This window comes from Xiphophorus maculatus, chromosome 13 (genome assembly GCF_002775205.1).
Source record: "Xiphophorus maculatus strain JP 163 A chromosome 13, X_maculatus-5.0-male, whole genome shotgun sequence".
NCBI classification, from domain to species: Eukaryota; Metazoa; Chordata; class Actinopteri; order Cyprinodontiformes; family Poeciliidae; genus Xiphophorus; species Xiphophorus maculatus.
In genome coordinates this window covers 20989248-21092945 of record NC_036455.1, presented here as the reverse complement: position 1 = coordinate 21092945, position 103698 = coordinate 20989248, and the positions used below count along the sequence as shown (strand labels likewise).

The following is a 103698-nucleotide window of genomic DNA, read 5'->3' as shown; positions in this document are numbered from 1 at the left end:
GGTGACACATCATCAGACTCTTTGGATGTAAACGTATGTAAGCAGCTATAAATCACGCAGTAGATGTCAGAAAATGTTGTTTTGCTTATTAAGGAAAAAGGAAGATAGTTTTGATGTAATGTTCTTTAGCAAAAGGATTACCACCACATCTCAATCTCACTCGAATGTCATCGCGATCAATTGGACTGTAGACCCAGAAAACTCTTCCCAGCAGCAGTGAGAATTGATCTCAGCTCAGATTAGCTTGTTCCTGTCCTATCATACAGAAACAACCCTGAATGAATGGACAATCTGTTCCAGGTCATTTCATTTATCCTGAAATGTTTTTTTTTTTTTTAAGGAGATAAACTTAAATCCAATTACAGACTCTTAGCCTTCTGAAGCCTTTTGAGTAAAGATGTTAGAAAGCTCTTTAGATCTTGGTTTGATAATAATAAATGTTACTAGCGGAGGGAGCAGCATCGCCCGGAACAGATTTTAATCCCATGTAGAAATCCTGACATAAAAATTAAACGGTTTGAATCACTGAAGACATAGAAAGACATTTATAACTGTGTTATTGTCATTCATACATTTATTTATTTAGTTATTTATAATTTTTTTAAAAAGGCTGGGGAAAATAATGTAATTCATGTGACTGTGAGTTTTAATCATTTCAGCTATTTATGTAAATCTGAAGTGTTTGACTATTTAAGTACAGCTAATTTTTTAAAAACATATTTCACATGGGTTTTATGTGTGTGGTTGTGACCTTGCCCAGGGTTCACTTGCACTTCTTTTTTCGATGACGGAAACTCAATTAGCCTTATTGCTCCTGCAAAATCTCCAGGTCCATCACTGCTGGCGTTTATATTTTGGAGCATTTACAATTGATATTAAAACAATTGCAAATCTCCAGTTTCTTCTGAAGCAACAACAACAGCAGAGATTTCATCTAACATCTCTTGCAGCAACACATGTAAAATGCTTTAAAAAGTATTGATAAGCCTCAACTTGACCACCTTTACAACCTCAACTATTTTATTTTACTTTAATTCACACAACAGATCTGATCAAAATAATGTCCTGTCGTGAAGACAAAGAAAAATAATTGTTCAAAATGTTACTGATAAAATTTGAATTTATGGTGTCTATTATTTTCAGACCACCAAAAATAATAGTTATGAGTTTTATAGGATATCTCTGCCTAATGAAACAAACTGAATAAAAGATTCAGCAAATATCAAGAAGCGTCTTGGCTTCATGCACCAAACCATTCACATACGCCTTGGAAACGGGACACAACCCACCTCCATTCTAGATCAGCGACACCAAATGCCATCAGTCAGGCTCCGTGACTCCTACTCAAATCCTCCGCAAAACAAAGAGGCTGTAACTGCGGTGATGTCAAAGTTTAGTCATCAGGTGCTCTAAGGCTCACCGCAGCAAAGCAAACATCCGCTGAGCGACTTCAGACGACCTCACAGTCAGACAAACCCATTCAGGATGCGCAGTTGGAAATCTGTGACTCACGTCCCTGAGGCGAGGCACCGAGAAGTAGCTAAGCACCACTGAGTTACTTCCATGAACGTGGCGGCTAATAAGATTAAAACTGACAGCCAGCAGACAGGGATGTTTCACCTGACTAAATAAATAGCTAATGCATCATTTAATCCTGATCACTGTTCCAAAACGCTTCATCTGTACATGTGTGCCATTATTAGTTCAGACTGAAGGGAAAGTTGAGTCAAAGTTAAGTTTCCGTGGCCTAAACAGAAACTTTATTAAAGCTCCATATTTTAGAGTGTGCTTGCTCCAGTCCGTCTCTGGTATTCCTTCAGCTTTCAGCCAAAGTATATTTGAGGCTCCATGTAAAAGCCCACTTCAACTGACTTACAGGACTGTCTTTGCTGTAGAGGCATTGAGCTAAAATCAGTATTAGGATTTCCTTTGACTTACTTTCTGTACATGGGCAGCGGCTAAGTACAGCGGTCTTTCAAAAGTGAATAAACTTCACAGGCTCAACTTTCCAGTTTCAAAACATTTGGGGTAACTTCACTGTTCATACTCTTTCATCTTTTATTGTTTGCAGGAAGAATGATTTCAGTGAGTCACTTGCCGCTTTAAACATCTAGAGGTCACTTAAGATGCAAGGCGCTTCAACAAACTGGAAAATGTTTGACGCTTAGGGTTAGCGATAGCATCAAACATTTCTGCTCTTTCAGAAATGTTCAGGCCTGTTTTATGAACAGGCCTGAACAAGGCAGGCCTGTTCATAAAAAGGTTACAAATATTAAATTTTACAGTCCTAGGATTATCACAACCCTCTTTTGCTACGACATCCACAGGCTGTAATATTAGCACTATGGCGATGAAACTGTTATATAAAAAAAAGGTCTGGTTACTTGTTTTCAGAAAATGCCATAACTAATATTTTGGAGACGTTTTCGAGTTTTCAGTAAAGGAGTAATGAGCATCGAGTCTCCACACATACAGTACAGACCAAAAGTTTGGACACACCTTTTAATTCAATGAGTTTCCTTTATTTTCATGACTATTGACATTGTAGATTCACACTGAAGGCATCAAAACTATGAATAACACATGTGGAAATATGCACTAAACAAAAAAGTGTAAAACAACTGAAAATACCCCTTATATTCTAGTTTCTTCAAAGTAGCAACCTTTTGCTGTGATTACTGCTTTGCACACACTCTGCATTTTCTTGATGAGCTTCAAGAGGTCGTCACCTGAAATGGTTTTCACTTCATAGGTGTGCCCTGTCAGGTTAATAAGTGGGATTTATTGCCTTATAAATAGTCATGAAAATAAAGAAAACCCATTGAATTAGAAAGGTGTGTCCAAACGTTTGGTCTGTACTGTACATCCACATGCCAGCTTCGTACTTGCATGCACTTTGCACCGCAGTATGCGAAACAGATTTGAAACATCCGCGCGCGAACATACTTGTGATCGAATGAGAGCAAGAGAGTCAAAACGCGGAATGCAGAGAGCCGTGCAAATCCGTCCACCCCGCCAACGTGCCAACACGATCCCTCCACCCATCTAACAGCAGCAGGCTCACTAACCGTATCATGAGTTTATAATAACCACATCACATCCGAGGCGAATGAGGCGGAATGAAAATCTAACCTAATTTGGGGGGGAGGGGGAATACACGGCTGTGTAAGTAGTAGGGTGTCCCCCGAGACAGGGCTCCGATCTAGGGAGCCGTGTGCTGCGCTGGTAGCCTGCTCTGTGAGCGTGTAATGGTCTTAATTATCATTTAGCATGCCAGCCTCATCAACGCTGTATCGAGCCAGCGATAAAATAGCAAAAGCTGGGGGTGACGGGGAGGGAGTGCAATTCGATCGCACGAAGATCGTGGCGGTGACAGAGGCAGACACAGCGGAAGATAACTTTAGAACGAGCCGAACTTTGTACCTGGGGGGTGCGCGTGGGAAGACGCAGACCCAAACAACACGCACGCACACGCGCACAGACACATGTTGGCAGGGGCTGCTGACTGACATCTCTCTCACTGAATTAGTCACGATGAGTGATGTGTAACCAGCCGTGACTCGTTCTGGCTGGGGAGATAGCCTAATTCACTTTGTTTAATTAGTCAAAAGTAGTAGAGCGTTGGCTGCTCCCTCTCCCCAAGCCCCTTTATGTTGCTCAGCATCTTCCCATCGTTGGCGAAAACAAACTTGCAATCACACCTGCTGGAGTTTCAGGAGGAGTGGGGGGGGGGGGGGGGGGGCAAACAAAAGGAGCTCTCAGTGCCTCGAGTTCTCTTCCACCCGAGACGCTCACTACATTTTGCCTTTGGATACCTTCCCAAGGAATCCTTTGGACCACATTTGAGAGGGAAAGGGCATCTCAACAATGTGGGGACTTCTGCTGATGCATGGCTGAAGTCTATTGGTTCTGCAAAGAGGAAGAAGAATAAGATTTTTTTTTTTCCCCTGTCATTTTTAGTACATCCTTAAAAGGTACTGATGATTTATGTTTTTTTTGTTTGTTTTTTTTTTTTAAATCTTTTACTTGGTACTAAAATTTGTCAGCACATCTCAGTGAGTACATTTCTACAATTCGATGCACTACATTTAACGAGAAATACATTACTTTATGAGAAAACATATCAAACATTTGGATACTTTTTGGATTTTAAATCCTGTATTACGTTTTTGCCACAAATTTGAACAAACATTGAGCATTAAAGGGCTACGTATGTCATATTCAGATCTATTCTGCGCTGTGCTTTGATAATAATAACTGAGAGAATGTCAAGAGAAGCAGAAAAATATTTAGTGATTTAATAATTATAGCTTTGGAGCAATTGCACATGATAATATTTTGGGGGAGATATTCTGTTTGACCTTTCAGATCTGACATTTTATGTTTTCCTATTTGACATTTTATGAGTTTAATCTCTCTGATTTGTATTCTACAACCTTTTTGTTTGTGTCTGTGAGCATGGTGCGCCGGTGCCTGCACTTAGGTTGAATGTAAAAGGGGAGTAAAAGTCTTAGAGCATAACACAAGCAGTAAAAAGTAAATAAAAACTCAAAAAAATCAGTAGGACGTTTCCATGCCTAGTCAGTGGGGAGTAGGCGCCCCCTTGTGTTGGGAACCGTGTAGCACTAAAGAAAATGTGGGCACACTAGCAGATGGCTAATAAAGTTAAAGTGGGTATCTGATACACAGCTTCCAATTCTAAGCTCTTTCTAAGATTTTAAGTTGACTAATGCGTTTCGAGCATTTGTAGTTTCAAATCAAAAACTCTCTGACAGGTTAGAGACATGCTATGTTGTTCTAAATTGAACAAAGGCTTGTTATGAAACACAATTTGGATTGATGTGAAAGCACAAAAGCAAGAATTTCCATTGCTTTCCTGGGATGATACAATCAGTTTGTGTATGTGTGGATTTTGCTCAGGTTGCATGAGAACAAAAGGGTTCTTGTTTCATATTTAAAGGACCTACTTGGGGTTCTAAATATAACCCATTTAGACACCTTGTGTGAGTCCTAGTTGAGTCTGGTATATGTAGGTAATGAGAAAATGTGTTTAAATAACACCACAAATTCCGGACCCATATGGGTTCCACTTATCGAGATCAAACCTACATAGTTAAGTTAACATAGATCTATTGCGTCGTTGTTTGTAATAGTGAAACGTTTACTCTATTGTTGAAAGAGAAGATGAGGTTCTTATTCTCAAAATAATCATGTCAAAGTGTTTATAAAACCTTTGTGTTAAAGGGTTCAGGTATCTATATATGTTGCCTCATAAAATGCTTGTTGCAGATTGGGCTTTATTGGTTGAGTGCACTATACAAATGAATTTTGGAGGAATATTAGCCATTAGAAGCATATTAATTTTAATCAAGCTTATTGGTTTGGTCTGGGAAATGAATGAGACCCCCCCCGATTAGAGATGATCTTTTGAGGAATGGCACGGAGCACTGAACACATAATGGATTAGGGAATTGGCAGATAGTGCAGCAAGGGGTTGTTTGTCGAGGTAAATGAGTTCGCAAGCCTTGGAAAATCTGTCTCTAGTGGTTGGGATTATGTTTTGTCCCTTGGATGGTAGAAAGCAAAAATGGCTACTAGGAGGATGTGAGACTAAAGGATAGCTGGCAAAGCTAAAGGTTGATGTTTTTTTTTGTTTATTTTTTGTCGTATTTATCTTGTCCACAAAACTCCTTATCATATTTCTTGAAGTAAAGTCAACAGTGGAGTGAGAAGAGACCTTGGATGCATAGTCAAGTGCAGGACGTTCTGAACAGATGGGAGCATAGCATAAAGTCAATTGAAAATGCCATTATAAGGTTTGGGTCAAGACAGAGTTTGGCTGGGCCCTAATGTCCCAAGAGAAAACGCCAGGATAGTAAGTAACGGTAAAGTTAAATGTAGGTGACCAATGTGACAGACAAGCTTAGCTGACATTAATTATGAAAAATTCTTGTGGTCAGTGCAGATTGCTATGAAACAGTGCAGCTTCATCACGCCGGGTTCCCAATGTTGAAGGGAACATGTTTAGTGCAAGCAGTTCTCTTTTCCGACATCATAAATTCTCTCTGGGAACATGCAAACTGCAATAAAGTAAAACATAAGGAGGACGCTTGTTGTACCAGAGCTTTAGGACAAGAAATCTCCCCTCCAGGAGAACCAATTTCAAACCAGGATCGAACTGGATCCAAACTGGTATCTCAGAAAGTAATATGGGTTCTTTAAATGTTGGATCACCTTCAGGTTACCAAGACAAGCGGCTTTTGATTGAGCTGCAGTTTGAAGTTTTGCAGATAGTTTCATCGGTGAGGTTGTGTGTTTAAAATGTGTGCGACAGGAGAATGAAGTTAAGCCCAAATTTAGATTTCAAATTATTTGTATTTTACTAAAAGGTTTATTTCTGATGGGAAATGAAAAAAGGGACATGAAGAATTATTTATACTCTTTAAACAACCAATGGGGAAAAAAAGTATATATATATATAGGCTTTATGGGAATCCAACAGTAGTTTATGCGTATTTTCACAATAAATATTTGGTAATGAGCTCTAAGCCTTTGGGGTTGGAAGGCAACATTACTCGACACTACTCCCAATCAGAAGGAAAATGTTGGTGAGAGAAACAACTTCCACATTTAAATCTGTCAGATTATGATTTAATCAGCTTTTAAAAGTTAAGTTAAAAAAAATTATCCACCTTGCCCTGCTGCGGTTTGTTACCGTGGAGGGCTCCAACACCCTAAAGACAATGAGCAGAGCGTGAACAGCATGCTGCAGAAAATAATAAATAGATTTATGCGCAAATGTCACATTTAATACAGTTACCGCGCGCGCGCGCGAATTCATTATTACACCATATGTTAATGCAGCTGCTTCTGTGTAATTCTGAGTGTGTGTGGGGGGGGGCGTGTGTGTGTGCGTGTGTGTGTGTGTGTTGGAGCGGGGTGGGGGCAGTGGGTCTCTCCCTCTCTTTCTTTTTCCGCGTACTCGCGCTTTGAAGTAAACCAACAACTACTGTCCTGGAGTCAGCGGGTGTGGAGCCTTGAGCGTGGTAGGTCGGTCGGTAGGTAGGTCGGAGGAACCTTGCAGTGCATTGTTCCATTTTCTGCAGCCTGATGCAGGGAGACAGTGCAAGTCCCGGTGATCTGGATGGGTGACGGGAGGTCGTTCTGAACTTGTACCGAACCCAATTTTACCGTCCAACCGAGGAGCAAAGCGGCGCCGGCGGCAACATTCGATGTTAAACGGGGGAATATTCGATTCAAAAGAAAGAAAAGGGGACCCATGAGGAGGAGAGTGCGCCGGGGAGACGCGAGTCTGCTCCTCAGCTGAAGATCGGTGGAAGCGACCGAAAAACACATGGATAGAGATGATTTCTGTGGGAGCGGGTTGTTGATGAACGATCGCACCTCGGGTCGTGCACAAACAGGTTGGTTTGACTTCGATCAAACTTCGTCTGACGCCAACAAATCGGAGCTCATCGAGATGCGAAATATTGAACTAAATTTGCTGTCGGGTTGTGCACAGCGACGCGCCTGGTGGCGACGCCTGGGTGTATTACTGGAAACTTAGCCGGACTTTAGTCGGATGTAGGGGCTTTTCTAAAAGCCCCTACATCCGAATGAAGGTCATAACCTTCAGTATAAAGGGTGTGTAAGGGAAAAGGAGACAGTTAGACGTGTCTATAAAATAAGATAAATGAATCCAAATTTACTATTCATTCAATGCATTACTTGGTTGACGATCTTTAAACTCTCAATGCTGCAGAGAAACCCTATGATCAAATCAGTAATTCAATAGTTTGTTTTTTCCCCAAAGTCATTTGTAACTTCCCAGTTTATTTTGCATTTATTATAGAAAAAGTACTAAGTATTTAGTGCCTACGGTTGAAAGTATTTGTATTAGTTAAAATACAAATCTTTTGAAATAGCACCTTTCAAATAAAAAATAAAAATAATTCAAGAAGAGAGCATAAACATTAAAACACAGTCAAATTAAATATGATCAGAGACACGCTAGCTATGTATTTGCATGGGAAGAATTCCCACTCGGCTACAGCAAACATTTGGAAGAAGCTGCTCTGGTCAGAGCAGACCAATGTTGAGCTACTGGACCATATGCAAAATACTAAATATGGGAAAAAGCTAACACCGTACAGAACCCTGAACACCCTCACAGTAAAACATGGTGGCGGCAGCTTCTTGCGCTCGGAATGCGTTTCATCTACAGGGATAGGGATGCTGGTCAGAGTTGATGGGAAGATGGATGAAGGCAAACACATGGAAGAAGATGAAATGTTAGAGGCTGCAAAAGACTTGAAATGGTGACGACACAAGAAAACAGTTCTAAGTATTCAGCTTTACTAGAGCACGCTCATGGCTTAGAGTAGTCCAGCCAAAGTCCAGATGTAAATCCAAGTGAGAATTATTTGTGGCTAAACCTGAAAGCTGATGTTTAGCTGATGTCCTTTTCGGTCTCACCAAGTTTGGCCCGTTCTACAAAGAAGTCGGGGCACACATTTCACTCTCCAGGTGTTTAAGTCTGGTAGAAAAGACAAAAGATTTGTATTAACTACCTTGATCACCTTAGCACAATGTTTGGTATCGGTTCGGTTCTAAATCCTGGTGTCATCACCGTTTGTTTTTACTTTCCCTGTTTAGATTTAAATTGGTATTAGAACTTGCAAGTCCATAAAATCACTTCCTTTATGCTTCTGAGAGATGAACAAACTTAGGTTGATTAAGGTTTTAATCAATTTTAATTAGTGCAGTTTGATCTCTTGATTCTTAAACCTGTCTTTAAGAATTACTGTGTAGAGTGGAGTTTGTGTTTTCAGATGCTGGCTGTTTTATGTTGGTCGGGTGTGCTTCTTTTGTTTAGGCAATCAGTTAATAGATATTTGTTAATTAATAATACAGAAATATTCTAACGTTGGGGATTAGCTCTTGTAGATTATTCCATTCTCATCAACGGTTTTTGATAGATTTTAAGCAAATTTTTTATTGTGACTTCCTAATTTTTTTTTTTCTATAAGTTGCTCTGTGGGAAGGAAACAGTTCCATCCATAAGATGAGGTTTTATGAGGCTCATTGATTTTTACATTAAAACAATTAAACAGAGTATAACCTTGCTACAAGACTCTGGTCATCTTTGCACTAACTCGAAATACTGCTGTACGTAATGCAGTGGACAGCTGAGTCCAGGGCTGAAATTGTATTACACATGAAGGCAGCCATATATAAAACCATATATAAAGTTAATTCCTGGCAGACAGACATGGACAACAGGGAAATGTTGTTCTTTGGGCAGATTAGTCCACTTTATCAAGGTTTTTTATCTGTGCCAGTGGGTGCCTGCTGCTATGCCCCATTATTGTAAAAGTCAAACATATTCCATACTACTTGCAACTAAAGCATTGACCTCAAACATAAGGAGAGTTTCAGAAGCAAGAACAAACTTATTGAATATGAACCTCTTTCCAAGGTTTTTCATCTGTAAGTTTGGTTATGTCTCTTTGTTTCAGGATGCAATTGCAAGCTGTAGTCAACCTTTCTTGAAGCTGCTTTTGGAGTAATTGCTTCTTCCTCTCAGAGTGGCATTTTAGCCTATGTTGGTTAAGAACTGTATTTACTGTGAATGACTCAACTCTCTTGCCAGCTTTGCTCAGCTGCTCCACAAGATTTGAAGCTCATTATACAGTACAGACCAAACGTTTGGACACACCTTTTAATTCAATGAGTTTCCTTTATTTTCATGACTATTGACATTGTAGATTCACACTGAAGGCATCAAAACTATGAATAACACATGTGGAAATATGCACTAAGCAAAAAAGTGTAAAACAACTGAAAATACCCCTTATATTCTAGTTTCTTCAAAGTAGCAACCTTTTGCTGCGATTACTGCTTTGCACACACTCTGCATTTTCTTGATGAGCTTCAAGAGGTCGTCACCTGAAATGGTTTTCACTTCATAGGTCAACCTGCCCTGTCAGGTTAATAAGTGGGATTTATTGCCTTATAAATAGTCATGAAAATAAAGAAAACCCATTGAATTAGAAGGTGTGTCCAAACTTTTGGTCTGTACTGTATGTACAGAACACTTTCATCTCTGGAGCACAAAACACATCTCTTTCCGGAAGAATAGTTGTTTTGTTTTTTTATTTGCATTTAGCTACACATTTCTCTTCCAGATACGGCAGCAAAACTGATTCATTTTGATTGTCCTATGATTGAGATGTGTGTGTGCTTGGGTATGGGTGTGTGTGTGTTTTTAAACATCCACAGATGCAAATTCATTTTACTTAGTACTTACTTTTACTATACTTACTAATCAGAAGCTTCCAAAGCATATTGCATATCACCTCATGACAATGTGTGTAATCCTGAATCAACATTGAAAAAAAATCTAAAGACTACACAGGCTTTTGAGCACCAAGAATGCTGAATTACATTCATTCTGATGTTCAAACATCTCTGTCTCAGAAGTGTGAAACCACAGATGGATCCACTGTGTGATGGAATTAAGAAAACCGAGTCCAGTGATCTGGCTGCAAACTCTCGGCCCCCTCCAGCTAAGATGGCTCGGCTGGAGCAACACAACTCGGGACCCTCGACCCCAGAAAGGACGAGACAAGGGAGTCCTTTGCCTAATAGTCCCTGCCCGACCCAGCAACCTACCACAGCAAGTTGGCACTCCAAAGGTACCTGGTCACAATAACGATAATAGTAATCATAAAAACATCAAATCGAGCTTATTCCTCTGCAAGTTCACGAACTTCTTATGGCAAGTACTGTGCGTCTGGTACCCCAGGAACCCTGCTGCCTGTGTTCTGTGTGGTGGAGCGTCAGGAAAGTTCTGTGGAAGCAGAGAGAAGAGACGAGCACGCTGAGTTCGTGTTGATCAAACGGGATCTGCTGTTTAATCAGCTGACAGAAATGGCCCTGCTGGCGCTGGGGTACTCCCACAGCTCTGTAGCGCAGGCTAAAGGTAAGCAGTACACACAGACACACGCACAGAGAGCACAAGCACATTCGTACAATTTTAATTTTCTTTTTTATTTTGCTGTTGTGCGTATGAGTGTGTAGGTCTGATCCAAGTCGGCAGGTGGAACCCAGTGCCTCTGTCCTCTGTGACTAATACTCCGTATGCGACAGTGGCTGATATGCTGCATGATGTTCACCATGTTGTTACACTGAAGATCCAGCTTAACAGGTAGATAATGAAATTACATTATTCTTCTATGCGCTATTTTTATCTGCAGCTATGGACAGACTTAATGAGCGTACTTTCACTTTTACTCTTTGGCCCTTCCTTTGAAGTCACTAGCAGTATAAAAAATGTATCCAGTTTTAACAAGCGGAAATCATCATCGTTGCGGATTCCTTTAAATCAATTGAAAACGTGAAAGTCATGTTTTATATGCATGGTTACATCTCAGAATCAATTTCATTCACTTAGTTTGTGCACGTAATCAAGGAATTCGACTTCTGCTTTGCTCTCAGTAAAGACGTTTAAATCTAAATATATAAATATATGTAAAATCAAAGGTAACTTTTTTATACGAAATAGGAAGACATGGTTGAATTAGTGAAAACATGCATATTATCAGTTTGTAGTGTAGTGCCTGTCGGGAGGTGAACATCGAAACCGTTTCTGTCCGTGAGGTCTGCAGAGATGTTAGATGCCTTTTTGTGACTCTAGTCTTGTACAAGTTCTGGATGGAGGGAAGGTCAGCCCTGATGATCCTCTCTCGCAGACCTGATTTGTTCATTGCAGTCTGATCCTCTTCTGTTTTGTGACTGAGCCGAACCGCACAGTGATGGATGTGGACAGGATCTGCTGATTAATGCCAGTTTAGAGCAGAAAACACCTGTTGTGCAACAGTATGTTTGGTTTGGCTATTAATAAGTGGCAAAAGCAATTATTAACAAAGTCAGCGATTTTAATCATCATTACCAAGTCGGGGCACTGCCTGATTATCGGGAAATAATAGCCAAATACCTTTCAGTCTCAGTTTTTGGTCTATAAATATCTGCCTGGTGAGGTGTAGTGTTATAGAACAATAGATGAAGAATTAAGTTCAGCACTGATGTTCTGAGGCCCTGCACACATCTACAGTACGAAGACAGACACCTTCTCTCCAAATATGTAAGAAGTTATTGACAAAATGCTTCAACCTTTCAATAATGCAAAAACCTGATGAAAAGAACGGTATTAACATTTATCATCAACAGCAGAGTCAACAAAATAGTTGCGTTTGTGTATTTTGCCATGCAGGCTAAAGATTCCCAGAAACCCAGGTGAAAAATTCTCTCTAGATATTTACAGGGCAGAACCATTTTCATGCTCAAGCCATCATACTCAGACAAACACAGCCCTGCATTTCTAATCTGTACACAAGCGCCAAACAGAGCTGGAATCAGAAGGTCAGAGGACAGATGTTGGATTAAAAAAAAAAGACACAACTGATATTATGCTCATAAAATATCCGGTTATGAGAACCCATAAAATGTCAGCCATTACAATCTCCAAAAGAGCCAGATGCTGAATCCCAGAAAATGTCATTATTTACTAGTGTGTCCAAAACAGCCCGTAAGGCGTAATACACTAACTACACCTTTGGCTTCCATTTCTACATACCTTTCCAATAATCAGCATGGGAGCTGCTTGATTTTTGTACCTTTTTTACTCTTTCTTCAGACTCTCCAACATTGATTTCCAAGTGGAAAGCGATAGTTTTGTCTGTGTGCTGACTTTTAAAAGTACTGATTTTAGCAGCAGTTCCTTCCCCCTGTGTATCTCCTTGAACTCCTGAATAGGCTTTGTTTCACTACACTATAGAGGTTTTTGCTCATCCCCTGCTGCCAGTGTGCCTTTTTATACCTTTTTTTTTTAACTTCAACTCCAACCTTTCTGTGAAAGGCCAGTTTCCTTAGCAATGACCTTTTATGGTTTACCCTCCTTGTGCAATGTGTCGGTGACTGCTGGACAACTATTAAGTCAGTAGGCCTCTCCATGGTTGTGTTTGCCTATATAGCATGACATGTCTGCATAAATATCCTTTTCTTTATTGCTTTGAGTAATATTTTTATTTTCTGCTAAATCAAATTTCATTATTTCATCAGCTCTAAGCCATCATTATTTTAATACAAATAAACAGTAGAAATATGTTGCTCTATGTGTAATGAATATGTATGAGCTTCACTTTTTGGATTGAATTACTGAAGTAAATTAACATTTGATGAAATACAGATTTATTGAGATGCTCTTTTAGTTAAAGATTACATTAAACTTGGCATTAGAGTCGCTGTTGAACTTATAAAAAATTAAGTGAGAATTAAAAAGCATTTCCTTCTGTTCTTAAAGCTTGCTATGAATAGTACAGTTATAAAACAGCAATGCCAAACCACAAACTGAAGCACATTACCACATGTAAAAATATGTCACATATTTTTTTGTGAATACTTAAATTAATGTTTGGTGGTTGTTGTATATTACCAAAAAAGAGAAAAATAAATTAAGATTATGTAGGCAGACATACAATAGTTGATAGAGGACATAGTTGAAAAACACTGGAGCAGGGTTCTTTCTTTTTTCTTTTAGCTTTTCCCTACTCCAATTTGGAAATGACTAATTTGTCTAAAGAGAACAGTACACTGTATTAAAAAAAAGTCTCTAACTTAAAGTAAAATACTGCAGCTGTGGTTGCCAGTAAAATCTTTAGCTTAGAGTCCTGAACTAAAGAAGAAGGAAAGTGATTGAAAAATAAGATATGAATACAAAGGGAACTAAGCAAGAGACAAAATGAGAATCTAAACAAACGCACAAAGAACAAAACACAAGAAGGAGTTACGCAACACCCGGGAAATTTTCTGCCATTGACGACTGTTAGCATAGCAAGTGGACGTCACAAGATTTCCAGAAAGAGTAAATACATATTTTGATGATCTTCCTCACATAGCAGTGTTATTGGACATTAAAGTCAGCTTATCTTAGAGATGGTCAACTTTCTTTGTTGAAATTTTTAATCAGTGAGTGTTCTGTTTGATTCTTCTAGAATCAAATTGAATAATGTGTTTCTTTTTTTTTTTTAAGTGTTTGGATTCACACTTTTTTAAGAGTTAATTTTAAACCCTTGGATTTTTTTTTCTGCCTGCTTACAGTACAAACTGCCAACAGTACACCAAAAACATTTTAGTGTTTCCTTCTTTTGCTTTCTTTTTTTTAAAGTTGTCCCAAACTGGAAGACCTGCCACCAGAGCAGTGGAGTATCTCCAATGTGAGAAATGCTCTGAAGGAGCTTCTTAAGGACATGAATCAGAGTTCCTTGGCCAAAGAGTGTCCGCTTTCCCAGGTATGATGCACGAAACTCACACCTTAACTAATCACAAGTGGTTAAAAACAATTAAAATAAAAGTTATTTATGCATCTCTTGATTTGCTAAATCATAAAACGACTTCATAGCAAAAACATACACGAGTCACATGCAATCCAAGCACAAAGAAAAGGACAAACATGAAAAGAATATGCATGTGTTGCCCTTGGCCTTCATGTTTGTGTGTGTTTGTGAGGCTGCGTTTATAAGCCTGTATGTGGTCTAATAAATTTACAGGAAGTCGAGATGCCGGGGTTGATAAGATGTGGGGGCAGGGTGCAGGAGAGAGAAACGGATTAAGGAAGATGGCTATCTCTTAAAAAGCCATACCGCCCAGGCTGCTGCCTGTCTGTGTCTATTGACTGGAGACCAGTTTGTCTGTCTGTGTAGCCTCACCAAACACCTCAGACTATCTGTTCATCATTTGATATCTAATTTTTATAGACAATTAAAATGTTTAATGTATTTAATTTAACACAAAGAGCCAAAAAGAAAAAATAAATAAATAAAAGGGTCAGTTTGTCATTTTGTGAAAGCCTCATATGCATATTTCTAATTATCATTTTAGTCAATGTTATATTGCCAAAGGGAACAGAGTCCAGTTTTAAAAAATGGCCTCTATTTCAAATTCTTTTCTTCTCTGCAGCCTTAAAATCTGATATGAACCATTTCCTCCTCCCCCATATCCTCCTAACCCCCTCGTCCCCAACACACATGCACACACACTTTCTGATTTGTGAGTGGCAGATTACAATAAAGATGTGAAGATGAAACATGTAATCAGATGTAAAGAGTGCACAGGATAGTCTTCAGGGGAAAAAAAAAGTACATCATTTACTAAAAGACAGACATTGTCTCTGATGACCTCTAGTGTTTTGTTTGATTGCACACACATGCTTGCACAGATTCATGCGTTCGCCGAGCTCACGCACCGACACACACATCTGTCTTTATTATGCTGTTTACCTGGGGGTCTTTTTAATAACACGGATCTGAGTTCATTAATATCAGATGAGTGAGCAGCTGAGGCACTCAGGCCGCCCAAAATGTAATAAATACCTTTTGTTTTCTCCCCCCACTGTGTTTCAGGGAATGATATCATCTGTTGTAAATAGCACTTACTATGCAAATGTCTCGGCTGCCAAGTGTCATGAGTTTGGTCGATGGTACAAGCACTTCAAAAGGTCCAAATGCCACCAAGGTAAGAGTTTTTATATTCCTTTCTAAAAATGTGAATTTAAAATCTAGAATTTGTTGTGCTAATGTATTTAGAAAATGCTTTTAAACTTGACCTTTCTTTAATTTCACAGTGTTCAATAATTCATTTAATTTGATTCAGTTTAAATTGAACAATTTAGAATCCAATTGATTTTAAGGAATCAAATCCTTCTTTTCGTCTGAATATGTCTTGTCAAAACTCACATGTTGACCAAACAGAGCTTGCAATAGTCATTCTGACATTCATGTTTAGTTTAGTCCCTTTTTTAGTTTTATGACAACACATAAGCCCTTTTTTTCCCCCAACAGACGTAGAGTGCTTTTCTGAGCAATCCTCAGATATTACTCACATTCAGCAGCCAATCCCAAGCAGCCCCATCGATCAGAACTCCACCCTTATTTTCCCTCATGGATCAGTCGCCAACATCTGTGGTCGGCCATCGCTTGGTCTTCACCCTCCCGGGTTGGTCCCGCAACCTCTCAGCTCCCAAATGGTGAACCAGCAGCTGATGATGACCCAGTTTCTCAACCAGCAGTATGCCGTTACCCGCATGCTAGCTGGCCAGGGTCTCTCTTCTTCGCCACAGCAATATCTCAACCACCCCCCAGTGGGAAGGCCTCCTGCGAAGGCCTTTTCCAAACCCTCTGATTCTCAAGCATCACAGCAGGCACAGTGTGGTTCTGGAGGGTGTCCAGCAACAATGCCGCAAAATCAAACGGGAGCTGCAATGTCTTCAGTAGCACCAACAGACGTACCGAGTGACATCTACCAGAATGTGCGAGAGGAGCTGAGGAGAGCGGGCATCTCCCAAGCTATCTTTGCCCGAGTGGCCTTTAACAGAACCCAGGTATTGTAAGATGATATGCAGAGGGAATGCTGATATAGTTTCCTGTTAAGGGTTTGTGAAAAATAAAATGTTAACACTTATACTAATATCCAGTATTTACATCTTTGGAAACATTAAAATGTAAAGAGGATGGCACAACTTCTAACCTTGCCATCGAGATTAATAAGTCACAGAAGCAGCTCAACTATGGAGAGGCTTCAGAGATCCACTGCTTACAGAATCTACAGCAGAGCCATTTTTATAAGGAAACCACAAAAACTAATATTTTAATTTTGGCATGACCTATATCTGGACTAGAAAGCATTTGGAGAAGATATTCTAATCAGGTGAGACCAAAAGTAAGAGTTTTGGCCATAATGCAAACCATTGTGTTTTATGGAAAGATTACACTAAACATCAGCCAGAACACACCATAATAGAGTGGTATCATATAGGAGTAAGTACGCTTTTCCTCATTTTGAACAGGAAAGCTGATCAAAGTTGACGGGAAAACAGGTGCAATAAATATATATAAATACCACAGATAACTTTTTTTTTTTTACCAGTAAAAAGGTTGAAAAACATGCATCCCTGTGTAATATTCAAGTTCAAGGGGTTTGACCACTTTTGCAAGACTTTGCTACTTTTGGCCTGCTGTTGGTGTTCCAGTAATAGTTATGGCATCTTGGTTCGCACACTGTCCTCGCCTCTGCTGCACTGACCCCCTCCCTCTATGAATGTGTGATTCTGTGTATGTGTTTGTGCCAACACTCTGCAGCACAAAGCTGGTGCCAGCAGTAAAGCAGCTGCTAGGCCAAGTAATCACAGCCCCTCAGAGAAATGTTGTCTCGCTCCCTACCTCCTGCTCAATCTCGCTGTCCTTCTATTATGCCACCTTTCACTCTGGCAACTCAGTTCCCTGCTCTCTTTACTCAATGTCTCATACAGAAAATATGTCTTTTTTTAAAATCTTTTTTTAATGTCCTTCTTTGCCACCATGTGTTTGTGTCCAAAGCAACCTGGCCCAAAATCTTTAATTCCTAAATTTACCCTGAAAATGTATTATTATTACTATTATTAATAATAATTAATAATAAATTATTATTTGCTATCCACCCCCATGTTTTTCTGTTGCCAAGGGTCCTCTCGTGCCAGCCCTAAGCATTAGGCATGATGCCAAAACTCTATCTCAAAGTACAAGGCATGTTTGTCATTTGACAATTCACACAAAGACCCATTTCTGTTTGCAAGCTGGAATTAGCTATATGAGTCTCCAATGGTGATCCATTGTTTGAGAAAGCAGGGCGTTTCATCTCATGCTATTTCTTTTGTCTTATTGGAGAGACGGGGTTGCTGTTTATGCACAGACTTTAATACGTATGGCGCTATTATTAAACTGCAAGATGCGCATTGAAAATGTTCCAGATATGGTCAATGCAGGAATATGTTAATAGGTTAATAGGGTAGTGTCTCACATTAAGACAACAAAAGTGTAGGTGAAATAGAAAACAATTCATATTTGGCTCAAAGTGTATGACTTGGTTTTAGCTTGACACTGCATTACAAATGATACTGATACTCCGTTTGGATAAACCCCAAATATATGTCTCAAAAGATAAAATAATGAGCTAGGGTTGTAATAAAAAAAAAAAATCTGAAAAAAATTAAGAAAAATCATTTTACATTTCAACAAAGTTGATATGTCAAAAAGTATTTATATAATTTGTGATAATTAATAGGAAAGCCTTAATAGACATTTAAGCGATAAAACAAATTTTATATGTAGTGAAAAGCTTTCTACATTTTTCCATTAATGTTTAGACAATTCATATTTGAGCTCCAGGACTCTTAAATTGACCTTCTATGCAACTCTGCACATGGTATGGTTAATTTTTGTCTCAACAGTCTTGCACAAAATATTATCTGCTGGTATTGAGTTTATGACCTGTTTTTTGGTCCAGGTGTGAAGGTAAAGCATAACTAACACTAGTGTTACAAAGAACATAAGATTGTTGTTAATGTTATTGCCGAGTGCTTTTACACGGACATGCCGGTTAAACTGTAAATAAAGTAAAAACAAAACATCAATACTTAGTATTGCAATATTCAATAAACACAAACTTAAACATAGATTTAGGAGCTAGGCTTGACTTGACTAACCGGTTACAAGGCAAAGTTTACTCTTAGAACACTTCGTAATAGAATAAACATCGGCATTCAAATATCACAGTGCAGCAAAACACAACAAACTCTAGCATTTGGCTAATTAGCCCTAGCAAATTCACCAAGCTCAGGCTTAGAACAGATAACAAAAACTCATCTCCCCACAGCTAACAGCGTTAATATAACTCACCACGTTGGGCAACACTCATGAACGCCAGTAGGATGTGGTTTTAAGGCAGATTCAGCTTGTTAGCTTCAGCTAAGAGCAACCTAAGCGCACTACTGGTCCGCCGTCAGTTTTCTTCCTCCTCACGTAAACTCACGTACCAATGCAAAGCAACTACAGAGCCCTCTAGTGGAATAGGAGTGAATCCAACAACTAGCATCACTTGCTAACTAGCTTGTAAAGAGCTAACTTTACCTTATGTAAACAAACTAGTTAATAAATGTTCATTAATGAGGCCCATTGTCATTAATATTACTATACAGAATAATTTGACATCTGGTTATTTATTATTTCATCTGGCAAAGGGAATCAATGAAGTCTGATCAAGCTGAAAAGTTTAAAAATTATTCTCTATGAAGAACGTCCTTCAAGTTCCTTCTTTAGCCTAGCAAGCTGAATCAAAATTTTTGACCCAATGTTTGGTTGAAATCTTCTGTCCATGTAGGATCTGGATTAAAGAAAACCAATCATTCTTTTAGGTGAGAAATCTATGAATGCTTTTGTAACAAATGATCATAATAAAAACATTTTAAAAATCAACCTACATTTATTTTCACTAGGGTTTACTCTCAGAGATCTTGCGTAAGGAGGAGGATCCAAAACATGCCTCCCAGTCTCTGCTGGTCAACCTGCGGGCCATGAACAGTTTCCTGCAGCTTCCTGAGGCTGAGAGAGAGCGCATGTACCAGGAGGAGAAGGAGAGGAGCATAACCGGTTTCCCACCCAGCTGCAACAACACGCCCCCAAGATCCACACAGGTCAGCCAGCGCAGAGACCCCAAGAGATGAAAACAAAAGCCAGGCTTACAAACAGTCTTACTACTTTGCAGCCATGATAAAAATAAGTGCACCTTCTTGTTATTAAAATTTTTTTGCAAGGATATACTGTATGCCCCTATATGTCTCAGGTAAATTATGTCAATGTAGCCTCAAACATTCTCTCCAGCTAATCAAGGGAGAATGTTTGTTTGGCAATTGCACTCTACTAAAAAGAGTTTACCAGGCTATAGCAATACCTCCTACAAGACAGATAGACCTTTAATAAAATGTGTTTCACAATTTGCCTGGAGCAACAGATGAAGATTCCAAATGCAGCAAAAATATCAGCATTCTCTCCAACTTTATTGCATTTCTTAAAATGCTTATTCTGATCCTCTCTCATACATTTCAGAGTAGCACTAGAATATTCATTTAAGCATTTGGTCTATACACCAATACTTTCCTTTAAAGTGCATCTTTATTCTGTGCCCACCTTTAATATTCTGCGCCCACCTAATCATGTGGTTCACTTGCTGTGAGGTGACAGTACTAATAACCATTATCCCTTTTTGTTTTCCAATCCTAATTTGGTAAAAGCTTATCTGACTAACAATCGGTGGGCGGCTGATAGACATTGAAAGAAACACAAAAATCTCTCCTAGAAATAATGATCCAGCCTTACTTTCTGTTGGGGGAGGGCGGACGAAAACAATAATCGAAGAGAGCGCACCTAGTGGAAGCAGACGGTATCTGTTTGTGGCTTTTTCCAGGAAAAAGATGCATCGAGACCCAGACACACTGACATAGGAGTACCCTCATTCCAAGGAAAAGTGTGGAGTAAGTTAGCAACTGCTGCAGTGACTTTTTTGTTCCCACAATCCTCCACACAGTCTAAGCCTAACGCAGCATACCCACTAAAATAGCTCCATAGCAAGCTTTAGTTAATAGTTTAGTGTTATCAAATACAAAAAAAAATATAAGAATCACAACAACCATTTCCTCACTTGTACCCACAGATTTCTAGTTTAAGTAGTTTTCTTGCCTCTGCTGATGAGAGCACAATGCCACATATTGTGAAAAAAAAAAATCTACATAATTGTAGCTCTGCAATTAACATTTTATTTGCTCACATTCCGAGAGTAATCCAACTCCCTCTTTGTGCAGTATGCATTGAAACCGTTTCCTTCTTCTTGTCTGTTTCTTGCAAGGCGAGGCTGTCACCGGTTACAGCCGACAGAGGGCTCAGGACAGACAGTTGTGTTCTTAACGTCAGCGCCTCTATCTATGAGGAGATCCACCATGAGATGAAGAGAGCTAAAGTGTCCCAGGCTCTATTTGCTAAAGTTTCCGTCTCCAAAAGTCAGGTAGGGACTTTCTCGCTCATTGCCAGTGAAAATCCACAAGCTTGTCTAATCCCGAACTTGTGCATAGTTTAACCACTCATTTTCATTGCTTGATTAAATGTTTAAATTTGGCATTTTTAGATAACTACATGCTCTCATTTAAATCAGAAATAGCTAATGTGTGTGGAGAAAAGCCCAGATAATCATCCAGCAGCTGTGCTCTGCAGAGGACTATCGTCAGTGCATCAGACTGCTATTGTGTCCTAAATTATCGCTTTAATAGTCAATGTGCACAAACTCACACTGCCTGCTTACACACGCAGACGTACAGTAAGACTGCACGCACCAATACACACTTGCACAGACGCGCAAACTCACACAAACCCACTAATGCAAACACACACGCGGGCATGATTCGAGTGTTTATTGTTCTCATTTTTATGGCGGCCCCATAAGCTTGTTATTGCCTTTTGTTTTGAGGATAATTTTCCTTCATAGAAAAGGGGGGATTTGAGCTGTCTCGCTTTCCCTCCTTCTACAGTACAGCAGATCTACATTTTCTTTCTCTTTTATATTATTTTTCTTCCATTTTTCTTACCTTCTGTCTTAATTTGTTTCTTTTTTTATTTCTTCCTTTCTTTTTAGTTTTCTTTCTTTGTCTTTTTTCTTTCCTTCCTTCTTTCTTTCTAAGGTCATCCTGCGGTCATGCAAGTACAGATATTTAAGACCCCCAATGTTCTATTTCCCTTCTTTTTTTCCCCTCTGCCTCTTATCTTTCTTCACTTTCTCCATATTGTTTGTGCAGTTTGCTCTCTCTTTTCCACTTTATCTCCTCCTCTTTTCCTCTCTCTAATTTGCCCAGTTAGTTGGCAGACAGAACCATGCTCCATCTCTCTTTCCTATCTGCTCTGTGCATCTGGATGGTTTTCGGTGCTGAAGCTGGGTTTCAGCCAGGTGTGTGTGTGCGTGTGTGCGTGCGATTAAGCCTGCTTCCAATCATGTTGCCATTCATGAATAAAACTGGGCTTTATGCTCCTCATTTTCCTCAATCTGCCACTCACAAGTTTCTTCTGTGATGTCAAAACAATTACGGCAGATAAGAGAATTTCAGTGGATTAGTGGCATGGAACCAAGAAATTTACCTTTTTGCACATTTTGTAAGCAAGACAACAAGCATTTTTTTCAGTTAATGTGTAAAGAAATTGAGAAACTAGACCTGGAAACAGGAAAATACTTTAGTTGAAGTGCTTTTAAAGCTCTCAAATAATAATCTGAAATGTGTGGTGTGCATTTGTATCCACTCCTTTATTATGGTACCCTTTAATGAATGAAAATCTAGTCCCACTAACAGCCTTCAGTCGTCACCTCTTTAGTTAATCAATGATGAGTTATTGATTTGAATGTTCATCATCATGGTGTGGGAATGCTTTTCTTTGGCAGGGACGGAAAGTCTGAGTTGATGAAAAAAAAATGAATATAATACAAATACACATGACATTTTTCAGATTTTATTTGTAAAAAAAAAAAGCTTAGAAAGCCATTGAGCGTTCTCCTTTATCTTCTTGGGTATATTCTGGGGATCACGCAGTTGTGGGAATCTGGACAGTAAGAATTCAAGAAAAGACGAAATGAGAAGTTCTGTCTTTATTACACAGTTGCAGGCTACAGATTTGTCGGAGGATAGCAAGCGTCCCCTTTCTCAAACCACTGAACTTATCAAGTCCCAGCGTCCCCTCTCTCCAGACCCACAATCTGTGTACAGACATCATCTGAGCATGCTCACAAATCCAAGCAAACAGGTCACAGGATAAAATGTCAAATAAATGTCAGATATGAAATTCATAAAATGTCAGACCTGAAAACCCATGAAATGTCAGATATGAAATCACCTCAAAGGTCACGTATTAAGTCTCAAAGATATTATTATGTACCAATATACCAAAGAAATGAATTTAAGACATACATTACTAAATACATTTCCATTATACCTTGATAGTGCTACTTTGTGCTTGTTACATAAAATCCTCAAAAATATGGTGATGTTTCAGTTATTGACGTGAAACAAATTCAAGAACATTCAGCAGGTATGAAGACTTTTGCATGCAGGGATGATGCCTCCTGGCACCAACATGACTGCAGAGCAGTGCAAAAAGCAAAATCCACAGTGGTGTGGATGAGCATTCTTGGTTTGATATAACTTAACCAATCAGCACACAGTCCTGATCTTGACTCCGTGGAAGAATTAGAGCAGAGCCTGTATGTGTGTGTATATGTATATATATAGACACATACATTACATTTTATGCACTCAGACACAAAATGAGTATAAAATACATTATAGTGTAAATGTTATACATAGAACTAGTTTAACAAGATATAGAACAGCAGAAATTGCAGAAAGTAGTTTATTTACAGGCTGCACAGTGGCGGAGTTGGTAGCACTGTTGCTTTGCAGCAAGAAGGTCCTGGGTTCAATTCCTGGCCTGGGGTCTTTCAAAGTTTGCGTGTTTTCCCTGTGCATGCGTGGGTTCTCTCTGGACACACGGCTTCCTCTCACAGTCCAAAAACATGACTGTCAGGTCAATTGGTGTCTCTAAATTCTCCATAGGTGTGAGTGTGTGTGTGTGAATAGCTGTGTGTCCTGTCTGTTTCTGTGTTGCCCTGCGACAGACTGGTGACCTGTCCAGGGTGAACCCCGCCTCTCACCCGGAACGTTAGCTGGAGATAGGCACCAGCACCCCACTAGGGACAAGGGTGTTAGAAAATGGATGGATAGTTTATTTACAACATTCTTTACTGTTTATGTTATTCGGCCATATTGGATTTGAGGTCGGGGCTGGCTAAACACCTCAGGAAATAACAATAATTGGAAAATTGTAGCTTAAAAACATGAACAGAAACATGATTTAAACAAAAATTATATTAAGCCAACCATTGCATATATTTGCATATCAATGTCGTCGTATGGTTTTGTAGGGCTGGCTGTGTGAGCTTCTGCGGTGGAAGGAGGATCCCTGCCCAGAGAACCGCACGTTGTGGGAGAACCTGTGCATGATCCGTCGATTCCTCAGCCTGTCCCAGATTGAGCGAGATGCTATCTATGAGCAGGAGAGCAGCAGCATGACTTCCCAGCACTGTGCCGACAGGCTCACTCTGCTTCCCAATGACAGCGCCCTGGTAAGGCTGCAAAAAGAGGACATCAGTAACGCACGCACAGATATTTTCCTTGAATACCAAGTACAGAGATTCTATTGATTTAGAAATCAATTGACTCTCAAAATCATTCATACTCATGTCATATTGATAAATCATTTCCTGTTTCCAGGAATGTTTTCAAAACACAATGCTAACTTGTGCATTATTCACATACTGAAATGTGGTGGCGGCAATATCATCCTATTTGATTGCTTTTTCTGGAAATGGCACCGAAATTTTCAACCACATAGATAAATCTAGGAGCAATTCCAAATACTAATCAGTTTAGGCATAAATCTTTCAGTTTGCTGCTAGAAATCTGAAGGTGAAGGTGATTTGTTCCAACCAAAGCAGACTAGGTACTGTAAGTAAATCAAAGAGTGCGTTAACAAAATATTAGTTGATTCAAGGCACTGTGCACATTTCTTCTGTATATGTATATATATAATTTTAACCAAAGTCCCTTGTTTCTTAATTTTTGCATTTGAACTAGGGCTGTTTAGTCAGATGCAAACAATTCTGATCACTGCATCTCCATCCATAAACGAATACTCTTTTTCCTTTTTTTTAATCACTGTGTATTTCTCTCAACAGCACCAACGCAACTGCATGATGTCTCAGCAACATCATCTTCAACCCCATCACCCACTGCAGCCTGAGCCAGGTCTTGAGCTGTCTCCACCCCAGCCATGCGCTGCGTCACCTGCCGAGTCTGAGGCCGGGAGCGCCTGGGGGCACTTCAGAGTAAAACTGCACAGCAGACCCAGCTGGGCTGACGAAAGGGAAGACAGTAAGGAATGGGCCGAAGGGGAGAGAGAAAATGCTTATAATTCAGGTGTAGACTGGGGCATCACTGGAAGAGTGGGGTGCACTGGTAGAGATGGTGATGTGCAGGAAAGGGATGCAACCATACACCTGGGAGGTCAAGATGACGTTAGTCACAACAACAAAAGTGAAAATGTTAAGAACAACATGTTCGTGACGAGGTCTGCTATCAAGAGTGAGAACAATGGCAGGGTTGGAGTTTGCTCTGGGACAGATAATAAAATAATTGTTAAAGAAGAGGTCCAAGGTGATAGGTTAACGGTGTCTAATGACGCCCTGGGAATCCTGCAGAGCTTCATCCAGGATGTCGGCCTCTACCCGGACGAAGAGGCGATCCACACCCTCTCTGCCCAGCTGGGTTTGCCCAAAGACACGATCCGCATTTTCTTCAGCAGCCAGGACTTGGATCAAAGCCAAGACAACAGCCAGAGTCCAGCGCACAGTCACGACAACCAGCAAGTCTGTTCGAACCCAGAACTCCTCATGGCAGACTTAACTACACAGGAACCGGACGTCACTGTGAAGGCAGAAAAGAAAGAGATCGGGGTGGAGAGAATTGGTAGAGACACAACAATTGAGGTTTCTATTTCACGGGAATCAGATGTTGCCACTCAAACATTTCCCCCAATGAAGGAGGAGCAGGAGAGCTACTTCTAAGACATCCAAAACCTGGTTAGAACAAGCAATATTTTCTCTGTGAGCCCCTAACAGACCTAATCGTCATTAGGTCCACGAGTTAGTAACTTGGCCACTCTTGCATCTTCTTTCAATGCAGTTGACTGTGTTTTTGATACAAGATAATAGGCATGTGCTGTTACACACAGTAGAATAGTACTTGGACTGCATATGACATAACTTCTGGAAAGTGTACATATATGTGGACATTCTTTGTTGTTACAACCACACCTGGATAATATTTTCTTGCCGGTGTTTAAACAACGAAAATTTCAGAATTGATCGCACAGAGGACCAAAAAAACCAAAAAAAAAAAAACATACAGTAAACATTTATTGTTGACATTTGAAGCATGTTAAAAATGCTCTGCTGTATTTATACATGTTTTTTCTGTTACAGTATCCAGTATTATTGGTGCAGTAGTTGGATAAATCCCCACTAAGAGATGTCAAGCAAAAACTAGCTGTGATTTCTTTTTTCCTGTTCTTGCACTTTCTTGAAGTATTTTAGGACTCTATTGCATTCTTAGAAACTCTGTGTTAAGTCATGTTAAAAGGAAAGAACTGCCTCTTTTAATGCTAAGGCTTTATGCATTAGTGTAATTTAAAGTATTCTGGTCCTCGCCTATCAAGTGCCAAAACTTTCACAGTACGATACGTGAATAAGTTGTCATATAAGTATTTATTTGTGGAATTACATTAAATAAAGAAACAAATGCAGAAATAGTCAATCAAAGATAGCATTTAGAGTTACTTTGAGGTGATTGGTCTTTAGTTGATTTGCGATGCAAGTTGTCTCTAGTACCACAGTGGCTGTTTAAATAATTTCATGAAAGACATTAGCACAGGAAATATGAAGTAATCAAATAAATACTAAAGGAAAACAGGTTTGATTTTTTTTTTTTTTTTTACATCTGACAGATTCAATGTTTAATTTTTGATTTGCAACATTTAATTGTCAGAATACTGAAATAATACTACATCTATTTAAAATTTCTATAATGTGTCCATCAACAACTTTTTTTAAATTTACTTATCAGATGTGCAATTCTAACATATTCATTTATTAGAGAGTGGGACTTGAGGTCATTGATATTAACTACATATTAAAACAAAGGACAAATAATACATCAAGTTTTATTAATATTTGTACACCTAAAGATTCCAAAATGAACAGAGACAAGGCGTTGAAAACCCAACCGAAGGGTATTTTTTAATTTGAAGTGACTGCAGAACCACCCTACCACCACGTTTGTTAAAGTTTAGGGTGTATTATAGTACACCAGTTTGATATTAGCTTGTTTAAAAGGTTTTGCAAACAGAACTACCAACACAAATAACTAATGCCTACTTTTTAAGTACAGAGGTAGGAGAGCCATAATTTGTGCTTGCAACATTGAGCTTCTGCCATAGAAAATTTGATAATCAAAAGTGAAGCTATACAATATCTAAAACTTGGCCCAAATTTGGCAATCATATAATTATTCCAACCCCACCTACAGATCTAAAAAAGGATGCATGTTTATTAAAATACTGCTATGAAGCATGATATATCTTTTTATGTCAAAATAAATGAAAACTAATCTGACAGAGAAATTGCATTTTTTTAGACTTATTTTTAACACATTACCTTATCTAACGCTATTTTTAAACCTGTCATTACTATTTTTTGCCCTGAAACAGGAGGTTAACTGTGACTAAGTGTACTGATGTTTGTAAATGGGCCATGCGTGTATAGTATATCTGTCAAATAAGGTGCACCAATTCAACAAACCTCACGCTCTTAATGTTTAAAAGGATTTAATTGTTGCTAGTTGTCGGGACCAATAATGCCTGTTTGAAAGTGGCACTGCCTTCCTCTGTCTGTCTTTACCTCTTCATTATTTACCATCACAGTGATTTGTGATATGTTTGAAAGTACTCTTGTGATCTGGCTTTAATTTGTCTAATTTATTAAAAGTTGATTTTTTGTTTTTCTCGTAATATGTTTACTGACTGACACAGTAAAATTCAGGTCTACATAGTCCTGTGAGGTTGAAGAATTAACATTTTTCAAATGAAGATGGTTGAACATGTTTGAGTAAAACAACATAATGCAGACATGAACCTTCACGATGGTGCTGACTGGAGGAATTTAAAAAATCAAGTGAAGTGTCTTTCCTGAAAACACCAAAAGGCCCCTTCCTATTTTATTGTGCTTATTAAAGAACCACTTTGCTTATGAACACATTGTAGTTGACACAGTATACTTATCCATGCATGAATTTGCAAGTCTCTCAAATTCTATTTTAACTAGAGCGATAGCCTACTTTTAAAGTTTCCGCAGAGACCATCCTGACATTTGAGTGGACAGCTAACAAATAACAATTAATGAGACAAAAGTCGAAAGCATAACAAATGCTTTTATTTAAATCATTCGTTGTTCAGTGTTGCAAAAAGATGAATATTTATGTAAACTTGAAAGCTTATATTATTTATCACTATCTGTTGATCTGATTTCAAGTACACTTTTGTTCGCATCAATAAGTGGACTCAAGTGGACAGTTGTGGATTACATTTAAGAAGTTCTTAAATACTGATCAATTTAAATACATTAACTACACATTAAAAGCTACATTTATTTGCAAAAAGATTATTAGGGGTATCATTGACTGTGCCATCAATGATTTAGTTTAAATACTCTCAAATTAAATTGTGGATTTTATTTCCAGTGGGAGCTTATGCCGCTACAATAAAACACGCATTTATTCTTCTAAATATTTATGAGGGTTTGCCACCAAATGCACCTTGGTTTGCATTTGGTCATATTTAAGAGGATGTGAAGCAACTGATTTGCAGCACAGTCTGCAAGTCGCAATATTTGGATCACAATAGGAAACGATTCAAATGACGTTCGTTCAGCAGGGACTATTTATATTGTGCTCATGAAGATTTATTGGGGATTTAACAGTTGAATGGAATGCTCTGCTTATTTTCTTAGCACCGATTATTTTCTTTCTTACATGGCTGCTGGTGTTTCTGTGAATTGGTGTCATTGTTTTCAGTCATTAAACAGTATTTGTGTCTCTCTGGTCACATGCCCTTCAGTGCCTTCAGTGCTTTCTCCCTCTTTAGTCTCTCGCTTCAAGTCTTGGAACAGTTGTTTTATTCTTGGGTCGGTTTCTTCTGTTGATGCCCCCCCCGACTCTCACACGTCTTTCCTTCAGGCTGGCCGCTTCATCGCTTCTTTAGTGTACAGAGACGAGAACAACATTCAAGCCCCATTTGGTCATAAATAGCTTCACAGAGTAATTGAGCAATGCTGCGCACTTTGCTGTCGTCTGTTTCCATGACAATACTTTAGGAAGGGCCAGCGAAAGGCCATGAAAGCCTCATCATCAGAAATATTAGCTGTAATAATGATGATAATAGCACTCTTGAACTGCCTTGCCTCTGATAATGATGGCAATAGCAATGACGGTCATTATTTATGCTTCTAACCACCATGCGGAGCAACGGGAACATTTAAAGGAGTAATGATGTGTAACATAATTATCTGTATGAACTATCAGAGATTTCAGTTTTGTCCTGCTATGGCCATTTGCTAGTGTCCTCGTGTCTGCAGGCGTTATTTTGATGAAGCTGTTTTAAAAGGCACATCAGCCTGACTTGTCTGACCTCAAAAATGGCAGTGATTAAGCTGACACAGAGATACCGGTTGTTTTGTAGGATAAGTGCTAAAAACAGAAATTCCTCTTAGTGGAAGGTAGTTCTTCTTAATACACAGAATTATCATCTCTGCTGGGCCTATTTGGCAGAGGGAGTTTAAGATAACTGTGAAAATTACGCTGAAGTTACACGGAGAAGAAATTTCTGGGGATAAAAAAAAAAAAATCTAATTATTTTCAAACTTCAGTTTCAAACGGCACAACGTCTTATTGGCTACTGGGTCCATGCATGCAAAAAATCCAGAGGAGGCTGGATTCTGTTTGTGGTGTTCATGGGTAGAACGTGTATTTATGAAGACAAGACTGTGTGGATTTGAACCTCAGGGTTGCACCTTTGTTTTTTGGCAGATGACGTGGTCCTGCTGGCATCCATAGAATGTGACCTTCAGCATTCCCTGGAGAGGTTCACAACGGAGTGATAAATGGCTAGGACAGGAGTCGTCTCTCTAAGTCATGGTTCTAACTTAGATACTCCATCCATCCAGAAAATAAAACTTTGCAGAGTCTAATTCCTGAAACATCGCCACACCAGCATCTTGAAGACACTGACAGAATGCACCACAGTGCTTTGGGAGAAAAATGTTTAGGTTTAGAATAGAATAGAATATACTTTATTGATCCCCAAGGGGAAATTGCTTATTTGTTGAAAGCTACTAAAATGTAAATATACCTAAGAGTTATACACTTCCTTCCCGCACCTATTTACCCCCCGGATGGATGAATGAATTTCAGTATTATTATATTGATTATACTGTATGTACAATGAAAGAGGAAAATATGGAAAGAATGAGGCAAAATATTCTGAATAAGTATGTCAATTAACAACCAGTGGTGAAGAACCGTGGCTCATTTTTATTACTAATCTCTATAGTAACCAAGTCCTTTAATGATCCAGGAATTTCTTTACAAGAGTGGAAGGACAAGACTTTTAGACAGAAGAAATAGGAAGAAAAATCATTTTGGGATGAGCCTTAACCATAAACCTGTGGACAATTTTAACATAAAATGTTCTGGAAAAACAGAAAAACATAAGACAACCTAACTCTCTTAATTTCTTCTTATTAGAATTTTTTTGTTTCACAGTTCACAAATTCCTAGTTCATTCTTTATTGAACAATGTGACCTTTAGGATACACAGTTCCTACAGCTGTAGTAAATATATTTATTCACATACTTCATGGAGTATTTCTTTATGACACGAGTGTTTGCACTTGTTTGGGGACTCCGTATCAACTCCAGTAACGTTATCAGCGCGTCTAAAACGTGTTACAGCACAATTTAAACCACGCACCACATGAAAAGCGTCAAACATCTTGCTCTGAATAAAAGAACAACGAAGAATTTCCTTTTGGGCTGCATAAAAAAACGTCACATTTGATGAGCTGATCACGTGACCAGTCAGCTGATCTGCAGCATACCCGCCTGACCAGCTAGTGTTTACAAATCAGCAGTCAGGCTCACAGCATCAGAATGAGGGTCCCTGCATGATCCGGACAGGTATGTGAGCAACATTCACACCTCTGTAACGACTCGTAATCACGCTTTTGAACGTGAATGTGAGGCTCGCGAGAGGAGGAAATGCGCGTGTTGCAACTTCGTCTCGTGCCAGTGTGTGTCGGAAGTAGCGACTGGGCCCGTGCACTGGTTCGTGTACGTGCTAATAGCCTAGCTAGCGACATTAGCTGTGCTGTCATCTCGGTTCATGTTCTGTGACAGCTGACGGCTGCGTTTGGTGGTGTTCCGGCTATTCAGTTAGTTTAGCCTTCATTTAGCATTGTAGCAGCTGGAGGCCACATGTTAGCGAAGCTATTGTTCGGTTTTGTAACGTCCGAGTGATGGCTGCGACTTTCCCACAGCGCAGAAAGAAAACTCTGTGAGCATGTTACACTCAGTGTTTATGCCTTGCTCGCTTTATGACCTGTATGGCATGGTACTGCGTCGCAGTTGGGTTGAATTGGACTTTTTGTTCTTTAGTTTGTAACTCGAAACCATCTATAATCGGACTGATTGCGTACAATTGGATTTCAGTTTATATTTTCTGCAAACCACCTGTGTCAAACTCCAGTCCTTGGAGGGCCGCTGTCCTGCAACTTTTAGATGTGCTTCTGCTGCACCACACCTGAATAAAGATAATTAGGTCATTAGCAAGGCTCTGGAGAACTGATCTACACAAGGAGGAGGTTATTAAGCCATTTCATTCCAGTGTTTTGTACCTGTGGCACATCTAAAAGCTGCAGGTCACCGGCCCTTGAGGACTGGAGTTTGACAGCCCTGCTATAAACTCATCCTGACAGTATTTTGCATGTGAATTACAGTATATGAGAACATTCCTGGTTGATAATACTGATTTATTTTTTTGGTTTTTGCTTTTGATCTATTACAATTGTCCTCTTTTTTTTAATAAGGAAGTGAAATTTGCTTCAGTTTATTTAATAGTAAGTAGTTTTTGAAATTCCAATAGCAATTCAATGAATTACAAAGATTTTCCCTATGTGTGGATTAAAATGTATGGTTTTTTTATTTTATTTGTGAATGCATCATGCCACGTCAAATTACAGAGTGCTGCTTGAATGGTTAATACTGCAGGAATTCTTATTCTTGATTAATTTATAGAAAGGAGTCTAAAATATCAGATTTTTCATCATTATGGCCTCCTAATCACTGATCAAGACATCTGTCTGTGTAGAATAAGTAGACCTCAGCTGTGGGGTTTTCAACAGACTGCCAACATTTCATATGGTTGCATGATCAAAATTCTATTATTCCAAGGGTTAAAACAACTTTGCTGTGTGTACAATTAGCCACCTGATTTTCTTTTTAAAAGTAATGGCCTAATAGAACAGCTGAAGGACACTATTAGAAAATGCAGTTTACTTTCTAGAAATCTCATACACCTTTTGAGGTTCATCTGACCTAATGTAGCATTTCTCTGATGCTGAAAAGGTTAAGGAGTCCTCTCCACTTAGTAACCTCATCAACACCAAAGAGTGTTTTTGTCAGTGCAACTTGCTAATGTTTACGGGTGTGTTGCATTCACTGTTCGCAAAGAAGTGTGATGTTTAGCTTACGACCTGCTGATTGCTAATTAGTTCCAGTGGAGTTGTATGGTCTCCAGTAACCCTGTTCTCATGGATATGATTTCTCTAATAACAACAGATTTCCCTTGTGGGCAAAACTTTTAAGTCTGTTTAACTTTTTTACTGTTGTTCAAGAGGCATTTATCAGCCGCAGCTGACAATGCGGATTACAGAGCATTTTCAACGGTTCAGCAAAAGAATCCTTTCATTGTCTCCTTTGCACAGCACAGACAGGATGCATGTGCTAAAACGATTGAGCGAACTCTAATAAAGTAGTTAGGAGAGAAAAAAACTATCCCCATCTATTTTTTTTTTTTATCATAACCCCTTGCTGGTATTCAAGCCCCCAGCTGGCCTACTAGTCTTCAAGTTCATCCTTTAAGCACAGATGTCCACTAATTGAATCAGTCAAGACTTGGAAACTTCATGGTATTTTGTAAACGCCATGATTCTGAGTAAGTTCTCAGCTCTTTGCAGAGCATGTGACTGTAAAGGCTCCTGAGCTCTCGCTATGTGCTGAACTAAAGACATGTGAGTTTGTTTAGCTGGGATGTTTCTCTTTGACTGATCCACCTTTTTTAGTTTTCGCAGCTCTTCTCATCATGCATGTTTACTGGTTTTCATTCTGCAGCAGTCTACTCTGACGAAAGTGGATCTCGTATTAAACCGATTTGTCTAATTCAACTGACTAATCTGGCTGTAGTTACAAAACTAGTTTGGCCTTTTTGTTTCTTTATGGCAGTGAGGAACGTAACACTTTATTGTGTTTTGTTATGTAGATTTATGCAAGTCCTTTAGCTTGTAGGTTTCTTATCAGCATCATATGTCCTTCTCTCAAGGTTAAGTGAATCTGCTAATTAGTTTAATCGTTTTATTCATAGACATCTAATATTGTTCCTTAGTGACTCTGGAATATTTAATGAATAGGAGCTCAAATGGAATGGAAAACAAAGCATCTTTTTTTTTAAACTTGAAATTGTTTTGAGAGAGCAAGTGAGGCCAATATTTTTTTTTCTTGCTTAAGGGCAGAAAAGGTGTGCTTACTTTCATTCTTTCTCTTGCTTCCAGATGATTCTGTACTAGACATGGGAAGTAATTCTTTCTGTAAAACTACAACAGTTTCACCCTATATTGATACCTATATGAATCCAAAACTTGAATTGTTTCACATGATGTAATTGCATTATTAAAGCAGGAAAACAATTATTTCCACTGCTGCGCTATAAAATATCATAATCATTGTTGCACTTATGTTATCTTTACTATATCTTCACTTGGGTGAATACATAGTGGGAATTTTTTTCTAATCAATCAACCTTAGGTCAGAATTTTCCACTTTTCATTGATCAGCTCTGATCAGTGGACCAGAAAAGTTAGGTTCTCCCTCACCCCCTATTCATTAAATGGGTAACAAACTTGGAGTTTCTCAAATTTTTGATGTATAAACACATCAACCAACAGGTTTCACTTTCAGACAAGAAAAGGCTTGATCAGTGCATCACTAATAAGCACCTGCTAAATTTAGCAGCATGACTTTTTGCAAGTTTTCTTTTCACGAGTTTTCACGTCAGTCTTCCTTTTGCTCTTATGTCAAATAACTCTGGTGTAACAGGTGATGCTAACAAGATAACTAATTTCAAGTAGACTTGTCATCCGGATGTTGTTTAGACGTTTAATATAAATGTAGAATATTACCTCAGTGAGTGATTTGTGCCTTTAATTTCCATACTTCAACTATTCAAGTGTTATATGACATTGTTGCAGTGTGATCCATAGACTCTGTTCACACTGGAATTTTTCTGTCATCTTGTTAAAAGGGTTTTAAGTTGTATGAAAGACAGGACAGACAAACGTCATCAGTTTTGAATTCGCAGCATTTTAAAGCTGGCCTCGCCTTCATGCCAGAAGCTGGTCCATGCCTGTTGGGGGGGGGGAGGGAACTAAACAGAAATCAACAAACCTTATGATTATCACCACACGAGTCCTTCCAATTCACACTGAAAAGTGAGCTCAGACTAGCGCTCGGCAACACGTCTCTTATTTACCTTGCCTTCATGTCCCGCTGTGCTGACACAAAAAGTGGCTAACATGTCCAATTATTAGTTCCTGTATCTTACAACCTATCCATAAACCCTGGACTTCATTATTATGGGAGTGTTTTACTGTTTTTTTTTTTTCTCTTTGTTAAAATTTTATGTCAGCTACCTTCAACCTGAGACTAGTTTTCCCAGCAGTTCTATAACAAAGCATTCAAATGAAGAGAGTGTTATTAGCCTTTTATCCTGAGTGAATTTATTAGAAATATAAAAATAATTTTAAAAAAAAGTCAGCTTTTCTTTCACTGTGACCAAAGTTGGATTGGATGTTTCGGTTTGGACAATTTAATTTAAGAGTCTCTCTGAATGGCATTTTCGAACCTGATTGTTTTCTCTTTAGTTGGCCGTGATTTCAGGCGATAACACAAACGCTGTTAATCACAAAAAATGTGTAAGAGCAGTGCTTAATTTCCCTGTGGAACTGCAACAATCAGTCGGGCAATCTGGATTTTTGCATTTCAGTCTTTTTGTTTAAACATTTCAGGAACAAAAAATATACCTTGAAACAGATGGACTATTATTTGTCTATTCATTTATTCATGCAGTTTATTATGAATTGATTTGAGTGTCTCGTAAAACATCTTTGCTGTTAATTATTGAAGTTACTCTAGTTACGGGGGATTAAATAATACACAATCTGCGTTGAATACTCTCAAAGTTTTCCAGTGTTCAGTTGTCGTTTTACAGCAGAGGCGTCACTTTACACCAGATTGTGGAACCGCACAAAGGCCTCAAGCCTGAAGCCTTTAAACGTGCATCTTTCATCCAAACGACAGACACATACGAACCTTAGAAAGTCTAGTTTTGGAGAGAAAATGAAAAAAGCCTGATGTGTGTCTGCAGTCTGGCTTGTGGAGGAAAATGATTTCTCTTAGTTTTTAATATGAATTGATATTCATTACTGCATAACCAGATTTTTAATATACTTCTGCCCACTCAAGCAACTATAAGCCAGTTTTGTTATATTGTTCAAGTAAGGTTAAGAAAAAAAACGCCAATATTAGTTACCTTTTTCAGCATTCCTCTATTGTTCTCTAGTTGTGGATTAGTTCTGATCATTTACTGGGAAGGAGAAAAAAAAATGAGCCGACTTAAGGAGAGCATTAGTCTCTGAGTGGGACAGATGTTTTCTAACAAAACAGAGCCATGCATTATTCATACGATATCATTTCTATATTCCTGGCATTTCTTTGCCAATCTGTCGAGCAGTGTTTCATCCACATGGTTAATAGGTTTTAAGAGGCCTCTTTGTTTTGGTTCTTTCCACAACTAATAAGGGGAAAGTCTGTGAAAGAAAGACAGTGCTCTGCAGATCAGTGCTGCTATTCTGCAGAGCTTAGCTTTAGTTAAAGCATTATCATAAACACTGAATAATCTTAAATTTTGTAGCGAATGAAAGATAAATAACTGGGTTAATCTAGAGTGTCTCGAAGACAAAGTTCAACTCGTCTAAGAACTCGGCAGGGATGAATGGACTCATGGTTTACCTGCTTGGTATTTTAATCCAGTTTTATTTCGGTCTGGTTGGTTGCTTGTGATTCGGTGCTTCTTTAAAATCTGCTAAATCAAATGATGTGACCTTAAAACTTGAATAACGGCCACACTGATAAATGCTTGCTGAGTAAACCAAACGATTTTCCCTGTTCAGATATTTTTTTAGAGCAAAGAAAAGAAGTATTGCTGTTTGGGTAAAATACTCTAACACAGGGCTGTCAAAGTCCAGTCCTCAAGGGCCCGTGTCCTGCAGTTTTTAGATGTGCCACAGGTACAAAACGCTGGAATGAAATGGCTCAATTACCTCCTTTTTGTGTAGATCAGTTCTCCAGAGCCTTGCTAATGACCTAATTATTTTATTCAGGTGTGGTGCAGCAGAGGCACATTTAAAAGTTGCAGGGCAGAGGCCCTCCAGGACTGGAGTTTGACAAATGTGCTCTAACATAACCATATTTACAGCAGAAATGGCGACGTGGGTTTTGAACAGCTCCTCTTAAGCCACAAAAACAAAGATTTTAGACTTGAAGTCTGGAAATTATGTCTGAACTTATAATAGCAATAACAATACAAAAATATATTTTTTTGAGTGGCACATCAAGTACAAAACTTGACATCTTAACCTCTAAATAGTGTTGGCCGTCACACTTTACGTTTGAAGATGCCATATTGTTGAAAAGCGAACATGTTGAGATTTTCTTATTGTTTCATGCTGGAAGGTTTTCATGGAATCAAGTGATACTCGCATCTTATCCTACATCTTGTTCTCTTGCCTTTGAAGCTGGTGTTATTTCAACCAAAGACGCTTCCTACTGAAACATTAGCGCTTGTTGTTCATTTGGAAATTAGCCTTTTTGGCTGCAACTCAAAACTCAGAACTTCACTATTTATTTTTCACTTCGTAGCACATCTTGGAGTACGTCAGATTTTTAAATGTGACGACAGAAGCTGATTTAGAACATGGTTTCTGAATAATGTTTTTTTGCTTGAACCAAGTAAAATAGCTCCTCCTCCCCCTGTCTAGAGGACTATATAGATTTTGAAGCAGTGGGCAATAAAAACACAAACTTTGCCACATGTTTAATACACTAAGCCACTTCAATAAGTTCCTCAATCTAATCACAGTTCCTCTAAATAAAAGCAGTTCCTCTTTTGATTCATTCGGAAATTTGTCATCGACATGTATTGACACATTGCTACTGTCTTTCTTTGAGCGTAAATGTATATACATATATTTCTTTTGGAGTAAATATTATACGTCAGTTTCAGGTAATTGGGTTAGAAACTGCTAAGATTTTGCTTAAACTTGAGTTCTGACTTGTGTGCATCTGAGATGTACTCAGGTTTGGACGGGTTGCCTGCGCTGTACACTGAAAAGAGCTTCTGCTTCTGAAGAGTTGCATGTTGACCTCCTGAATTTGAAAATCAGTGTTATTTGTTTAGATGGGGTGCAAAGAGCATTTGATTTGATTGCATACATTCTAGATTTATTCAACATGTTAATAGATAGCCTTGTTGTGTTTTTTTAAAAAAAGGAAAAAAATCTTTTCATCTGCACCTTTTTTTTTTTACAGTTTTATTCAGTAAATTAGAATTTACGTCCCGATGAGTCTCGCTTTGTCAGATTAAAAGTATCTTTTAATCAGGTGTTAAACATACTCATCAATAAGCCCACATTGCTATTTAAAAAAAAAAAAAAGTTTTTCTTATATAATATTCTCATTTTAAATGTCACTTTTCAGTAACTGTAAGTGGAAAGTCATCATCATTAAAATAAAGGTTTTCAAACATCCATCTCCTTAAAACAAATGGGCTTTTTAAATAACCTTCTAATTTATTGAATGGCTCTGTACTGTTTAGATCTACAACCCTAACGGAAGGCTAACATTATGTTCGTCATGTTTCTTAGAGAAGAGAACTTCTGAAACAACCGTTATTCAACGATATTCAATTAGAAAATGTCAAGGTACCTCTGGAAAGTGTGACTTTCGAGCATCTATGTTCACAAATTACCATCGAGAACGTAACTGGCTCTGCACAAACTTGTTTTGTAACCTAAAAGCAGCGAGAGAAGGTTTGCCTCAGGGTGGCCTTCTGTTTGGATGTATCAACATACCTCATCGGGGAAGTCGGCTCCTGGCTCTCTACCCAACTCCCTCTTAATGACCCAGATTCTCTCCCTGTTCTCAAAAGTTGATGTTGCCATGATTTCTTTGATCCTTCGCTGCCCAAAATGCAGACACGTCTCCAGCTGAAGAAAAATCCGCCCTTCCTTTTAGGTTTCATCTTGAAATAGTCGCAAAGGGGGAAGGGGAGGTGAAAAATGTCTCCTATTCATAAGAAAGGCTGCCGATTAAGTCTGACTATACAGTAGAGACCAAAAGTTTGGACACACCTTCTAATTCAATGGGTTTTCTTTATTTTCATGACTATTTATAAGGCAATAAATCCCACTTATTAACCTGACAGGGCACCTATGAAGTGAAAACCATTTCAGGTGACGACCTCTTGAAGCTCATCAAGAAAATGCAGAGTGTGTGCAAATCAGTAATCACAGCAAAAGGTTGCTACTTTGAAGAAACTAGAATATAAGGGGTATTTTCAGTTGTTTTACACTTTTTTGTTTAGTGCATATTTCCACATGTGTTATTCATAGTTTTGATGCCTTCAGTGTGAATCTACAATGTCAATAGTCATGAAAATAAAGGAAACTCGTTGAATTAAAAGGTGTGTCCAAACTTTTGGTCTGTACTGTATACTAGTTTACCTGGTTGGGCTTCGGATTCATAAAGAACGTTTTATAGTTCTCGTATTTCAGAAACGCCTCTGTTTATTTCCTAGTAGAAGGAAAGTCTGGCATCAAAACATTTAAGTGATGTATTTATTTGCTTTTCTAATGACTTCATTAGCTTTGTCGACTCTCTTCATATATCAGCGTGAGCTCAGTGGAACCTCAGACATCTCCGGTGCTTCTTGTTAATTTCAGTCATTCTTCACCGACTGTAACTGCTGTCAGAGTTCTGTGAAGTCCCTATCAGTTCAAAGAAGATGGCGTAGCCTTGTTTTTTCTTTCTTTTGGTTTGCTTCCCTTTTTGTCGACGCATTACTGATGTGATACTTTCCTCCTGCAGAAACATCCTGGCTTTCTGAGTCTTGACCTGGGAGAATCTCGCGGCTTTGTCGGTAAGCACTCAAACAAGTTAAAAGTTGATTTTTTTTTTTTTTTTGTTTGTTTGTTTCTTTTTTAGAACAGATCAGATTTTTTTTTTTCAAAGCAGAGCTCAGGTTTTGCTAAATCTACTTGGTCAGACATGATGAGGAACGTTGGTGATGAAGTTTAGTTAAATATCCTGAAAGTTTTTGACTCATCTATTAGTAATCTGCAAAATAATTACTATTTTTTTTACATAAAAAAAAATAGTAATTATTTTTACTATTAAAAATAATAGTAAAAATTATTTAATAACTGAAAATATTTCAGTTTTCAGACACAAACTGAAATATGTTTAACTGTGATTTTGATCTAATAAATGATGACCAACATGGGGCAGAAAATGCACACATTTACATTTTCTTTTTGTTTTATAACAACAAAAAATTAAAGCAACTTTAGAGAGATTGGCTAAGAATTCATATAAATGCATGCCAGATTTTGCATATTTTTCCTTGCCAAGAACAAGAAAAATCTACCATTCTCATTTGTGCACTACTTTAAGTACTGGTCTGTTACATAAAGTGCAAATAAAATACGTTGAGTACCAAGTCATAATGTGAATGAACAAGAAAAAGTTCAAGGAGTTTGAATATTTTTAAATTGCACTGTAAAACGGTGTTTTTAGTTTTGTTTTTGCCTCACTTTTCTCATTCTAGTCCAGCTGGGCCGCAGTCATGCAGCACCCCAACTTTGAGACCCGCCACCCGCTCCAGACGGACGAGCAGCAGGAGACCGGTTTCGACCCGCTTCACAATTTCAACAAAAATCGCAGCAGTATGTCAAACCCTGAAATAATTTGATCCGCTTCTAAAACGACAGACACCTAACGAGCTGGCTCTTTTTAGCCAGTTGAGGTTCACGACAAATGTACAAGCCAAAATAAAATCAAATGAAAACTGACTGAGATTTGAGTCACAGGCGAGACGGGGTGAGCCTCAGGGCGAAGGATGTTTTTAGGTTTATGTGGGAGAGAAAGAAAATATTGTGGAACTGATGAATATTCATTGTGAGCGTCTCTGTGGAATGATCTACTCCTTTAACTAATGCTGATAGACAGCTCTCTGACTTGAATGCTTGTTTACCTGCAGGCCAAATTAGACGTATTACCGCCATTAAAGAGCAAGAGGCAGTTTGCCACTTTGCTTTCTGTCATGACTTTCCCCCGCTTCTGGCCGTTTCTGCTGCTTTGACCTTAACGAAGCCAATGAAAACCAAAAAGAACCAGTCATCTTTGGAGGCAGCTTCTGTTAGGAGTTTACAGAAAAAAATATCATCAAAGAAAAATGTATTTTTGTTTCACTTTCCAGCACTAACACCTCCCTCTTCTGGTTACCTTTCAGGAGGATCTCTTGATGGCAGCTTCTCCTCCCAGTCTGAGTCCACCTTCCTCTCCTACAGGTCTGTTCTTTCAGTTTTACTTGAACCTCTTCCCTTTTGGAGGACACTGCTGATTAGTTATGGTGTCGGATTTGGGTCGAGCCGCCCAAAACCCCTAATCGCCTTTCTCCTGACGTGCAGAAAAGAATGGGACGACTTGTTCCTCAACAGTAATTACCTGGCCAGGATCCGGCAGGCTGGCATCAACGGTCGGCTGAGGAGTAGTCGCTTCCGGAGCGTTTGCTGGAAGGTAGCCGTCGAGTTGATCAGGCCGTCTGATCGAGTTTTGATTAAGTAATCTATTTTAATAGAACAGAGTACTTTCGAGGAAAGTAGAAGCTCAAAGTTTTTAGTCGTGGAGGGTCAGATTTCGGCATGTTTCAATTCGATATCCTGTGTTGGCAGCTGTACCTGGAGGTCCTTCCTGAGGACAAGGGCCAGTGGATCAAGCGGACCAAGGAGCACCGGGCTCAGTATGAGAAAATCAAAGAGATGGTGGGAGTGCCATTCTGCTCAACATTCAGTTTATTTATTTTTTTTTTTACTATTACTGCTTTATCACTACATAGTATTTCCCCCCCTAATATCTAAATACACAGTGCCATGCAAATGGCTAAAATTGTTTTGTAATCAATTTTCGACCTTTAATGTACGACAGTGTCATATAGCCAGGTTGACACCTCCCTGGGTAATGTCTTTAGAAGTTATTTTCATACATCTACATAGTGTTTTTTCTTGATGAAGTCCTGTATTTTGTACTCAGCGAATATATGCGTCGCTGACAGTGAAATTCTCTTGGCATCCAGTATCTTAGCAAGGCCTTTTATCTTTGTTCTGTGTTTACACTTCAGGTTTTCCCCCAGTGTATTAAAGGCCTGGCGGGCCACCAGGCTTTACTTGGCTAAGCATTGCCTATTTATTTAAGTTTTTCTTAAAATGTTTGCATGTTTAAGACTTTATAGCTGGTGTTCAAGTATAAATTTTCTAATCTTTCAATAATGCATAATTATCAAGTGATATTTTCAAATTTCTCGTCAACTTTAAACATTTTTTAACTCAAAAACACGACGAGCTCCTGGATGAATGACATCCTCTCGGTGATTGAACCTAGGAGCTGGCTCTGTTTCCTGAAAACAAAATCTACCAGATTGTGTGTAGAAAGCATTGTAGTCCTTCATCTTTCTGTCTTTATTGTTCATTTGTCACAGCACATCACTAACCCCCGTAAAGCTGCGGGCCAGCAGGACCTGGTCGTCAACAATCCGCTGTCCCAGGATGAGGGGGTGAGAATTTGTGCTTTTTCGTCGGGTTTTGTCTTTGTCTTGGATGCTAATGAGTGAATATTCTTAGCAAGTCACATTGACAACATCCTGATCCCTCAGCGTTGGTCCCGGAATCCTAATAACAGTTGCTGCTCTACTTGTTGGACAGTTTTTATTAAATAATCGTGTCAAATCTTTATGTGGTAAACAGCTGGAAAGCAGAATGTAAAGTATGTAAAATGTTTTTTATGACAACCTGCCAGGTGTTGGTGCACATAAAGTGTTTTGTAGTGATTATAGAGATCAATATGCAGTAACAGGAAGATGGAGCACATCGTCCTAGTTATAAAGTCCTTACACTGGCTCCCTGTAACTCTGTAGACTTTAAAATACTGTTGTTGGTTTATAAATGACTGAAAGGCACCAAAATGCACTAAAGATCTGTTGTTGATGCATCAACCTTCCAGACCTCTCAGGTCTTCTGGTTCTGCTCTGCATCCCCAGAACCAGAGAAGCAGCATTCAGCTTCTATGCACCACAAATCTGGAACCAGCCTCCAGAAAACTGCGAAACATCTGAAACGCCGAGTTCCTTTAAATCAAAACTGAGTTACCACGCTTGGTAACTCTACCAAGAGTTGCTTTTCGGCCGTAACAAATGGAACATTGACCGGATGTGTATGATTTTGCTGGTGGCACTCATAAAGATGTAATGTTTTACATCTTTTGTCTCACATGTTTTGTTCAATTGTTGACTGCATGGTGTTTTATGATGTAGAGCACTTTGCAGTGCTTTGCTGCTGAGTTGTGTACAAATATACTTAATTGATTAATACTCACCTTAAGTTAAATTCAACAAAACTCGTTATAAGTTTTCATACTTTGACCCAAATTGCATAAATTTTTTTTCTGGAAATTATGGAAATGTTGCCTTAAAGTTTTCTGATGCTAAAAATCTCCCTACTAGAGAAGTGAGCATTTTATTCATCTGTCTTCACAAAAGGGATGAGCTTTTGTTAATCCATTAATTTATTCAGTCATTTATTATTGTATCTAATTAATGTGGCTGCACGTTTATTTCTCCTGCTACAGATCCTTCAGATTTGCCTAATTTGTGTCGTGTTTTTGTCCCCAGAGTTTGTGGAACAAGTTCTTCCAGGATAAAGAGCTGAAGGGGATGATCAAGCAGGACGTTTTTAGGACGTATGCAACCGTGTGTCTGTTTTTTTTTTTTTAAACTTACATTTTCTGCTGCATGAAATCACACATTTGTTCTTATCCTCCTTCAGATTCCCTGAGATCTGTTACTTCCAGAACGAGGATGTGAGGACCAAGCTGACCGACATTCTCTTCTGTTATGGCAGAGAGAACGAGCAGCTGCTCTATAAACAGGTGTCACCTTTTGTTTTCTTTCTTTGGCTGAGTCATAGTGTTGATGATCATGATTTTTGGATGGATGAGGTATCTAAAAGTGTAGGATTTATTTTCTTAATCTATTTTCTTTCATAATCTCTTTGTTTCTTTTCATTCTTACTCTTTCCTTCTTCTTTTCTCTTTTTTTCTTACTGTTTCTTACTGCTTTTCCCTTTTTACTCTTTCTTACGCTTTCTTACTTGTACTCTGTTACTTTCCTTCTTACTTTCTTTCCTATCCTTCCTTTATATTTTACTCTCTTACTTGCTCTTTCATACTCATTTCTTTCTTTTTCTTACTCCTTCTGTATTTATTCTCTCTCCCTTCTTTTCTTAATAGCAATTCTTGCTCTTTTCCTTTTCTGTCTTCCATTTTCTTCCTTTCTTTCCTCAAGCTGAAGAACAAAATGCCTCCGTAACCTTATGGTTATCAGTGTCAGTAACAGGTGCCAGCGAATAAATAGATGGCTAGTAAAACATCTACTTTCCAAACTGGAAGTGACACATGGCGGGGCATTGGCTAATAATATCTAAATTAAAGCTGCCATCAGGAATTAGAAACCTCGTGCATCATTATGAAAAAGACTGATCACAAATGAAGCATGCTCTTCCATCTATCGCTACCCTTATAGCGCCATCTCTCTGTGTGTGTGCGTGCGTGTGTGTGTGTGCAGGGGATGCACGAGCTGCTGGCCCCCATAGTGTTTGTGCTGCACTGTGACCATCAAGCCTTCCAACACGCCAGCGAGACGGCCAGCCCCAGGTCAGTGTGTGCTGAATCCGTTTCCCTTTAGTTCCAGCTAACGTCTGCTTCTCTGCAGTCGGCAGATTCTGATTTTCGTTTTCCCTGCAGTGACGAGATGAAATGTCTGTTGGATCCTGCGTACCTCGAACACGACGCCTAGTGAGTGCAGAGCGCATTAAGGTTTTTGGCTTGTGACAAGTGTTGTCGTCTCATTTCTTGCCTCTCTCGTATCCGCGCCTCACTCGTGCCCCGTTCTGCGTTCAGCGCCATGTTCTCACAGCTGATGGAGACGGCGGAGCCGTGGTTCTCCACCTTCGAGAGGGAAGTGAGGAAGGTCAGTGTGATTGCGCTGCGAGAAACGGCGCTCTGTGATTGTGCCGCATTAGATTACACCGACATTAAGTAATAATCTTGAATCAGAGGCCCTGCTTGATTTGATGCCACTCGGCCTGTTGCCATGGTAACCGCTGATGCAGTTTAATGTGCAGGTTACCAGAGGATAAGCAAATGCTTTGTCAGACATAAGACTGGCTGTATGAGTTTCTAATATCTGTTTAATACAAAGACAGCCGTACAAAGAGATACATTTTTTAATAATTTCTTGAGAAATTATTAAACAGACGCGTTTCACGGGAATTTTGTCCTGGAAAAAGCGCCACACTCCGCCGGTTTTTGCTCCGCTTGAAGTGAACTGCAGTAGAAAGTGGGAAGCTGGACCAACTGTAACCTGATTCAGTTTTGCTGTGGCGTCTAAAAGCGGACCACGAACGTGGAGGCTGTGAAGTAAAAATTTAATTACTTGCTGCATAGTTTCATAGAAAACGATCACGCTCAGTTTGGCAATTTAGGAAAGGCGAGCTGTGCTGCTCGTAAGAGAAACGGCGCCTACAAAGACGATCGGTGCAAATTCATAAGTATACAAGCACAGAAAGAAATTCAGCCACAAGGGTTATTGTAGATAACTCGGTTTCTTCTTCACATGCTTAGTACACTTTGTATGGCTGTAATGTGTTAAAATGTAAAAATGTTCAATCTATTAATAAAGTCCTGTTGTCTGCAGAATTGAATTGAAAATTAACCTATCAGAAATAACGGTTCATCTTTGTATAACTTATGTTTTATACTGGTAGTGTGGGGATCCAACTGAGAATCTTTGGAACTGGTGTTTTCAGGCGTCCAATCGGACTGAGTTTGAGCTTTTTTGTAAAGAAAACGGCCAGATATTCGATCTCTAGATTCACAAAGCTGGTAGAGACACACAAATAATGGCTGTACATATTTTTCACTCAGACCGGGTGAATTAAAATGCATGTCTCACTATTTAGATCATTATTTGTAAAAAAAAAAAAAAAAAAAACAAACCAAAAAAACAAGCAATTAATCCTTTTCTTTCCACTTACAATTATCCAGTGCGAGTTGTTTTATCACGCAAAATTGTAATTAAAAATGCACAAGTTGCAATGTGACAAAATGTGAAAAAGTTTGACCGCCAATATTACTTGTGCTAGACGCTGTGCTAGATGCTGTTTGTTCGCCAGTCAGGTGTCATGCATGTTAATCTGCCCGTTTCATATGTTCATGTTTCTCCGCAGGGTAAGGAAGAAATGCTCACCAGCATCCCCTTCGCCCGGCCCCAGGACGCTGGCCCGTCTGTCGCCGTGGTGACCAAAGTGAACCGCATCCAGGACCAACTGGTGAAGAAGCACGACATCGAGCTCCACATGCACCTGAACCGGCTGGAGATCGCTCCGCAGATCTACGGCATGTCAGTAGCTTCTCCTTCAGCTTAACCTTAATCTTTTCTCATCTCTGCACAGACGCCCCTATTTAGTTTTTTTTTTTTTCTTTTCCCCTCCCTGTCCCTCAGCCGGTGGGTTCGCCTGCTGTTCGGCCGTGAATTTCCCCTCCAGGACCTGCTAGTAGTGTGGGACGCTCTGTTCGCCGACAGCATCACTCTGGATCTGGTGGACTACGTCTTCGTGGCCATGCTGCTCTACATCCGAGATGCTCGTACGCTCCATTTATTGCCCAGATCCTCCAGTGTAGAAGCCATGTGTTGGCCTTTGTGGCATGTAATTTGATAAGACACTTGTGAGCTGAAGAATCACATTTACTCTGCTTCATTTAATCAGATGAGGTCATATTTCATGAAGCAGAAGGCAGCGATACATTATTTCTGCTATACATATAGGCAGGTTGGGTTATGGTTAAGGGTTTTTTTTTTTTTCTGTCTTAGTAATCTATTATTACCTGAAGATGCGTTGCATTTAAATTTGCACTTTAAAACAGAGACAGAACATTGATGGTTTTTACAGCTTGTCCAGTTTTGTACCAACTTAAACCTGTATTAAAGCGCAAAAAATCGTTTTTTTTAACACTTGTTTTTGTTTTCCCAGTAATCGCAAGCAACTTCCAGACCTGCCTGGGATTACTGATGCATTACCCTCCCATCGGCGACATCAACGCTTTACTGCAAAAAGCTCTGTTCCTCCGAGATCCCAAAGTAAGCTGGCATTACACCAGAAAAGCAACGTTTTGTTGACCGTCCCAGTTCGCCTGCTAAGTTCTGTTACATCTCCACTCCGTTCAAATGGGGGAACAGAAAGTGAGCGGTGTCGAAACAAAACGTGGAGAGTGTTGCGAGTCCTCTCAGTCGAGGCCGTGTCTGCTCCTGCTTGAGAAGGGATTTGCTCGACTTTTCCTGTAGCACAAGGAGAAGATTTGCCAAACTTAACCGCCCACATGGAAAGCAGTGGGTGGGAGTCCTCCAGCAACACTGTAACCAAAAAGACATCTTGTTGTGCTGCGACACTGTGAATGAATGATAAGGAGAAAAAAAAAAAATGTTAAAAATTGGCGGTGAATGTTTTATTTCATCACACTTCAGCTGTTGGGTGGTTTTGACCGTGAGATCCTGAAGCGCTGGTTGGAGATTAAATTTCAATAAACTGTATGGAGTTGCCTGGATACAGCAACTAAAAATTTAAAAACCAACACCAGGCATCAATAGTGTGATGTCAGTTAGATGAGTCAGAATAAATCCTGAATAGATTGCACATAATTGATTATGAATTACATTTGTGTAATTTTATTGTATATTTACTGAAATACCTCTGCCAATGGAAAACATACTTCAGGTTTATAATCTTTATATGGCCTAAATTGCTTTTTTATCACCACAGTGACATAAAAATGATAAATATTAGAATGTTTTAGAATTTATATATAAATTCTCATGTATGTATGTATGTAGGGGGGTGGGTGTGTGTAATTATTTTTATGCTGTGTTAGAAAAATATTACAAATGAGGAAGATATTTTGTGCTCAGTGTTTTTTTTTGTTTTTTTTTACCTCTGGACCAGGTGCTTGGTAAAATAAAATATTCCTTTGCGTTTAGCTTTAATTAAACTTAACGAAGTTATATGGATGAAAAAAAAAACAAAGAAAAAAACCCAGCAATAGCCATAGTAACAATAAAAATAGAATTAGACAACCAATAAACTATGGCGATATAAAAATGCTTTTAGGTCAGTTGGGCCTCATAAAACATAACAGATTATGGCCAAAATAAATTCAGATAACCTGCTGCAGATGGATATTATTTTAGTCATATAACTACATTTCTTTATTTTGATAAATAAAATGACTTAAGATTTTAAGCTGTTAAGCAGGTGCAAAGCCTAATCTAAAATTAACACAAAAGTAACTTTTTGCCTTCAAAGGAAAAACACTAAAAAAAGGTTTTCCGTTCACTCTGCTTTTCATTGGATACAAATGCTTAGTCAAAAACTGTGAACCCAGACGGGAAAAAGAAACAAAATTGCCCAATTTGTGCCTGTTCTGACGTTTTCTACATGAGTTTGATTATTTTTTCTGTTATTAAAGCTCTTCAAAACCTAGTAAAAGTTTTTCTTTTCTTTTTTTTTTTAATCCTTGCTTTCAATTTTGTGGTTGTTGAGTTTTAAATTGCACTATGATTATAACTGCACATGAAGTGAAATGTTCTGAAAAGGCCCAGTGTCGCATATCGGGATGAAAACGTTGCAGTTCCCACAGTGAAGGCGCCTGGTTGTTGCAGCAGCTGCTTCCTCCTGATACTGATACTGATACTACTCCATCAGCAGTATCAGATAATGTGGGACCGTCTGACTATCTAATCCATCCAGCCTCATTTCTCTGAAACCTGTGACAGCAAAGCACTGCATTGTTTAATACTGGGTTGATCTTAAATTTCGGTCAGGCATTCGTCCAACATGGTGTTTTACAACCTGAATTAGCATCCTCTGTGACTCAGAGGTGTTTCTGTAGTTATGCAGTCATGCATGGCCACAGCTTGTAGGTTGTTTCGTCTGATCTTCATCACGCACTCACAGATCTATTATTTTCTTTCTCTGATGTAGAATAATCCACGCCCGGTGAACTACCAGTTTCAGCAGAACCTGGATTACTACAAAACAAGAGGAGCCGATCTGATGAACAAGACACGGTACAGAGATTTTAAGAAGTTTGGTTTAAGCTCCAAATATACATGGTGATGCTTCACTTTAGTTGGCAGATTTTAGTTTATTTATGAAAGTGTTATTAAAACCAGGAGACAGTGTGCCTGGTTTATTGTGACCTTTTCATTGATTCGTGTTTCTCAAGTCGCTCTGGTTGGTCTCAGTTTATTTAGGTTGAAGCAGCTACTTTAACTCTTTTTCTCTTTTAAATATTCGACTTATCTTCAGGTAAGGTCTCAAAAAGTACAAGATTGCGATATTAGACTTTGTTTTTGTATGTTACATTGGGTTAGCTATAAAATGTTACATTTTAGAAATGCAGTTAGAAAACATGGATATATTCCAAGAACTTTCAGATTTTTAAGAATCCGTCATGTTTTGTGAAAATGTAAACTGAAGCACATGACTTGGTCTTTAGGATAATAGATAATGTCCTTTTTGCCTATGTGGATTCATATAAAAAACATTTATATGTATGATGATGTAATGAACTTGCCGCCGATCAAAGTCATTCAGTTTTTCCTCGATTGTGATCTAGTCGCTCTTTAAACACATCAGCATGTTTTGATGGATGACATAACATCAGAATCTCTTCATCATCCTGGACAAAGTTCCAGAGTCATTTTTCTGTTCATATTTTGCTGTCCCGTCTGTATCCATAGGTCCGCCTCTACGGCGAAAGCCGCTCCGTTGAACATCAACAAGGTGTCCAGCAGCCTGCTGAGCTTCGGCAGGAAGCTCATCGCTCCGGCCATGTCGGGCGTGCCCAGCAGCGTTGCCCCCATCAACAGCGAGGTGTACTCCTCGTCCTCCTCCTCTTCGTATTCCTCCTCGTCCTCCTTCACGCCTCCTGCCTCGGCGCCCGCCCTGTCTCACCCGCTCGCTGAACCCTCGGCACCGCCGCTGCCGCAGACGCAGGTCCGAGGCCAGACGCAGAACTACCGGCTGCTGAAGTCTGAAAGCATGCCGGTCCACCTCGGCAAAGGTGAGGACCAAGAGACGGCGGGGAGGTGACAAAGTTAATCAGGACAACCAACTCCTCCTGCTTTTCTCCCATATATTAATGTGTATTTTTGTTCCCAGTTAAAACACTAAAGTCTTCTCTGCATGTTCTTGTTAACACCGACCACCTGGATGTGTGTGTGCAGCCACTGGGGTGTGTGGTTGTGGCTACATCAGCTTTGACTCTCCTGTCTGTTAGATGAAGTTTCAGGTGCAGTGTCTCAGGGCTCTCTCCCAGAACAGACTCTTACTGACACACAAGGTAACCGCTACCAAGGCAACCGCTTGTGTGCCATGCAACCCCTCCCGCTTCCTCTCCCTCAAATTTAGCCATGCTTTTGCAACTCCATTAGCCTCTTTTCAGCAAATGCGTCCGTTCCTCACTCTTCATCCGTTTGCTCGTGTGCTGCTGTGTAAAATGCAACATGTTGCTGTAGAACAGACTCCGAGTCCTGCATGTGGATGTGACTGTAAGCCTTAACCAGCAGGGGGCGATCACAGCTTGAGTGTGATGGATGAGTCTATATCTGCCATAAACACTGTGTGAACTGTCATGTTTTTAATGCTGGATCTGATGGCTGTACATATGCTTTGAAGTCACTGATGTATGGAATATATTTATTAATAGAGTTGCAGTTTGTAGGATCTCCGATTCATGTCAAAATAGATCTGGTTTGTAGATGTTTCACTGCAGCTAGTAGGTGGTATGGTCTTATGTTCTGATTATCTTTAAATTTGTTCTTTCAGGCTCTGTTAGTCGTAACAGAAATAAACCCTTGAAATATATTACTCTGTGTGTAATGTGTCTTTAAATAATGAGTCTCCCTTTTTAACCCTGAACTATCATGAGGACACCAATGTCCTCATGGACCCACTGACTTACATTCATTTGATCACATCCACGTGTTACAATGTCCCACAATGTCCCGAATTTTAGTCGATTCCTCCATCTGCATTTTCCCAATTACTAAAGTCGGGAGAACCAGAATGTTGCAGAGTATTTTTAATAAAAATGTGTTAAACAGTTCTTCTTTCTTTCTTTTTTCTTTATTGCTTTGCTTTTTGTGATCAGCTGGAGTCAAAATCGAAACATAAATTCTGTTAACTCGAAAGCTCAAAGTCCGGGAGCGGTCAATTGAAGGGCAGAGTCACGACTTTTAAAAAATTAAAATTACAAATTACTTGTTTTCCGATATATATTGAAACCCTAACTTTAATGCCTAAAAAAATGAGCAGTTATTCAGAGGATTTATAAAAAAAAAAAAAAAAATCTTTTTTAATAAGATTTCACTTTTACTAGCTATGGAAATTTCATAGTTCATCTGCTCTGCTTCATTTGATCACCCAGACAACAAGAATGAACAAAATGTACTGCTCAGTTTAATGTTTTAAGGAATCAAAATATGACTCAAGTTCATACATTTACTTTATATTTTTTCAATCTTCTCACCTTTTTTTCCCCTCCATCTTCCAAAGGCCAAAGCTCCAGGACGGTCAGCTCCTCCCCCAGCGCGGAGAGCCTTTCTGGTGGGCGGGGCCTGTCCTCTGCGTCCCCGCCTCTCCCGCCCTCCAGAGGGAGTGATGTCAGCTGCTCGTCTCCTCCCCTCTCGGCCACCAAGAAGGAGTCCTTCTTCAACATCACCCGCTCCCGGTCTCACAGCAAAAGCATGGGCAAGAAAGAGATGGTGAGCTGTGCGCTTCGCTTAGCAGTAACCTTTTATTCCTAGCCTTCATTCGAGCTTTGTTGTGGGTTTTTGCTATTTTATTTATTTATGTTTTTGTTCATCAAAAGGACGAGGATCTGGAAGCCCAGGTGTCCTTCCTGCAGGGCCAGATTAACGACCTGGAGGCCATGAGCAAGTACTGCGCCAAGATGATGAATATGCACATCTGTGAGTTCCGACTCGGCTCCGTAATTTATTTATTTCCTGAGATAAAAAAACACAATATTTATCTCTACATCTAAATTCCTGTCGACATTAAGTGGGGTCAGGATGTTTACGTTTTGTAGAACTATTTGATTTGGTGGCATTTTAAGAAAGGAACTTCTCTGCAGGTAAAATCCAGGAAGTGATTCTGCAAGAGCACCTGGAGAAAGAAGATGAAGTCCTCATCTCTCTAGCTGGACTTAAACAGGTAGGGGAGGGAAACGTATTTTAATTACGGATTCTACAGTTTGACTCTCCTGGCTTCAGCTTTTTCTGTTTGTTTTTATGTGATAAAATGTCGTCAGATCAAAGACATCCTGAAGGGAGCGCTGCGCTTCAACCAGAGTCAGCTGGAGGCCGAGGAGAACGAGGAGATCACCATCGCCGATGACCACTACACCTCCACCGCCGCAGCGACGGAAACCTCCCTGGACAGCGCGCGTCACCATGGCGAACGGCTTCAGGGAGGCGACGGCACGCAGAGCAGAGACTTCTATCTGGACCGGGGCGCGAGTACAGACGAGAAGGATGAGGAGGAGGAGGAGACGGCGACGACCCCGCCTGAGCAGCAGGTCATTAGATCGTCAGTCCTCCTCTTGACAACTGCAAAATTATTATTATTTTTATATATCACTTGAAGGTTAGTTGTGAAAACAACTCATGTTTATCACTTTTGGGATTTTATGTGCTAGGTCGGTTTTAAAAGGTTGGTAGCAATAAACATCTGAAAGGTGTGGAATGCATTTGGAGTCAGTACATTTAAACGCTTTTTTGCTAAAGCCACAGCAACAAAACGGTTAGAATTTGTGCCCAGCATTGTTGCGTAATCATTTTCTCTCTTGCCCCCCCTGAATTGACATACTATTGAGAATCAGATCATATTTACTTATATGTACAAACCACTGGCACCAACTCCATAACATAATTAAAACAGATTTAATAAAATGAGTTGCAGCTCATTTTATGAGCCTCAAAACGAGTTCCAAGTTCAGTTCATTGACTCAGTGATTCAATGTGCATTTTTAGATTAACACAGTCAAACTTTTTAAAAACTTTTAATTGGTAAAGGTAATTAGTACATTGATAACACAAGTTACCAATGTTTTTTTATTTTTTGGCAATTTCTTTAGGCTTTTTTTTTTTTTTTTCAAAAGGTACAGCTTTTTAACACTGTGCAAAACTTGCAACAATATTGATTACAGCAGCTTGTCAGAAGTGATGAAAATTGCATAACATTTTGCATTCACAATAGGCTTCCTCTGTGCCTTGGTCTTTTTTTCCACCATGAGCTGCAGTTACTCGTTTACGATGTAGTTTTGCTTATTTGTTTTTAACATGACAATAAAGTGGTAATGAGTACACACCAAACTGCGTTAAACGGAGGAATACTAAGCATATTATGAATATATACTTGGCATCGGTTTCACAAATAAGAAAATAATCTTTTAACCCATCAGCATCAAATTATCAGGACTTTGAAACAATCATTTAAACGACTGTCCGCTTCGAAGAAAGAACCACGGACTTGCCAAACTGGTCAAGTCGAATCTTGATAACTCCACCGAAGCTTTTTTTTTTTTCTTTCTAATAATTTTACCGGCAATGTTGCGTCTTTGTACTGCCAATAGTATAACTATTCTCGTAATATTATGACTTTATTCCTATATTTAAAAAAAAAAAATCATAGTCCGGCCCTAATACTTCATATTACTTCCTTTACTTACTAACTTCTGACTCGGTGTTTCTTCTCAAGGTCACAAACTTCGTTTCTACTGTAGGGAAATATGTTTCAAAACATGCGCGCTTGTTTCCTCCTTTAGGTTCGCTCTGCGAGAGTTCCGAGAAGATGGCGGACAGGGCAGTCATGTTTCTCTGAGCTCCCTAAGAGGTCCCGACTCTAAACTACGTTATGAAGTAAAACTACTAGTAAATATTTGTAAAAATCAGTTCTCAGCTTGAAGTATGAAGAAAAGCAATAAGTTTATGCCACCTGCAGTCAAGACTTCGCATTCTAAAAGTGATCACGACTATTCTGTGCCAATGGAATCAGCTGCAGCTAGCAAACGGGAAAGGGAAGCCAGTACCCCGACCAGCACTCCGGAAAAAAACACACACATGGAAAAAAGAACCAAAGGTACGTCCCAGGATCAAATGAACACTGAGGCTATTTTGAGCGCTATAAGTTCCTTAGGACAGAAATTAGATGACCGCATGGAAGAAGTTGGCATGCAAATAAAGCAGCACAGTGCTATGCTAGCGGCTATTGCTAAATCGGTTCAGCTCAACTCAGAGGAGCTAAACGATTGCAAAAAGAAAATAATAGAATTGGAGAAACAAGTGGATACACTTTCCAAAGAGAACGTGCAGTTGAAAGGAGGAGTCCTGAACAGTGAAAGATATAAAAGACGGTGGAGCCTCCGCATAAAAGGAAAGAAGGAAAAGTCTGGTGAGAACATCCGAGATGAAGTTGTGGCGCTTCTGTGCAAAATTGCACCTGATTTGGCTTCAAAGATGGATGAAGAGGTTGATGTTGTCCACAGAGTCGGTCGAAAGATGCATGACAGGGACAGACAGATCATCATTCTGTTTGTGAGACGAGCCTTGAGAGACGACATCTGGAAGAGAACTAAAACTTCTCCAGTTTGCAAAGAAGAAGGAGTTCGCTTCTCTGAAGATTTGACACCAGAAGATTGGAAAGCAAGACAAGCTATGTGGCCAAAAATTGAAAAAGCAAGAAAAGAAGGCAAAGCTGCGGGTTTCAGGGGCCCGTTTGGTTTCATTGAAGGAAAACGCATCATGGATATTTCTTCAGCTGAGAACTGAGTGCAGCAGAAATGAATATGGAAAGGTAGAGGACAGTTCTGTTAATGGGACCTCTCACTCGAGGTTTTTTTTCACTCTCCTAAACCGTTTGTTCATGTGTTCTACTTTTCAGTTAAAAACCAATTTTTCTTTTGTTTCTTTTAACACAAGGGGACTAAAAGACTCACTTAAACGGAAAGCAGTTTTTTTGTTTTGTAAAGGACAACAAGCACACTGCACCTTTTTACAGGAAACTCATTCTGATGCATCTGACGTGAAGTTCTGGTCGCAGCAATGGGGAGATAAAATTCTCTTCAGTCATGGGACAAATCGATCGGCTGGAGTCGCCATCTGCTTTTTCAGGTGTCCCGGTAAGATTTTGAGTGAGAAAGCAGATAAGGATGGACATTGGGTAGCCTGTGTTTTAGAAGTTGATAATGTCCCAATAATTTTGTTAAACATTTATGGATATAATAATGATCAATACAACAGGAATCTGTTACATCAAATAACAAGGGTTATTGTGGAGCTCACTGCTAATTTTCCTACTGATCATATCGTAGTTGGAGGGGATTTCAACTTGGCTCCAGATGAATGTATGGATCGATGGCCTTCACTGCTGGTAAAAGAAACTCCAAATCCTATTCTTAAAGAATTTGTTAGTAACACGAAACTAATAGATGTCTGGAGAGCGCTACACAGTGGAGTCAAACAGTTCACCTGGCACAAACCTAATGGTTATAGTAGATCACGCATTGATTATTGGCTGATATCTGCTACAGTCTTCGAGTGTATTAAAGAAACAGAGATAGCAAACTGTCCTTTAAGTGATCACTGCATTATCAATTTAAAACTACAAAAACTGGATAAAAGTTCTAAACCCAATAATTACTGGAAATTTAATTCAATGCTTCTTACAAACTTAGAGTTTTGTCAATTTATTAAGGAACTTATTCTAAATATATCAAGTGACAATTCTATTGAAACACCAATTCTTAAATGGGAATACTTGAAATATAGTATTAGAAAATATTCAATTAAATTTGGTCAAGAGTTACATAGAAAAATAAAAGCAGAAGAGACAATGGTGATTAAAGATCTTATGTCACTTTACAGAAAATTAAGTTGGACTGATGAAGATAAAGAAATAATAAATAAATTGCAATCTAAATTAGATGAGATATACATAAATAGGGCAAAAGGTGCTTATGTAAGGTCCAGAGCCAGGTGGATCGAAGAAGGAGAAAAAAATAGTGCTTTTTTTTGTAACTTAGAAAAACATAGACAGGAATATAATGTTATTAATAGTCTTATAATTGATGAAGTGGAATGTTCTCAGAATAAGAGAATAACAGAAGAAGTATTTAAGTTTTATAGTAATCTTTATAAATCTTCACATACAGAACAAATTACTTCATCCTTTTTTGATAAAATAAGTAATCTAGTTCCTGTTATTGATGAAAACTTCAAAGAAACTTGTGATGAAGAGCTAAGAATCTCTGAATTTGACATTGCTATAAGAAATATGGCTTCTGACCGCGCCCCTGGGCCAGACGGACTCACAGCTAATCTTTATAAACATTTCTGGGAGGATTTAAAACTTTTGTTGTTTCAGGCTGTAGAAGAATGTGTTAGTAGGAAGGAACTCATGGAAACTATGAAACAAGGCGTAATTAAACTAATCCCAAAACCTGGTAAAGATAAGAAAAATTTAAATAATTTAAGACCTATCACGCTTTTGAACACTGACTACAAGATCTTAACAAAAGTTTTGGCAATGAGGTTAAAAACTGGTTTACCTAAAATAATTAGTCAAACCCAATCCGGCTTTCTGAAAGGCAGGTCCATCCATAACAACATCCGCCTGGTTCTGGACCTTATTGATTATAGTCACCTAATAAAAGATGATGGTTTTATGTTGTTTTTAGATTTCCACAAAGCATTTGATTCTGTGGAGCATCAATTTATTGTTAACACGTTGAGACATTTTGGTTTTGGAAATAGTTTTCTTAATATGATTACCATGTTAAACACCAATATCAACAGCTGTGTGTCTTTGTCACAGGGCACATGCCCCAGATTCAAAGTAGAAAGGGGAATCAGACAAGGTTGCAGTATCTCGCCTCTCTTATTTATTTTAGTCACAGAACTACTTGCAATAACAATTAAAAACTCTAATATTGAAGGTCTGGAAATAAATAACCAAAAAATAATCATTAGCCAATTCGCAGATGATACAACCCTCTTCCTAAAAAAACAAAGAACAAATTCCTTTAGCTCTAAAGGAAATAGAATTGTTCTCTCAAGCCTCAGGGCTGCAGCTAAATGTAAATAAATGTGAAATTATGAATATCCATAACTGTTCTGATTCTTCAATTTTCAATATTCCAGTTAAAAATGAAGTTAAATACTTAGGCATGTGGATTACTAAGTGTAGAGCTACCAGTGTTAGAAAAAATTTACAAGACAACATTGATAAATGTGGCAAAACTTTAAATATTTGGCTTCAAAGAGACTTGACGTTGTTTGGTAGAACTTTATTAACAAAAACTGAATCCTTATCCAGGCTGACGTATCCTGCATATTCCTTAGCCGTTCCTCCAAATATCATAAAACAGATTAACAGAATTAATTTTAACTTTATTTGGAAAAACAAGCACCATTACATCAGAAAAAGTGATTTGCTAAAAGATTTTGAGGAAGGTGGTATCAAGGCAATTGATTTTGAAATTATGAATGGTACTTTAAAAATTAGATGGCTTCAGTCCTTTTTAAAAAACAGTGATCTTATTTGGTTTGTTATACCGTCGTTTGTATTTCAAAAAGTTGGAGGTATTGAGCTGTTATTGAAATGTGATTTTGAATTATCAAAACTCCCCCTACAACTCTCTAATTTCCACCAACAGATGTTGTTACAGTGGAAGTTAATGTTCAAACACAACTTCAGTCCTCATAATGTTCCACTGTGGAACAACAGAGCCATTTTATGTGGTAGAAAATCTATGTTTCTAGAAGATTGGTGGAATAAACAAATCTGGTCAATTACTCATTTACTAGATGGAAATGGTGATATTCTAAGTTTGGAAGAATTTAACAGGAAGTATGGAACTGATTGTTCACTAACAATTTATAAGAAAGTTCTACGTAGTATCCCTAATGTCCTCATTCAGTCAGTCAAAAACAATTTACCTAATTTCTTTACTCCAAGACTCCATAAGATTCAAATTGAGCATGTGGACATTAGAGATAATAAATGCAATAACAAGTTTTTGAATCAGTATTCTATAAATATTATGTACCCAGGAAGAACAAAAAGCACAGTTCTCTTACAAAATTTTAAGAAATCTATGATAGTCAAAATTAGGACTAATTATTTGAAATTCCCAATTCCTCCTAAATATAAGGAATTGCATTTTAAAAATAATATATAACATATATCCTTCAAACGAGTTCTTAAGAGAGAGATTTAAGTTTAATGTTGAGAATTGTGGTTTTTGTAAAACTCAATTGGAAACAACTAAACATTTGTTTTACGAATGTAAAGAAGTATTAAACTTATGGGATCAACTTCGAAACTTTCTGTCTTCTAAAACAATAAATGTTGATTTTATTTCCTTACAAAACATTAAATTTGGTTTATCAATCAAAGAAAAAAAATTGGAATTTTTAGTCAATGTTCTAATGATTATAACCAAATATTATATCCATAAATGTCGCTATGCAAAATGCTCCCTCTCATTCTCTGCTCTAAAAAATGATCTTTCCTTTTTTAAAAGATGTCTGAGAAAGATGCAGACTTTAAACGCAATTAAAATGTTTGAGTTAATGGAAGAATTTCAGTTAGTAGTCCCCTCTGATTAAGTTATTTTATTTTATTATTATTATTATTTTTTATTATTATTATTTTATCTTATTTTATTTTATTTATTTTTTTTTTTTTTTCATTATTTTAATACTTGTTTTAGCCTTGCATCTAATTGGTTTGTTAACAGCAGGAGTTGTGACATTAGTTTTTTTTCTGTAATGTCTGTTATTGACATGTTGTTTGAGGTTGTTATTGTTATTTTTGCAATAAAAAAAAAAAAAAAGGTTCGCTCTGCTTAGAACAGCTGTAATCTATTTCTTCCACTGCCTTGCACAGATGGCCTGTTGATTAATTTGAACACTGCCGCCACCTGGTGGCCGGAGGTTTGTTTGTCAAGCATGAATAAAGACGAAGTCCTGTTGCTTCTCGTGCAGGAAGTACTGAGGTCCGACAATGTTAAAGTTTGCCACAGACTTTCAGTTGGATTTAAACACGTGAAGGCATTTTGATTTATATAATTCATTTTTAGATTTTTGAAGTGAACCTCACTACAGTGTTTTGCAGCCTCCTTGTGTATCGCCGTCCATATTCTCATCAGCACTGAGCATCTCAGAATAAAAACGGTTATATATATATATATATATATATATATATATATATATATATATATATATATTCTCTTTAAATCTCCTGCCTACAGGTGGCGTCGTCTCTGATCTCCGAGAGAAAGAACTGGGACGATTACATCCTGGTGTCTCAGGATGGAGACCTGCCAGCCGAAGGGAGGGAAGCCGAAGGAAAGCTGCCGGTGAGGCGAGGGCGCGCCGCTGTGCGAATGGAGCCCGAAGGCTCATCCGGGACTTTTCACGACCCCTTGATGACTGGCGCCACATCGGGCTCCTCCAGCCCGGAGGAGGGCTCCACCAACAGCAAGGACTCCGACTTCACCATAGTTAACCCTAACGACCTGTGAACGGACGGCAGTTCTCCCTCTCTTGCACCCGTTCTGGAGGTCTGATGAAACTGAGTTCACAGGGTAGGGAACCACCTGCTGTTGGTGCCATACCACTAAAAAGTTGCACATGTGTGGACTGTGACATGGAGAATCACACACGCCCCTACTCTTCATCTCTTTAGCCGTCATCTGTACCATGCGAGTCCTGTCTGAACTGATGCTGTAAGCTGTCTCATCCAATGCCTGCTAGGCCTTTTTATGGGTTGCTACTTCTCCCCCCCCCACACCTGTTTCCTATTGTGATTATTGTAGTGCCATTCTCTGTAGAGAGAGGGCGCTGTTGGACTGCTTTACTCAATCACTACACGGTTATACTGAAGGACCTGAGACTGCAGTTTTCCTGCAGGGGAAAACTTTCTCCTCCTGCTGTGCTGATTGGGAGTGCGAGGATGTTTTTGTATGAATGCGGAGATCCAGCCATACTTCTGCCTGTGGTGTGTAAGGGTGTGTGTCCTCGTGGAGGACGGCGTCTTCTCCGATACTGTAACGAAAAGGACGAGGTCCTCCGCGTCGCCGTCGAGGGCAGCTTTCTCCCGCTTCTAAACCAGTGCCTCTGACCATTCTTCTCTCAGCCAAACAAAACCTAACTCTGTGATCTTATTGTTTTTTGTTTTTGTTTTTTTGTTAGATTTTTTTTTTTAATGGTCTAGAATGAATATTTTTTAACCCTTTAGATGATTGATTTTCAAGATAAAGTGATTAAATTAAGGAATGAGTCTGATTTAATTTTTTTGGTTTTTAGATCTTATCTAGTTGTGGACATTTTAATGTAATAACTCGGTTCTCGCGTCGGATGTGGGTTGTTCTCCTGTTCTGTGCGAATTATGTGCGGCGGCACGCAAAGAATGTTCCTCCAGCTGCCCTTTCAGCATAATTAAACCTAGATCAATAAAACTATATTGCTCTTGCTACAAGCTGACTGCTGTCTGGGGAGTACTTCTCTTACTTTTAAAACACATTAAACCATTGAGGTTGAGCGGATTTTGTTTTACCCATCTGTCCACAATATGCAAATGCTTTATTCTCATCTGCATGAATAATGTTCAGTTGTCAAGAAACAATCAGGGCAATCTTGTTTTATAAACATTTTTAACTTTAGTTTTGTGTTATCTAGTTGTAAGAAAATTTGATGAAAATGTCTTGCCCTGTTAGCTTTTTTTTTATTATTAACCCCATATAATTAAAGAAAACAATCCAAACTGTAGCTTGAAACGAATTTGCTTCTGCTCTGGAAAACTTTCGAAAAAAAATTAAGATTCATTATTTCTCAGTCAGTAACTCCCAACACATCCATTGGTGCTACTACCGAAGCATGGCTCAAAACAGAAATCTGAACGCCCCCCACAAATGTGGTACAACTCAATGAATCCGTCTCGCCTGATTTAATCAAATCTGATACAATTCTCCAAAATAGATATAAAATGAGGGAAAGAACAGCTCTTCTGCAACCTCTAATAGGTTTTCTTCCAGGATCTAGATCAGGGGTGTCGAGGGCCGCTGTCCTGCAACTTTTAGATGTGCCTCTGCTGCACCACACCTGAATAGAATAATTAGGTCATTAGCAAGGCTCTGGAGAACTGAAGGAGGTAATTAAGCCATTTCATTTCCAGTGTTTTGTACCTGTGGCACATCTAAAAACTGCAGGACAGCGGCCCTTGAGGACTGGAGTTTGACACCTGTGATCTAGATTAATCCATATTCCCACACCATGATGCTGCTACCACCAGTTTCCGCGGAAGACGAGACGTCTGGAGTCGCCGCAACATGTTCTCTGCAGCTTCTACAGTCACCATGTGAGGTGTTGGAAAATTAAATCTGAACACTTGCAATTTAATTACATCGCAGATGAGGAAAACCAGATTTTAGCATGTTTTGTCAGTCCTGTGAGGTATGTGATCGAATCTAATTTGGTGCAAAACTCCAAAGGACTTGAAAAATGAAGAAAGGTTGCGGTGAGACATGCTGAAACGCCACCGTTCTGCTCGTTAATGTCGACTCCTTCGTCCCCCCCAATGAATTCTTCAAGCTACAAATGAGCTCCGTTAAGCTTACGAACAGCACATATGCAGAGGGCCATATGTCTGCCTCCCATACCCAGCAGATGAGCGTCCCCAGCTGTCTTCTCAGCCCCACACACAACTTATGATAAATGAATGAATATTAGAAAGAGCTTGCAGAAAAATAAGAGTAAAACACACACAAGCATTAGTCACTTTCGAAGAAAGAAAAAAAAAAAAAAAGTGTTTATTTCCATCCTGACCGTTACCGGTCAAGTTTCATCTACTGCCACAACACCAAAACGCATCTGGAATGTTTTTCTTTTTGTTTTTTTCGTTCAGCATCAATAACTTATGCAAAATATTCTTTACAGCAAAAAGGATAGAATCAAATATTAAAATACTGTACAGTGTTTTGCACGCAAAGTAAACGCTTTCGACGGCAACGGCATCAGTTCCCTGGAGGCAGACGTCAACACCTATGGAGTTGATCAGTATGGCAGGTACAGTAAGAAGGGTTTTAAAGTAGCTCATGGGACCTGGGGAATTCTGGGAAATACAAAAATATAGAATACTGTTTGTAAGACAACATTCAAAAGGGGACGTCAGGGGGGGAAGAAGGTGAGGTTTGGTGCAAAAACAATCTCATGGCAACTGAGTTTAGAGCAGCAATGCGGGAGCAAAACGGCGCTCGGTAAAAAAGAGAAGCCGAAGTCACACGAGGCTCCACTGGTCCGCACAACGATGGCTGGAGACTTCAAATATCTAAAGATTTACATACAGAGTAGGTTTTCTTTAACTTAAAGGGCAAGGCGTCCTGTTACCTGACCTGGTTTGTTTCCTAAACAACAAATTGATAGACCCACCTCTAACAGTATGTATTTTTTACATACTGTTGGCATGTAAAAAATGGCACACTTAAAACCTAGAAAAAGTTCACGAGAGGAAGATCGTTAACAATTGGCAGGTTTACGACAGTACAAACAGCAGAACCTTGGCTTCAAGTCTAACTACATTCATCTCTCCGCCGCTGCGATCCTAGGATCTCCTACTGGCAGCACATCACCGCGATTGTATAATCAAGATTTTTACTTTCATGAACACTTTTGTCGGTCTCGGATCTTAAATGCTGCGACGCTCCCAAACGGCTTTGGGGAGCGTGAGAACAAACTGATGGTATGCGAAAAGTTCATCACAGCAAATATGGCAGCAGTGTGGTCATGTCGCTGAGGCGAGGCGTCTCATGCGCTCGTGTCGTCATCCGGACCTCGTCCCGTTTGGGAGCGAACGCGCCTCAGTCCTCCACCCTCCTTGCTGAGGTTTCCGGTCAGAGCGGCATCGTGCACCTGCTTCATGTTCTCCTCCACTTCGGCCTTGGCGTGTTTGAGCAGGTCGGCCTGTCCCTGAGGCGAAGAGGAGGAGAGATCGGAGGGATGTGAAATTTTGAAGATGGAGGCAACAAGATGTCGCATTAAACTTCCTACATGACACTTCTTTTTTCTGTTTTTCCTTTAACATGTGGGAAGGAGTGACTTACCTTCAGGATGGTGATGTTCCAGCTGAAGCTCTCCAGCGCTCGACTGACCTTGGAGCCTTTCAGCCCTTCCTTCATCGCCAGGCTTTTCAGCTTTTCATGAAACTCCATCGCTACAGAGGAAAATAAAAACAAAGGCAAACATTATGACTTTTGAAATATTATTATGCCAACAGGGCTAGTGGGCACAAAAAGGTTTACATGTGTACAAACAGGATGGAATGATTGGGAATTTGTAGATCGTCAAAATCTCAAAGTAAGTATTTGGGTCACTTTTAAAGAGCTCCCATTCTGAATAGGGCGTGTGTATCGGGATCAAGGGTGTGGAATTTACAAAGTTCAACATAGCCAGACTTGGTTTTGACACTTTTACTGCAACAGTGTTGCTTTATTTATTTACTTATTAAATACTAAAAGAACATCTAATCACCTGGAAATGAAGAATGCTCTTCCTAGCACACCATTGAAAAGATACATGGATATGGTTACAAATATAAGGATCAGATCGATGTGAATTTCCCTTAAAATCTGAAAAGTGAAATGTAATTCAAAGAACTGATAAAGTGCTGTTGACAGTTTTGGTGCTTTGTTTAGTCCCCCTTGCTCTGTTTTCAACAGGCACTCAAGGAAAACTTCAGGAAAATTAACGGTAATGAGATTCTAGTCAGGCCCACGTCGTTCAAAGCAATGACTTAAGTTTTTTTTTATTTATCTAAAACCCTTTGAAATTACTATAGCAGGTCACTGTGCTGCATTCTAAGACTAGCTTAAACATGAACGGGAGCAGCAAGCTTCCTACGTGCAGTACAGTCCACCCTGGCGCCATTTACCGCAATATATTTGGAGCTAAATGCAAGATTTACCCTCTGACTTTCCAGAAACAAACTTTAGATATTTCTTGCAGAAAGGAAGCTCAACCGTTTCCCTCAAGGTGATCTTTGTTGTGTGTGTGTGTGTGTGTGCGTACGGGCGGCACTTCGGCTTGTTTTAACTTGGCTGCAACGCCTTTGGCTTTGCTTTATGTGTAGGAATTTAAGTTGAAGGATCATGCCCCAACCATCAACACCAACAGAATAAACAAACTTTTTTTCACCCCTATTTTATTATTTATTTGTTTAAGAGACAGGAAGGATGAGACGAGGAAATTGTCGAGTCACTTTTTCCACTTTACTCTCCAAGCACCTTGGTACGTATAGCCGAAAAACCATATGGATATTTAAACTTGCATGACAGAAGATTTCTTCAGCTAGAAAATTTTTTAAAATGCTATCTTGGTAATTTAGATTCGCGGTTCAAAGGGCAAGTAAAAAAAATAAAAGGCCACACCCTGTCTGAGCTGATGAATGCATAGTAGACTTAAAGGACTAAATGAACCGCTTGCAAGTAAAAGCCTCCAGTACTTTTCGTTTCTGTTGGCAAAGCACTAAATATGACCCTGTTGTGTCTGACCTTTCGACTGTGACGTTTTGTATTGAAATTCAGCAGATTTCAACTGGTTGAAATGTAAGTAATTTGGGAGTGTTAAAATGTCTTAAAGCGTGTAAAACTGTTGTACCAACTTTATCCGATAAATTCTGGACAAGCTTAATTTTTTGTTAATGCAAGACGGCATGAAAACGTCTAGGAATCAATTTGCGAATCCACGGTGAACTGCTGGCGCTCGTGCAAACACGGAAGCCGTACAACTATGGTGTTGAATAATGTTTGTTCAAAACAGCCAACAAGGATCAGCCTTTGATAAAGATGTGCGCACACAAGGATCTTTCCAAACCCGTTACCTGAAGGCAAAGGAAAAACAAGTCAAAACCAGGGTGGCGTGAATACTTTGCAGACATCAGAGGCGGAACTATGAAGAGGTTTCATCACACTTGAGCAAAGACGGGCATGGAAATCTGAGCAACGTATGACGAAATCTGCATTAAACCCCCCCCTAAAAAAACAGGATCTCAGAGTCCAGCCTGCAGCTATTCAGAGCGTGAGTGCACCAAGTTGTTTCCTTGTGTCTGGCTTCCTCTGGCCGCCCCGGGCCACTGTCCCGCTGTTACCATGGAAACCCAAAAGTGGGTTAACACGGGGCAAAGCATCACAGCGAGCCATCAGCAGAACCTTGACGTTTAGTATGCTAAGTTGTGGGCCTCTTTCTCTCACACACACAGAGAGAGGAGGGCAAACAGACTGAGGGCAAGTTCGATTCCTCACACGGTCGCTTCTCTGCACCTTAAACATCTGCAAGCGTGACTACACACACACACACACACACACACACACCTACACACACACACACACACACACACACACACACACACACACACCAGACCCTTCTCCACATTTTCACACCTACATAAGTTGCCTTAATAATAACCTTTACCACACAGTTGCTAGGTAACCCAAAGCAGCGTTGTTCCCTCTGCTGGCTTTCTTTCCGAGGGAGAGAAAAAAAAAAAAAAAAAAAGCACAGATAGAATATCTCCAAGCCAACACACAACAACGTCTTTGTTTTTCTTTGCATATGCAAACAAAAAATAGTCCCGTCTGACCCGCAGGCCACAGCGAGCTTCGGGGCCAGCGCGTCAGGATGTAACACACATTGCATCACTTCCACTTCCTGCACATCTGTAGTGGAGGAGGAAATGATAAAAATAAAAAAAAATCTCAACTCCTGGTGGGTTTTTTATTGTTTGTTACACTTCCTGGTGTGGCTCAGAGGACTGTGCTGTACATCGCTCAGCCAGACTGGGAAAACAGCTGATCGCCCGAGGTTGAGAAAAGGTCGACGACAAATATCGCACGGTGTGAAAACCGTTAACAGATGAGGACGCCGTTTCTTGGAAACGCCTAGTTTAAAACCAGACTTTCCAGCCAATTAAGATCTGCTTTTTACTTTGCCTGCAGCAGTTTAATTTCTCACTTTGCTGCTCAGGAAACGCACAACGCAGGCCGCACCTTCGTGTCTTATCGTGTGTTGTATTACAATGCGACTGGTAAAGAGTGTACAATACTGAGTATGTGCTCGTAATACCACGGAAACAACACAAGATCCCCGTCATATAGTACGCTCCCCATTGCTCTGATTGTCCGCAACGAACATTCACGAGTTTCACAAACTTCTCAAACACACAGGCACATCCCAATGAGCTCTAATCTTATCTTTTACGATTCAACCTCGTCTGAAGCTGCAGCACATCTTCCCTCTCCTCCCCCCTCCCTCCGTTTCCTCTCTCTGCCCTGATGTAACTTCCAGACAACCATCTCTGCCACCAACCATCCCATGCTTCCCTCCAAGTGACCCATGTAGGCCTTCTTCCGGTGCGCGCCCTCCTTTCAGACCACAGAGTGGACCACCGCCTTGGGGATCACCTGATCACCATCTTTGCCCTTAACACACAGGAAGAGCTTTGTTCAGAAGATCAGGCTCCGGGCTCCATAATCAGATGAACATACAAACAGTGGGCCGACCGCTCGCGGGTGGGAGGGGGAGGACTGAGCAATCGCAAACTTAAATCTGTTTACATGTGACCGCAGATGAAATGAAGGATTCATGCAGAGTTCAGGGTGGTAAAATGGGATTGTGGCCGTGTTGCAAAACAGGTGAAAGTGTTAAATGAGAGAAGATGGCTCAACAAAACCCACGAGGAGAAATGAGAGACGTTTTCTCGGAGAGAAGAGTCTCCAGATTTGTTAAACATTAATCAGATCGCCTTTAGCTTTACGCAATGACCCAAGATGAACCCCGACTCTACAGAAATGTTTCGCTTCGTGTTTATCTGGAGCTCTTGGTTTTTTTATTTTTTTCCTTCCCCCAAAACAAGCAACTGACTAACATTTCTGAGCATCAAGTACACAAAATGTACGATATGTCCGCCGAAGGAGAATCTGACTATTGGATGATACAGCAAAAGTCTGGCTGTTAAGGGTCAGACGACCCAAACTGTCCCTTGTTGAAGTAAACAAAAAGCTCATGCCAGAAACCACAGATGGGCCGGATTTCAGTGACGGAGAAGCAACGATGATGCTAGTTTAAACCTGCTGCTTTTAAAAACATGCATATAACCCAGGTTTATATGCATATTTTATATGCATATAAACCTGGTTACTACTAGGTTGCAAAAGTTGTCACCTAGTAGTAACTTGCAAAATGATTCATACCCCTTGAGGTCTTTTTCCGTTTCATAGGGATTTTATGTAGCAAGTCACCATCATGACAGTGCAGAATCGTGAGTTTAGAGGGAAAAGGATTTAAGGTTTTCACAAATAAAAATCTGAAAAGGTGTGTGACATGCCTTTAGATTAAGCCCAACTCATTTAATAATTCACAGAGCCACCTCTCATTGCAACAATAATTGCAAATCATTTGGGGTCTGTTTTTGCCCGACTGTCTGACCAATTGCTCTTTTCAAATTAACCCAAACTCCAATTAGACGGACAACATCTGTGAACTTCCACGTTTTGCCAAAATCTTACATTTGGACCCAAGCCTGAATCATCGGAGGTTAAATTACAAACAGGGGAACTCAATTGACCAATTAGGTAATCTATAAGGGTAGATGGTTGCCTGGGTTTTATTTAGGGATACAAGAGTCTAGGAAGATCCATAAAAACACATCCCAGGCTCTTATCTCGCAAAATAAAATTGCTCGTCTCTGTTTTAGAACATTTGCTGCATGTCTTTCTCAGCTCTCTCCTTCTGATGTGCTGTGGTGGCGCAGGGGGTTGGCACGCCCCACGTTTGGAGGCCTTAGTCCTCGACGCGGACGTCGCGGGTTCGACTCCCGGTCCCGACGACCTTTGCCGCATGTCTTCCCCCCTCTTCTCACCCCCCTTCTTGTCTGCCTACTGTAGAAAAAATAAGAGCCACTAGCGCCGCAAAAACTCTTCGGAGAAAAAAAAAGGGAAAAAAAAAAAAAAGCAGCATAAATGAGGTAAAAAGAGGAAGGAATTTATAAAGCAATTGAAATAAAATACAGAAAAAGGAAGGAGACCCACACAAAAATAAGTCAGAACCTACAAAAAAACCCCATAACATCAAAGTAGGGAAACATGATGGTAAAGTAACTTTGATCTGAACAGAATAAAATAAACTTAAGAAAAATTAAAAGAAACAGATGAAGTCACAGAGAAGCCTGCGTGGGAGCTCTCACAAGCACGAGCTGGTTATATGAGTTTCCCCTGGAGTTATGTCCATCATAAAACACCTACTCACCCATTGTCTGTATATGCAGGATTTTTTCATAGATTGCATCTGCAAACTCCATCACAGCTTTGCTTGCGTTGACCATCTGGGGGTCGGAAAACAGGAAACGGACACTCTGTTAGCAACAGGGGCCCATAAATCGCATCGGTATTTAACTAATAAATCCTACTGTCAGGTGGATTTGCAAAACTTTTATTGGGTATGACACAACAGAGCTAGCTGGTGGACATACAATGCAAATGAAAAAGCAAGAATCATTTAAATGGTAGACATGTCAATATGTTCTGTAATATACTGAATTACTGCTCTGTATTGATTGGTTGGAAAAGTATATATATAAAAAAAAAGAGTTCAGACTCAAAGTACGACTATATGAATGCACATGACAGCAGCATCCAAAGCTACATATGAGTGACATGCAGAGACTGTATGAATAATGAGACACTTCCTCTCAGAAAGCCTTCTGGGACTCGACCCCGCTGTGGGAAAAAACAAAAACAAAACATTCTTTTCAAGCAAATAAGGGATTCACTACCACGTGTCGCCGAAAACCAGATCAAATTCCACAAGAAGTGCATAACCAGACTCTCAATTCCTGACTCTTTCTTTCTGTGTGTCAGGGACTCGGGCGAGGAATCCATTTAGCCAAATCGCATTCAAATCTATGCTAATGGTATTCAGCGGCGGGGCGAGCTTTTGCAGCTCCGCTCTGTTCGGCTGGAACGGAAGCGGCTGGAGACATGGACTAACCCACTTGTATGTTCTTGCCGAGACCCGCGGTGCACGGGCCTGCGGTCCCACAAACTAGATGCACAGCGGTGATAAACAGCTGTGGGCGACTTAAAGTGTCCCAGATTATGCACCGAAACCATAATCAAGAGCATTTCAACTTTGCAACTTGTTCTTGTCTGAGAACCTGTAACCCATCAGCTGTGCATCTTCATACCCAAGATATTCCTCAAAAATACTTAAAGTAAAAGAAACATAAAAACAAAAACAAAATACATTTGCAGGCAGTCTTGGCAAAGAGCGGCCTCTTGGGGTCACTCAACCTCCATAAGAACCCTCAGATGCCTTTTACATGCTAACTAGTTGTTTGGGAAGCATGCCAGGAAAAAAACCCATTCTGTCCTACCACTGCAAACGTAAATATCGACCGCTTGCTAAAAGCTACAGGTAGGCCTGTCATGGTTAATCTTGCTGGATGATAAATTGTCTCAAAAATGAATGCCATAAATGATGCTATCTTCAAGAAATCTATTGATGATAGCATAATAATGCAACTTCGTCCTCTCAAAGATCAATAAGCTAATTTTGTAAAGAATATTTACACTGGAACTGGAAGATATTTTAAATGTCCAAAATAAATAACCAAAAGCAATAGATATAGCTCGTATAAAAACCCCACACAACCAAAACCATGGCGAAAATGAAGTCTGTAAACAAAATTTAGCCCATTTTTAATTCAAATTACTAATTAATTTATTGCTTATTGTGCCACGTTGAGCTACAGGGACTTTATGAGAATCTTGCATTATCAATGACTCTCTGTTCCCACCACGTGAAATGGTTTAGAAAACAAAACCAACAAATTCTGACCATGTTTCCCCCTCCCCAAACCATCTCCATATACAATAAAGTCAGCTTTCTTCTAGATTTTTCTGTGTCAGATCAGGCTGATGATTTACCCCATAAGTGTGAAGAACACTATATTTTCAAACAAACAAACAAAAAAAACAATAATAAAAAACCCCCGCCTAGTTTCCTCATTAGAGCTGCATGAAACCCACTTATTATGGAGCGACTGGTGCAAGTTCAGCCAAAAGAAACTAGGGAGGAAGAATATAGAGGGAAGAAAGACAAACTGACACCAAACATAAGCATGGGTAAATAAAAGCAGCTTTAAACCTTTTTGAATACAAAGATTTATGCCTCTGCCACTGCCGGTCTGTGAGACGGTAACTAACGGATACGCCTTTTGTTTCCTTTGTTTCTTTCAGTCTTTGTTTTTCCATCTGCAAAATTAACTCCTCATCTTCTGACGCCCAGCGTGTATATTTAGAAGCTATTCCATAAATCTAATCTGGTGAACGACTTTCCCCCCGTGGTCAGTGGTAGTATGTGGTTTATTTGGGTGGAAACACGCGGCGGCTTCGGGCCAACATGAGGATGTTGCCGGCAAGCCGAAGACAAACGTGGGTGTTGTCTGCAACACGACAATGAAAGCTCATTTTGTACTTCGAAGCTAGCTGCCTCAAAAGGAAGCGTTTGATTGTCGGGTCAAAGAGTCAGAGGGAGGGATGTGGCTCGCATGCCATTTCTCATGAATTGTTTTTCTCTTACACATTTTCCAAGTTCATTCTTTCCTCACCGTATCGTACGTAGAGACGACTCGGCGCAGGACATCCGGCAGGGGCCCCTGGGGCTCCAGTGTGGGGTAGTTGTCTCTCAGGTCGAACAGCAGTAACGGGGTCCCCTCTGGGCCCGACACTCTGGAGCCCAGGGCCAGCACACACTGCATGAGGTTGGCCACAGCAGACACCCCACACAGCTCCCTGAATACTGCAACAGAGTTCTGAGAAAAAAAAAAACCCTATTATGTAAGTATTTAGCAAATATCTCAAGTGTGTGTTATCTTTTACACATTACACGTAAACATCTGGTTTCAGTTGTATTTTTGTGGGGGGTGGAAGGGCTTGACAGAAACTCAACATAATTTGCAGAAAGAATCAAAACAAATAAACCCGGGATAATTGTGAGATTTTTTTTCTCCTTCCTGTTACTGACTTGATTTATTTTCTCCACAAAGCACTTTGTCTTTCCTTTCAGAAATCATTTATTCTCCTGCTGCAGCAGTGTTGTGAAGGTTCGAAAAAAAACCAAAAACTGAACGGTGTGAATGCCGGCAATCTCGCATTAGTGACAGTTTAATTGGCATAATTAATACAAGCACTTACAGACCAAACTGACTGACTCATAAAACACATTTTGAAAAGGAATATTGGAATAATATTTCACACCGGAGTGAATATTGATTCTGCTGAATAATTACCAAACTGAACTGTATGTGTTTATGAATGTATTAAAGTAATTAATAGTGGAGTAAAGATGAAGCTAAGGGCAAGATTAAAGAAACCGACTGGTTCACAGTGAAAAACGGTGGCTTCACTTTAAATAGTGCAGAACTAACAACTGGCCACTTTGACCTTCGTCGGCTCTGACCGACGAAGGTCTATAACACATTGGTTAATGTTTGCCACATTTCATGGCTGATTTAAGACAACGCTTACTCGAATTAGTTTGTAAGTTTTACAATCTTCAGAAAGAACATCTGAAAAACCTCAAGATCTGAAATCTGTGTCGGCCATTAAAAGACTGACTGGTGTAAATCTTATACAGCGACAGAAGAGGCCATTACGTTCCACAAAACTTGGTTTTCTATTTTGTTCATGGCAATGCTGATGTTGCATAGTGTTTGATTTGTCAAAAATCACAATTTAATTTTACTGCAAGTTATGCCATTGTCAGACTGCTCAAATGTAAATGGTTAAACTTAAAAAGGTGAGCAGAGGTTACTGGATTAGCTGAGTCACATGGACAGGCTAGCGACATGTTGACGTCTTCTAAGTCAGGCAATTCCAGTTTTAAAGCCTCTTCATGTAGTTTGTTCCACTTTCTTATTATTTTTTTAAATCCATTTATGACCAAGTCTTAAAATGATATTAACTTGCTTTGTTGAGTAGAAGTGAAGGCCAGAGTAAAAAGGGACAGATAGTTCACATTATCTGCACATCGATTTTTGCTGAAAAGCTTCCACTCCTTGTTGCGTTTTACAGAACTGAAAGACGTGAGATGAAGATTGATTTTGAAGATTTCCAAAATAGAACTTTTTTTGGAATCCAGTTACACCAGTCTTTAGGACTCCTCTGCTACCATTCGACCTTCGTCCTCTTTTTCTTTTAATCTGAAACATATCTTCAACACCACTGCGTCAGAAATGCTGCTCTACAGATAACAAGCAGTTTGCACATTTGTCAAGATGTTTTATCTAAGCCTTAAACTGAAGCACATATTCCATGAAATGTTTCCTCACCTGCATGTTACCCCTCAAGTCTGCCGCTTCCCTCAGAAGAGGAGCGGCCATCTTGAAAACCTCGTCGACAGTCCGAACTCCTAAGTCCCTCAGAGCTGTGTACTCCCTCCCTTTTCGAGTTTTTCGTACCGAGAGGCCTCTTTTGTAAGGTTTTCCACCTCCTCTCCGGTTTGTGAGGGCCACATGTACAAACAACTTGGCGTGTGGAAGGTCCTCCCCAGTGAGGGACTGGAGGGGCACGTGTCGGTAGCCAGGTTGGAGGCACTCCAGTGGTATAGTATACTGGCCTGCAGAGGTTGAGAACTACTTTAATTGCAGCTCAACAAAGCAAAAGCTGATAATTGCTAACCTGAATGTTTCTTTCTATTCACTTAACATCTTGGACATATTGTGGTAGTGACATCTACACAACAACAACATTTCCCACAGTACTACACAGGAAACAGGTATTTCCACATCTGGTTGCATCATATCCTGTTTTATGTGCATTATAAAACCTTTTTGTACTTTAAGTCAAGAGCTCAAATCTCTCACAAAAACCCCTCTTTGTATGCTGTACGGGTGTGAACAATTAAAGAGATTTCCTTTTCCAATAATAGACCCAACACACTGACCTATGAATTCATCCCCAATGAAGTCATCGTCCAACACCACAAAACGAACCATGGCAAGCTCTGGCAAGTTGATCTGGAACTCGAAGCTCTCATCAAAGATGGGGTTGTCCCCGTTCTGTCTCACTGTCCTGGTGCGGCGCTCGCTGCAGTCAGCTGGGATGCCATGGATCTCCACATACACATATGGGTCTACAACATCCCCTTTGGCCCCAGAACCTTTTGGTTTGGGCAGATTCTGGCCACTGATCACCTGTAGGAAAAATACCTATTACTTAAAGAGCATTTGTTTTTAGTGCACACACATACACAGCCCATTCTTTGCTAGAACCTACAAGTTATCTTTTGGGACCAGGTACTACCACGAGGTGATTTGTAACATGGGACTTTCTAGAACTTAGTAGTCACTTCCTAGAACTTGGAGATTACAATCCTGGAACTGACTTGTAACTTTTGACAAGATCTCCTTAAATTCTTGCCATCTGAAATTTTAGGTTGACTTTTAATTAAATAAGTGTTTTGGAAACTACAGGTCATTTCTAGACATAATCTGTAATACGAGGTGACTTACAAAGTGACCCTTTTCTGAACTCCAGTGAGTCTTTCCAGAGTTTAGAGGTAACGCACCTTGAACTTGAAAGGATATTTTTGGAAATTAAGTTGTATCATCAAGCAACTCAGATTCTCTGTGCTACTTTCCAGAATTTTGGGACAAGTTTCTATAACATACCATTCACTTTAGTTGTTTTATTAGGTAACTCATAACATGGTACCATCAGGAATGTACACTACCTTCCTGTAACTTATTAGTTTAGAGGAGAAAGTGCCTTGTGTTTTCGCACACACCTGAACTTTGAGGTTACTTTAAAAAGACAGGTGCCTAAGTTTACAAATAACTTATGAAAAACTACCTCTTAAATTACAGAAAAGTACCCTGTAAGGCTCCATAAACATTTCTGAGAAGTAGTCTGTAAGTTTCAGGAAATTCCCATGTAATTTCCAGAAAGTTAGTAGTCATCCATTACAACCATATAATCTTATAATAATGCAACTGAAATTCATACAGTCGGTAAAGTTCATAATTTCACCGTCAAGCACACTCTGGCTCTTATTCAAGTTCCCTAATACTTGTTACTTTTAATATATTTTGATTAACAAATTTGCCAACATTTTTGAAACTGGACGACAGCGTCTCACTTCAAGCACATAATAAATTGAGCATTTAATGATTTATGCTCTACCTTTACATGCAGCAGCTGTGGCGACACGCCCGGTACAGTGTCTTTGGTGTCAGCACTGAAATAAGACACTTCCTGCCGCATGATGGCCGGACGTAGCACGTAACCGCAGCTCCCGTTCTGCCGGAACCAGGCCGTGTTTAGGTCCATCATCAGTCCTGCTGTCTGAAAATTCATCGACACAATCTGACAGCCGCACTTCCACAGGTCCTGGGGATTCATATTGCTCGAGTCAATGCGCATGGGGTTGGGGTACACTCGAGACAAGAAATGCTTGTTGTGGTTGACAAAGTCTCCAGGGCTGTCGCCAGCGAGACGCAAAGCCAGGGACTCATGGAAAGAGCACAGTTCCCAAGGTTTTTGAGCTTTAGAGGAAGTTTTAAAGTCTTTAAAGCCAACTGAATGACATAGAGTTACCAAGTCGGACAGTTCCCTCAACAGCTGGAAACGTTTGGGGGAAGAATGAGGCATGTTAGACTGAGGGACAGATGTGAGAGAGACACTTTTCTGCACAACGTCCTTCTCGGTTCCAGCAGCATTTGCCGCTTTTATCCTTTGGCTCATTTCTGCTCCTTCATCTTCCTCGCTCACCTCCCCATCTGAATCTGGCCCAAGCTTTTTACCCTTCAGTAGGATTCGACGTCTTAGTTCATGCGGCGACGGTAGGTACAAAGCCCCTTCAGCTGGTAGATCTCTATACAGTTTATCCCCCAATATCCTTGTGAGATGCTGCAGTAAAACTTTTTGCTGTTGCAGCGAACAGTGATTTTCAATGCAGAGAATTAACGGGTACTCCGACGCCACAAACGCAAACTTTGCAATTGCCTCCAACACAGAATGCAGAGCCAGTGGACGGGAAAGGCTGTGACCCGTGCACACCACCGGCTCCCCATCGGGGCCGTCCCAAACATCCACCTCCACGCAGCGGCAGCCCATCTTCAGGGCGCGGATGTAACCGGATTTATCGGAGGGACCTCGAAACTGGTCCTCGATGAGGTAGGTGTTGTGGGAGGAGTTGATGTAGTAGTGAGACAAAGGCTGGGACATGTCTTGACAAATGGTGTCATGCTCCCGATCGAACAGGTGGCACTCTGACGAAGTGAGGTAGCTGGTGAAGCCGTCCAATGACAGGTGTCCCTGCTGCCGACCCTCTTCTGATGGCTCGTGGGCCTGGATGAGTTGCAGACTCATTTCCTCACTCGCCTAGATGGAGAGAAAATTAAGAGAAGACCGAGAAATAAACAGAGAAATTACAGACTACAAGGAGGAATAAAAGTCTTAGTCTTAATAAAAGCCTGAGCTAGTCGTCCAAGTAAAAGAAACATTTTTACATTTGACTTGTTTTCTGAATTTATGCATCGTTTCATGTTACCCACTTGTGCCACACCCTGCTCAGCTTCAATGAACCTCATCAGGTCTTTTGCGTCCAGGTATTCTTTGTTGCTGGAGAACTGCACCAACAGAAAGTAGATCTCTGGACGGGTGCAAAAGTCATGGAAGACCTCAATGAACTCCTGCTTGGTCACTTGCTCCTTTCTCGCTGATGGCTTTTCGTTTTCAGCGTGGTCTTTAAAGCCCGATTCATTGCACGACGTAAGCGCACACGTCTTCTCCCGGAGCCTCTGAATCTCCTTAAACCTGTGCTCCACTTTACCGCTGCTCACTCCAGGATTCACGCTTTGTACCAACTTAACAGCTGACTGCAAGGGAATCCCCTCCTCGATGACTTCCTGTTTATTTTGATCGGCGGCAGAGGAAAACAACTGCTCCAGCCAGCGAAGGCGAAGGCTGTCCTGACTGTTGGCTAGTATGTCCAGGGCGTGTCTGCCATACTGCATGAGATACCTAGAAGCAGATAAGAGATGGAAGAGTACTGATTATCTAACAGGACGCATTACTTTGTTTTCAGAAAAACAAATACGTGTGGCTGAGAATTTGCTTGAATGCCAATCTTGATCAGTGGCAGTGGCTTTTAAAACAGGCAAAATTCAGACGAATACACCAGTAGAGTGACCCACCAAAACTCCTTGATTTGACCCACTGGAAAAAGCAAGCCAAACCCTAGAACATGCAGCAGCATGAACATATCTTGAGTCAGTTCTTTATGCACTAACCCTGCCTCCTCTAATGAGACTGATTTTTAAAAAAACTCATTTCTGATATATTTTACTGGATGAGACATAACCTTCAGAGACTGTTCATCCACTGTAGATGGTCTTTTGTCCTTTCTGATCACTACTTTCTGAATTCTCTAAAGATACAGTTCTCTCCGAAGTTCTGACCTTTGTCCAATCACCTGAAAGTTTTGGGTCAAAAATGACTTATTTAGTCGGTTTCATTTAGTTCTTGATTTTAACCACCTTGACTAAAAGCCCTGTTCCATCTAAACTTAATCCCGGAGCATGATGCATTCACCACCATATTTTATTGTGGCTGTGGCATTTTTCTGGACATGTTTAGTGGTGGTTCTGTGCCAAATGGAAGTCCTTTGGGATTCCATAATAAAGACTATTTGATACATTGAAGGTTCTGAAATGACTTTTGTCTCAGTCCACTGTATGTCTCACATACCTTGATGCTTCTTACATAGTAAGTTTATTGTTGAAAGTTTTGTACAATTTAAGTGCAAAACTGCTTTCAGTTGTATGTCTTGCCTTACCTTAGTCCAGTCACCCAAATGTTAGCCACTTCAGCAGAGTTGGCCACCAGGTCCAAGCTCTCGTACATCTCTCCGTAGATGATGGAAAATGCACAGTCCTCCGAAATCTGCTCATAAACTCCACTGGTGCGGAAGGTTTCCGTGTTACGACCTGTCCGGACCTAGAATTTGTGATTCATAAAACCTCACGTCAGACGCCATATAAACCAAAATAACTGCTGCCCGCCGTATGCTCAAAGGCTGTAAATATCTCCAAAGCTTGAAAAACACTCAGAGGTCATGTATAAAGGAAAGGCCAGGGAGCAGCTCATCATGGTCTGATGATCTGCTGCTGCACTTTGAGCAAAAACAAACTCACTTCGCGTATCGAGTCGAGAAAGATCCGAGCTTTGTCCGATTCCTTCTTGGACGGCTCCCAGAACAGAGCCTGCAGGCCTGCATCCAGAAGGTAGTAACGCTGATATACGCGAGAGTTGGGGCGGATTTTTTTCAGCTCGCTGCCTTCAACCTGGAAGACAAGACATGAAAGCCACAGTCACTCACAGGGGCTCCCAAACTCGGCGACAAGCTCTGTTGGGTGTTTGACAGAACAGAAACCCCTTGATGCATGTGTGGAACATTAAATATTTCATGTACAGGCGTGTAACTCGTGTTCTTTTCGGAAGGTCACACAGTTGCAGACGCACCATGGAGTGGATGCACCCGGCAGCGCTGCTGATCTTCTTCTCTGCCAGGCTGCTGCTGAAGGACACCGTCTTCTTTTTCTCCCGGCCGGCACGTGAGCCATCCTGAACAGGAAGGAGGGAGAGAGGGATGAAAGGATGGGACAAGCAGGAGAGGAGATAGGGCAATAAGTTTAAGAAAAATTTGCCCAAACAGAGACATCAAGACAATCAGTCATCCCTTTAAAGACTATTCCCAGCCTATTTATGACATTTTTAAACCACACAACGGAGTTCAAGGGATTAAAATCCATGATCTTATATAAGCATACAGATTATTTGGCTTCCTCATGCCGGTCTGTTACTGTTTTTTCTAATGCCACGCTAAAAGCCTTTGTTTGCCCTTGCCCTTCAAAACGACTCCATTAATCATACCTGACTAGACGGGAGGCAGCAGGCCACAGCATTCTAATTCTGCCCCATCCACGACGACGCTCAATCCGTTTATCCGAGCTCTCCATCACAGCTCGTCCTTCTGATTTATCGACTTATTAGACATCGCCCACGCAAAGAGCCTCGCGCTAACGGATAAGAACATGTAGTATGTGGGCAAAAATGATTTAATTGTGGCTGCATTTGTCCAGAAGTAATCAAATCAAAGTGCTAAGTAAAGTTAGTTTGAGACTGGATAAGCAGGGTAATGTAATTACATCGGGAGACATTGAAAACACCCACACAGCCGAGCAGGTAGGACGGGGTGTAACAAATATAGGACCGCTCTTTCACTGCAAAAATGTGGTTCACTAAAGACCAAAATTTAAATAAAAAGGAAGTAGAGTTAGTTACATTCTGATTTGTATCATTCTTAGCGCTCCTACACGTTCCCTAAAAAATGATTTCAAAGGTTTTTTTTCCTTCAGTGGAACAGCTGAAATTAGATGACATGTTTATGCACATTAAAAACAGTTGTTTCTCTGTCTTAGGTTAGTTAGGACTAGGACATTTTTCATTTGCTAGATGCCAGCAAGTGATTTTATCAAAAATATATTTTTAACTTCAACTCAGAAGCCGACAAAGTTGCTGGAATAGTTATTTTAAACGATAACATTTTTAGATTCCTTTCTTAACCTTCCCATAATTAATTTGGTGAAAGTTTGGCCCATTCTTCCTGACAGAACTCTGGTAATGGAGGCGATCACACAGACTCAAATCTGCCAACAAATGTTTACGTTTTTTTGCAGTCACTCCAACGCTTTGTTCTGTTCAACCCACTTTGTAAATAATTTAGATTGAAGGCAATTTTCCAATTGGAAGACTCATTTGTGGCTAAGCTTAAACTTTCTGTGCGATTTCAGGAGATGTTTCTTCAGTATTTTCACCTAATGCTCAGGATGCCATCTGTTTTCTTTTGTTTTTTTTAAGTGCACCAGTCCGCCCGGCAGCAAACACAATGGTGCCACTCTCAGGCTTCACAGTTAAGTTCCTCTTCTCAGGCTTCCAAGTTTCTGCCTTTTCCCTCTAAATGTAACCACAGTCCTTTTGGCCAGACATTTCTATCTTTTGTTTGATCATATGTCTGCAATAATGAACGTTGTTGTCTGACTGCATTTGCAAACTGGAATCTGTATTTATTTTTGCTTTTGCAGAAATGGCTTCTTCCTCTGAGTGGCCTTTCAGTTTATGTCGATATAGGACTCATCTCATTGCAATGTCACTACATGAAAACGATCAAAATGGATCGGTCTTGCTCGCATAGCATGCACTCTTGTTCTTCCCATTTTGAAGAGTAATGGAATAATGTCACAAAGGGAAAAAAAACACTCTGATCACCTTAAAATGTAAAATATAAGTGGATTCTTTGCTACATTTGCTTTCTATGGTTTCTTAGTGGTGCAAAAATATTGCAAGCGTTATGCAGATCCAAAATTAAAAATAATGACTCTTTAATCTAAACATTTGGGTTACTCAACAAGTTGCCTCTTGACAATCTGATGCATCATTCTACGTTTGAGGAGGCGAACGAGGCCAGCATAAATCAGCCTAATGCGTTCTCCTGTTTAGGGTGAACATCTGTGGACACTTAACGGTATCCTATCATCATCATAACTCTGGTTTCATTCAAATAAGGCTTCATATTCACCTCGAGAGCGCTTGTGCCTTTCATGTAAAAAAAAAAAAAGAAGACATGAGAGAGCTGTTAATATGAAAGAAACATGAGGGATATGAAAGGCTACAAGAGACAACAGATAAAAAGAGGAGAGGGGCGGGTCAGAGCCGCGTTTTATCTGAAGAACATGAATTAAGATGAGAAGGACGAGACTCTTCCCCAAAATCAGAGAGAACGGCAGCTCAGCATCACAAATTCTCACACAGTTAATTGAACCTTTGCAAAGGAGAAGCACTCCCAACATTTAGGGGGTTTTGTGCGACGACTGCACTCCAAATATATACCTGCCTGGTCCTTCAGGGTGTGATGGAGAGACAGACAGACTGGAGCTGAGGTTCCCCTCACCCCACCAATTTAATTGCAGCGTGATAGAGAGAAGGAGGGATTCTGTCACTTTCCAACTCTCCGAACCCAAAACAAGCCTCGCATTAACACGTTAGCAATGTGAAGCCACGGCCCGTAAATGAGCTGATGGGTTTTCAGCTCGTTAAAATCCTGCTGGAGTGCCTCAGCGACACTTCTAATTTCTGCTCTAAAGTAGGAAAAAAAAAAAAAAGGACAAGAGTCATTTAAAGGGAAGTGTGAAAAGCTAATCAGGGGTGATGCTCTGAAAGTTAGCCCCACTTAATTTTAAATAACCTAATAATCAGAGGGAAAACTCCCATTCGAATTAAAATCACAAACCTCTACATAGTTTTTACGGCTCCACCACCATTCACTTTTTTATTCTTTTTCAGTTCTGCGTTGCTGGCAAGAGGGAGATTAAGGTCAGTTTTAATCCACGGCTCCTCTTCGCGCGTGTTTGAAGAACGCCACCTCTGTGGCTCCACCAGGCATTATTACTAAGCATTTATTACCCAGCAGAAACACAGCACAAGTAATTCCATCTCCGGAGGTGTCCAACTGTCTGACAAGTGGGTTCCACACCGTCCTACATTAATAAGTAATAAGATGAAAATCCTGCAGAGGTAAAGGATACAATTTCTAAACAAGCTGCCAAGATATGAGCCAGCTTTGGGTATCAATGTACATCAACGCTACAAGAAGACACAGTTTGCAAACCGCAATAATGTTCCGTCATGCTGATCCGTTTCAAGTCGAATCAATTACACATTTCAAAATAACTAGGGTTTAATACAACAGTATGGAGTATAGGGGGATCCATTTCAGCCCCACCCCCACCTGTTGCCAGCTGGTTAATAGAAAGCGTCTACACCTTTGCCTTACTTATTATAAAGTCAGATTTGGTAGCTTGGAAATATTACATGGAATAAAAATCATGGACTTTGATGGATGTCAGGCAAAAGCAATTAGATTAGGGGTGTCAAACTCCAGTCCTCAAGAGCCGCTGTCCTGCAACTTTTAGATGTGCCTCTGCTGCACCACACCTGAATAGAATAATTAGGTCATTAGCAAGGCTCTGGAGAACTGATCTACACAAGGAGGAGGTAATTAAGCCATTTCATTCCAGTGTTTTGTACCGGTGGCACATCTAAAAATTGCAGGACGCCAGCCCTTAAGGAATGCAGTTTTTGTGAAAATACAAAATATGCAACATAATATGCACTCTAAACAGATCCAATTTACATGCATAAATGTGGTCAAACTAATCAGATTTAACTAATTTGATTTAGTTGTAATAAAATGTTATCTAGTTCAGCTTAACGATCCAACAAAGTGCTGCCTGTACGCCATATTAAGGTAATACTACATTCACTGTAGAGATGACAAGTTGTGAACAGCATGTCTGATTCACACCTTTTGCAAAACTAAATTAACTAATTAACCAGGTAATAACAGGCTATAAAGAGCAGACCGAAAGTATTGAATATCGTGCCCAATAAGCACTTAAAGACGTGGGACAAAATTAGTGAGTGCCTATTCTAAAATTAGTTTTTCAGATTAAGAATAACTGAACTATGTTATTAAATTTTTCCCCCCAATTATTGTTTTTTCTTTATCCTTTTCAAAATTTTTGGTAATTGTGTGTATTATTGTGTAATACCGTTTTTTTTTTTTAACACAGGGTAGAATGTCCTGCTGACCCCATGTCTGCCTCACTTGGCAGTCAGGATTCAGTTATTAATTGCAGACATGGCCCTTTACTGTTAGCCCCAGTTGACTTACAACTTAAAAAAAAAGAAGAAAAAAAAACAGCCTGAAAGTGAGGAAGCTCAAACGCACGACACCGTCTCTTAGTCGGAATAAATTACCCTCACTAGATGAGATTAAAGGTCAACCATTTGCCAGCAAGCGGCCAAACAGTTTGAACACAGTGAAATCCTTTTTATTTTCCCACATCAACACGAAAGCAGAAGTAATGACAATAACAACAACTAAAAAAAAACAAGATCATTCTCCATTCACTGACATAACTCGGGTTTCATTCCCGCCCGTTCTTTGTACTAGACGTCTGCATCACAGACGCTCTGTGTTTTCTCACACATGGCAAGACAAGCCGTCAAAACCGCTAGAGCGCTTCAAAACAGGAAGCAGCCCATCAGCCAGTCACAGAGAGCTTCCTGTAACTCCACTGAGAGCAGAGATGAGCGACAGACGGGAGAGAAAGGGTATTCAAGAAAAAGAAAAAAAAAAAACGTGTCAAGCGAAACCCACTTTACTCTCAAATCTAGATATGAGTTTTGTTATTTTTAGGTTTCACACAGAGCGCAGGCATGTGATGCAGAACAAGTTCAGAGCAATGGTTCCAAAAGTTCTTTTGTAAATTTGCAACAAAACACATGTATGTTGAACATATTCTATTTCTACCATTTACTCTGATATATCTTTTCTCTTTGACAACATTTGATTTAGTAGTGAAAATGACGCAAATGTGCTTAGAAGGCATTAATTTAATAAACATTTAAAGAGCTCTTACTTAGTTCATCCTGCATAATGACTTTTAATATCTATATTTAAGTTCATTTTGTTCTCGGTGCTGCACATTTTAAAGCTGTGAATTTAATATAAATGTGAATAAAATAGTCATGGTTTTAATAAACATGCAGTTGAGCTCTACATAATGTTGGTACAGCTGTCCTATTAAATTTTAAAGTAAAATTAATATTTTGTTGTTTTCTTTTCCAGATAATAGTACATATTATCTTTTTGGGCATTTTTTATTTTGTTAGACATTGCATTTCTACTTATTTAAATAGCTAGCATAGTAGCATGCTAGCTACTATATAGTAGTAGCTAGCATGCTACTATATAGTAAAATCACAAGTAGCTAGCATAGTAGCATGCTGGCTACTATAGTAGCCAGCATGCTACTATGCTAGCTACTATATGTAAGCATATGGTAGCATAGTAGTTAGCATGCATATAGCAGCATGCCAGCTACTATATTTTACTAGCATATTTTACAAGCTGAATAGCACGGGATAGCATTGTTCAAATTTACATAAACAATCTTTATTAAGTGCATAACAAAGGAATGCAGTAGCATTTTCTCTGCTGCTAAAATGATTTATACTTGTAACCTAAACTTCTAGGAAACATTAAAATCCAGGGTTTACTTTTGCTGTTTTTATTAAACATAACTTGGGCTGATGACCTCTAGGTCACTAAAAAATATATATAATTATGTTTTGAGATGCTAAATGCTAACGTTCTTCCTGTGTTGCATTTTTGATAAAAGCAACCAGATTATCAGTCTTGTAGACACAGAGACAAATCAAAGGTTGTAACTGAAAGCTAATTTGAATAAAGTTATACCAACCCCAAAGGAAGTAGCCCACCAAAAGATAATGTTGAAGTGAGTCATAAGGTGGGACTGCCAGGAAAGCATTACAAAGATTTTAGTTTTTCTACTGATGTTGACTTTAGGCTTCCAAATGTTTGGATTTTATTACATTTACTCTCACTAACCAATTTATACATCTGTCGAACTGATTCCTATTATTACTATCAACCCAGCGACTCAAGGCCTTTTGGCAACGTGGCTTGATGGAAACGACTTGCTGGTTGCGTTCGTGCACGACTATCTCTCAGGTGTAGGCAGAATGTCCCAGAAGACAGAAACTACCCAGTGGGGAGCAGTTGTGAGGACCAGAAATGTTTTGTAAATGTCAAAGGTCACAGGATGATAGGCATACCGGTGTAAGATAATAGAAAGGAAAGAGCAGGACAATTAGCCAATTCGCTACAAAAAAGTAATGCAGGATACCATCTCTGCACAAAACAGCTCAGAAACGTTTCCGGTAACTTGCTGGATCCAACTCCTCATGTGTCAATACAGTTCGGAAGAGAGAAGGGAGTTCAATAAAGTGGTTGATGAGTGTATAAACAGAAAAAGATAGGAAATCCCAAAGAACATGATGTTTTCTACAGAGGTAATCTGACGGACGATTAATTTTAAAAAGCGCTCAGCACATATCTGAAATTCGGTTGGAAAATACTAACACAGCCGTCAAACCGTAGTGGAGATGATGCCATCTGATAAACACTCTCTTTCTTTGTATACTCCAGTTTCCTCCCACAGAAACATCACTGTTAGTTCAATGGGTTACACTAATCTGTCCTTGGGTCTGAGTGTGTGTGAATGTTTGGTTGTTCTGTGTGACTCTGTGTTTCCCTGCGATGTGCTTGTCCAAGGTTATTTAATTATTTCCACTTATTTTTTAATCAATTATGTCCGTTAAAATAAAAATAAAATCAATTTGATTGTGTTTCCTGAAATTTTCCTGCAAATACAGTGAAATTGTTATACGTTTCATGCTCACTGGACATGGATATTGATGAGCGTGCTATTCCCATTGCAGCATGAGACTGAGACACTGAACAGACGGACAAATGTCTAAATAAATGTAGTGCGTGAGAAATGGAAGAGAGACTAAGAGGCGCAGCTTATAGGATGCGGTTGTTACAAAGGAGAATGCAAGATTACAAACGTCACACAGGGAAAAGTCGAACTCAAAAATTATGAGACATATACACAAAAGAGATTAGGCTCCACTTGGGAAAGTAAACTGCAGAGTGTCTTCTGTGTGTGGAAATACAAATGAGAAAAAAAGATCGTCCCGGTGCCTTCATTAAGCAGCTAACAGGCACGTAGAGGTTGCTTCACAAGGGCCTTTGTGTGCAACGTGCTTGTATCACTAATTATAGCTTCTCAGAGTCAGCAGAACCAAGATGTGGGTCATTAGTGGGTGGCATCTTTGATCCACTAATTAAGACAAAAAGAGAGGGAAAGACAGTTGCTAGGTGAGAGCAGGAGAACATGGGTGGGGATGTGAGAACAGCTCCGCCTGTGGCCTGGTGGGAGCTGTTTGTTTGACAGAAGATAACTGATTATTAACAACACTGTTTATTTAAAGAGGCACTCAACCGAGAGCGCAGCACCACCGACGGGGTGGGGGGCTTTGATTTTCCTTTGTTAGAAATAAAAGAGTGCATGTGAAAGAACTTTTCGAAGCGGCGCGCTAACGTCTACAACAAACGTCCCCGGCAGAAACGTCTGCAGTGGATCATAATAAAACAGCTGAATCACACCAGACACTAAACAATAGGACAACCCTCAATCATGAGGAACCAACTGTGGACATGATTAGCAGGTTATGTCACCGGTCAATCCTAATTGGTTTACACTCGAGGGTTAATCTGGTGAAAAACAATCTTTTTTATTCACAGAGAAAATAAAGGACAGAAAAATAACATCCTGCCACAACAGTCTTTCTTGGTCTTTACTTATACTTGCACTTACCTTAAGAAGAGTAAATGTAATTGGGGCTATAAAAACGTAGAACTATTGAATGTAGAAATTATATAGCCAAGCTTTTCACCATTGTCTATGCAAATACAGAATTTGAAAAGCCCTCCTCCAAGACAAAAAAAAAAGGGACAAATGAACCGACAAGAAAAGATTAGCGTACACAGATGATGAACTTCTACAAAGTTCATATGAACTTTTGGCATAAGGCAGAGAGTTTGATATTTTATTTTGAATGAAAGTTTGTCAAATTTATGTGCGACTGTTTATTGGTGAGAAAAAAATGGGGTGGAGTGAGCACTTTTGCAACTTAGATCATCTGTACAGGAAACATAGATAAGCTAACATAGAGCGCTTGAGCAGTGAGTGAACAGCCAGGCCACTGATGCCACTCTGGCTGTTTGAGCATCAAGTCAGGCAAAAGAAAAATAAAAAGAATAATTTTTAGGTGTGTGCTGTCAATACATGCATCTGCTGATGTCAGGAGACGGTGTTAAATCTAAATAATGGATAAACTATCAAGTATTTGCAGTGCCTTCATGGTTAAAAGAGAGATTGTTCATGTGAAGAAAAGTGAGGCTTGCGAAACCGCTGCACGGCCACCCAATATCAAACAGCCCAAAGATGGACAAACTCCAGGGTTTACGAGCTGGCATCCTGCGTGGTTTAGACATTCCCTTAGCTTTGCAAACCCGAGTCAAATGAACGTTTCATTAAAATTGGTCTGAAAAAACTTGAAGACGTAATGAAGAGGTAATGCTACCATTGATCGAAATGAGTCAATGTCTGCATGCGAGTTGAGGCGCTCCGCTGAAGCTATAACGATGCTACAACTGTCAAAATTACAGTGCATTGGCTAATAAAGATTTTACATGCATGTCATCAAAATCCAGGTCAAAATCAGAGCAGAAATTACAGAAATATAATGTTTAAAATTTCAGATTTTGTTATAAATGTTGACTTTCTTTTGTAGCAAGTTACAGGCAGATAGTTTTCATCACAGAGCACTTTTTAATCTCTTTACACAGTGCCAGACTGTTAGGTTTCCAATGCACTGCTTTGAAACCACATCTGTCTTGACTTCCTCTTTCTCACTGGAAAAACTACATTAACGTTTGAAGACGGTTTATGAACTCAAAGACTTTGATATATCACTGCTATGTCTCAAGGGATGTGTTCACGTTTTAGACTTTGTGCATGCAAAGGTCTCCGGGACAACACATTTTAAAGTCTACACCAGAGGGAGTTAGACTTTCCCTGGAGATCCGCCCTGAAACGGTGATTTTGGCACGATGAGATTTTCCTTCTTTTGCACAACTACGTCGTCCTTAAAGTATTTTGATTAATGCCTCCCAAGAGAAAACCTCTTAAAATAGGAAGCGCAAAAGAAAAGCAAAAATCATTGACCATTTAAAGTTTGCTGAACCTTTCAGAAGAGACGGGAACCAAAAGTGAGTGTTTCACAGAACGTGGCAAAAACACAAGCAGTAGGAGAAGTAATATGAAGGTACAAGTTTGTCATACTCTGCATCTTTACAGATAAGCAATATCATAAGAAGTTTTGTTCTTAGATTTTTAATACTTAAATATTTGATCAAAACCATGCTGAAGTGCAGCCACAAGACAATTCAGTACTGGAGTCTGGTCAATAGTTTGCTCTGCTGGAAAGACCAGCAGACTGATCACATAAAGCCCAGCGCACAAGAAATGAAACGGATTGACTCTGCCTTTTCACATGCATCTTCTCTGATTTCCCCTTAAACGGATTTAGTCTGTCGTTAATGTCGTTCCTGATGCTTAACGTTTTTTTTTATGAGATACCAGAGGAAGTGTTAGAGAGTCAGCAATTTTTATCTGACAGTACAGACCCCCTCCCTCACCTGTTGCTGCATACTGTTCTTTAAGTGTGCAGTTTAGAGATATTCCCAGTTACTAAAAAAAAAGAAAAGAAACAAAAACGTAATAATTGGAAATTAAATACCCATCACCTATGACTCTAAATAAGCAAAGGCCGCTTTACAAACACACTTGATAAGCTATAAGCAGCATGTCTGTAATGCAAGTGACTGCAGGATAACTGCTCAGGCAACTTATAATGACTAATATACTTATAGTTAACATGTTGGCAAAACTATAAATTATATTTTTCTTCATTTTAAATGAAAACAGTAGATTTTGCAATGCAGCTTTATTTGCATTTTTTGTCATTGAAGATACCATGAGAATATCCTAAGACATGAAAAAAAAAAACATGTCAAGCTATGACTAACTACAACTTGTCACACTAGATGAGATTTGAACAACAGGAGTTACTGGTGATATGTACAAGAAGTCCTGAAAATACCACTTGGAGAAAAAAAGGCATTTCAACCACATCTCCTAACAAGACACTTTGGATGATACATGATGCTCAGCCGCTCCTCAGACGCTATAATACTGTCAAGTGGCAGAGCTACAGAGGACATCTTGGGAGAAAGTATGAAAGCAGCAGGGGAGGAAGTGTTACATCACAAGTGCTATTAACTATACCATGTCAAAGTCGATTTTTATTCATTTATTTTGTACTTAAAAGAGAAGATGCATTAAAGTTATGCAATGCAAGAAGAATAAAATATTCAATTGGAGTTGTTAAGAAAAAGAAAAAGTTTGTCTGTGGAAAAAGTGTGAAACAAAAATACTTAAAATGTTATATTTAATTCAAAAGCCTAACAGTAGAGGTGGGATTATAAAAGCACTTTAAAGAGAAGTTTAAAGATTATGACCAGCTCTTATACAGAACCTATTAGGGGATGCGACATAGAAGGAACCCTTAATTTTCTGAATGGATCTCAGAGTAACTGGTTGTTTGATCCTTGTGTTCTTGTGAATGTACAGCATTTTAGAAGAAACAGTGTACTTCTTATATTTAGAATATCCTCTAAATATAACAGGGTGAAACCATTAAGAGCCTTAAAAACCAGTTGGACTTTTTTTTTTTTAAATCAAATCCTGTGCAGAACAGGCTGCCAGTGGAGTGAATCCCAAACTGCAGTTATACGTTTTTGTTTTCTAGTTCCAGCTAAAAGACATGCAGAAGCATTTTGTAAAAGCTGCAACCGATTAAGGGTTGACTGCCTTAAACTAACGTAGGGAATTACAATAATCCAGGAGAGTTGAATAGAAGAATGGATCAATCTTTTAAAAATCTTAAGAAAAGAACGCTTTACAACAGAGGTAACAGAGGGAGCTGAAAACAAAACAAACAAACAAACAAAACAGATTTGCTTTGTGAATTTCTAGATGCAGTCAAAGAATAAGTCCAGATTCCTGGCAGACGACTGATTGTTAGAAAGAAACGACTCAAGCATGAGACTCAAAAGATTGCTTCTCCTACATACCGTAACCTAAAGTTTAGCTTTGCTGAGATGGAAGTTGGAGTTCATCCAAGTATTTAGATCAGCAAGAGAGTAAAAAACAGCTTCAAAGAGTCATTTTTTTTTTTTAGAAGTGCATAGATAGATTTGAATGACAAGCCATAAGTGCAACATGTAAGGGAAATAATTGTGGCTCTACGATGGATCCTTGAGGAACTCCACACACAAGTTTAAGATGCTGCGCCTGAGGAATCGGCATCTATCTGTACAGAGAAGCTTCCTATTCCTTTTGAAAGTTAAACCACTGTAAAGTGGCTCCATTAATACCCACACAAAGCTCAAGCCTCGATAAAAGGATACAATGATACAGTATAAAACATGGCACTTAGTTCTAAAAGCATCAAACTAGCAGGGCTTCCAGAATTAACGGTTATAGTAAGGCCATTTACAAGACTTGTCATAAACACAGTTTTCTCTGAAAATATTTTCAAGCAGTTCACAGTTTTAATTTTCTCCAACTACCCTGGAAAAAAAAAAAACAAAGCTTGGAAATAAGTAAAATCTTACAGGGCTGTCATACAATTATTAAAGTTGGTGTTGAGATTTGCTAATTTTTTTTTTTAAGCATAAACACCCGACACTCTTCGTGTGATTTAAGTGGGGCTGTTGCTGAACCCAGCAATAAGTAACTCAGTGAAACAAGCCGCGTTCATTTCCCATTATCTCAGTGTCCCTCCAAAGCAGTCCATCTGTAATCTTAATGACTACAGGTCAACTGCAGTTCTCATGAAATGCTTAGAGGATCAAAACACATCATGGCTAAACATTGAAGTGTACAAAAATCACAGAAGCTCTTCACACTGAGCCACCTCAAACTCCCAGAAGGCTTTGCTGGGGTGCTCCTCACAGTCATTAACTTTGTCTGTGGATCAAGACATGAATCAAAATAATAAGCTGGAGCCAAAAAGTTGTCTCCACTACCTCACCTTTCTCAATTATTATAACGCCTCTCCGCGCCGCAACATCGACTGACCCGAAACGCTCCAGTCGTGTGCATGACGATGCTGTAGTTGGAGTCACAGAGGAATGTGAAGAATCAGCTTGCAGAGATTAAGGTCAGAGATCGACAGCTGACTTCCAGGCAAACGATCTGATGAACTAACGACCTGTCAGTAGAGCGCTCTCTCAAACTTTACATTTCCTCAAGTTTTGTGATCAGAGAACCTCTAGTGATTCACAAATAAAGATTGAGAAAAAACCTGCTAGAGTGGTCGGCTATCCGTCTGGCAAAGACAGCAAAACGACACCCAGCTTTACGGTCCGCACATGTTTAGCTTCAAAACAAGAAATATTCAGATTAACAGCTGATAAACATCTCGACCTGTCTGATACCTTTCCTGGAAGATCTCTGCAGCACTTTGTGCGTTCAAAGGGAACGTTAAAGATTTAGCTCAGCAAACACATTTCCCCCAACCCTGTGCAACATGATATAGGATGAAGGAATAGTTTGGGTTCTTTTGAAGAATGGACCGTTATCAATAGTTAGCATGTAGCCTGCAGTCGGAGTCTATCTGAATGACCTCAGTGTAGAAAAAACAGATTAGTTCTCTTTGGAGAGTTGACCCAACGTAATGCCAGACAGAGGTCACTTTCAAAGAGGATTAGTGCAACTGGAGTCTCTCAGCACTCTGCCTTGTTCATATGAATATTTATTTTATAAATCTGATGGTATGTGCAGTCAAAAATTTTAATATTTACAGTAAAGTTGTTGTCCAAACAGGGTTACCTAGGTCAGACAAGTTTAGCCCAACTGGTCAGTGAAACGCAATACAACATAGCACAAGCAGAGGAAGAAAAATGTCAACGAGACCTGTAGTAATGTTTTCAACTTATGGTTACTTTATTTCTCAAGGTCAAATATGGGGGAAAAAATGCAATTATGTCCTGGTAATAAATCTCTTACTATGTATGAATCAAATGACCCAAAAACAGTAGGAATGCAGGCCTGGGACTCTTGGCTCGGTCCACGCAACAAATGGAGGGAACAAATGAGGAGACCTTAACGCGGTGCAGGTAAGATAGTGACTGCTAACATCTACTGCGGGAAACCCCAGTTGAAAAGGTTAAAATTTATGGAAATAGGAAAAACAACAAAAGAAACCTTACTTCTTGTCCAACTAATCACAATATCCTTTTGTGTAAGAGAACACAGTATTGAAATAACAAAAGATACCAGCTGACAATATCAGTTTTTGAACATGTACAAAACATTACAAAAAAGGGGTTGTACTTCCTGAGTGTTATATTTTGCCACATTACAAGTTCCAGTGTATTTTCAATTCAGTTCAAATTAGTTTATGTATTCAGCGCTAATTTGCAAGCACGTCTCATCTCAAGGCGCCTTACTAAAGAAGTAATTTCAATCCAATCAGACGCGCATTCCAACTCATCCCAATTGTCAAACAGTGCAGTTAAGTTCGGTTCATTATTCAAACTGGTTCAGACGCTTGTTATCTAACTAACCCCAGCAGATTGCATTGAGTCACTGACCTGCAGCATTCACTCCTACTCAGCGTGCATGTAGAGACAGTGGAGAAGAAGAAACCTCAAGCAGAACCTGGTTAAGTGTGAGCGGCCATCTGTCACGACTGACTTGGGGTTTAAATGGGACTTCATGAGATTGACCAACACAAAGTAGAGAATAATTCTGAAGTGAGGAAAAAAAGTTTGATTTGTCCCTTTTTTTTTTTTTTTTTTAACAAAAGAACATAAAAAAACGTTTAATATACATTTGGATTCAGCCTCCGTAAGACTATATATACCCTGTCAAATTACCTATTGTTGCAGTAACAGCTGGACGTTTTCTGGGGTATGTCTCTTCCAGCTATGCACATGTAGAAAGTGACACTGTTGCCCATTCTTTGCAAAAATAGCTCATGCTCAGTCAGACTGACAGAATAGAGTCTGTCAGTCTGACCATCACATTTCAAATATGGGCACAGATCTTGAATTGGATTTAATCCTGGGCTTTGATCGGGCAACTTTCATAGACGAATTATGATTTAACTTAGGCCGCATTATATCCGAAAAACAAGTAATTGCAAAACTGCTGGTGATGTCACATGATGGAAAAAAAAAAAAATCAACATTTTTCCAATTCTCTTATTTCAACATTAAATGTCCACACCACTCTCAAATAAAATATAAAAAAGGACATTAAGGGCGTGCCGTGGTGGTGTAGGGGTTAGCGCGACCCATATTTGGAGGCCTCGAGTCCTCGACGCGGCTGTCACGGGTTCGACTCCCGGACCCGACGACATTTGCCGCATGTCTTCCCCCTCTCCTTCCCTGTTTCCTGTCAGCCCACTGTCATATAAGGGACACTAGAGCCCACAAAAGACCCCCTGGAGGGGTAAAAAAAAAAAAAAAAAGGACATTAAGGCCTGTAATAGTCCAACCAATTGGAAAAATACTCTCACAAAAAACGTGCATGCATCAGACAGACAGTGATGTGTGATTCTGACATTACGCACACCTGACCAGCCTCTTACTGCCTGAACAAAGGCAAATGTCACCAATTCATCCTGGGGTGGTGTGTTCAGGGATAATCTGCAATGTTAATGTTCCACCACACGCAGCATTTTGAAAATAGTAAAAGAAAAAATGTAAATGTTAGTCTCATCGCAAGCTTTGTTTCCTCTGTCCATTCTATTGTAAACAGCAGTTTTCTTCTTTTCCATAAAGGAGGGATTAAGTAATTTGTGTTATTTAATGTTCACCAATAAACCAATAAAGTTACTCAGAGGACACTAAATTCAATCATGTTCTACTCTGTGTCGTACCATCGCAGATGTTCTGCATGCATTTGTACAAAAAATTATAACGTGTGAAAGCCTACACAAGTGGGTTAATTGGCAGATTCTAGCTCATCTAAACGAGTGAGTGACACATGCGCTGAGCTTTCAGATAAAGGTAGAGCAGGAAGCAGTGTGGTCAGGTCAATCTGCTCGGAGTACGGTAATTATGAGTTACAGAAACTGTGGTGAGCGCGCAGTCTCAACTGCTGTCTCCGACTATAAACCCCAGCCCTCGCGGTGAGCAGAGCAGCAGATGCTCTTTTAACGCTCCAACCCTTTGATGGCCAATGTGGACAAGTATGCACAATCGCTAACGCATGCAACAATGCAGCGAAGCAACTAAAAAAACAAGGGTTGGTTTCACAAGGTCATCTCCTAAGAGAGCTAACCACCATTTTAGCTGACAAGCGTCACGGGTGCAGTTGCGGACATCAAGAACAGGCAGACGGGCATCGATGGTGAGCGTGAAAGTGGTGATCAAAGTACCAAGAGAGATTTGATAGATGTTATGAATATAAAAAGAGCCTTTATGAGTAAAGTACACCTCTTTGGCAATTTAACTGAGCTATAATTACATGGTAAAAAAACATTTAGATCTGTGGTATTAGACAGAATGTACTTTCTCCTATTAGAAAATAAATTACTTTGTTATGAATTGCAGCATTAAGTCTCTGATTTCTACAGAGAGTAAAAGAAAGTCGGGGAAGAGGTCCCAGTAAGTTCTAATTCAATAAAACAAATTGTATAGTTAAAAATCTTCCACAGAGCCAAAAATAGAAATGGACCCCCAGGTCTTTGGCGCTGAAGTGTTTCTGAGGAAGTGACTCTGGTGATTCACAACCTGTAGAGCCGCCCTGAAGTCACTTTTTGTTTCCCCACACGTCTGAATTTTGGAAGTCATTTTAAAAATCGCAATTGTAGATGATTAAGATTTTATACAAACACGAATAACTGACATTTAAAGAACAGAAAAGTACCAAAAGGAAATAAAGATGCCTTTAAAATCATGCTTTTAAATTAAGGTTGTGACACAAAATGTAATGACGTGAAGACACCATGACACTTTGTCAAAGAGAACTAATGAAGAGCAATTTTGATGCTAAAAATCATTAGCGAGGCATCAGGTGGCAGACAGCGTGGCTTTTTGTTTGAACATTTTAGCAACTCAAAACAAAAAGATTCATAGGCATAGTTCATCTGAAGAAAATCTATCTTTCCAAGTCAAGTTTGTTATTGGAGCCTGCAAGAGAATGATTGGTAAAAAAATTGGATTTACATAGCTATTTACACTACCTCTGTGAAGTATATATCTAGTTCTATAGAACTAGAAAGAAAATAAGCTAACACTTTATTTGACAGGGTGTGCATAAGACTGACATGAAACTGTCATAAACGTGACATAACACCTGTCATGAACATGAAGGAGTCTTCATGAATATTTACAACCGTTGTCATTAAGTGTCATTTATTAAATTTTGACAATTTTAATGCAAAGCTGCATTAAAACATGTATTAAAAGTCCATTAAAAGTGTCAAGTTGGCATTTTTCGGAAAATAATGACACTTTTAATACAACATTGCATTAAACCTGTATCAAAAGTCCATTAAAATGGTCCACTTTGGATTGCAAGTGTCATTATTTACCAAATGACACTTCATGACAACAGTCGTACGCATTCATGAAGACTTTTTCATTTTCATGACAGGAGTTAAGTCATGTCATGTCATGTCAGTCTTATGCACACCCCTTCAAATAAAGTGTTACCAAAAAGATAAAATCTAAAGAAAATAAATAAATAAAAACTCTCTTCAAAAATAAACGTCAGCACTCACCCTTTGAATTATTCTCTTTCATGCCCTATCCCTAATCATAACCTTGTCACCCAACCTGAGCCCGTTCCTGTAACCCAAACTGTACTTAGATTGTAAGATTATATATTGTTGATCATCTTGTGCATGCTGAAGAAAACTTTTAAAGTTTTTGTTTAGCCCAGCTGGAAACTACGTCACAATGAACCAAAGCAGATTTCAAACTGGAGATTCTCAGTGTTTTTCAGAATCTGCAGGTGCAACTATTGTGAGTAAGTGCAAGCTAATGTTATAAGGCCTATGAGGGAACAGGAGTGCTTTAAGCCTAAAATCCTGCATACATTTTGGGCTCTTTTTATTGAAGAAAGCAGCTCTTCAGTTGCCTTGTGTTGACAGAGCTGACAAATCCAACAGGTGGAATCACTGGGATTGGAAAGTGGAGCAAGATCTAGAGAGAATGAATGTTTGACATTTCTCTGTCTTAAAAGTTAAAGCACACCTGTGACAAGTTATGCCTCATCAGTTGTTTTCCCTCCTAAAGCATCTTAAAAAAAAAAAAAAAAAAAAAAAAACTACCTTTGGCTGAAGTCCAGGGATCCGTTCGGTCTTGTCGAACAGATGCACAAGCCGTTCAGTTAGTGGGAAATGGAGATAAATGAAGCATGGCGCCACAGTTGCAGTGTGTTTTGGGTTTAGATTTCCCGGGCAGCTGATCACACGCGCCACCTAGAATCACTACAATGCCCAGTAAAGCTGGAAGGGCGACTCACTTCAAAATAACCTTGTCATTATTGGGACTGAGACGCCGCCATTTTATTGCAGACCTTTCATAAAACATACTGATTTAAGAAAAGGATGTCCAAGTGTAAGCTTTGAGTGTTTTAGACACTTAAGATGCCAACAACACTGTGAACTTTCTGAAGAATCCCCCACCATTTTTACATCCTTTTTGTGGCTACATTTTGGATGCTCAGTAGAGAAAAAGAAAATGTGGTAGACAAGATGTAAGCAATTTGAAAGAAGTGTAAGAATACTACGACTGGCTAACCATTTTCACAATATTAGCTTAGTGGTGCCAAAGTTCAGTCCTTAGCCTCTCTTAGCTCTTCTAGATGCACCCTATGTCAACAAATCTGAAACAAATGGCTAAAGTCCCTCACCAGCACATCATTCACCTCTGCAGAGGCCTTGTAGCAAACCAGTTTTTTGATTGTGCGGTGTTGGCGAAGGAATCGCATCTAGAAGTTGGAGGATAGTAGCTCTCAGGGACTGGACTTGCCTCTGGCACACCTGGCTTAACTTGATTTTGTTTGCATCTTTTAGTACACAACTATTGCAGGAAACAGCCTCCCAGATCTCAAGCCTCGCCTCCAGTAAATTAGAATGACTAATAATCCTGAAGCAAACCTCCCAGGTTCATGTGGGAAAACGACACATTTATGCAAGCACCCCAAAGGCCAAACTTGAGCGATTCGCTGCAAAACGTCACTTCGCTGCAGTGTTTACTTAAAGAAACGTCCTGAAGGTTTATGGCAAATAAAAAATTCTGCTTTTATTAAAATGCTTAATTTAGATGCAAAGGAAAAAATAACAGCAGCATTTCCTCTTTGCTGCAGGACAATAAGCAGGGAGCCTGACTCCCTCCCTGTCTCTTACTCACTCCAGTTAAAACAGTTTAAGGCAGGGCTTGATATGAATCTGCTATCATCCCCAGGGTTTGTGCTGACACCTTACCTTCAGTTAATGCTTCCCCCTTCGGGCTGGAAAACAGGCACAGACGCAAAAATGCTTCTTCACTACCAGACATGCATATATAATGCAGGCCACACATATGGCACCCCAGATTTGTATAAAGAAGAAAAAAAGTTAAGTGCCGATTATTGCAGTCTCAAAATCTCACACTAAAGAATTTAGAAGTGAATTATCTTCAGCAACCCTCCAGTTAATAATTTGTACAGCCTATTTTTGACAACTGGAGGATACTCGGTTTGCTCCAATAACAATTTATGATGTTGGACCGTTCAGAAGGAAGGATCTTTGTAGACCATCCCAGGTTCTCCCTTATCCTCACTCTCCCTCTTCAACTCACCACACTTTAATAGAATTTAGACCTAGAGATTCAGGTGGCCATAAAGGTTGATTTATTTTCCGATTAAAAGATTTGTGTTGACTGTTGACCTAACCATATGCGATTGATTATTCCTCTGCCGAAGCCCATAAAATATCCAAGTACTTCAAAAATGTAATGAATCCAAGTACTCTGACAAGGTTCCCATGGCCTCTGGAAGAAAAACTATCCATCGGCATCACAGATCATCCACACCGCTCAGACGGCAGGAGGTGTTTTTCCACGCGCTCATCTTTTCTTTCGCCCCAAATCCACGCTGTAGTGCTTGTCGCTGAGCATCTTAATTGAAGTCTCATCAGAACAAAGCACACGGTTCCAGTTAAGATCTCAGAGTTTTGCAAACTCTTCAAATTTACGTCTGATTTCCTTTCTTTTCCCGTCTTTGCTGAAAAAAAAGAAAAGAAAAAGAAATACAAGCTTTAAACTTGAGGCACCATCCGAGACTTCTGGAATGCCAATTTGCCGTCTTAAGTGGAATGAAAAGCACACAGAGACATTAAACGGGAAGCCTGTTGGTGTCTCTTGGCAGGACAAATGAGGATTTTTTAAAAATTTTTATCCCCCCCTTCTGATAATTTATTACAAGAAAGGTCAGAACAAATGGGTGTCTTTATTAGGAAGAGAGGTGAATGATTGATATCTACATCTCAGATGAACTTGAAGCGTACTTAACCTAAGTGGCTGTCCTTTTCTGTATCGCCGTCAAGCAAATGAAGGAGACAGAAAACCCCCATCCGGCGCCCTCCCCCTGCTCCCAAAGGAAAATTAGAGGACAGGGCGAGATACAGACTAATAAAATGCTCTCATTAACTTTGCCGACAGGACCAGGGAGACACACGCATGCACAGTGGAAACAAAGTCTGAACTCCTGTGAAAACCCATTCTGGAATGTCACATTTCCTGTTTATCAACCCAACATACCACCCTGCAATAATGCTTTGAAGAATCTTGACTGTGACCTTAAGAGTATTCCAGCAAAGCAGACACTCGTGCTATTATGTGGACAAACTGGATTAATAACGTCTAACATTACAAGGACGAGCTACAATTATGAAAGTCCGCATGTGCTGACATGTTTTTGGTGACAGCAGCATGCAAACCATTGATTTGATTTGGTTAATGACTGGGGAAAGCAACGTTTGAGTCGTGACAAGAAAGGTTTGGATAGATTTAGGTCTGGACTTTGACTAGGCCATCTTGGTAACTAATATACTCATACAAATTATTCCACAGTATCTTTACGTGTATGCTTAAGTGTCGTTTTCCTGCTGGAAGGTGAGCCCCTGCTCCAGTTGAATCATTTTGGCCAAACACGTCCGACGAACCCACATTTCCCAATCGATGCAAAAAAGACGGTAAAGGAGGCACCGCGTTTCTGATCGGCCCCGTTCTTTGTGAGTCACCAGAGTGGTACTCCAAAGTCGTTGAAACATCAGACGTGACACCGCGTATCAGAAGCGTGCTCCTCACCGGGAGTCGTTTAACACCACTCTCGGCTCCGTGCGAGGCTCCAGAAACTTCAGTCCATTTCAGACTGTTCGTGTTATGAGCTGGCTGCAGCAGAGGAGCATCTACGAGAGCAGGCCTGTGTGTGGGCAAAGAGGCGAGAAACATTTGTCTGATTTTATGTGCATGCATGTGTATGTGCTCCAGGGAAAGTGATTTGTCACCACCAACTGCTCATGGCTTAATAGCAATATTGCAACACAAACTGTACGAGGAAATTGGCCAACGGGTCCCGCTTCCTGTCTTGCTGATTCAGAGCCAATCACTCAGACACACAGAGTGAGCGAGAAGGAGAGATGATGGCATGTTCAAATAATCATGTCTTTTCAGGCAGCAGCCCTTCAGACAGGCTGCAGCTGGAGATCCATAAGACCTCCCACATGACCCCGGGGGACCAAAACCGTAAAAGGCAAAGTCAGGGAATGAGGTATCGATTAGTGGATATTGATATGGCAATACATTAAAGGTTAATATTCAAAAGCAAAGGTGCGTGAAGAATGTAGATATTTATGGTTAAATAAAGTTCACATCTATTCACTTGCAAGTCCAGGGAGTAGGATTAAATCAAAGCCTGTTTAACGGTGAACTGAAGAAGGCAGAAAGAATGTAATTTCCCACTTCAATCAAAATGGACTGTGGATGACTTCACTTTTCAGTTCCTCCACTTCTTCTGTCAGCTAAATCCGTACTTATGAGCAGAAATACCTGCCATCCAATAATATATGCAAAAGCATTCGTGCCCTTTAAACATTTTAAAACTTGTTAATGTTACAACCAGAACAACACGTAGCAGAAAGATACGCTGAAGAAAAAGTATACACGGTTTTGTATGAAGCAGCTCCAAATCGACATTGACGGCCCACATTTTCAACTAACAGAAATTGCACCTTTGGGTCATCTCGAGCAAAACTCTCCCCTTTTTCCTCTGCAAAAATACAGCAAGTAGGAAGTCTTCCGACAGAAAAGACAAGCACACCCACAGCATGATGCTGCCACCACTATGTTTAGCACTGGGGATGCTGTGTGCAGTTTTTTCCCCCACCACACAGCATATTCATCACACAAAGTAAAGACCAAAAAGCTACATCATGGTCTTATCTGACCAGAATTTCAGAATACCTTTTAACACATTTGCAGTTTCCACCAGTGTGGTTTGTGGTGACTAGCACAGTGGCAATATGGCTTTATTTATTTATTTATTTATTTACAGGTTATAGTAAACACAGGGTGGACTCCATTTTCTAGTTCGGCAAGCTTTAAAGACCGTTAGTCGCAATTTCTGTAGCAAAGGCTACATAAATGCCACACTTTGCATATTTTCATCCATGAAAAAAATATACAAGCATGCACTATTTAATGCTTGCCAGTCACAAAATCATACTAAAATACACTCATGTTAGTGGTTGTAAGGAGACAAAATGTAAAAAAGTTTCAGTTTCACTTTTGCAAAGCATTGTGTAAACTACTTTGGAATCTTAAGTACCTTTAGCTTTTAAAATGACATGTTTGGCTGTATGAGAAGATGATCATTCATCGCTTTCCACATTTAGCACCATATTTTTTGGCCTGTTCAGCAGATTGTTGAGAATTTTCTCAAGAGCAGCAGGCACATGTGCAGAGATGGTGTGACTGATTATTCTGCTGGTTGACATGCAAAGAAAAAGCTGACAGCAGGCCCGTTCACTGAACAACAACAGTAGTGGTCGCATCTCTGGCTGGATGAAAGGTGTGTGATGAAACGCGTCTGTCTAATATTACTCAAGGGTTCTTCCAATCTAACTTTGCTTTTCATTTTCTGGTATTTTCCCATGAGCACAACCTTCATGCATGGCTTCTGTTGAAGATGCATCTACATTAAATCCCGTTTTGGGTGGCATGTACGCCTGCCGGTTATTAGAATCGGGATTGCTCTGTATTTCCCCCATAAACATCTGTGCTTAAAAGAGCCGCTTCCTCCTCGCCGAAGTGATGACCTACCTTGATCAGACTGCTGCGTCGAGGGATCGCTGATTTGAGAGCCGACTCCGAGCCCGGGTTCTCCCACGTCGGGGACTCGCGGCCGGATTCGTTCTGGACCCGTTTGACGGCGTCCGACGCGCTGCAGCTTCCGTTTGACACGGGCTCTCCTCCCCGGTGCGCCTCCACGCTCATTCCGGCGCTGGCCCCGCCGCACGCCGCTCTCCAGTCTGCAGCAACCGGTGGGCCGACGTCGTTCTTCTTATGTGATCCGAATTCAGACATGGAGACACTTTCTTTTAATTGTTTTCTTCTTTTTTTTTTCCCCTTGTCGCTTCTCATAGGAGGTAACGGGGATCCCTAAGCAGCGGCTTCGCACACAGACGCAGGCGTGCCATCGTGTGAAGTGAACGATCGGCGACAGTGTAGCACCAAGAGGACAGGAAACTTATCTCTCTCTCTCTATCTCTCTCTCTCTCTGCCCCCCCTGTCTGTCTGTTTCTCTCGCTCTCTCTCTCTTTTTTTTTTCTAACTGAAAGGTTGGGGGAGGCGACCAAAGCTGGGGCGACAGCAACAGCTAAAAGCGACACACCTTCCAGTCCGACACCATCAAACATTCCTCACATCTCCGTCACAGCTGGGTGTGCGCCTGCGTAAAGAGAATTTAAGCAGCTCGGGGGGGGGGGGGGGGGGGGGGGGGGGGGGGCGCTGATCTGCCCCTCTCTCCAGCTGCGCGTTAAAAACCCCTCAACGCTGTCTGGAGCATGAAGATGATGTCGATGACTTTTCCAATTCGCCTTTGTCTGAGGGTGAGAGAAAGCTCATCGTCTGGGACCATCCTGATCTCGCTTCATAGTTGCTTACGTGTTGTATTCGTACAAGTTATGCTTTTATTGATCTATAAATAATAATAATAATAAAAAAGCTACGTGTGCATCTAAAAACAAAAGTATAATGTCATGGAAAAGTTCATTTATTGCCATCATTTAAAAAAAAAAAAGAGATAGATCTAATTGATATTACAGTATATAAAGAGACAATGGTTCTTGCATAGATAGCTACCTAGGGAGAACTTCCCTTTGCACCCAGTTTTAAACACACCTCACCTCTACTCACCATAATAATAATAATAATAATAATAATAATAATGAAAATGTTGCTTTAAGTTCAGAAACTAAGGTTTGCACTGGAGCATGCATGTGTTCCACTGGAAGAAAATCTTATTCATCCATCCATAGGACCTGGAGACTAAGCTGGTCTGTGTATTATAATTCCCACACAGAAAATAAGGAAATAAAAAGAAAGAGAAATGACCTTTGCAGAGAATACATCTTCACCCACTGGCTGGCAGCACCGTTTGCCTGTTTCTTTTGCTGACAATGAGAATAAGCTCCTATAGTTCTTTGGCCATACTGTAAACCCACACCACTGATTTGACTTCAAAATTGTAATGTCGTCCACTGTTTGGACATCATTATTAATAAATTGTCATCTAAAATAAGTGAGAGAGCTTTTTTCTTGAAATCTTTCCGCTGAACTTTCTAATTTGCACAGTATGAACACCAACAGACAGAATGTTAATGCCCTAATTTTGACTCTGCCAGACTGTGGGGCTCTGCAGGAGAAACAAAATCTCTTATTTTGACAATTGCAACACTTGCACAAATTAGGCTCAACATCACCTACGAGACGTTGTTTTTCCAGTGCCATTACGGAATTTTGAAATGCTGAATCTTAATTTGAAGAGAGGACATTCTCTCCTCATTTCATCATCAGGTTCACATTTACATAATAAAACAACTGTAATAGGCTTTTACTGCTCAGGGATAAAACTATAAAACTGAAGGAACATCTGTAATGAAAACTGAACAAAGTAAGATTCTCTGGGCTCCAGTCGGACTGCAGACTTCATCAGTTATATTTATACAACTGATGTATAAATATATACATCTACAGATTTAGGCGGATGAAGGAGCATCTGCTAACTCTAGATGTTACATAGGAGGAAGTAAGTGTTTGATCTTCCACTGATTTAGTGAGTTTGATCATGCATAAAGAAAATAAAAGCATTCATTTGGTGGCTTCTTCAATCCCAAAAGGGTTGAATATGTTTTTGAAAAAGTCAACTAAAAGTGGATGTATAAATAGTCATACATGGCCTCTGGGTAACCTGATCCTGAGTTCAAAACCATGATTCCAAGTTTTATTTTAGTCAATTCAAGTTCTCTTCTAAAGCATATTTAATTAACCAAAGGGCAGCGCTCCTGAAGAATAAAATAAACAAATGTAAGGGAAATGATTCTTTTTAAAAACCCAGAATCTTACATAGATTGAGTTTAAGTTGAGTAAGAAGTAACGCAAATAAAACTGAGTCAAACTCATTGTGATTCAAAAGATGGAAAGCAAACGTGGATTTTCAAGCAAGATTTTCAAGCATCTGATGTTGGAGAGGTCGTGACATGGAAAAGCAGCTTGGTCTCCCTGGTGCTTTAAATTTGACCTTGGAACAGCCAGGAGCGATCTCTCTGTAAATCTCAGTGATCTAGACAGGGGCTGTGCACCCTCGGAGAGGTACAAGATGTTAAATTATGCAAAGCTTTTAGACAAAGTAATAAAATAATGCCCTTTGTAAGAGCTGTTGAAAGCTCTTAACAAAGTGTCTAAAACAAAGGTATGGCTTCACTTTTGCAAGTGGTTTGATATGGAAGACAGTAACTTTGATGTCAGCATTGATGTGTTCGTCAGAAGGAAGTATCAAAAATATAGGAATCTGAAGGACCAAAATTGTGGAGGTCACAACCCCCAAACACAAACACAATCACCTCTGTTTTCAGCTAATTTAAGCTAAGAGAGTTTAGATTATACATTAAATATCAAGCATCCCAGTTTTGAGAAAGATCTATCTAAGTTTGGTTTGGCGATACATGAAAAACATTCAGAGGTGTTTTTGTTAGCTTTTAATTACAATGTTTAGCAATTGGGACATTATTCAAATTCTAGTTAAAACAATAAATTTATGAATTTATGGCAAAACCAGCTGAATTAAAAAGTTCAAAATACTATTTGATCAGTTGTATGCCTCTATGTCTAAAAACTAGTATTTAACACTGTTGAGGCTCAATGATTTGCCTTTGCTGCCATCTAATGTCAGACCTGGATAAAGACAGATAATAGGATCCGTTTCTTAAGTGTTGACATGATGGTAAAACTCAGGTCCCACATTTGTCTGCTACAGCAGATAAATACATTGTTCAAGTATAATGATTTCAGAGTTACTTTGTTATCAAAAATTTAATTTTAAACCGCTGTGCGATGGACTGGCAACCTGTCCAGTCCATCGCTGGACTGGAAAGCAAACGTGGATTTGCTTTCATGGTCTGGCCTTTCACCTGTTAAATGCTCAATAGTAGCCAATTTTCTGTTTCTTGTAAGCTAAGCAAAAGTGTAGTAGCCATCTTAGAGCCACCAGTTTGCAGCATCAAGAATGGGAGAGGCATCACAGTGTGACTTTATGTAGCCAACAGCCAGGAAAAACTCCAATCCTACTCGCACTTAGGAAACTTCCCCCTTGCTCGTATTTCTTGTGGTTGTAGCAGTTTTGTCTGTGTTATCAGCAATTTTTAGTTGCAGCGTTTTTCTGTTTGGGTGTTTTGGCGTTCGCCGCTTGTTTCGCTGTTTGCCGCGCATTTGCACCTGTCAGCCACCTAGTTTTGTCAATTTTCCTCTTGCTTCTACTTACTGTGGTTACAACATTTTTGTTTGCATGTTTGTTATTGGCGGGCTTTTGCTGTTTTCTGTGACTGCAGCGTTATTTGTTTGCAGTGTTTTTCTGATGGATTTGTTTGGGTGTTTTGGAGTTTGCATCATTCATGTGTTTGCAGCACAGTTCGATATTTTCTGCGCGTTTGCACCTGTCTGCCACCTCATTAATGGCATATTTAGCCAGTAATATTTGTAATAGAATAAATATTTGTTTACAATAATAAATATTTAATTGATCACACATTTAAGTAATCATTTACCTATTTATTTTACATCTACATATTGAATTATGGCACTCTGAACTTCTACATTTAGAGATTGTAAATGTTCTAGAAGTGTGTAAAACCGAGGTAGAAAAGTCTGAAATATGACTGATCCAAAATCCAGGAACACATGTACCATCAGTGTAAGTGAACCTGATAATAAGTATTAA

General features: G+C 39.7%; 3 protein-coding genes across 4 annotated transcripts; 2 read left to right on the top strand and 1 right to left on the bottom strand.

Annotated features, from left to right (window-relative positions):
* Positions 1 to 7006: 7006 nt before the first annotated feature.
* Positions 7007 to 27574, top strand: LOC102234013 (DNA-binding protein SATB1-like). Its single transcript, XM_023344521.1, has 11 exons — positions 7007 to 7424; positions 10480 to 10697; positions 10808 to 10984; positions 11083 to 11209; positions 14228 to 14351; positions 15462 to 15573; positions 15900 to 16438; positions 19367 to 19564; positions 20773 to 20928; positions 23884 to 24084; positions 24697 to 27574. Exons 2-11 carry the CDS (start codon positions 10496 to 10498, stop codon positions 25582 to 25584), a joined length of 2724 nt encoding a protein of 907 aa, XP_023200289.1. The 5' UTR covers positions 7007 to 7424; positions 10480 to 10495; the 3' UTR covers positions 25585 to 27574.
* Positions 27575 to 30717: 3143 nt separating this feature from the next.
* tbc1d5 (TBC1 domain family member 5) lies at positions 30718 to 59951 on the top strand. 2 transcript variants are annotated; one of them, XM_014470116.2, is made up of 23 exons: positions 30718 to 30805; positions 39104 to 39155; positions 39843 to 39960; positions 40527 to 40584; positions 40705 to 40813; positions 40969 to 41058; positions 41772 to 41846; positions 42960 to 43027; positions 43114 to 43216; positions 43911 to 43999; positions 44090 to 44140; positions 44246 to 44315; positions 45574 to 45746; positions 45849 to 45991; positions 46378 to 46484; positions 48382 to 48467; positions 49143 to 49465; positions 49682 to 49744; positions 50959 to 51167; positions 51275 to 51374; positions 51539 to 51618; positions 51716 to 51982; positions 58718 to 59951. In XM_014470116.2, exons 3-23 carry the CDS (start codon positions 39861 to 39863, stop codon positions 58988 to 58990), a joined length of 2637 nt encoding a protein of 878 aa, XP_014325602.1. In that variant the 5' UTR covers positions 30718 to 30805; positions 39104 to 39155; positions 39843 to 39860; the 3' UTR covers positions 58991 to 59951. The 2 variants fall into 2 exon arrangements, with proteins under 2 accessions (XP_014325602.1, XP_023200798.1); XM_023345030.1 differs by lacking the exon at positions 49682 to 49744.
* A 1313-nt stretch (positions 59952 to 61264) lies between these two features.
* Positions 61265 to 99870, bottom strand: LOC102234522 (inactive phospholipase C-like protein 2). The gene is made up of 12 exons (XM_014470121.2): positions 99525 to 99870; positions 77042 to 77143; positions 76714 to 76863; positions 76356 to 76516; positions 75073 to 75541; positions 73700 to 74899; positions 72462 to 72711; positions 71848 to 72134; positions 70126 to 70329; positions 67764 to 67839; positions 62567 to 62676; positions 61265 to 62432 (listed from the first exon to the last, which is right to left on the bottom strand). The coding sequence occupies exons 1-12, from the start codon at positions 99843 to 99845 to the stop codon at positions 62271 to 62273; spliced, it is 3492 nt and encodes a 1163-aa protein (XP_014325607.2). The 5' UTR covers positions 99846 to 99870; the 3' UTR covers positions 61265 to 62270.
* Positions 99871 to 103698: the final 3828 nt, after the last annotated feature.

Excerpts from the sequence above, each read along its gene's own strand:
- tbc1d5 (XM_014470116.2), top strand. The coding sequence starts at position 39,861 with ATGCAGCACCCCAACTTTGAGACCCGCCACCCGCTCCAGACGGACGAG. Across the intron at positions 43,217-43,910 it reads AGCAGCTGCTCTATAAACAG|GGGATGCACGAGCTGCTGGC; the intron begins GTGTCACCTTTT and ends GTGTGTGTGCAG. Across the intron at positions 45,747-45,848 it reads GCTCCGCAGATCTACGGCAT|CCGGTGGGTTCGCCTGCTGT; the intron begins GTCAGTAGCTTC and ends CCTGTCCCTCAG.
- LOC102234013 (XM_023344521.1), top strand. The coding sequence starts at position 10,496 with ATGGATCCACTGTGTGATGGAATTAAGAAAACCGAGTCCAGTGATCTG. Across the intron at positions 19,565-20,772 it reads CGCCCCCAAGATCCACACAG|GCGAGGCTGTCACCGGTTAC; the intron begins GTCAGCCAGCGC and ends GTTTCTTGCAAG. Across the intron at positions 20,929-23,883 it reads TTTCCGTCTCCAAAAGTCAG|GGCTGGCTGTGTGAGCTTCT; the intron begins GTAGGGACTTTC and ends ATGGTTTTGTAG.
- LOC102234522 (XM_014470121.2), bottom strand. The coding sequence starts at position 99,845 with ATGAGAAGCGACAAGGGGAAAAAAAAAAGAAGAAAACAATTAAAAGAA. Across the intron at positions 76,864-77,041 it reads CCGGGTGCATCCACTCCATG|GTTGAAGGCAGCGAGCTGAA; the intron begins GTGCGTCTGCAA and ends CTTGTCTTCCAG. Across the intron at positions 62,433-62,566 it reads GGAACATCACCATCCTGAAG|GGACAGGCCGACCTGCTCAA; the intron begins GTAAGTCACTCC and ends TCTTCGCCTCAG.